General features: G+C 56.6%; 7 protein-coding genes across 7 annotated transcripts in view; 4 read left to right on the top strand and 3 right to left on the bottom strand.

Annotated features, from left to right (window-relative positions):
- Positions 1 to 10935: 10935 nt before the first annotated feature.
- On the bottom strand, positions 10936 to 29071 carry ZBTB7A (zinc finger and BTB domain containing 7A). Its single transcript, XM_058821062.1, has 3 exons — positions 28944 to 29071; positions 15529 to 16736; positions 10936 to 11417 (listed from the first exon to the last, which is right to left on the bottom strand). Exons 2-3 carry the CDS (start codon positions 16719 to 16721, stop codon positions 10979 to 10981), a joined length of 1632 nt encoding a protein of 543 aa, XP_058677045.1. The 5' UTR covers positions 16722 to 16736; positions 28944 to 29071; the 3' UTR covers positions 10936 to 10978.
- A 3293-nt stretch (positions 29072 to 32364) lies between these two features.
- Positions 32365 to 42540, bottom strand: MAP2K2 (mitogen-activated protein kinase kinase 2). Its single transcript, XM_058820983.1, has 11 exons — positions 42429 to 42540; positions 41152 to 41362; positions 39723 to 39869; positions 39128 to 39205; positions 38722 to 38773; positions 38508 to 38632; positions 36461 to 36674; positions 35722 to 35786; positions 35017 to 35078; positions 34423 to 34468; positions 32365 to 34095 (listed from the first exon to the last, which is right to left on the bottom strand). The coding sequence occupies exons 1-11, from the start codon at positions 42512 to 42514 to the stop codon at positions 33985 to 33987; spliced, it is 1197 nt and encodes a 398-aa protein (XP_058676966.1). The 5' UTR covers positions 42515 to 42540; the 3' UTR covers positions 32365 to 33984.
- Positions 42541 to 43949: 1409 nt separating this feature from the next.
- Positions 43950 to 47966, top strand: CREB3L3 (cAMP responsive element binding protein 3 like 3). Its single transcript, XM_058821199.1, has 10 exons — positions 43950 to 44058; positions 44868 to 44992; positions 45093 to 45348; positions 45696 to 45811; positions 46049 to 46180; positions 46262 to 46368; positions 46481 to 46549; positions 46632 to 46716; positions 47424 to 47520; positions 47635 to 47966. The coding sequence occupies exons 1-10, from the start codon at positions 44043 to 44045 to the stop codon at positions 47964 to 47966; spliced, it is 1335 nt and encodes a 444-aa protein (XP_058677182.1). The 5' UTR covers positions 43950 to 44042.
- Positions 47967 to 48817: 851 nt separating this feature from the next.
- Positions 48818 to 53655, bottom strand: SIRT6 (sirtuin 6). The gene is made up of 8 exons (XM_058821133.1): positions 53573 to 53655; positions 52341 to 52468; positions 51903 to 52085; positions 50690 to 50749; positions 50438 to 50533; positions 50127 to 50207; positions 49921 to 50044; positions 48818 to 49215 (listed from the first exon to the last, which is right to left on the bottom strand). The coding sequence occupies exons 1-8, from the start codon at positions 53636 to 53638 to the stop codon at positions 48928 to 48930; spliced, it is 1026 nt and encodes a 341-aa protein (XP_058677116.1). The 5' UTR covers positions 53639 to 53655; the 3' UTR covers positions 48818 to 48927.
- A 2073-nt stretch (positions 53656 to 55728) lies between these two features.
- Positions 55729 to 62086, top strand: ANKRD24 (ankyrin repeat domain 24). Its single transcript, XM_058821181.1, has 20 exons — positions 55729 to 55800; positions 56746 to 56876; positions 56953 to 57041; positions 57309 to 57373; positions 57699 to 57756; positions 58093 to 58163; positions 58393 to 58499; positions 58576 to 58763; positions 58925 to 58953; positions 59051 to 59143; positions 59325 to 59429; positions 59523 to 59567; positions 59687 to 59785; positions 59860 to 59932; positions 60027 to 60148; positions 60228 to 60914; positions 60972 to 61358; positions 61597 to 61734; positions 61808 to 61872; positions 61993 to 62086. Exons 1-20 carry the CDS (start codon positions 55729 to 55731, stop codon positions 62084 to 62086), a joined length of 2718 nt encoding a protein of 905 aa, XP_058677164.1.
- Positions 62087 to 63098: 1012 nt separating this feature from the next.
- On the top strand, positions 63099 to 65197 carry EBI3 (Epstein-Barr virus induced 3). The gene is made up of 6 exons (XM_058821227.1): positions 63099 to 63224; positions 63562 to 63777; positions 63875 to 63992; positions 64061 to 64221; positions 64707 to 64870; positions 64947 to 65197. The coding sequence occupies exons 1-6, from the start codon at positions 63125 to 63127 to the stop codon at positions 65097 to 65099; spliced, it is 912 nt and encodes a 303-aa protein (XP_058677210.1). The 5' UTR covers positions 63099 to 63124; the 3' UTR covers positions 65100 to 65197.
- A 24472-nt stretch (positions 65198 to 89669) lies between these two features.
- LOC131568790 (fibrillin-2-like) overlaps positions 89670 to 132348 on the top strand; it is a 70052-nt gene continuing 27373 nt past the window's right edge. Inside the window, exons 1-20 of the mRNA XM_058820864.1 lie at positions 89670 to 89824; positions 97059 to 97141; positions 98332 to 98430; positions 100489 to 100584; positions 103878 to 103973; positions 112521 to 112718; positions 114015 to 114140; positions 119753 to 119878; positions 122772 to 122924; positions 124239 to 124439; positions 125189 to 125332; positions 125445 to 125564; positions 126170 to 126295; positions 126628 to 126750; positions 127468 to 127743; positions 128628 to 128681; positions 129864 to 129989; positions 130683 to 130808; positions 131787 to 131906; positions 132299 to 132348. The exon at positions 132299 to 132348 is cut by the window's right edge and continues 88 nt beyond it. Coding sequence (XP_058676847.1) covers positions 89670 to 89824; positions 97059 to 97141; positions 98332 to 98430; positions 100489 to 100584; positions 103878 to 103973; positions 112521 to 112718; positions 114015 to 114140; positions 119753 to 119878; positions 122772 to 122924; positions 124239 to 124439; positions 125189 to 125332; positions 125445 to 125564; positions 126170 to 126295; positions 126628 to 126750; positions 127468 to 127743; positions 128628 to 128681; positions 129864 to 129989; positions 130683 to 130808; positions 131787 to 131906; positions 132299 to 132348 — 2598 coding nt within the window. The remainder of the gene's footprint in view (positions 89825 to 97058; positions 97142 to 98331; positions 98431 to 100488; positions 100585 to 103877; positions 103974 to 112520; positions 112719 to 114014; positions 114141 to 119752; positions 119879 to 122771; positions 122925 to 124238; positions 124440 to 125188; positions 125333 to 125444; positions 125565 to 126169; positions 126296 to 126627; positions 126751 to 127467; positions 127744 to 128627; positions 128682 to 129863; positions 129990 to 130682; positions 130809 to 131786; positions 131907 to 132298) is intronic.

Here is a 132348-nt window from a genome sequence, read left to right as displayed (position 1 = left end):
CCAAACCCTCCCTTTATCCTCCCCCAGCTCTGGGTACCCCAAAGCCTCCATCCCTCACCCCAGCAGCCAGGGGGGCACAGAGAGGGGGGGTCTTGGTGCCTTTCCCAGCACTTCCCCCTCACTCCAGAGAATTCCACACGTGCCCAATCCCACCTGGAGGGAAAAGCCCCCGAGGTCCAGCCAGAGCTGCCCTAAATCCTCATTGCCCAAAAGCAAAGACCCCTCTCCACAGTGAGGAGGGGGCTCCTCTCCCAAACCCCCATCTCCCAGAGGGGTGGGGGTCCCTGAGCCCCTGTGGGAGGGGGATTCTGCCCTCCTGCCTGGCTGGGGTTTGGCTGCAGGATGGGGAAGGGCTGGGGATAAAACCCCCCTTTCCTTTGCCCAGGCCTGGCAGGGGGAGCCGGGGCAGCTCCTGCTCCCTCTCCCACAGGGACCCTGCACCCTTGGCCCCAGGCTTTGCTTTCCTTCTCTTCCCTGGCTGTAAGCAATATGTTTTCAGGTTGAAACGGGGGTGGGGGTGGGAAAAGGGGGATGAAAACAACTGACAAAAACCCGGGTAGAGCTCCCAGATTAATTTTACTGTACAAAGTTCTGTGCTCGCGGCCCTGGCTGCACAGTAGCTTTAGAGTCCAGTTGTTTTCCTAATATTTTTTATTCTAATTTAATTGCTTTTAAATTTTCCAGGCCAAACAACTGTTTGGAAACACCATGCTTGTTTTAGTGCTTTCTGTTGGAGTTGGCCAGCTCTTCCTGTACATATGTTGGTTGTTTTTTTTTTTTCTTATATCCTGGTTTTTTTTTCTTCTTTGTTTTGTAAAGAGAAAAGAAAAAAAAAAAACAAAACAAACAAAAAAAAAGAAAATTATTTTTCTTTCCCTCAGTACACATTCTTCAAATTATAGTGTTTGTTAAATAAAATGAAAGATTTACATTTAATTCTGTGTCGACTTGTTGGGATTTCTCACCCCAGGGTCTCTGGGATCTCCCTTCAGGATTCTCCAGGATCTTCTCCCAGGGCATCCCAAGGATCTCACCCAACATCCACAGGATCTTTACAGGGAAAATCTTCCCACAGGGCTTCCCCAACCTTCCTGGGGTCACTAGGAGCTTCCCAGGATCTCCTGAGCTCTCCGAGGATCCCCAGCATCACTCCCAGCTCACCCCAAAATGAGACCCGGGGCTTTTCATGCATAGCAGGAGGGTGCTGGGGCAATCCCAGGATTTCCCTGAACATCCCAGGATCTCCCAGCGTCTCCAGGATCTCCCCAAATGGAGCCTGGAGGGTTCTGGTTCAACCCCCACCCTCTCCACCTTCTCCCCCGGGTTTTGGGGGGCAGCCGGACCCCCGAGCACCCCCCGGCCCCGTGCCCACGGGCACCTCCTCGGTGCCACTTTGAATTCCTCCACCTCCAGCGGATTAATCATTTTATTTATGAGGCTTAAGGGCCCAAATCCCGTTAAAGCCGGGGCTTTGCCAGATAAACAGCCCGCTTTGGGGGCAGCGCGTTTGTGAAAACACAATTAGCAAACCCCGTAATCTGCACTAATTACCGGGCCATGAGCGCCGGCACTCGCCGGCAGCACCTGCACCATGGGGGACACGGGGGACACGGCTGGGGACGCGGCAGCCGCGCCCCGGCGCCCGCCCGGAGCCTCCTTCACCATCGAGTACCTCCTGTCGGGCCGGGGCACCGGGGCCGCCCCCAGCCCGGAGCCCCCCGGGCCGAGCCCCCCGGGCGCCCCCCGCGCCCCGCCGGAGCCCGCGGACAAACCGGCCCAGTCCTACATCGCCCTCATCTCCACCGCCATCCTCTCGTCCCCCGAGAAGAAGCTGCTGCTGTCCGACATCTACCAGTGGATCATGGACAACTACCCCTACTTCAAGAACAAGGTGAGCGTTGTGGGGCCGGGAGCGTTTTCTGGGATTTTGCCCGATTTCCAGGGTTTGGGGTGAGCGGTGGGGACTGGGCTGGGGAGCTGAGCCGGCTCCGCTGGGCCCGATCCTCGGGAGATCCATCGGGGGTGCCCAGAGCTCGGCCCTGCCCAGGCCGGTGCCTCCATCGGGGCTGGCGGGGTCGGTGTCTCCATCGGCGGCGCCCAGAGCTCGGCCCTGCCCGGGCCGGTGCCTCCGGGCTCGTTCCGGAGCCTGCCGGTGTCGGCTGCCCCCGATCCTCCGGGAGAGCACCGGGGCCGCTGGCCGAGCCCGGGCCGGCTTCTACAGGGCTGAGGAGAGGCCGGGGACTCGGCCTGAGTGACCCCTGTGGGTCTGACTGAGCCCTCAGGGCCCGAGTGACCCCTGTGGGCTTGGCTGACCCTTCCAACCCTGACTGACCCCTCTGCACCCAGGAGAAGAGCTGGCGCAACAGCGTCCGCCACAACCTGTCCCTTAACGAGTGCTTCGTCAAGGCCGGCCGCAGCGACAACGGCAAAGGCCATTTCTGGGCCATCCACCCGGCCAACCTGGAGGACTTCGCCAAGGGCGACTACCACCGGCGGCGGGCCCGGCGCCGCGTCCGCAGGTCAGGGGGACCGGGGGGCTCTGGGGATCCAGGGGGCTCTGGGGGCTCTGGGGCCCTGGGGAGCTCTGGGCTTCTGGGGGCTCTGAGGAGCCCAGGGGACTTGGTGAATCTCTGGGGGCTCTGGGAGGCTCTGAGGGGCTCTGGGGGCTTGGGGGGCTCCAGGGGGTTCTGAGGACTCTGAGGGGCCTGGGGCGATCTGGGTGTTTGGGGGGCTCTGAGGAGTCCAGGGCATTCAGAAGGCCCTGGGGCTCTGGGGGCTCTGGGGGCTCTGGGGGGCTCTGGAGGCTCTGGGGGCTCTGAGGGGCCCAGGGCATTCAGAAGGCCCGGGGGCTCTGGGGGTTCTGAGGGGCCCGGGGAGCTCTGGAGACCCCAAAGAGGGGTTTGTGTCCCAGCGCTGACCCCACTGTCTCCCCTGGCAGGGTGAACGTCGGCTACTTCCACCCCTACGCCCTGTACGGCCTCGGCTGCTGCTGCCCCTGCTGCCCCCCGGGCCCCCCCGGTGCCCCCCGGTGCCCCCTGCCCGAGCGGCCGCGCTGGGGCTGGGGGCGGCTGCCAGCGCTGCCCCGGGGCTCCGTGCCCGTCCTGCCCCGGGGCCCCTTCCTGTGACACCGCCGGGGACAGCTCTGCGTGTGGCACCTGCTCCGGGTGTCCCCTCCTTCCCTGGCACCCTGTGTGTGTCACCAGCGTCACCAGGATGTCACCACATCCCCATCCCGTGTCCCCCTCATGCTGTCACCCCACAGGACACCCCAGGATGGCACCGCTGTCTCCCCACTGGGGACCCTTTGCCTTCTCTACCCACCAGACCTTTCCCACTGAGGTAAACTGAGGCACGGCCCAAATTTGGGCTGATCCTCCCTCAAACCCCCCTGGACACCCCCAAACCGGGGGTCCCCCAATCCCCCCCCTGCACACTCAGGCACATATGGGGCTTAAACCCTGCAGCGGCTGCTCCTGCCCTAATTATTCCCGTACTAATTGTCCCTGACGCCCCTAATGAAAATCGCGGCTCCCAGGTGTTAAGTGGCATTAGGGCGTCTCGCTAAGAAAGACGACTCGGCCATAAATCCCGGGATAAAGCCCCAAAGCCCCGAACAAGGCAGATTATGACACAAATTAATCCCCTCCCCTCGGCCGTGCCCTCTGGGGGGGCCGGGCTGCTCCTGCCCCCCCCGGCCACATCAGAATTTGGGGCGTTTTGGGGCATTTTTGGGGCATTTTTGGTGTATGGGGTCACCTGTGCGCTGCCCTGTCACGGTTTGGGGCGGCCCCATGGGGTTGGGGGGCTTTGGGGAGGGGGGGACACCCCAAACGTGTCCCCTGAGGCTCCTTAAACCGCGGCCATCTGTCCCCAAACGCGATTAGGGTCCCCAGACCCCCCCTCGGCCCCCCCCGAGCGGCTTAATGGGGCCGGGGGTGCTGGGGGGGCACTGGGGGGGCACTGGGCAGACTGGGAGGGTGAGACCCCCCCCATTTGGTGTTATTCTGTAAGGGAGGGGGGGCTTTGTTCCACTTGGGGAAACTGAGGCACGGCCGCACGTTGAGACAGAGCCCCCCCACCCCAAACTCCTCCTCAGAGCAGCCCTGGGCACCCCAAAATGGGGGGAACATCCCCCCAGAATCCACTATGCACTCCCGGAGCCCTCAAAAGATGGGAAGCCCCTACCCCCAAAAAACCCTACAGTTCTGGAGCCCCCAAAATAGGGGAAATCCTCCAAAATAACCCCCACAACCCTGGAAACCCCCAAAACAGGGGGAACTCCCCTAAAAATCCCCTATGCAGGTCTGGACATCTCCAAAATGGAGGAAATCCCCCCAAAATAGAGGAAATCTCCCAAAATCCCCCCCCCCCCCATCCACAGTCCTGAACACCCCAAAACCCCAGGGAACCCCCAGCCCCTGCTCTGCTCCCCCTGCTCGGGGCTCCCCAGCCCCAAAAACAGCAAAAAAACCCTCAAAATCATTAAAATCCCACCCAAAAAACACCCTCAAAATCATTAAAATCCCACCCAAAAAACACCCCTCAAAATCATTAAAATCCCACCCAAAAAACACCCTCAAAATCATTAAAATCCCACCCAAAAAACACCCTCAAAATCATTAAAATCCCACCCAAAAAATAAGGGGGACACCCCAAAAAGAGCCAGTGCCCTCCATCCTCTCCTCCCCCAAGAAATCCAGTGGGCTCCGGGTGTATTTTTAATATATAGTTTATTTCTCTTTTTTTTTTTTTATTTTAAAGCCCCCCCCCCAAAGTGCAATTTTTATTATTTTAATTTTTTTTGTCGTTTTTTGTCATAGTTTTTATTTTTTTTTCCTCATCTCCCCCCACTTTATAAAGAACTATCAAAGTTACAATCTATGGAATGTCTTTTCTGTGCTTTATTTATTTTTTTTCATTTATTTCTTTATATTTATTTTTTCTCTCTCTTTCTCTCTTCCTTTCCTCGCTCCTTTTCCTCCCCCCCACCCACCCCCGAGAAAATCCTCACCAAAAAAACCAAAAAAATTGGAAAAAACACATAAAAACCGCTGCAACCTTTGCGAGTGCTTGAAGATAAAGAATCTCTTTAATAGATTATATAGAAAGACGCAGAAAAAAAACAAAAAAAAACCAAAAAAGGGAAAAAAAATGAAAATAAAATTAATATTTATAATAAAGTGGCCCCACCTCGAGCATCCTTTGGGGTCCCCGGGCCGAGCTCGGTGTCCCCCCCGTCCCTGGGGACATTTCAGCTCTTGCTGTGTATATATATATATATATAGAGATAGATATAGATAATTTTATTATATAAAACACAATTTAATGCAGCATTTTGCCCCCTCCCCGCCCCAAAATTTCCATCCCGTTTTGCTCTTTGTTTTTTGTTTCTCTTGATTGAAATTAAATTAAATTTTTGTTTTTTTTCTTGTCGTGAATGAAAAAAAAAAACAAAACACCAAAAAAAAAAACAAATTAGAAAATTTTTAGAGAGAGAAATTCAGGGGGTTTTGTCTTGATTTAGTATTAAATTATTAAATAGTTAAATTTGGGGGGGGGATTGGGGCTGGGGAGGCTCTAAAGGGTTGGGGGGCCCTAAAGGGGGGGGATGAAGGAGAATTTTGGGGTGGGGAGGGGGAATCAGCCCTTTCCTGTGGGAAATGAGAAATGGAACCCCTCCTGCTCAGTTTGGGGGGCAGGACCCCCCCAGAGCCCATTTTGGGAGAAAAACCCCAAATTTGTCCCTTCCCAGCCCCTCCCTTGGCACCCCCAGACCCCAAAGCCAGGACTGAACCTGGGTTCAGACCCCAAAACCCAAATTACCCCCCAAAATGGGGCTGAGGCCCCCCAAACCCAGATTAACCCCCCAAAATGGGGCTGAATCCCCCCAAAACCCAGATTAACCCCCCAAAATGGGGCTGAATCCCCCCAAAACCCAAATTACCCCCCAAAATGGGGCTGAATCCCCCCAAAACCCAGATTAACCCCCCAAAATTGGGCTGAGGTCCCCAAACCCAGATTAACCCCCCAAAATGGGGCTGAGGCCCCCCAAAACCCAAATTAACCCCCCAAAATTGGGCTGAGGTCCCCAAACCCAAATTAACCCCCCAAAATTGGGCTGAGGTCCCCAAACCCAAATTAACCCCCCAAAATGGGGCTGAGGTCCCCAAACCCAGATTAACCCCCCAAAATGGGGCTGAGGTCCCTCAAACCTGGGCTCTGCACCCCAAACCTGGATTAACCCCCCAAAATGGGGCTGAATCCCCCACGACCTGGATTAATCCCCCAAAATTGGGTTGAGCCTGCCCAGACCTGGATTAATTTCCCAAAATTGGGCTGAATCCCCCCAAACCTGGATCAATCCCCCAAAATGGGGCTGAGTCTCCTCCCAAATCTGGATGAATCCCCCCAAACCTGGACTAAACCCCCAAAATTGGGCTGAATCCCCCCCAAACCTGGATGAACCCCCCTAAACCCAGGCTGACCCCCGTGGGGAAGGTGGGATGGGGGAAGCAAAGGGGGGGACACACAAATTTCTTCCTCTTTAAAATCAAAAAATCCTTTTTTTCCTCCCTATTTCCCCTTGCCCCTGCTTGGCTTCGATCCGAATTTTATTATTTCATCATTTATTATTATTATTGATAATAACTTTTATTATTATTCCTCTCTCTCCCTCTCTCTCTTCCCACCGTAACTCAGCACTTTCTTTGGCAACACTTTCATCCCAACCTGGATTCAAAAAGCAAAAAAAATAATAAACAACTCAAATGAAATTAAAATGAATCAGAATAAAGACAAAAATCTGGATGCTGAGCTACGGGGGGGATTTTGGGGTGGGGGTTTAAGGCAGTGGGACAGGGACAATCCTGGGGGATTTGGAGCTTTTTTTTTTTGCTTTTTTGCTTTTTTTTTTTATTTATTTTTAGTGCAAACTTCACCTTGTGCTAAAGTGTTGCCAGTGGGGGGGACACGGGGACATGGCTGGGGGAATCCTGAGTCTGCTCCTCTCTCCTCTTCCTCCTTTGTGCTCTTTTTCCTTTGCATTTTTCCTTTTTTCCTTCTTTCTTTCCCTATTTTTCTCCCCTTGCCCCTCCCTCCCCAATTTATTCCTTCTTTCCTCATTTTCCACCCCCTTTTTTCCCTTCTTTCATTCCTCATTTTTCCTTCTCCCCCCCTTTCTTTCCCTTATTTTCCCTCTTTTATTTCTCCCCTCCAATTTCCTTTCCCCCCCTTTTTTTCCCTTCCTTTTTTTTATCAATCCCCCCTTTTTCTCCCCAGATTTCCTTTCCTTTCCCCCACTTTTTTCCCCCCTTTTTCCCCTTTTTCTGCACACCTGGGAGCTCCCACCCCCTTCACCCCCTCCTGGTGCTGCTTCCCCCAAAATTCCTTCGGGACTGGGACGGAAAAGCAGCAGCGAGGATGGAAAAATCCCAGGGAAAAATAAAAACCCCAAAACCCAGCACAAGAGGAGCCACCACAACCCCAAGGGGAACCTCCAAAGTCTCTATTTACAAATCCACACGCAGTTTTCTTTGCATATTCCCAAAAATCCTCAGCCGGTGCTGCCAGAGGGTCGGGCCCGCCCGGATCCCCCAATTTGGGATCCGACCCTTTCCCAATGGGATTCTCTGCCCAGATCCCAAACCTCCCGCTCGGGGAGGGATGGGGGGACCCACAGGGACGTGGGATCCCCATTTTCCTGCCCAGAAAAAGGGGGCAACGGGAGGGACACAAATCCCTGGACCTGGGATCCCTCCAGTCCTTCCCAGGGAATCGCTGCCGCGTCCCTGGAGGGATCCAAACCCGGGGCTTGGGAAAAAACCCCAAATCCAGCCTGGACCTGGGTCCCTCCAGCACCTGCCCGGGGCATTCCCTGCCCAGATCCCAAATTCCCTGCCTGGATCCCAATTCCCCTATCCAAATCCCAATTTCTCTGCTCAAATCCCCATTTCCCTGCCCAGATCCCAAATTCCCTGCCTGGATCCCAATTCCCCTATCCAAATCCCAATTTCTCTGCTCAAATCCCCATTTCCCTATGCAGATCCCAATTTCCCTGCCCAGATCCCAAATTCCCTGCCTGGATCCCAATTCCCCTATCCAAATCCCAATTTCCCTATGCAGATCCCAATTTCCCTGCCCAGATCCCAAATTCCCTGCCTGGATCCCAATTCCCCTATCCAAATCCCAATTTCCCTATGCAGATCCCAATTTCCCTGCTCAGATCCCAAATTCCCTGCCTGGATCCCAAATTCCTTGCCTGGATCCCAATTCCCCTATCCAAATCCCAATTCCCCTATCCAAATCCCAATTTCCCTATGCAGATCCCAATTTCCCTGCCCAAATTCCAATTTCCCAGCTCATATCCCAGTTTCTCAATCACGATCCAAATTTCCCTGCCCAAATCCCAATTTCCCAATCCAGATCCTAATTTTTCTATCCAAATCCCAATTTCCCAGCTCAAATCCCAGTTTCCCTGCCCAAATCCCAATTTCCCAATCCAGATCCCAATTTCCCAGCTCAAATCCTAATTTCCCTATCCAGATCCCAATTTCCCAGTTTATATCCCAAATTCCCAGCCCAAATCCCAATTTCCCATCTCAAATCCCAATTTCCCTGCCTGGATCCCAACTTCTCATCCCAGACCCCAATTTCCCTGCCAAATCCCAATTTCCCATCTCATTTCTCCCAATCTCCCTGCTCCAGGTGGGATTTTTCCAAACCCACAGCGATCCCAACACCTCTGCGCTGGCACTGGCTAAAAAAACGTCGTAAAAATAAAATTATTTCTACAAAAAAAATAAAAAAAAAAAAAACAAAAAAAAACCCCAAACAAACAAAAACCTCCTCAAGGCTGTGGGGAGCAGTGAGCACCACAACCCCCAGGATTCCTGCCTAAAATTCAAGCTTCCATGGATTTTTTTTAATTTAAAATTCCCAAGGGTCAGGGCATGTCACAGAACCTAATTAGCATCTTCCTCCCATCCTCCAATCTCACTTGGATTCTGCCTATATTTGTATTTTTTCTAGGTTTTTTTTGTTAAATATATATATATATATATACACATTTTTTTTCTTACAAAAATAAATTTAGGCTTTTTTTTAATAATATTTTTTTTCTCCGTAGAAGTCTTTTTTTTTTAAAGTTTTTTTTTGACTTGTAAACATCTTGAATCTTGCTTTTTTTTAAATTAAGATAAAGTGAGCTCAAAGTACCCGTTCCATCGCAAAGTGCTAAGACTTCTTTGTTTTCTTTTTTTTTTTTTTTTTTAATTATTTTTAAGCTTTTTTTTTTTTGGAATTTTTTATTGCTTTTTTTTGTTTTTCTGCATTAAATAAACATCCATCTCTTCCCCCAGCCCCACCACTCACCCCACCCCCCAGCACACACTCCCCTCTCACTCCCTCTCCAAAATACATTCGGCCAAAACCTGCTCTTTGCTTTTTTCTTTTGAAAGTAAAAACACAAAAAAAAAAAAAAAAAAAAAAAAAAAAAAAAAAAAAAAAAAAGGAAAAAAACCCCCCAAAATAACCAACAAAAAAATTAAAATAAAAGGAAGAGAATCTAAAAAGTGCTTTGAAAATAAAAGGGCTTAAAATCTCTCTGGTTTTTTACTCTTTTTTTTTCTTTTTTTTTTTCTTTTTTAGCATTTAAAAATGTGCATTTAGAAAACAGGTGACCAACTCAAAGGTGCCTTTTCCCCCCGAGGGTCGGGACCCGCCTCTCCAGCCATAGAGCATCTCTAGATATATATTTATATATATTTTCTTTTCTTTTCTTTTTGGGAATGGGGCTGGGGGGGCTGCAAGCTGCTCCCCCTCCCCAAAGGCCTCCTGCTCCTTTAGGGTCACCCCAAAGAAAGAACCTTTTTGCCAAAGGGATTTGGAGGCGTTTTTGGGGCTGTGCTGGGGAGGGAAAAATTCCCTGCGGGAGGAGGGAGAGGGGTGGGGGAAAATAAAAATTCCCTGGGGGGGATTTGGGACCCCCCAGCCCCAAATTCTGCCGGCAGCGGGGGCTGGGCTGACTCAGGCACTTCCTGGGCACTGCGGGGTGGGGACGGTGTGGGGACACGGGGAGGGACAGGGAGGGACACGGGATGGACACGGGATGGACACGGGATGGACACGGGATGGACACGGCATCCACAGCACGGCTGAGCATCCCTGGTGTCCCACCCCGCTGTCCCATCCCCGTGTCCCCAGCCCTGCCCTGTCCCCATCTCCAGCGTCCCCAGCCCCGGGTGCCCGACACAAACCCTGCCGAACCTGCTGCCCTCTCTCTCTCTCACATGATTTTTTTATTTTTTTAGGCAATTTTCCCAGCAATTTCCAGCAATTTCTCCCCACCCGGAGCCCTCGCTGCCCGACTGAGCCTCGCACTCGGGGGGGGCTGGGGGACAGACCCCAAATCCTGACCCCGATCTCCTGGGAAGGAGCCCCCGGCCCCCAAATCCCAAACCCTGCCCTGCCACAGCCCTTCCAACTCCTACCACTCCTTTTTTTTTTTCTATTTTTTCCTTTTTTTTTTTCTTAAATAGATCTCTCTCTGAAATAAGTTTTTTTTTCTTTTCTTTTTTTTTTTTTTTTAAACATGTGTTTGGACACAAAATAAAGCTTTGGATTTACATGGAAGCTCTTTTCCATGCGACAGAGCCACTTTCCATCCCCACCTCGTGCTTCCCTAGCGTCCTTGCCTTTCCAAGAAAAGGTCCTTGGCTATGAGGGATCCTCGGGGGAGAGCCCCGCTTACGATGGGAAGATTGGAAAACATTAATATAATATCTCTCTTTTTTTTTTTCTTTTTTTTGTAGCTTTTTTTTGTTTTTTCCTTAAAAAAAAGGGAGAGAAACATCTTTTAAAGAGAAAAATCGGAGGAAAAGTACTAACTAGATTTTGTGACTTTGTTTCATCGTTTCATCGCTTGGGGTTGGTTTTACGGTTTTCTTTTCTTTTCTTTTTTTTTTTTTTTTTTTTTTTTGGTTTAGGAGAGTCCTTGCTCATTACCCTCATCCGACCCTCCTGCTACATTCAATCCCGGCGCTTCGTTATTGGAATTCTCCTCAAAGTGCTGCTGCTGCTGCTCCTCGCTGCCCGCGGCCGCGTCCTCGGCCTCGGGGGCCGGGGCGCTCCCGTCCTCCGTGGGCGTGGGGGGCAAGGCCCCGCCGGCCTCCCTGACCCGCGGCTTGCGGCCCCTCCGCGACGGGATCCCGTTGCATCCATCTTTTTTAAGGTGCCTGTGCAGGTGGTCGGAGCGGACGAAAGTCTTGCAGCAGCTGTCGCACTGGTACGGCCGCAGCCCCGTGTGCACCCGCATGTGGTTCTTCAAGTCGTAGTTGTGGGCGAAGGCGGCGCCGCACTGCTGGCACAGGTAGGGCTTCTCCCCCGTGTGCTTCCGCATGTGCACCTTCAGCTTGTCCTGCCTGCGGGGACACACGGCCACGTCAGGGGGGTGTGCGGGAGGTGACGGGGGACGGGGTGCCAATGGGAGGGGGCTGGAGCGGCTGGAGTGGGGATGGGCATCAGTGCTGGCACCTCCTGGTGTGGGGATGGGCAGCTCCTGGTGTGGGGATGGGCATCAGTGCTGGGCAGCTCCTGGTGTGGGGATGGGCATCAGTGCTGGCACCTCCTGGTGTGGGCATGGGCATTGGAATGGGCAGCTCCTGGTGTGGGGATGGGCGTCAGTGCTGGGCAGCTCCTGGTGTGGGGATGGGCATCAGTGCTGGGCAGCTCCTGGTGTGGGGATGGGCATCAGTGCTGGGCACCTCCTGGTGTGGGGATGGGCATTGGAATGGACAGCTCCTGGTGTGGGGATGGGCATCAGTGCTGGGCAGCTCCTGGTGTGGGGATGGGCACTGGAGTGGGCAGCTCCTGGTGTGGGGATGGGCATTGGAGTGGGCACCTCCTGGTGTGGGGATGGGCATCAGTGCTGGCACCTCCTGGTGTGGGCATGGGCAGCTCCTGGTGTGGGGATGGGCATTGGAATGGGCAGCTCCTGGAGTGGGGATGGGCATCAGTGCTGGGCAGCTCCTGGAGTGGGGATGGGCATTGGAGTGGGCAGCTCCTGGTGTGGGGATGGGCATTGGAATGGGCACCTCCTGGTGTGGGGATGGGCGTCAGTGCTGGGCAGCTCCTGGTGTGGGGATGGGCATTGGAATGGGCAGCTCCTGGTGTGGGGATGGGCATTGGAATGGGCAGCTCCTGGTGTGGGGATGGGCATCAGTGCTGGGCAGCTCCTGGAGTGGGGATGGGCATTGGAATGGGCAGCTCCTGGAGTGGGGATGGGCATTGGAGTGGGCAGCTCCTGGTGTGGGGATGGGCATTGGAATGGGCAGCTCCTGGTGTGGGGATGGGCACTGGAGTGGGCAGCTCCTGGTGTGGGGATGGGCAGCAACACAGGGCTGGAACGGGGCTGAGCAGCTCTCGGTGTGAGGATGGGCACTGGCACAGGGCTGACCAGCTCCTGGTGTGGGGATGGACATTACAAGGGCCTGGGCAGCTCCTGGTGTGGGGATGGGCAGCAATACAGGGCTGAGTATCAGCTGGAATGGGGCTGAGCAGCTCCTGCTCTGGGGATGGGCATTGCAGATGAGCAGCTCCTGGTGTGGGGATGGACATTGGCAGCTCCTGGTGTGGGGCTGAGCATCATCCAGCGCAGGGTGTGATGGTAGGGTCACACACTGTCACATATGGGGTCACACATTGCCCCATATGGGGCGTGAGCAGGGTTAAGGGGTCCCAGTTTGCCCCATATGGGGTGTGAGCAGGGTTATGGGGTCACACATTGCCCCATATGGGGTCTGAGCAGGGTTATGGGGTCACACAGTGCCCTATATGGGGTCTGAGCAGGGTTATGGGGTCACACAGTGCCCTATATGGGGTGTGAGCAGGGTTATGGGGTCCCAGTTTGCCCCATATAGGGCGTGAGCAGGGTTAAGGGGCCACAAAGTGCCCCAAATGAGGTCTGAGCAGGGTTAAGGGGTCACACAGTGCCCTATATGGGGTCTGAGCAGGGTTAAGGGGTCCCAGTTTGCCCCATATGGGGTGTGAGCAGGGTTATGGGGTTACACATTGCCCCATATGGGGCGTGAGCAGGGTTAAGGGGCCACAAAGTGCCCCAAATGAGGTCTGAGCAGCGTTATGGGGTCACACCCTGCCCAGCCCAGGCTGATCACAGCTATGGGGTCACACATGGCTCATTTGGGGACAGGCAGGGCAGCCCCTCCTGCTCTCCCCAGCACCTCCCGACCCTTCCCAAGGGATCCACCCCATTTCTGCACGGATCACTCAGATCCCAGCCCTGAACCTTCTCCCTTTACCCACCGGATCCCAAAAACCCTAAAGCTCCAGGGAAGCATCAAAGCCCCAAGGTCATGTCCAGCTCTGAGCGACACACAAAGTGGCTTGTGAAATTAAAATCTGGCATTTTATAACCTCCCCAACTCTTTTTTTTATGGGAGCTGCTCCTCCCCCTGTGACCGCAGAGGAACCAGGAAACGCCAGGGAGCAAAAATCCCTGAGCAGGGCCGGGCTGGGTGGGGAACAGCGGCTGGAGCAGCCCCGATCCTCCTGCCACACCCCAAACCCCCTCCCAGACCCCTCCCATGGAACAGGGAAGGGATTTGATTCCAGCCGTGGATGGGGAAGGAGAGCAAAGGAATAACAGGGAATAAATAATATGGAATAAACAATATGGAATAAATGGAGTTCAGGGCACAGGAACAGCGATGCCAAGGACAGCTCCCTGTCCCTGTCCAGGCTTCCCAAAGCTGCTGTGGGAAGCAGCAGGAGGATGATGTGTTTTGGCTGGAATCTGGTGGTTTGGAAAAGCAGCTTTTTTACAGGTGCCAGGCCCTCCTGGGAGCCAGCAGGGAGCAGATCAGAGTCGCACAGAATGGGAGCAGGGTCCTGATCCCACAGAATGGGAGCAGATCCTAATCCCAAGGAATGGGATCAGGATGGAAAAAGGATGAGGTGGCACCGTTCTACCAACTCCCCCTGCCCACAAGTCCCTGTGCCTCTCCTCATGTCGCAGTGCCAGCCGCTGCCAGGGACCCTGTGGCACTTGCAGGTCCTGCAGTGCCCTGGATGGTGCACGGGGGGGAGGTGGCTCTGGGGTGGCTCTGGGGTGGCTGTGGATGGCTCTGGGGTGGCTCTGGGGTGGCTCTGGGGTCCCTATGGACGGCTCTGGGGTCGCTGTGGGATCAGCCCCGGGCCCGGAGCAGGGAGGTGCCGCGTGGCAGGGCCGGGGGAGCGGGGAGGGAGGGCTGGCACCCTGCCCCTGCCATTATCTGCATTCCTCAGCTCTCCAACGTGGGCTGGGCGCGGCCGGCACCGGGGGAAGGGGCAGGACACGGCCTCGGCCCCTCGGGCTGCACCCCGGGGAGCTCACACGGATCCCACTCGGGATGGAGCCCCCAAAGCACCAGGGGCATGGAAGGGCCGGGAAAAGTGGCACAGTGGGAACATCTGGGCAGGCAGGGAGAGGGAAAAGGAGCAGAGAAAGGGAAAGGAAAGGGAAAAGGAGCAGGGAAAGGGAAAAAGAGCAGAAATAGGGAAGGGAAAGGGAGCAGGGAAGGGAATGGAAAGGAGAGGGAGCAGGGAAAGGAAACGGAAAGGGAAGATAGCAGGAAAAGGGAAGCGAAAGGGAAAGGGAGCAGGGAAAGGGAAAGAGAAGGGAAAGGGAAGGCAGCAGGGAAAGGGAGCAGGGAAAGGGAAGGCAGCAGGGAAAGGGAAAGGGAAAGGGAAGGCAGCAGGGAAAGGGAAAGGGAAGGCAGCAGGGAAAGGGAAAGGGAAGGCAGCAGGGAAAGGGAAAGGGAAGGCAGCAGCCCCAGGCCGTCAGCCCACGCTGCCCCTCGCACGCCCAGGCCTCTCCAGGCTGGGACCCCCGGGCCGGCCCAGCCCCGCAGAGCCGGGGAGAGGAGGCGGTGCCCGGGCACGGACTGGAGTGAACCGGAGCTGCCCAAACAATGTCCCCTTTCTTTGGTGCTGCCGTGGCCCAGGCAGGGAGCAGAGCAGCCCTGATTAGGAACGGGGCCGTGGCAAACGCCCCCGGGAGCTGCACCGGGGCTGCAGAGCTCGCTCTGCCAAGGACACGAGTGGGCTCTGACCTCCCTCCAACCCAGCCACGGACACCTCAGCCATGCCACGAGCCATGCCCAAACCATGCCCCTGCTCCGGCCACGATGGACAGACCAAGAGCCGCAGCTCTGTGTCCCCATCACGTCAGGTTCCCATCAGAGCTCAGCAAGTCAGGACAGCAGGATGGTGGCACTGGCCATCGAGCCAGGCCCTTTGAGATAGCTCAGGTGTCACACCTGTCACACCCCCAAAGTGCTCCCTGGAAAACTTTGGCCTCCAGCCCCAACTCGCCAGTTAGGATGGAAATGAGTTGAGCAGAGAGATAAAATCACCCTGGGCTGGCTCCTGGAGTGAGGGGAGGGCCGGGTTTGGGTGCAGCCCCCAGGTTTGTGTACAACCCCAGGTTTGGGTGCAGCCCCCAGGTTCACGTGCAGCCTCCGTGCCCAGCCGTACCTGGTGAATCTGACGTTGCAGATGTTGCACTCGTAGGGCTTCTCCCCGGTGTGGGTGCGGATGTGGCGCGGCAGCTTCCCGGCGCCCTGGATCACCTTCTCGCAGATGGGGCACTTCTGGAATGCTTTCGCCCTGATCTTCTTCTCCACCTTCTGCGACCAGGACGGGTACACGTCGCCCTCGCTGGAACTGCCGAAATATTTCAAGTAATAATCCATGACCCCGTCTTCGTCCTTGCGGTCGTCGTCGCCGAGCTGCTGCCGCCCCACCGAGTTGATCATCTGCTGGAGCAGGGCGCTGGCGGCCAGGTCATCCACCTCCCTGGCATCGTCCTCCGTCTCCGTGCCCGTGGGGATGAAGCTGGGTGAGTCCCCGGCCTCCTGCGGGTCCAGGGGGCCCCTGGGGGTGCCCCCCTCCTCCTCGGCCGGGGTGGCCAGGCCGCGGCTGCTGTAATGTCCGTTCTGGGAAGGGGAGAACATCCCGCCGCCCACCTGCTCCTCGTCCTCGCGCTCCAGCCACATGGCCGGGTTGCTGTCGGGGTCACAGTCACTTGCCTTTGGTCTTTCGGTTGGGGTGGCTTGCGAGTAGAAGTCCAGGCCGTTGCAGTTCGCCTCCTCCTCCTCCTCTTGGCCTCGGAAGTTCAGTCTCTGAAGGTCTCTCAACTCTGGGTTGGTCCACGGAAAGCTGCCTTGGTGGCCGTTCACGGGGTTGCTCTGGAAGAACTCCAGGTACTCTTTTGCTCTGAGATGGTTCCTCTGATCAATTTGATCTACTGTATCCATCTGGTCATTTTTGGCCAGAATCTTCCTCTCCAGGAGATCCGTGCAGACATCCCTGACGGCCGGGATCTCCAGCAGCGTGGCGGCGTTGAGGATGTCGTTGACGTTGGAAGTGCTGACGGTGAGGGTCGCGGTGTAGGCGAACTCCAGCAGCGCCGACAGCGCGTCCGCACTCACAAAGTCTATCTCATACACGTTCTGCTGGTCCACCACTAACCCTGAGGTGAAGAGCTTCTTGAAGTACTGGCTGCACGCCGCCAGGACGGAGCGGTGGGTGGGGAACTCCTGGCCTTCCACCAGGATGACCACGTCGCACAGCAGCCCGTTGTTCCTCTGCTCATTCAGGCTGCTGAGGATGTCGCTGCTGTGATCCGGGAACGGGATCCCTATGGGGCCGTCCACGCCACCCGCCATCTTCCAGGCTAAAGGCTGCGGGGAAGGAGGGCAAGGCCGTGAGTCAGAGCGTGGAGACATCGGGAGAATCCCCAAATTCCTCAGGGACGCACCTGGCAGGGTGTCCCCGTGCCTCTCCCTTCGTCCTGCCCGGCCTGTGCTTACCTGGCGAGGGGGAGGAGGAGGAGGAGGAACAGGGGCCGGGTGCTCTCGAGTGAGAACAGCTGAATTAGCACGGATCCGGGCCAGAGCAGCAAGCCTTGGCAGGGAGCGGGCATCACCCAGCCAGGCAGCACCTGGAGCGGGCACAGCTGTGCCCAGCGTGGGGCTATGGCACCCCGAGCCTCCCCAGTGCATCCCAGTCCTGCCCTGGGAGCATCTCCCAGCCCCATTCCTGCTGGAAGGTCCCCAGCTCCACGATGCCAGCACTGGAACACCATTCCCATCACTGATCCCTGGCTGCCAGCAGCCCTGGAGGGACTGGGCAGGGAATATCCCCTGGGAAGGGCAGGGAGAGGGGAGCCCCGGCCTCCCCACGCTGCTGCTGCAGGTGTTTGACAGAGCAGAGCTGATCCCTGGAGGCTGAGGCAGCTCCTGCTCCTTCCTGGGAGCAGGAGACAGGAAAGGACACTGGGATCAACAAGTGCCAGCACCAGACCCAGATCCTGGACAGGTTCCAGCAGAAGCAGCAGCTCTTCCCAATGCCAAGGGTTTGTTTGGGACAAGATAAATAAATAAAGTCACTCCTGACACATCCACTTGACTCCAAAGGCTGGAAAAACCCAGCCTTTGCTGGGAAATGGGCACTGGGGCCTGACTGTGAGCCTGAGCAGTCCCTAATTCTCCCACAATCCCAGAAATTAAGAATAGCATTTCCCTCCTGTCCATCTCAAGCACAAATCCACACGCTCCTTGAAGCAGCGATTTGCTGGAAAATCAGCGTAACTCCCCCATCCCAAGCACTGGGATCAGCAGGAGCCAAGAAATCCACACACAAACCAGTCCAAAATTCACCCCAGCACAAGGCTGGAGTATCCAAGATCCTCATTTCCAGCTGGGGAAACTGAGGCACGGCGGGACGTGGCTGTCCCAGGCCATGGGGGGACGGATGAGTCAGGATGGATCCAGAACAGCAATAATTATTCAGGAAGCAGCTCCCAGCCCCGGGTCCCAGCACGGAGCAGGAGCCCAGGTTGCACAACTCCGGCTTCCCCCACCCACCCCCGGCCTCCTCAGTAGTTTTCCATATTTACTTATTTTTGAAACGTTTTGTTAAGCCCAGAAAATAAGTTTAACTTTGGCACCTTCCTGTTTCATACAGAGAAAAGGCAGGAGAAGGCAGGTCTGGGGCTGTGGAGAAGGGATCTGGAGCAATCCCTGCATAACCAACAGCAGGAGGACACCAGGATTGAGCTCCCAGCAGGAATGGGATGGGGTGAGGAGGAGGAGGGAGGACGAAGGGGGCCTGGATGGGCAGGGCAGGCACCAGCCCTGCCACCAACACCAAGCACCAAAGGCAGGTGGCCTCCTGAGACTCCTGGGACCGACTCCAGAGCCACCTCCTGAGCTCCTGGCTTTGACCTTTAAACCCTCATTTCACGGAGTTTTACATCAGGGAGGAAAGGGCTGTTTGGTGGCACCATTCCACATCAGACCTGGCCTCAGGGGTGACCTTGGGCAAGGTCACCCCATCCCAGGGGATCCCAGGGCAAGGTCAGCCCATCCCAGCACCCCCAGGGATCCCAGGGGATCTGGAACTGGGGTTCCAGAGGATCCAGAACTGGGGGTCCAGGACAAGCTCACCCCATCCCAGGGGATCCTGAGCTGGGGGTTCCAGGGAGGCTTTGCTGCCTCAGCCCCACTTGTCCCATTCCCACCAGGGCAGCTCCAGAGCCCCCCAAACCCTGACTGGAGCAGATCCCACATCCCTGCCAGCCCCAGAACCAGCACTGGAGCTTCCCCCTCTCCCTCCTCTCTACAAGAGATGCTTTACAGGTTTTTTCCTCCCAAACCCAGTGAGCTGGAGCTGCGTGCAGCGTTTGGAGGGTCCTGAGGGAGCCGTGTCTGTCCCCACACACGGCCCAGCTCTGGGGAGCAGCCAGACAAGGTCCCCCCCCAGCCTGGGGCTGGGATAATCATCCCCACAGTGTGGGAATGGCTGCAGGGTCATGGGACTGCCCCTGGAGCCTGCTCCAACTCGGCCGCCCCGCACACAACACGGCCTTTGTGTGCCACGGCCGCCGTGCCCGGGGCTGCCGGGGGCAAAGGGGGCGTCCTGAGCCCCCCAGGAATGGGCTCGGGGCCTGGATGCTCCAGCCACAGCCAGAGACCGAGTCCCTAAAACATCCCCCAGTTCCCTTTCCAACAGCTCCAGTGGGAAATGGAGCGTTCCAGAGGATGGGTTTGGGGTTTTGGGAAAGGTGGGTGACTCAAAAGCTGCTCCGAGCACCCCAAATCCACTGCCTGCTCACGGCACCAGGGCTCAAGGCCACGACGGAATGGGCAAAATCCACTTGGGAATGTGCTGAAGCCAGGTGACAGTGACAAAAGCTGCTGGCACAACCACAGCTCGTCCCTGCCGGGCAAGGCAAGGCCTGAATGGGCCACCAAGGGGGAGCCTCAACTCCTGACCTGCATTTCCAGCAGCTCCATTCCCTGCCTGCCTGCCTGCCTGGGGGGCTCCAGGGCCTGGGTGGCTCTGCAGGGCTCAGAGGTGCCACGCTGCACCCCAAAAGTGGCACTGGGGGACAAGTTTGGGAATGGCCCAACTGAGAGGGAACCACTGAGGTGAAATACAGCCCGTGAGGAGGAGGAGGAGGGGTTGGAGCAGCAGCAGAGCCCTCCAGGTGATTCAGGAACATCACTGACAGCCTGGTGGGATGCCCTGTGCAGCCCCAACCCTGCTCTGAGCCCCCTCAGAGCTTCCAAAATCCCAACACAACAGAGCTGTGGCTGTTCCAGCTCCACAGGTCAGCCTGTCACACACAGGCAGGACAAATGTCATTTTTTGGGTGCTGAAAGGTAGTAAGGGACGTTCTGCACCTCCCTGAGCTGATGTTCCACATCCAGCTGATTCCCCATTGCCTTTGGACACTGCTCCTCAACACTGAAATGGAATTCCTGAGGTTGGAGAAGCCCTGCAGGATCCCTGAGCCCCAGCTATGTGTAATCCCCACCTTGTCCCCAGCCCAGAGCCACCTCCAGGGATGGGAACTCCCAGGGCAGCCCCTGCCAATGTCCAATCATCCTTTCCATGCAGAAATTGTCCCAATACCCACCCTGAGCCTGCCCTGGTGTAACTCAAGGCTGTCCCCTGGGAGCAGAACCTGACCCCTCCTGGCTGTCCCCCCAGCCAGGAGCTGTGCAGAGCCACAAGGTCACTCCTGAGCCTCCCCAGCTCCCTCAGATGTTTTCCAGACTCTTCCCAGCTCCATTCCCTTCCCTGGGCTCTCTCCAGCCCCTGTGTGTCCTTCTGACACAGCACCCCAGCTGTGACCTCAGCGCTGCCATTTTATTTCCTTTTTTTAAGCTCAATTTCTCACCTCTCTTCTCCCAGACCCCCCCGGCCCACGAGCAGCACCCAGGGCTCACTGAAACCCCTGAGCTTGTGCTTCCCTCAGCAGGATGTCACCCAATCCCTCTCCTCCAGGAGCTCTGGAATTTGACATTTACATTCAAATGAGGCGACCACATCAAGATGGGATCCCAACCAAAAGTGCTGACAAAACACCTCTTTAATTACCAGTTTTCCACAGTGGTTGTTTTTCCTTTTCCCTTCACTTCTTTGCCTTAAAATTCAGAGGAAGCTGAGCAGTTTGGGAGGGCTGAGGAACAGCCAGGTGGAAGAGCTGGGTCACACCTGGGGAACAGGAACAGCCAATGCTCTCTACGTGCTCTGATCCGGAAAAGATCCCAAATCCCTCCCAAAGGCAGAGGTGCCGCCCTCGGCAGCAGCACAGGTGAGAACTTGAGCAACACCTGGCACCTGCTGGGGGCAGGAAGGGAGAATCAGCATCACCCTTCCCATGCAGCACGAGGCAAAATGGCTTTGGGGAGCTCTGCAATGCACAGAGCAGCATTTCCTGGGGAGAGCTGAGCTCTGGGAGATCCCTGTGGGATGGAGAGGGACTCTGGACATGAGGATGGACAGGGCAGGGTGAGATGGGATACTGGGGAGAGTTCCCAGAGCGGCTGCGGCTGCCCCTGGATCCCTGGAGTGTCCAAGGCCAGGCTGGAGCACCCTGGGTCACTCCAGGATGTCCCTGCCCATGGCAGGAATATTTCAGGTCCATCCAAACCATTCTGGAACTTGGGATACTCAAGGTGTCCAAGGATCCCAAGCTGCTCTGGCATTTCTTGGAGCAAACACACACGACTGAGGCAGGGCAGCCTCAGCAGCAGCACCAGGGGAGAATTATTAAAATAATGGTGATTTACAACAAAAAAACACCCCAGGGGCTACTGATAATGGTTCTTTACATAAAAACACCCACTCCAGGGGCCGCTGAAAATGGGCCTTTACACAAAAAACCACTCCAGGGGCTGCTGCCCAAGCCCAAACACGACCCCAGCACTCCCTCACCACCCTGCACAAACAGGCATTTCCCCTAGAACAGCTCCCACCCCAGAGCTCTCCCCTGTTCACATTTAGGACAGCCCACCCCAGTGCCCCATCCCAGCTGTGCCAGCTGGCTGTGCCAGCTCTGTGGCCAGGGCAGCAGAGGCAGAGCTGGGCTGGGAGCAGCCCAGGACAGGCCCCAGCAGGTCCCACCCTGCCCAGGATCCACCCGAAACTGCAGCGAGCCCCGGGACACACACACAGCTGGGAACAGGGATGGGGAAGGAAGGGGAAAGGGGGAAGGATAAAGGGAAGAGAAGGTTCTGTCTGCTTGGGAAAAGTCACAATTGCAACCACTCCACCGAGCCACGGAAACTCAGCTGCTCCCAACAAGGAAATGTGCTGTCGGTGCCTTGGGGCCAAACTACCCCAATTATTTGGACCTGGAGAACCAGCTGGGTGTTCCTGAGAGGAAGACCCTGAACATCAACAGAACTGCACTGTGGGAAAAATCGAGATTAAAAAATCCCTCAGCCTGCTTTTCTTTTAAATAAAACTACATTTTCAATGGTGCAGTGGGAAGAAATCCTTGGTCCTGAGAAGGCAATGGAGCCATCAATGGCCAAGGGTGAATTCCAGCTTTCTTCTGTCCTGCCTAGACACCCATCTGGGGTAACATGACCAAGATCATGCAGCTCTTGAAGTGAAGAGACTGGGGCAGAACCAGTGCCCTGCAAGTGCCTGTGGCTGCTTTGCACAATCTGGCTCTGTTCCCCAAGCATGGGCATCCATCCCCTGCAGCCCCTCAACGGGGAAAAGCGACCACAGGTCTGGATTTGGGGCGTGAGCAATGACACTGAACCACACCAGGAGGGCTCAGCTGGTTCCCAAAGAGGCTCCAGATCACAGCCCTGACCAAACCCTGCTCCAGGGGCTCCTCAGAGGGGTTCATTGCTCTGGTCCTTCCAAAGATCAGAGCACCCCACTTCTTGTAGGTGCTCTGGATGCTGCAATGCTGCTGCAAGAGGCTCTGGAGACCTTCCAGTGCCTGAAGGGGCTCCAAGGGAGAAGGGAGGGACACGGAAGGACAGGACAAGGGGGAATGGATTCAAACAGAGCAGGTTTAGATGGGATGTTCCCCCTTCCCCTGGCACTCCAGGCCCAGGGAAGAAGCACCCAAAGCACTGCAGGAGCAGCCAGGAGAGGAGAATCTCACATCCTGCAGCTTCTGGCAGGAAGAGCAGCTGCTCCCACTCAAGTCTGGATGGGGCCCTGGGTCTGAACATCCCAGGAACTTCAATGGAATAAAGAGCCATGAAAGCAGGAACCATGGAGGGACCAGCAAGGTGGGGCTGGAGGTCTGGGATCCCTCAGCAGCGACAGGGAATTGTTGGCAATGCTGCTGTGGAGCCACCAGGAAGAAAGGGAACTGTTCCTCTTGGTTTTCCCAATCTGCCTGAACTCCAGTGGCTTTCACGTGCTGGCCCAGATGAGGCTGGACAAGCCAGGTGCGGAATTGCTCCAGAGGAAGGACAAGTGTCACCACGAACAGGCTCATCCCCAAGGCCTGGGCGAGACTCTGCATCTCCCAGACACCTGATGGTGCTCCCAAAGACACAGCTCCCTCCCCAGGGATTCACCTCCACAGCCCAGCGCCACATCCCACAGCTCCCAGGGATGGAACTGGGCTGGGATTTCCTTGCAGGGCCCAGCACAGCTCCTGGGAAACCTCAATTCCAGCTGCTGGCCAAAGGCAGGACGTGGATCCCGATGGACAACGGGGTGGCCAAACACCGGTGCTGTTCCAGAGCCGCCCCAGCTGCCACCCCCAGCCCTGACAGCACCAAACTCCTCTCGTGTTGCAAGGTGAGCCTGAACTGGTTCCTCCACCCAGCCCTCCTTGCCAATTTTCTCCTTTGTCATCAGAGGCCGGATTTAATCCGGCAGGAATGTGCCTTTTAACCCAGGGAGTCTCCCACCCCAGCTCTGGGTGTGAGGGGTATTTTGGGGTGAGCAGCTCCCCCATTCCCAGCACTAAAGTCCGTGGCACCACCTCTGTGTACTGGGATTGTCCCCAGCAGCACCAACCAGGTCCCAGAATTCCCCTGCAGGAGACAAAACAAACCCCAAACTGCTGAGAGCTGCCCAAAGACCCCCAATTCCTGCTGCAAACCCACCTCTGTTCCAGCACCTCCCAGGCCTCATCAACCCTCAGGCTAAGCTGAGTCCTCCTGAGCTCAGCCCAGAGCCCAGGAAGGCTAGATACCCTGGAACTCAAGGAAAATCAGTTTTTCTGCCCAAACAAACCCTTTTCACTGAGCCCCAGTGTGCCCACACTGCTGCAGCCCTGGCCCTCCAACGGGTTCAGTCCCACCTGGCTGCTGTGGGAAAACTCCCTGATTTGGGAGATTCTGGACAACACCAGGCCATGGCTGAGCCTGCCACAGTTCTCCAAAATACTTCACAAAGTCTCAGGAGCGTCAGGGAAAAAGGGGAAGAAGTGCACAAAGCATGAGGCTGTGTGTGCCCCAGTGCTGGCTGCAGGAGCTGCTCTGTCCCAGCAGTTCTTTTCCAACCTGGGAGCGTGCAGGCACCGGGATCCAGGCAGGAATAAGCAACTGCTCTCCAAAAGGCAGCGTGGGGCCCCTTTGCAAGGGAGCAATTGAGGACTCCAAGCTTTAACCCCCAGCACGACCCAGCTGCTCCAGGCTGGAGGACAACCAGAGCAGGTCATGCTTGGACACCCCCTCCCCTTCACAGGCCACAGCCTGTCCCCACTCCAGCCAAAATCCTCCCAAAGTCACTCCAGCGTTTCCTTGAGAAAAACCAATCCCATCCACCCCTTCACCCCACATCTCCCCTCTCCTGCCACAGCTCTGGTGGCCTTCTGAACGGAGAGAACCATAAACACTGCTCAAACCCCAAATCCCCCAATCCCACAGGTGCCAGACAGCATTTACCCCCTCACACGTTCCCCTCCCTGTCACATCTCTCCTGTCCCATAAACAGGGAGCCCTAAAACTGCTCAAACCCCAAATCCCCCCATTCCCATTTGCTGCAGGAGCCCCCAGAGCTGTCCCCTGTCCCAGGATTGTCCCCCCCACCACTCCTGACAATTCCCTGCCCGAGGCTCTGGCATCAATCTAATTGCCTCAAATGACACCTCACAGACCTGCTGTTCTTTTCCACACCGGGAAGGTTGAGGGGGGGAAAAAAAAGGCAAAATAAATAAAAGAATAAGGCTGGAGTTTGGTGAGAGAGCAGGGCAGGGCAGCCCCTTATGTAATTCCCAGTTTGTGGATTAACAGCCAGCTCGTCCCGCCATTCCCGGCTCGGGGCATGACGAGAAAAAGCGAATCCCTGCAAAAGCAGGGCTCCATCAAGCACGGATCTCCCTCCTTCCTTCCTTCCTGCCCTGCTGGGGGGCACCAGGGAATGCTGATCCTGATCCTGATCCCTCTCTGCTCTGCCTGTCGGGGCAGAGGCTCCGGGAGCTGCGACCTGTAGCTACAAGCCCACCTGCGGCACTTCCCAGCTCCAGCAAACAACGGGGAAAAATCTCATTCACTCACTGGTTCCCAGCGTGCCGGTGGGAAATGAGGAGGTGCACGAAGCAGGAAGGAAATGGGAGCAGGAGTGGAGGGAGTTAAAACCCAGCGCCGGGAGCGGGGAGCATCCTCTGCTGTGCAGAAACCAGGGACAGGGACAGGTCGGGAGAGGGGCACGGGCTCCAGGTGGGCACAGGGTGGGGAACAGGAGGGAACAACCCCGAAGGTGTCAGGATTTCATGCCCAGGAGGATGCCAGCGTTCCAGCAGGTGGGCACAGGGGTGAGGAACGGGAGAACGACCCCGAGTTTGTGCCCAGGAGGATGCCAGCGTTCCAGGCAGTGGGCACAGGGTGGGGAACAGGAGGAGAACAACCCCAAGGGTGTCAGGATTTCATGCCCAGGAGGACGCCAGCGTTCCAGCCAGCCAGGCCAGCGCTGGCGGGCCACATTCCCGGCTCTCTGGCCGCACATTTTTCCAGGGATGGGCGATGCCAGGCTGCTGGGAAGCCGCTGCTTGCCAGGGGATCTGCAGCTCATCCCACCGCCGTGCCCTTGGCTCCCACCTGCAGCCCCGGGGCAGCTCGCAGCAGTCTCCAGTTTCTCGCACCTCGTGGCACTAAGCCGAGCCCTATAGTTCCCCTCAGCTCCCCTCAGTTCCCCGGCAGCACCTGCAGCCCGGGACGCCCCCGGAGCCCCACCGGGAGCCGGCCCGGCCGCGCCACCGGAGCCGGTGGGAAACTGAAACTGAGCGCAGGGAAGGCGATACGGGCACGAACAATCGGCCCCGGCTGCTCGGAGAGGATCCCAGCCCGGCCTGACCTCGTTTACTCCCGCTGACGTCCTGCACGGCTCCTCCGGGACGCTGCAGGCACAGGTACAGCGACGGACACGGCACCGGCTGGGACCAAAGGGCCACGGGCTTGGGGATGAACGCTTCCCCCAGCCCAGACACTGCCTGTCTTCCTCCCTTTCCCCGAGTTCTGCTCCTCAAAAGGCTTTTAATTACAGACCGGGACCGGTCTGCTCAAATTTGAGGTTAAAGCTGGTTGAGAGCGTAGTTAAAGCAACTGTTTATTGCCTGGACTAGGAGAGATAAGGAGCAGGGTTCTAATTGTTCGCCGCACAAGCTCGTCTTCCAAAAAACTCAGCATCCCGAGACGGGGAGAGAACCCTCAAGTGTCAGTTTAAATCAAGATTGAACCACAGTTCTCAAGCATTCAGACTCTGTCTCAAACACACACCTGGGATTTTCAGGTGGGACACCTGCCTGGGACTCGATCCTGCAGCTCAACCCCAGCACTCGATCCCAAATCAAGGTCTTGACGGGAGACAGGAGCACCCAAACCACCACAGAGCCTCGATGGCAGCATAAACTTCACCCCTCATTTGCCTCCCGTGCCCACATCCAAATTCCCACGCTGGGAGAACAACTGGAATTTTTAATTCTGCTTCCAAAAGTCACCAAACACGAAGGGAGCCCGGCTGCCCTCACCGTGCCAAATTAATTCCACCCAGCTCCTCCACAGAGCAGAGCTCCTCATGAAGCCACAGCTAAAGATCTTCACCGGACCCACGGCCACGAGATGAAATACGAGTGAAAAACAATTAATAATTAAAAAAAAAAAAAAAAGGCAGAGGAAGAGTTGCAGAGCAGTAAAGTGAGGAACTACTTTCATTCACCACCACATTTATTAAGAGCTCCTGCCTTGCAAAACCCTCCCTGGAGTTACTGAAGCAATTAAGGCTTGGTGGAAAAATCCCACCATCTCACCCGTGTTTGGGTTGCGCCTCTTCACTCCCTCTTTCACCAGAACAAGCCTAAACAGGGGCCAGAATGAATATTAAACAAGAAAGGCTCCTCTCTAATAAACTCCTCCGTTTCTCCCGGTCTCTTTTATTTTTTTGTAAAGTAGTTGAAATCCAACAACTCCAGCAAAACCATCAGAATTAAAGCCAGCCCAGCTCTTCCTGCTCAGCCTCCAGAAGAGCCCACACGCTTCAATTTCCAACCAGGACGGGCAGAATCCCTGAGAAATCGCACAATTCCTTGAAAAACACCACCAGCAACCACCCCAAACACTTTTGGAAAGCGCCACGATGACCTTTTAGCTCCGCTGCTACGCCGAGCACAACTTCAACCCTCATTAGGTTGTAAATTCTTCCAGGCAGAACCTTTCTCTCCCCGTGTCCATAAACCAGTTATTATATAAGTTATGGTTTCGATAGCCAGGACAACCAACAGCCCCGGGAACACAGCTGCTCTTGAGCTGGGACGGCAGCAAACTCTCAGCACCAAGAGTCCTTGAGCCCACAGAAACTTTGGCTGCCCAAAGCCGTCCTGAGGGTCTGCAGGAGCTCAGGGAACACCGAGAGCCAGGCAGGGGCCGGGCAGTCACGTCGGCTGGGCTCGTACAACAGGAACTGTCGCTTTCAGCGGAGGAACATTGGGATTTACACGTTCTGGTGCTGCTGCCGGAGTCCCAGGGCTTTCCATGGAATCATGGAATAACCTCAGCTGGAAGGGACCCACAGGGACCATCCAGCCCTGCACAGACACCCCAATAATCCCACCCTGTGCATGCCTGGGAGCGCTGTCCAAACCCTCCCGGGGCTCTGGCAGCCTCGGGGCCGGGGCCATTCCCTGGGGAATCTGTCCAGCACCCCACCATGCTCTGGAAAAAGCACCTTTTCCTCATCTCCAACCTCAGCCTGTCCTGACACAGCTTCACAAACCAACTTTCCCCACGCTCCTGGAACAACACGGCCAAGGAACCCTTTCCCTGCAGTGCCCGGCTGCCAGCCCACGCTCCCAGCGATGTGTCCGTGACTCCGTCCCGTCTCCAGCCCCACCAAGCCCCGCTCCGAGGGGAACGGGGCAGGGACCTTTGCCTGTGTCACGGGGGCCTCGGCACGGCACGGCACGTTTGGGCACCTGACCGGAACCACCGCGCCCAAACCCGAGCTCCGGGTGGGGGATGACGATGAGGAGGCAGCGCCGGCTGCCCGGGCACGCGGGGAATGTTTTGGCAGCTCCCAGGGATGCTGCCCCTCACGCCGGGCCCTGGGCGCTGCGCGGTCCCGCGGGGGGAGATGCTTATCCCGCCGGGCTCCTGCGGGCAGCAGCGCCCCAGCCCCGCGGGGGGATTATCACCGCGGCCCCCCCTGCCCGCAGCCGGCCGGGGGGAGATAAGGGACGCCCGAGGGGGGTAAAAACAACGCCGGGCGCGCAGGGCCGGAGCGGGGCGGGCAGGGCCGGGCCGGCGCCCCCCGGCCGCCAACGACCTTGGGGTGCGCGGGGACGGCGCGGCCCGACGCCCCCGCACGGGGCGGCCCCGGGGGACCCCACCCATGACCGGCCTCCCCCCTCGCCGGCCCGGGCCGCCCCCCCCGCGGGGCCCACAGGGAGCCTTGGCCGGGCGCCACGACCCCACCCCTTCCCCCGGGCGGGCGGGCGGGCGCCGCAATGGAGGCCGGGGGGAGGCGGGGGCGGGGGGCGCGGGGGGGAGGAGGGGGGGGGCGAGGTGCCGGTGCGGCCCCGCGGGGGCGGCGGGGCGGGCGGGGGTCGCGGCGGGGCCGGGCCCGGGCGGGGGTCGCGGGCCCGGGCGGGGGGGGCCGCGCAGGCCCCGCCGCGCCCGTCCCCGGCCACCCCGCGCGGCGCCCGCCATTGGGCCGGGCGGCGGCGGGCGGGGCGGGCGCGCGGGGCGGAGGGCGCGCCCCGATTGGCCCCGCCCGCTGCCCATCAACACGCCTCCCGCTCGCCGCGCGCGCGGGGGCCGCCGGGAAGCGCAGTCCGCTCGCCCACCGGCACCTGCGGCGCGGCGCCGCCGAGGGACTACAACTCCCGGCAACCCCCGCGCCGCGCTCCCCCCCACTCCTCCCCGCTCCCAACCCTTCCCCCCCCCCCCCCCTCCGCGACCCCCCCAGCACGGCCCGGCCAAGTACAACGTATACGGAGGGGGGGCGGAGGGGGGGCAACCCCCACCCCCCCCCCGCAACGGACCCAACCGACCCCTCCCCACCCCCCACTGCCCCCCACCACCCCCGGGGAGGGGGGGGGGAGGGTCAGGCCCGAACCACCCCCCCCCCCCCATGCGCGACCCCCCCCCCCAGTGCGCGCCCACCCCTCAGTTCCGTACCGGGCGGGGGCCGAGCGGTCCGGGCGAGCGGAGCGGGCCGCGCCGTGCCGAGGCGGGCGGGCCGGGCCGTGCGGGCGGGCGGAGCAGGCTCTGGCCGCCCCGCGGGAGCTGCTCGCCGAGGCCCGTATGCGGCTCCTTCCTGCTCCGGCCGGGGCCGCCCCGCTCTTAAAGGGGCCGCGCGCCGCCCCCCCGCCCGCCGCCCCCCCCGCGGGGCGCAGCCGCCTCCGGCCGGGGGGGGGCGCAGCGCGGGGGGGGCTCGGGGGGGGGCGCGCGCGGGGGAGACCCCAGGGGGGACCCGCGGACCCCCCCCCCCCAGCGTGGGACAGCGCGAGCGGGGACACGCGTGTCGCCTCCCCCTCTGTGTGAGTGTCACACACACGGACCCCGGACCCACGCGTGTCGCACCGTGTCGCCTCCCCCTCTGTGTGAGTGTCACACACACGGACCCCAGACCCACGCGTGTCGCACCGTGTCAGCTCCCCCCCGGGAGCGTCACACACACAGACCCCAGACCCACGCGTGTCGCACCGTGTCACCTCCCCCCTGTGTGTCACACAAACGGACCCCAGACCCACGCGTGTCGCACCGTGCAACCTCACCCGGGAGCGTCACACACACAGACCCCAGACCCACACGTGGCCCCCTGTCCCCGACAGGGTCACACAGACCTCAGACCCACATGTGTCACACGGTGTCACCTTTCCCCTGGGAGTGTCAGCTCTTCCCCCCAGGAGTGCCACACTGACCCCAGACCCACTCGTGTCCCCACTGTGCCACCACCAAGTCCCGTCTGGGTCACCCTGGTGTCCTCCAGACCCCCTCGTGTCACCCCCCGGGGCACCTTCACCGGCCCCAACCCCGCTCGTGTCCCCACTCTGAGCCCCTTGGGGTCACCGTGCCCACCTGTCACCCCCTGGGGCCCCTCTGTGTCCCCCAAACCCACGGGCGTCACCCCACAGGTCCCTTCTGCGTCACCCTGCCCACATGTCACCTCCTGGGGCACCTCTGTGTCCCCAGACCCACGGGTGTCACCCCATGGGGGTCACCCCTCGGGCTCTCTGGGTCACCCTTTATGCTCCACACCCCCAAAGCCACTCGTGTCACCCCTCGTGTCACCTTTCCGTGCTCCTCTGTGTCACCTCACCCACGTGTCACCCCCTCCCCGCGCCCCCAGCCCCACGCGTGTCCCCACGTGTCCCCTCCCTGTCCCCCCAAACCCACTCGGGTCCCCCCACGGGCCCCTCCCCGCGTCACCCCACCCTGGTGTCGCCTCCCCACGCCCCCCGCCCCTCCATGTCCCTCCCAGGTCACCTCCCCGAGGCACCACGTGCCGCCCTCGCTGTCCCCAATGTCCCCGCAGCCCCTCCCCGCCACTCGTGTCCCCCCCCGGCCGCTGGGGGACGGGGACACGGAGCCCAAGGTCACGGTGGGCTCGGAGCCAGCCCGGCAAGGACGGGAGCGGCGCGGGGGACACGGGGACACGGGGACACGGGCGGGCTGTCCCCACCCGGGCGGGGCCCGGCCACCCCCGCCTCGGCTCCCGCAATTCCAGCGCCGTCCCGGCCGCGGGGAAAAGGGAAAATTTCGGGTGCATTTGGAATTGTCGGACATTTGGGGTTTGGGTTCATTAAAGGAAGAGAAAGCGAGGAAAGCAAAGCTGCGGTCGACACCCCCCTTCCCCTTCCCCCCTCGGGGGTCGCGTTCCTCGCTGGGATTTCCCCTTTTTGCCCCTTTTTCCCCTTAAATAACCCCGGCCCAGCTCCCCGCCCGCCCCTCACCCTTCCCCCGCCCCCCGGGGGGGACTTGGGGAGGTTTTAGGGGGGTTTTGGGTCATTAACCCCATTGAGCAGCTGGGGAAACTGAGGCAGCACGGGGAAGCACGGCCGGGGGTGGGGACTGAGGGGGCCCTGAACCCCCAAACGGAGCGGGGGGAGGTTTTGGGGTGGGGTTTGGGGTGCGGGGCTGCACCCCAAGCCCGTCCCGGCCCTGCCCCAGCAGCCCCAGCTCCCGGCTGCTTTCGCTTTCCCCTGCACGCCCGGGGCACGCCTGGGGGGGGCCCCCCAAAATATGAACCCCCAGTGTCCTCCCTGCACTGAGACCCCCCAAAATCAGCTGTGGACCCCCCCCCCCCCCACCGCCCCATGAGGGTGTTTGGGGGGAGAACCCCAACTCCCCCCATTGTACCCCATAAACTGAACAGGGGTTGGGTATCCCCCCCTTTGCCACCCCCAATTCCTCCCTGCGCCCCTAAAATCCCACTGTGGCACAGGGGCCGTGGTCACCCCCACCCTGGAGACCCCCCCAAATCCCAGCTGGCACCAACAAAACCTGGCGCAGCTCCCAGGGGTGCAGTGAGTCCATCCCAGGGCACCCCAGAGCCCAGGGGGACCCCAAAACAGCAGGAAAAAACAAACCAGGACGCCCCAAAGCAGCACCACGGGAGCCTGGAGTCAGGGACCACGGCATGGGACCCCAAAAATGTCCCAAAATGAGCATGGAATTAGGGATGGCACCATGGGAACCCCCAAAAATGTCCCAAAATGAGCATGGAATTAGGGATGGCACCATGGGAACCCCCAAAAATGTCCCAAAATGAGCATGGAATTAGAGATGGCACTACAGGATCCCCAAAAAATGTCCCAGAAGCAGCCTAGAATTAGGGATGGCACCATGGGATCCCCCAAAAATGACCCAGAAAGAGCCTGGAGTCTGGGACCATGGCATGGGACCCCCAAAAATGCCCCAGAAGGAGCCTGGAATTTAGGATGGCACTGTGGGATCCCCCAAAAATGTCCCAAAATGAGCGTGGAATTGGGGATGGCACCATGGAACCCAAAAAATGCCCCAGAAGGAGCCTGGAATTAGGGATGGGATCCCAAAACATGTCCCAGAAGGAGCCTGGAATTAGGGATGGGATCCCAAAAAATGTCCCAGAAGGAGCCTGGAATTAGGGATGTCACCATGCTGGTGTCACCCCCTGATCCCCCGCATCATTCACAGCCCAAAACCTGCAAAATATTTTCCAATTTTGTGCCAAATTTGGGTTTTTTTTCAGCTTCACCCAGCTGCTGCTCACCCCAAATATTTTTCACCCCTAAATATTTTTCACCCCCCAATTATTTCCAGCTGGATTTAGGTCCTCGGATCCCACATCCATCCCGTGCTGGGGATCATTCCGGTGTCTGCGGCTCCCACTGGAGGCAGCAGTGGCCAGCACATCCCAGGGAGAGCCAGCAGAGCTCTCAGACAGCATTCCCAGCTGGAATTCCGGCTCCTAAGGGGTTAAACCCACCCGGGGCACAACCTTGGAGAGAAACCACCTGGAAATGTAAAGTGCCGTTTATTTATTATTTCCCCCCCCTCCCCGTCCATGATGAAAATATCGAGTTTAAAAAAAAAAAAAAACAAAAACAACAAAATTAATTGCACCACCAAACTGCTCCATCCATGCTCTCCTCCTCCTCATCATCCTCCTCCTCCTTTTCCTCCTCTTCCTCTCCAAAACCCAGCACCAAAACTGATGGAAAATAGCCCGAAACTTGAGGAACCTTCCCATATTAAATAAGAGGCAAAATTCATCACATCGAGCACCCCACGGCTCCAGGGGGGGCTTGGTTGGGCATGAGCTGAGCCAGCAAGCACAGACCCCTCAAATCTGGGGAGTTCCCCCCCAAAAATTGGGGTGTCCCCCCTTTGGGGTTGTGGCTGCCCCGTGGGTTGGCACCAGGCAGGGCAGTGCCTCTGTCCTGTGCTGGAAAACAGGAAAGCAAAAGGGATGAGGGGTTTGGGGGTACCCAGGCCTGGGAGTTAATTTTTGGGGGGGCTGCCATGGTGGGACCCAGGGCAGGCAGGGGGATGGCAGCTGCCAGCTTGACTGAGTGAAAAACAGCCAAAAAAAATACAAGGAAAACACAAAAAAAATTCCCAAATCCTCACGGGGGGCTCAGGGGTTGCTAAACCCACATGGGGGGAGGAAAGGAATAATTCACCCCAAAATCCACGTGGTGGGAAGGGGCCTGGGGGGCTGCAGGGTCCTCGATGGGAGGGAGGGACAATCCAGGGACAACAACGTGGGCTCAGAGCGGGTTCATCCCTGGCCAGGGGGCTCTGACAGGGAATCCTGGAGCTCTGCCACGGCCACAATGGCTGAGGCCAGCCCTGGGATGGGCTGGAGGCAGCTGGAGGGGGGAAATGCAGCCTGGAGGGGGGAAAATGCAGCCTGGAAGGGAGAAAATGCAGCCTGGAAGAGAGAAAATGCAGCCTGGAGGGTTCCCTGTGCCCCCAATGGGATCAGGAGAGCGACCCCAACCCTGGGCACAGCTGCTGGGAATAGCCAGGCTCTGCCTCCCCTTCTCCAGGGAAGGAAAATCCAAAATGCACCCTCTCTCCTCATCTGGACACTGAAAAGTGGGAGCCATCCCCATTCCCCATCCCCATGGATCCAGCCCCTCCCCTGAACATCCAGCTCAGGACAAGCCAGGCTCCATCAGAACCGTTTAAAGCAGATTTAAACCAAGCAGCAATCCCTGTTCTGCCCCCAGCCCAGCTGTGGCCTCAGGCAGGACAGGGACACTGCTCTGGGCCACCCTAGGCAGGGTTTCTCCATCCCTGATCCCACTGATTCTCCATCCCAGAGAGAAACCAGGGATGGGGTGAAGCACCAGCCGCCCCTCATCCCGCACCACCTCACACACGCCATCACCTTCCTTCCTAATTTCCAAAATAACAAAACAAAACCCAAACCAAAACAAGAATAAACCCAAAAAAATAAAGAAAAACCAACATAAGCAGCACCACAATTCCCAAGTGTCAGGAGCTCCAGAGCTGGAGCAGAGCCTGGAACACCCCCAGGTCCGAGGGGACCGACCCTGGAGGATGGAGCCGCCCCGGTGGATGGAGCCGCCCCGGGAGGATGGAGCCGCCCCGGGAGGATGGAGCCGCCCCGGGCCGGAGCTTTGGCGCTGGGAGGGAGGAAGGAGGGCCAGCTGTGCCCTGCAGGGAGCAGAGGAAGCGGTGCCCGAGGCAGGAGTGCCAGCCGGGCTCACATGGCAGCTCGGGTGGGAGTGCTGGGCTGGTTCAGCCGCAGCGTCCGGCACAGCCAGCCCGCGAAATCCACCTCCTCCACCTCGGAGCGCTTGATGAACGTGTGGCTCTGCAAGCACAGGGGAAAACACGGTCAGGAACGGCCCAGAGGAGCAGCCCAGACCCCAAAAAGCCGGCCCTGTGCTGTGGGATATGCACTGGAGAGGAGGAGGGGAAGATCCTGAGGCAGGGAAAGAGGATTTGGAGAAAACATTCCTCCCATCATCACAGGGAGGAATTCCTGCCCAAGATCCCACCCAGCCCTGCACTTCCCCTGGATAAAAGGGGGTCAGTCCCACATCCTGAGCTCAGCCTGGGAATTCCCAGCCTTTGGAGCAAGTGGGATGGATGGGGCAGCAGCTGGCAGAGCTACCAGAAAAATCCTCTCCCCACTCACCATCAGCATCTTCAGATCTGCTCGTTCTGCTGGGTTCTTAATTAAGCTGAAATGAGAAGAACAAGAGAGGGAAGCCAAGGTGAGATTCCATGTGAGGATCAGGCTGGAGAAGCCCCAGCTTCCCCCAAAGCCCCTCAAGATCCTGGGAGAGGGATCCCTGCCAGCCCAGCTCCCAGGGAGAGCTGCAGCATCCATCTCCTCCACACTGTGGGGACAAACTGTGCCCTGCAAATGGAGACAAGGCCCTAAAGCTTGGCAGCAATCTGGGGTTTAATATCCAATCTCTGCTTCGCTGGGAGCTCTGGCAGCACCTTCAGGTGTCCCTGTGCCCACGGGGTGACTCAGCCCCAGGATCTGCTCTGCCACCCCCCTTGCCAGGCTCACATTTAGAAGGAGCTGGGATCCTGCTCAGCAGCCCCACAAATAATAAAATGCTTTTACTGCCACCCTTCCCAAGGCAGGAGCTCCCAGCACAACGTGGGATCAGGCAGGGAGAGAGAGAGAGAGATCAGGCAGAACACAGAGGGTGGAGCTGCAGAGCTGTCAAGGAGCATGTCCAAGGCTCCACCTTCAGCCAGGAGATGAAATCCTCACCATTTATTTACAAACTCCTGGAAATCTTGCGTGAAGACTCCACTCGGCAGCTTGGGAGGTGGCTGTGGAGAGAAAGAAAAGGGGTTCCTGCACCACTCCTGTGTTACTGGGCCAAAAATCAGCGTCAGGGAGCTGAGCTCTACAGCCACTCTCATCCTCCTCATCCTCACTGCTTTTCCAGCCAGGAAAACCCTTCCCTGCCACTCCTTCCCCTGCTGCTCCAGCTCGTTCTGCACCCACACTGAACCCCAGCCAAAGCTGGGAAATCACCAAGCATCCCAATCCTAAATCCAGCCTCACAAATCCCAGCTCTGGCCATGCCTAGGGCTGATGAAACAATCCCAAAATGAGAATTTTCCATCGCTGTGTTTGTGAGAGCTGGCCTTGCGAGTTGGGTAGGACACGGGGGATGGCCTTAAACTGAGGGAGGGAAGGTTTAGATGGGATTTTGGGAAGAAATTCCCCCCTGTAAGAGTGGGGAGGCCCTGGGATGGAGTGCCCAGAGCAGCTGTGGATCCCTGGATCCCTGGCAGTGCCCAAGGCCAGGCTGGAGCAGTGGGACAATGGGAGGTGTCCTTGCCATGGCAGGGGTGGCACTGGATGAGCTTTAAGGTCCTTCCAACCCAAACCATGTTGGATTCCATGAGTGACCAAACATGGAGAGCAGAACATCCCTGAGGAAGCCCTGGGGAAGCAAACACCCACCTCGTTAACGATGTAATCCAGCAGCTCAAAGATGGCCATGGCAGGCCTGGTGTCCATCCCGTGGCCTGGGGGGTGACACGACACAAACGGTGCTGAGAGGCTGCTCAGGGCTCAGTTTGGGGTGAAAAACACAATTTTGGGGGAGCTCTGCTGGGAGAGGCTGAGGCAACTCCCAGGGAAATTGAGTCATTAAATAGAATCAAGTTCATTCCCAGAATTTGCATTTCTTTCACCAGACCTCCAGTCCAGATTTATTTATTGGACAGCACCAGACCATCTACTCTGGCTGGCTGGCAGCACTTCCAGGCAGGGGAGAGCCTTCTGCTCCCAAGGAAACGGCTCCAGCAGAGCATCCCTGGAATCCTGGAGCTGCTTGGTGCTTCTGTGAGAGCTCCCAGCAGAGCTCTTCCCAAAGAGCTGCCCGAGAAGAACCTGCTGGCAGCACAGGGGCTGTGATAGCGTCCCTCACACCATCCTCTCCACGGGAGCCACGTTCCAGCCGTGCCCACGGCCTTTCTGTGGGACACAGGAGGATCTCAGGAGCCCACGGGCAGAGCCCAAATCCATCCTGAGAGTCCCTCCCCACCTCGATTCCACCAACCTGTGTCGTGCAGGAGCCAAAGGCGCCTTCCCTAGCGGCGCTCCCAGCAGAGCCTCCTGCAGGGCAGCTCCCCCGGCCACCCCAACCCCGCAGATCCCCCATGGAAGCGTTGCTGCCGATGCACACCACAGCCCCTACCACTGACGGGGCGTCCTGGGGGCCTGGCCCGCGGCGAGATGCTGGGGGACTCTCCCTCCGCCCCGTCCACCACAGGACGGCCAAAAATTGCTTCCAGTTCCTTGGAGTCTGGCGGGGGGATTGGGTACCTTCCGATCGACAGCTCCACCAGGGACAGCCCCATGCTCCAGATGTCCGACTGCACCGAGTAGTGCGTGCCCTGCAGGCGCTCGGGCTGCGGGAGAGGAGGGGACAGTGGGAATGGGATGGGGATAGTGGCACTGGGAACGGGGATAATGGGGACAATGGGAATGGGGATAATGGGGACAGCCCTGCAGGCACTTGGGCTGCAGGAGAGATGGGGATAATGGCACTGGGAATAGGGAAAATGGCATTGGGAATGGGAATAACAGGGATAATGGCACTGGGGATGGGGATGATGGCACTGGGAATGGGGATAATGGGAATGGGAATGGGGATAATGGGAATGGGAATGGGGATAATGGGGAGAGCCCTGCAGGCACTTGGGCTGCAGGAGAGATGGGGATAATGGCACTGGGAATAGGGAAAATGGCATTGGGAATGGGAATAACAGGGATAATGGCACTGGGGATGGGGATGATGGCACTGGGAATGGGGATAATGGGAATGGGAATGGGGATAATGGGAATGGGGATGGGGATAATGGGGAGAGCCCTGCAGGCACTTGGGCTGCAGGAGAGATGGGGATAATGGCACTGGGAATAGGGAAAATGGCATTGGGAATGGGAATAGCAGGGATAATGGCACTGGGGATGGGGATAATAGCACTAGGAATGGGGATGGGGATAATGGGAAGAGCACAGGGAGGGGCTCAGGGGGAATGGGGATAATGGCACTGGGAATGGGCGATAACCACTGGAAATGGGCGATAATGGCTCTGGGAATGGGCAATAATGGCACCCAGGGCACAGGGAATGCAAGGTGACATGGAATGCTGGTCCCCAGAGCACGGGAACACCCACTGACATGGGATATGGACACCCAGGACACAGGAATGGGATAGTGACACCAAATACAAATATCCTGTATTGGTGAGACTCAGACTCCAGTGCCTAAAGGGGCTCCAAGGGAACTGGAGAAGGACTCTGGGCAAGGGACAGGACACAGGGAATGGCTCCACACGGACAGAGGCAGGGATAGATGGGATAGATTGGGAAGGAATTCCACCCTGAGAGGGTGGGGAGGCCCTGGAAGCTGTGGCTGCCCCTGGATCCCTGGAAATGTCCAGGTTGGAGCAGCCTGGGACAGTGAAAGGTGTCCCTGCCATGGCAGGAGTGGGACTGGATGGGCTTTAAGGTCCTTCCAACCCAAACCATCCTGGGATTCTGTAATATCCCAAAGGCCTCTCCATGGCAGCTCTCCAGGGAAGGGACAGTCCCAGAAGGATCATGTGCAAAGGGGATGGAAAAGAAGAACGATGTGCAGACAAAAAGCACTTGGAGCATCTTATCCACACTCCCAACTCAGCAGCATTCCCAGCTGCTTGTGTTTGGGAGTCTGGAACACCCAGCAGGAACCTATTTCTCTGTGTGCTGAAATCTAAGGGACTCTGCTTATCCATAAAAATGTATTTTCCTGCTCTCTGCTGTTCACACCCAAGAGGAACCAAAGGAGCAGAAAATCCCCTTGAGGTTATGGCCATTAAAAGAAAAAATCAGAAATAAATCAATCCATGCAAGTCATCCCCACTGGCAGCTCTGAGGCAGCCTGGAGCCAGGGCCTGGGAGCAGAGGGGACAGGATTTTTAAATAGCCCCTGACTAACTATAACTGCTCTTGAATAACCATTCCCAAAATACAGGAGCAGCTCAGACCTCAGGATCCTTCCCTGGGAGGGTGGGGAGGCCCTGGCACAGGTTCCCACAGAAGCTGGGGCTGCCCCTGGATCCCTGGAAGTGTCCAAGGCCAGGTTGGACGAGGCTTGGAACAGCCTGGGACAGTGGAAAGTGTCCCTGTGGACAGGATGGGGATGGAAACAGCTGAGATGAACCCAAATAGCCCAAAAAACCCAGGTGGAAGGAACTTACAGACATGTAGGACCGAGTTCCCACAAAGGAGTTGGCCATGGAGTCAATGAGCTGCCCGCTGACCCCAAAGTCACAGAGCTTGATCTCCCCTCGGGAATTCACCAGGATGTTGGAGGGTTTCACATCTGGGAACAGCGAGAGAGAGGGCAGTGTGAGGGTGGCTCTGGGTGACACCGGGCGCTGCAGGCTGGCATTTTCAGGGTCCTGCTCTCACCTCTGTGCATGATTTGGTGCTTCTCCCGCAGGTAGGCCAGGCCCCGCAGAACCTGGGGAGAACCCAAAGGCTGGATCAGAGCAGAGCTCAGGGAACAGCTCTGCTCCCAGCCCAAGGAGAGCTGCCCTGTGGTGGCCATGTCCCTCAGGGTTTGCAATTTATCCCCAATTCCATCACAGATTTTGGGTGAACCACCCCAAAAAAGCTTCGCCCAAAACTCCTCGAAGCGAAGCCAACATTATCCAGGGGGAAAGGAGGTGGGAATATTTCCCCTCTGCTCTGGCCCAGGAAAAGTGCAGTCCCCAGGACTGGGAAACACAGAAAACTTCCCAGGGCAGCCCAGGAATTATTCCCAATCCCTGCCCAGCAAATCCCCCCTGGAAGCCTGGGCAGCCCCAGCACTCACCGCTATACTGACTTTGCCCAGGATTTCCTCAGGAATTCTTTTGGCTTCTTTCAGCACTTGATCCAAAGAGCCACCATCCTGAAACCAAGAACGTGGGAATGACCAACGCAGCAATTCCCAGCAGGAAAACAGAGCAGCTGGATGCACAGGGCAGCAGGTGCATTGAGCACACTCCTTTTTCAGCCAAAAAGAAGATCTGGTGATCTGAGCTCAGGTTTATCACTGAAAACTGGTATCACTCAGGTTTATCACTGAAAACTGTTTTTTAACAGCTCTGCTTCTTGCTGTTGGATCTCTGCTTCCTTCCATCAGTGGAAATGCCAAGATGGTGCTGATTTGGAGGAGAAATGACTTAATTTTCCAACAGAAAGAACAGAACGTGTCCACTGAGCCTCTCAGCAGGCTCTGCAGAGCAGTAGGTTGGCAACATTTCCGTTTGGCCAAGCCCCAAACCTCTGCTTCCTCTTCCCAAAAGTCGCTGTCTCCCTCATTCCGAGCCCTGGCAGGAATGTGTGGCTCCCACCAGGAGCAATGGCCAGGACAAGGGGCTGCCAGTGGCACTGGGAGGGAGCAGGGAGGGCAGGGCCTCACTCACCATGTGCTCCATGCAGATGGAGATCTCCCCGTCGCTGTAGAAGGCTCCATAGAAGCCCACGATGTAGGGGGAGTTGCACTCGTGCAGCACCTGCAGCTCCCGGATGATCTGGTTCCTGATGGCTGGCTTGATTTCCAAATGGATCAGCTGCCAAGGGAGAGGAAATAGGCAAGGTGTGAGTCCTGGGAAGGAGAGGAACTGATGGGCAGCAGCCCTGAGTGCTGGGAGGAAATCAGATCTTCAAGGGAGGTGCAGAATTTTTCCCATTTGCAGAGTAATATCAAGGATAAAGTGCCAGGACACAGGGAATGGCTTCCCAGGGCAGGCATGGATGGGATATTGGGAATAAATCTTGGAATGGAATTCCCAGAGAAGCTGTGGCCGGCCCTGGCAGTGCCCAGGGCCAGTGGAAGGTGTCCCTGGCCATGGCAGGGGTGGCACTGGGTGGGACTGAAGGTGTCTCCAGCCCCATCCAGTGTGGGATCCCAGGCTGGAGGCACAGGGAGAGCTCTGTGTGGGATCCCATGCTGGAGGCACAGGGAGAGCTCTGTGCTGCCTCAGCCACGGAAGGCGCCGGGATTGCACCGGACACGGGTGGAAAGACGAGTCAGGAGTTTGATCTCAGCCCCTCTGAGTCAGCAGCCAGGAGCATTTTCACAAGCTCTGGAGGTGTTGTAAGAAGGTGCTCCCAGATCAAGGAAACCACAGAAAAGAAAAAGCCCCTGTGAAGGTTCTGCACGAGAACGAGCAGCGGCTTTTGGGGCCGCACGCGGGGTCAGAGCAGAGCGGGGAGGGAAACACCCAGGGCTGGAGAAAGGAGGCCCTGCCCTGGAACTGGGTGAGCTGTGAGGCCCCTTCCAACCCAAACCACTCCAGGATTCCACGATCCCAGCAGCAGGAGGGAGGAGAGACTCTGGAGGAGGCAGAGCAGTGGTTGTGCTGCTCCTGCCAAGCACAGCCTCTCCCAGCATGCAGGTGAAGCAGCTCCTGATTTTCTACTCTGTGGCACCACAGTGGATGTTCCCAATGGAGCCAAGTCTGAGAGGAACCTCTGTCTGAGGAACCTCTGTCCCTGCTTGGAATGAGATAAACGGGGCTGGAATGAGGGACGTGTGTGCCAAACCCATCCTTCCCACTGCCACTTCCTCAGTCATGACCTACAATCCTCAGGAGAGCCAATTCCACTCACTTTGTCCATCAGAACTGGGGAAAAAAAAAATAAACTGCTGTTTTCCAGAGCCCAGGGATCTGTCACTGGGAGTGCAGCCTCTCCAAAAGGAGACAGCTCCATCTGGGAGCAGCCAGGCCTCTGCTCCTGACCATGGTGAGGTGGTGAAGGTGCAAATGCAGAGAGAATCCAACCAAAGCCAGTGCTCCCCGAGCCATGGAGAGCTCCAGGTGCCCCCCAGCATTCCCAGCCCCTCGTTACCTTCCGTGCCATAACGAGCCCTGAGGGTTTGTGCTGCACTTTGGTGACCACGCCGCCATTGCCAGCGCCCAGCTCGCAGATCCTCTCGAAGTCATCGTCCTTCAGCTCCCCCACTTTGGCTTTCTGTGTCAGGAAAGCTTCCAGGCGCTTCTTCTGCTGCTCATCCAGCTCCAGCTCCTCCAGCTTCTTCTGCAGGTCCACCAGGTTAGCCCTGGAGAGGGGAGGAGGAGATGGGAGATGCTCAGCACCAGGGAAAGGAGGGTGCAGCTCTTAGGAAATGATGGAAAAATCATCCCCTGACATGTCCTGAGCCCCCACAATGGGATCACCTGGACAGGGAGAGCTGGAGAAATCCCTGCCCAGCACACACAGCCCCTCTGGAGAGGAGCTGGGGAGCGGTCAGGTGTTTTGGGAGAGCCAAGGAACAGGAAGAATCCTTGGGCCCTTACAGAGGCAGCAGCAGATGCTGCTCTCTGTCCCGGGGAGCCAAACTTGGCTTTGGTGTGTAACATGAGAGGGGCTTTCCGTGGGGTCCCGCAGCCCTGTTACGCCCCCACCCCAAATCCTGAGCACAAAGGGGGGTCTGTGCTGCCCCAGCAGCAGCTGCCGAGCATGTGCCAGCTCCAGCTGCTCCGTCCCATTTGCTGCCACCCCCTGTCCCTCCTCAGCCACACTGGGACGTGTCGGGAGGGTCTCACCCATCCCTTCCACCCCTCGTACCCCCCTCCACCGCCTCTCACCCCACATCTCCCACCTGCCGAGCCCCCAGCGCTGCCCCACGTCCCCCCCAGCCCCCGGGTGCCCATCCCAGCTCCAGGCTGGATCTCCAGGCCCGTTTCCCTCCTGGACCTTAGCACGGCACCCCGCGGGCCTGAGCTGTCCCTGCAAACCGGGGGGGCAGAACAGCCTCCCCCTGCCCATGCCATCCGCACCTGCCCTCCCAGCCCTCAGCCTTCTCCCCCGGCTCTGCCTCCCTGACTCTCACCTGCCCCACACCGGGCCCATCCAGCCCCCCAGGCCTGGCCCGGTCCCCCCGAGCCTGTCCCAGCTCCCCCCTCAGACCTTCCCAGGCCTCCCCAAACCCGTCCCGGCTCCTCCAGGCCTTCCCCGGCCCCTCCCCACGCCCCGTGCCCGCCGTGCCCCGACCCCCCAGGGCCCGGTGCCCGCTCTGTCCCGGCCTCCCCGCTCTGCCCGGGCCCGGTGTCCCCCCCAGGCCCCGCGTCCCCCCCCCAGGCCCAGCCCCCCTGCCGGGGCGGTCCCGGCCGGGCCTGACTCACTCTGCGGAGCCGTCGGGGCTGGGCCCCTCGGCGGCGCTGGGGGCGATGTTGAGGGCGGGCAGCACCGGCTTCCTCTTGGCCGGCATGGCCGGGCCGGGCCGCGCCTGCGGGGCCGGGGGGGCGCGGCCGGGCGCGGGGGCGCGCGGGGGCGGGGCCGGGGCGGGGCCGAGCCTGGGGGCGGGGACATGGCCGGTAGCGGGGCGGCGCCACGATCGGGCCTATGGAGGCGGGACCGGGGGCTCCGAGAGGTGGGGGCAGAAAGCCCGGAGGGGCGGGGCCCCGTTCAGGCACAGGGGGCGGGGCCTAAGTGCGCCAGGAAGAACGCGCGGCGGAGCGGAGTCTCGCGAGATCTCGCTGAGGGGGAGAAGGAGTTGGCCGCCGTGGTCGGGGTTCCACACCCGAGGGGCACCGGCAGTGTGGGCGGAGCGTTAATTAAATAAACACTAATTAGTGACCCAGCAACGGGCAGCAGCCCCTCAGCCCCTGCCTGCTCTGCCCATCCCGTTCCATGCCCGATCCAGACCCCGGGACCCCCGAGGCTCCTGAGGAACGGCCCCGAGCGGCCCCGGGTGGCGGCACCGGGCGAGCGCCCTTTGCCCGGTCCCGGCGGGGCCATAAAGCGGGGAGCAGCCGCCGCCTGCCCGGGCAGAGGCCGTGGGGCGGCCGATAAGGGGCCGTGGCCTTGTCCCTGCGCCACGCCTGAGCCACACGGAGACTTAGTCAGCTCTGTCCCCTCTGTCCCTGTGCCCGGGGTGCCATTCACTGCGGGCACGCAGGTGCAGCTGGGCCGGTGCCCCTCGGTGCACGGGGGTGAAGGGGACACAGCGTGTGAACCTGAGGCAGCCATGAGGGACTCACGGAATCCCAGGATGGGCTGGGTTGGGATGGAATTTAAACACATCCAGTGCCACCCTTGCCATGGCAGGGACACCTCCCACTGTCCCAGGCTGCTCCAGCCCAATGTCCACCCTGGCCTTGGGCACTGCCAGGGATCCAGGGGCAGCCACAGCTGCTCTGGGCACCCTGTGCCAGGGCCTGCCCACCCTCCCATCAATTCCTTCCCAAAATCCCTCCCATCCCTGCCCTCTGTCCCTGGAAAGCCATTCCCTGTGTGCTGTTCCTCCATCCCTTGCCAATGGTCTCTCTCCAGGAGAACCACAGGGCACCAAGGTGGTTTTGAATACTCCACAAGTGGTGGAGCCCAAGCAAAGGTCCCCGGATATTGCGCTCAGCAGTCATCGAATGTGATTAACGCCGAGATGTCTGAAAAAGGGAAACTGTCCCCAAAAGTGGGTGAAGGTTCACGGACAATTATAGCACCTGGACTTCGCCCGGCAGCCCCGGCCCCTCCTGCCCCGCTTGGCAGAGGAGCACAAAAACATTTGGCTAATGAGTTACGGGTCCAGCCCCGGGGTGGCCCTGCCATCTCACTCTGACGGCCCCAATCAGGGCTGGGACATTTTGCAATCTAGGATATTATTTCTGTGCAGTTGGAGTTTAAACTTTGCCATTCGGGTCAGGGAATCATAAAGGAGGAGGAAGAGGAAGAGGGTGAAGGCCCAGCTTGTTGTCCACTGCGCTCCCTGTGCTCAGAGAGGGCTGAGAGGACAATCAATGGCATCTCCCTCAGGTATGTCCTGGCTGCCACCGCTCAATGAGATCCCATGGGGCCATCAGGGTTCTCTGAGAGGATTGAGGGTGAAGGACCACCGTGTCCACCTTGGCCAGACAAGTGTCAAGTAATGACAACTGTCCCCAGCTGCCTTGGAGGACATTTGAGCCAGTTGGGTGGGTGGTGGGTTGGTTGGTTGGTCAATCAGGCAGAGAGGTGACTGGTCAGTCCATTGGTCAGTGGGCTGGTTGTTGGGGCAGTCCATCCATTGGTCATTTGGCCAACAGGTTGACCATTTGTTCTGTCTCTTGATCAGTTCATTGACTGAATGGTCAACCAGTTGGTCAGTGGGTCAGCTGCTCGGGTAGTTGGGATGTCACTTGGCTGATTGGCCAGTTGGGTTAGTGGTCAGCTCTGAGTCCAGGGTCTCGAGCAGTGCCTGGGGTAGCAGTGAGGGACTGAGTCCCCTCCCTGGGGTGACCGGTGGCCGCAGTCCCCTCCCCTCCCCTGGCCACCCAGAATGATTAACCAGCCCTTCCAGCGCAGCCACCTCCAGGAGGAACCCCCTGGCTGGGCAGCTCTGGGTGGAAAACTGGAGGATTTGGGAACTTCAGCTGCTGGGAGGAGCAGGGGGCACTGCCATGCCTGGAGCCCCCACATCCTGTCCCACACCTGTAGGGCTTTTCCAGGTGAATCCCAACATTCCCCTGCTCCCTCCCAGCTGCCCCACGACTCGGGGTGTCCCTGGGGCTGTGCAGCTGGTGTGGGGGTGGCTCTGGGGGGGTACCACGGGGCCTGGGCTGGGCAGTGACCCTGCCATCCCACAGCCATGGCCTCCAGCATGGGCAGCCTCGAGAGCCTGGACCTGCTGGATCTCCTCTTCGACGTCCAGGACGGGATCCTGCGCGAGGTGGAGCTGGGGACGCCGCCGGGGGCCTGGCCCCAGGACAGGGTGAGCCCCGGGCCTGAGCCCGCCCCACCTGTCCCTGCTGGGTGCCAGCCCTGGCATGTCACACCCCGGCGCTCCCGGTGACAGTGCCCTGTCCCCACAGCGTGCCCCGGACAGCAATGACCTCCTGAGCTCCGTGCTGGGCTCCGGGGACTCGGTGTCGGACTCGCCCAGCTGGTCCCCGGCCACCAGTGACAGCGGGGTGTCCGAGGACCCCCCCTCTGACCAGCACGACAGCCCCCCCCGGAGCTGCGGCGGGGGTCCCCGAGAGGTCCTGTACCCCTACACTGACCCAAGCCAGGCCCAGCCCCTCCCGGCGGGGTCGGGGGTCCTGCAGCCCGAGGTCTCCATTGACCTGGGTGAGCCACACTGGGAAAGGAGCGGGCTGGGGGCACTGGGGGGACTGGGGACACTGGGGAGATGAGAGCAGTGGGGACTGTGAGGACATTGAGGGGGCTGGGGGCACTGGGGGGACTGGTGGGCTAGGGAGGAGATAGGGACAGTGTGGAGGGATTGGGAACTGGGGTGAACTGGGCACACTGGTGGTGGGGGGCACTAGGGCAGGACCAGAGGGACAGTTTGGGCACTGGACTGGGCAGCAAGTCACCCTGCTTTAGGGGCCATGGCAGGGGAGGGTCCTGCAGTGGGGACACTGGGGACAGTGGGGACACAGCACTGTTGACAGCCCTGCTCTGCCCTCACCCAGACATGTGGCACCCTGGGTTCTTTCTGGAGGAGAGCCAGGACCCGCCTGTGGTCCCCCCGCCCGTATCCTGTGCCCTCACCGTCAAGGACCTGCTGCTCTCGGGCAGCTCTGACAATGTGAGTCCCTGTCCCTGTGTCCCCAGCCCTGTCCCTTCCTGCACCCTGATCATCCCCCATTCCCATCCCTATCCCTCCTTGTCCTCACTTGTTCCCTTCCCTTCCCTTCCTGGTCCTTGTCTGTGATCCCTGTCCCTTCCTGGCCCAAGGCACCTTCACCATGGTCCCAGCCAGAGTCCCTGGGCCAGGTGGAGGGTGACCCCCACCCAAAGGTGTCACCATTGCATGTCCCCACAGCAGCCACAGGCTCCTGGCTCCCTGCTCCGGCCCAGCCAGGGCCACTTCCAGGAGCTGGTGCTGACAGAGGATGAGAAGAAGCTGCTGTTGAAGGAGGGGGTGACCCTGCCCACGCAGCTGCCCCTCACCAAGGTGGGTGCCAGGACCCCTGGGGGGGTGTGGAGGGGGGTCCCAGCCCTCCCTGGTGGCCCTGACCCCCCGTGTCTCCCCCAGTACGAGGAGCGGGTGCTGAAGAAGATCCGGAGGAAGATCCGGAACAAGCAGTCGGCCCAGGAGAGCCGCAAGAAGAAGAAGGAATACATCGATGGGCTGGAGAGCAGGTACAGAGCCCAGCCCCTCACCTGGGCACGGTGACACCCCCAGGGTGGCACCGCGGGCACTCTGCTCCCTGCCAGCCCTGTCCCCTGACCCCTGCTGCTCTCCCTGTCCCAGGATGTTGGCGTGCACGGCTCAGAACCAGGAGCTGCAGAGGAAGGTCCTGCACCTGGAGAAGCAGAACTCGTAGGTGTTCCCAGGGTGGGATGGGGACAAGGCGGGGTGGGAAGTGTTGGCGTGGAGGCTCATGGGCTCTCCCTGTTCCCAGATCCCTCCTGGAGCAGCTGAAGAAACTCCAGGCCATGGTGGTTCAGTCGAGCAACAAGGCAGCACAGACAGGGACCTGCCTGGCGGTGAGTGGGGCCTCCAAAGCCTGGGAGATGGGCTGGGAGGGAGGGAGGGATGGATGGATGGATGAGGGATGGATGGATGGATGGATGGATGGATGGATGGATGGTGGATGGATGGATGGATGGATGGATGGTGGATGGATGGATGGTGGATGGATGGATGAGGGATGGATGGTGGATGGATGGATGGATGGATGGATGGATGGATGGATGGATGATGGATGATGGATGGATGGATGGATGGATGGATGGTGGATGGATGGATGAGGGATGGATGGATGGATGGATGGATGGATGGATGGTGGATGGATGGATGGATGGATGGATGGATGGATGATGGATGATGGATGGATGGATGGATGGATGGATGGATGGTGGATGGATGGATGAGGGATGGATGGTGGATGGATGGATTGATGGATGGATGGATGGATGGATGGATGGATGGATGGATGATGGATGGATGGATGGATGGATGGATGGATGGATGATGGATGGATGAATGGATGGATGGATGGATGGATGGATGGATGGATGGTGGATGGATGGATGGATGGATGGATGGATGGATGGATGGATGTGCACTGGTAGGACATGAACCAGAAGGGAGGGATGGAGGAATAGATGCACTCCTGGGTCTGCCACCAGCTGTGACCCACCTCCTGGTTCCTCTCCCCTGCTGTGCTCAGTGATGTCCCCTCTGTCCCCAGGTCCTGCTGCTCTCCTTCACCCTCATTGTCTTCCCCTCCATCAGCCCCTTCGCCCCCAGCAAGGCTGAGGCAAACGGCGACTTCAGGCCCGTGCGAGGTGAGGGATGAGCTGGGCTGTGCCAGGGTTGTCCCAGGGCTGTGCTGAGCTGAGCCAGAGCCGTGCCAGACCCTCATGGCCCTGGCCCAGGCCCTGACCCTCAGTGGGGCTCAGTTTTCTCCAGGTCCCTGCACAACGCCGCCGCCTCCCGCGTGGTTCACACCCAGCCCCAGGCCGGGGATGAGAAGCCCCCGGAGCCGCTGTGGTCGGAGCCCCTGCACGAGACCCCCGAGACCCTGCACGAGGCGTTCCAGGACACGTCCCCAGCACTCCCGGCCAAAGGCTCCCTCCAGAACCACACACGGCCATCGGGCACCGAGGGGCTGAGCCACGAGCACGGGGAGCAGGCCGAGGCTGTGCCAGGGGATGGCTCCGTGCCACACCCGGGGCTGGCATCCCTGGCGTGGTCCGAGCCCGCGGTGCTGGAGCCGGCGGAGGAGCTTTAGGCAGAGCAGGGGGCACGGGGGTGCCACGGGGTGCCAGCACCTCGTCCCCTACAGGACACACCCTCGGGGGGACCCCTCCGGGATCTGCCTCCGGATGCTGGACCTGCTTGGCTTTGCTTGGATTCTGTGAACTGGGAAGAGGAGACCGGTCCCACTGGCCTTACTGGGAGGAGAGGGGCTGCTCCTGCCCCCCTGGCACAGTGGGAGTTGTGGAAAGGACTTGAGGTCGCTCAGGATGGGGCTGAGAAGCAGGAGGGGCCCTGCCCTGGTTGGCTGCTGATGGTGCAACTGGTTGGTTTTGTTTTGGTTTTGTTTTGGTTTTTGGTTTTAGAATTTTATTTTCATCTCTAAATATAAGATATTTTGGAAAAATTCCACCTGCTGTAATTTAAAAGAGGGTGCTCCACAAGGTTTCAAGGAGCCCTGGGCCAGGGGACCTCAAGCCCAGCTGCCATGAGGGGCCCAGAAATGTGGGGGGACAGATGGCCATGCCCAACCTGGAGCTGGGGCCAGGGCAGCCTCCCACAGCTCCCAGCCCTGAGTCCAACTGGGATCCAGCCAGCTCCAGTCCCCTTCCATGACCAAGTGATGTGGAATTAGAGTCATGGAATGGCTTGGGTTGGAAGGGACCTCAAAGCCCATCCAGTGCCACCCCTGCCCTGGGTAGGGACACCTACCACTGTCCCAAGGTGCTCCAAGTCCCATTCACCCTGGCCTTGGGCACTTCCAGGAATCCAGGGGCAGCCACAGCTTCTCTGGGAATCCCATTCCAGGGCCTCACCACCCTCACAGGGAAGAAATTCCCTATGCCAGGCCCTCCTCAGGCCCGTGGGCGCAGCTGCTCCGCGAGCCACAATTCAAGTATGTTTAATACTGACATAAAAAAAGGGACAATATTTAAGGGTATAAAAAAAAGTCGGTAGTAGGAAAAGCAGCCCAGGTGAGACAGGGACAGTCCAGGTCAGGTGAGGAGAGGCTCCACCTTCATCTTCTTCACGGGCGTTGGCCCCGTGTCCGGGCTGGGGCACTCCTGCTTGAGGCGCTCCGGGGCCGCTGCGCTGCCGTTGTGCTGCCCCAGGGGCTCCTCCCTGAGCCGCCCCTGCAGCTGCTCCCGCTCGCCCTCGGCCAGCTCGGTGCTCTCCACCACCACAGGCCCCGTCCACTCGGGCACCTCCAGCCCCAGGTGCTTCATCAGCTTCATCATCACCTCATCCACGTAGCCGTGGATGCGCAGGTCGGCCTGGCGGTCCTGGACAGGGGGACACGGCTCAGGGGACAACAGCTCCTCACAGGGACACGGCTCAGGGGACAGACAGCTCCCCACAGGGACACGGCCATGTCCCCTGTGTGTCATTCCCAGTGGGACATAAGCTGGCCCTGGGGCTGAGCCACACCTGGGGATGGGGACACGGGGACAGAGCAGGGACAGAGTGCGACAGGCACAAGGGAGCTCTGGTGACATCCCAGGAACCGCCAGGTCTGGGTGTTAAAGACTTTGGACAACTGGGGGACCAATATCTGAGCAGGAACTGAGCGTGTCCTCCACAGGCTCTGTGTGTGTGGCCCTTCCATCAGGCTGTAAACCCCAAGAGGACACAGCAGGCTCCAGGCTGAGCTTTTACTCTGCTCCTAAGACTTGCCTGGATAAGGTTGGACAGGGCTTGGAGCAGCCTGGGATTGTGGAAGCTGTCGCTGCCCATGGGAGAGGGAACAGGATGAGCTTTAAGGTTCCTTCCAACCCAGCCCTTTCCATGATTCTATTATTTACCTGCCATCTCTACGTGTTTAGCAGGAGCTGCAGGTTTAAACCCTCCAACCCAGGACTCCCAGCCTGTTTGCCTGCTAAGAGAGGCCACCTGGGAGGGGACAACGTGCAGGGACAAACTTGGGATGGGCCTGGAACAGGGGACAGGAGGGGGAAGGAGCAGTGCAGTGCTGTAGGAAGCTCACTCACGTGTTTGGTTGCCTGGAGGTTGACAATGACCAACTTCCCTCCTCTCTTCTTGGTGATCAACGGGAGGTTCCCGCTGGGTTTGATCTGCAGAGAGGTCCCCAGGGTGACAGAGAGATCGGCTTTCCTGCAGGGAGGAGGAGAAATCCAGAACCAGGGCATGGAGGGGTGGGAAGGGACTGTTCCCCTCCTGAGCAGGGTGTCAGTACCTGCAGGCTTCATCTGCCAGCGTCAGGTCACGGTCAGGCAGGGAATCTTCCCAATCCAGAATAGTGTCTCGTAACTTCCCTCTGCAAAACACACACAGGGACCATGGTTTTCCCTGGAGAAGGCAGGAGAACAGGAACAGAGCTGCCCTAGCAAAGGGAACAATGACCAGAGCCTGTCCCACCCTCCCTGTCCCCACACTGAAGGGATGGAGAGCACCCAGAGAGATCCTCCTGCACCTTGGGCTGCTTCTCCCAAATCTGAGGGGCTGTGGGGTCATGCCCCCCTCCCACATCCCAGGAGGGATCCCTACCTGCAGGCCCGCAGCCCCCGGGCCTTGGTGACGCTGCAGAGGCGTCCCGTGGGCTTGAGCCCCATGCTGCCCACGACGGCGTCGCGCACGTACTGCCTGTGGGGACAGAGCCACTCACCAGGGGCTGGAGAGCCCAGCTTGGCCTGGAATGGGATGGGAACCCCAGCCCAGCTCAGCCTGGAATGGGAACCCCGGCCCAGCTTCCCCTTGGGATGGGGATCCCAGCCCAGTTTCCCCCCGGGGCTCACGTACTTCCCACATTTCACACACTCTTCCACAAACATGTTCCCGTGGAGCTCGGCCAACTTGTCCCTGTGGGAGAAAGGCACAGGTGAGTTGGGGAAGGGTGGGGAAGCCTGGAGGGACCCCACCTCCTCCCCAGGAGCCTCAAGGGCTTCTCTGCATTCCAGCCCTGCCAGGTGCTGGGTTCATCCCCCAACAGGGACTTAGGAAGGGACAGCAGATCCTGGCCTTTTAATTTTAATGTTTCCATCTGCAGCACTGATTGCAGCTCCTGATCCACTCAAATCTCTGCTCCTGGGAGCATTCAGATCTTTGCTTTTCCAGCACCCAACATTCCTGTCTGTCCCTGGGCTGTTCCAGCCCTCTGACACCTGTTTTTCCTAAAATTCCCCTGAGGCTCAGAGCAGAAGCCAGAGGAAAACACGGCCACGCTCTCCCTGTTTTCCTCAGAGCCCCACGCTCGCTGGGAACTTCCTCCAGGCTGCCCGAGACAGGACTGACTTGATTTCCCCCAGTTTGGCCCCAGTTCAGCTTACTCAAGCACAGGCCTCATTTGGGAGGCAGAGCTGGGCTGAACTGAACAGGAGCCAGTGGCTGCGGGCTGTGGGAGCACCATGGAATTCTGTCATCGTTCCCAGCTGCTTTTCCCATGGCTGTTTAGATGAAACACACAAACACGGGGCTGGGAGCAGGACCCAGCACTTGGGGCTTGTAGTGGCAGGAAAAGCCCTGGAGCTCTGGCTGAAGGTGTTTGTGAGAAGCACCTTCTCCAAGGACACATGGATGCTCCTCGGTCACATCCTGACTCATGGAATCACACAATGGGTTGGGTTGGAAAGGACCTGAAAAGATCAACCTCCCCCCTGCCATGGGCAGGGACACTTCCCACTGTCCCAGGCTGCTCCAACCCCATCCCTGACTGTTCCCAGGGATCACAGAATGTCCTGACCTGGAAGGGATCCACAAGGATCACTGAATTCAAACCCTGGCCCTGCACAGGGGAATGAGATGGGCTTTAAGGTCCCTCCCAACCCAAACCATTCTGGGATTCCATGATTCCATAATCTGTTTTTCCTGTGCACAAACAGACCCTCTGCCTCAGAACCAGAACCTCTCCCCTCTAAATTCCAGCTGGTTTATCCCCTTCCAGCCTCCCCTCCTGCTATCAGACAGGGCAGGGACTCCCTGGGAACGAAACCCTGAGTGTGGGGCTGGGAAATACCGTGGGAATCCCGAGCGCACGTGCAGGCCGTCCACGTTCTGGCTGACCAGGAATTTCAGGATCCCCACCCTCTGCAGCCCCAGCAGCGCCATGTGAGTCTTGGAGGGCCTGGCATTCTCGAAGGTGGTGTCGAATTTTGGGGAGAGCCCTTTCTCTTCCATAGTCCACACACCATTGGGGCCCCTGGGAAGAGCAGCGAGGGAGAGCTCAGGCTCCAGTGCCCCATCCTTGGGAGGAGCAGAGCCCATGGATCAGCAGGATTCTGAGGGTTGGTGCAAACAATGTGGGGATTCTGTGGCAACAGCTGGGATGTGCAAGAGGGAAAATGGCGTTTGCAGCTGGATCCAGGATGGACAGCAGGGATGGGGCAGGCCTGGGTTAAATCAGAGCCTTTCAAGAAGGAAGATGGACTCGAGGAGGTGCCACCCTCAAACCTACCTGAAGTCAGGGATGCCCGAGGCTGTGCTGATCCCTGCCCCCGTGTGGAACACCACATGGGAGGAGCTGCGGATCAGCTCTGCCAGCTCCTGCACCTTCCGCTCCAGCTCCTCCGGAGGGTCAAAAATCTGGGAAAACACAAACCAGCATGGGATGGAGAGATGGGGGCGTGGATTATATGGGAAGGAATCCTTCCCTGTGAGGGTGGGGAGGCCCTGGAATGGATTTCCCAGAGCAGCTGGGGCTGCCCCTGGATCCCTGGAATGTCCAAGGCCAGGCTGGACAGGGCCTGGGACAGTGGAAAGTGTCCCTGCCATGGCAGGGGTGGGACTGAATGATCCTTCAGGTCCCTTCAAGCCAAACCATTCCAGGATTCCATGATTCTAGAGCCCCAGTAACCCACTGCTCTTCCTTATTCATGAAGGATTTCGCCTCCCTTAGTGACAGAAACACTTAATAGCAGAGACTCCACATTGTCTGGAGCATCTCCGTGCAGGGACAGGGCTGGGAACACCCAACACCAACAGGGACTTTGCTGCTCTGACAGCAGCCGGCCCGGGCTGGGCTCCAAGAGCGACCCGGGGCCACCCCTCGTGTGCTGAGCCCCACTGTCACCAGCAGTGCCACCAGCCCTGGAGACAGGGCAGGGCCGAGGGACAGCGAGGGACAGGGGAGCCATGGAGGTGGGGACACCGGACACTGGTTTGGGCACGAGATTTAATTCCTGAGACGCTTCTCCAGCCCCATCTCCTGGGGACAGGAACGAGAACAGGACCCTGTGTGTGTCCCTGTCCCCTCTCCATCCCCTTGGATCACGACAGGCTCCTGAATGTCCCTGTGGCTGCCCCCAAACCCCGTTTTAAGCTTCCCAGGAACCGCTGGGGGACACGGACAGAGCAATGGGGGGATGCGCCGGGTGGGCTCAGGGAGGCCATGGAGGGAGACATGGAAGGGGACATGGAGGGAGCTGGGGGCGGCCTGGGGGGGACATGAGGGGGCCGAGGGAGCCGCGGGGTGTCTGGGGACAGGCAGCCACGGAAGGGGGACGGGAGGGAGCCGCGGGATGAGCGGGGGACACACCAAGGGCCCGGCGCCTCCCGGTGCCTCCCGGTGCGGGGCCGAGGCCGCGGTTGCCATGGGAACGCGCCGGGCCGCGCAGGGCCCGCGGGAGCCCCGGGCGGGCGGAGGCTGCCCCGGGCGGGCGGGGGTTCACCCGGCGGGGCCGCGCTCACCTCGGGGAGGCCGCACTTGCCCTTGTCCGAGTACGGCGACAGCCCGGCCGCGTAATTCACCGCCATCGGCGCGGCCGCGGCGCGGCCGGAAGAGCCGGGCGGGGCCGGGGCCGCGGGACACGCCCCGGGGCCGCCGCCGCCATCTTGGAGACGGGCAAGGCGGGGCTGCCCTCAGTGCGTCCCGACAGCGCCCCGGCAGCGCCCTGAGCCTGAGAGTACCCCGACACCTGCGTGCCACTGTCCCGGCACTGCCCCGGCACTGCCCTGAGCCCGAGAGTATCCCGACACTGCCCCGACACTGCCCCGACACTGCCCCGACACTGCCCCGACACTGCCCCGATACTGCCGGACACTGCCCCGGCGCTGCCCTCACCTTGTCCCGACAGTCCCACAATACTGCCCGCACCCCGAGCCTGGCACTGCCCCGACACTGCCCCACCTGCACTGAATCCCGGCCCGGAGGGAAATAGCGATGGGCAAGGGGTGCCAGGGATGGACAAGAGGTGCCACCAAGGGCAAGGGGTCCCAGGGAGAGCAGGGGGTGCTGGCAAAACCAAGGAAGGAAGAAAGGAGCGACAGGAGGTGCTGGCAAGGACAGGGGTGCCAGGGCAGAGCGATGGCTAGCAGGGAAGGACAGGGCGTGCTGACAAAGGCTGGGGATGCCAGGGAGGGACAGGGTTGCCAGGGACGGACAGGGGTACCAGGGACGAGCAGGGGATGCTGACAAGAACAGGAGGTGCTGGCAGAGCCAGGGGGGATGTCAGGTCAGGACAAGAGGTGCCACCAAGGGCAGAGGTGTTTGGGATGGGCAAGGTGTGCCAACCATCAGGCTCCAGCCCTGCGCAGGCACCCCCAGCACCCCGGGCCGTGTCCCTGTCCCCAAACACGGCCCGGGCCGGCCCCCCCGGCTGCCCGGGGCTGTAACAGCAGCCGCGGCCGTAACACAATCCCCGGCTCCGGTTCCGGCTGCGGGCGCCGCGCTGGGAACGCCAGGACGGGCTGGGAGCGGCGGGACCGGGATCGGGACGGGATCGGGGGCGCTGGGCTGTCCCCAGGCAGGGACAGACCCTCCTGGAGCGTGGCCATCCTCCCCCCGAGCAGGTGCCGCAGGGCTGAGGCTGAGCCACCATGAAGAGCCTGAAGGCCAGGTTCAAGAAGGCAGATGTGAGTGCCATCCCTGGGGACATGGGGACACAGCGACCTGCCCCGGCATGTACATGGGGACACGGGGACCTGCCCTGGGATGTTCACTGGGACGTGAGGACCTGGGGATTTCCCCCAGGATGCCCCCAGTGTCACAGGGACACGGGGTGGTCACTCACAGCAGGGACAGCAGCCCCATGGAGGTTGGCACTGCCACCCTGGCTGGTGGGATCGAGCCCCCAGTGCTCCCAGAGCCATCACTGGGAGTGGGCAGAGCAAAGGACAGGGAAGCGGGTGCCAGGTCCCTTCCCTGTCCCCTTCCTGGGGACAAGTGCCGCTTTGCCAGCTGCCACAGCCCGTGCAACCAGCCTGTCGATGCTCCTCAATTATTCAGCAGCGGCCTGGCACGGGGCCGCAGAGGGCAGAGGGGGACAGCGCTGTCCCCAGTGCACTGGGAGGGACACAGGTGGGGACATGGGGACACAGCTTGAAGCCCCTCACCTGGAGTCTGGGGGACCATCCTGCTCGGGGTGCTCTGTGCCTCAGTTTCCCTACACTGCCCTGAGAGGCTCCCGATGTCCTGGGACTGCCCGGACAGTGCCTGGGGAGCCGCTGCGTTTTGGGGTTCCTCTCTGGGGGGGGACATGAGGTGCAGGAAGGGGGATTCTACCCCTCCCAGGTCCCAGGTCCCCCTCCTCGGGGGCCAGGAGGATGCTCAGCCGTGGTTTGGGGGTGCTTTTGAGCACGAGGTGAGACAGCTGGTTCCCCGTAACCTCTCCCGCTTTAACTGGGACCGGTTTGGGTGCGGGGCCCTGCGTGGGGGCTGCTCCCCGCTCCGAGGCGGGATGCGGGGATGCAGGGATGCGCCGAGGAGGGAGGGAAGGAGGCAGGGCCGGGGGTGGAGGAGGCGGGTCCGGCTCGCAGTGCCGCAGCCCCGGCCCCCGCCCGGGCGATGCCGGAGCGCTCCGGGCCCGGGGGTGCCCGTGCTGGCCGGGCCGGAGGGCGGGGGGCGCATGGCGTCCTCCCGCCGCCTCCTGCTCAGCACCATGAAGCAGATCTGCCTTTGTGCCGCCGCCTCCTTCGCGGTACGTCCCGCTCCCCTCCCGCTCCCCTCCTGTCGCGTCCCGCGGGCAGAGCCGCGTCCCCCCCGCCCCACCTGCGCCCCCCATCCCCATCCCCATCATCCCGGGGCTCCCCCGTGTCCTGCCCATCCCGCTTTGTCCTTGCCTGACCAGGAGTGGGGGGAGCGGGCACCACCCTCCCAGTTTGCCCAGAGCCCTGGAACGCTGGTTTGTTCCCTGTCCCCGGTCCCGCCGGGCCGGAGGGGCTCGGGGGGCACCCGGCGGGCACAGGCGGGTTTGGGACAGGTGCCAGCGGCTCCCGAAAGGTGACATCCATTTCCTGCCGCCGCCAGCGCAGCCAGCGCCGCTTTGTCGTCACGGGCTGCGGGGTGAACCCAGGACTTGCAGTCCCTGTCCCGGTCCTGTCCCGCTGCGGGTCGCTCCTTCGGGACAGGGAGAGCGAATCCCAACCAGCCGCGGTCCTGTTTGGGGGCACAGCGCTGTGCCCCGTTATCCCGGCAGGCTGGAGCATCCCCGGGGATCTGCTCTCACTGCCAGCTGTGCCCGCCGTGGTTTGATCCCTTCCTCCTCCGGGAGCAAAGCAGGGCTGGGAGTGGGATCAGGGCAGAATGGGGCTCCCATGGGTGCTGGCTGGGTTTAGCTGTGGGATTTCAGGGTGGCTGGGGCAAACCCCGGGGCAGCTGGGCTCATTCCCAAATCCTAGCCTGGCACTGCTAAACTGGGCTGTGTCTGTAAATCCCCTGCAAACTGGGGGGGCTGGAGGGGATTTTCATCCCAATCCCTGCTGAACTCTCCGTACCTGGGGGTGGGCTCCCAGGAGAGGGGCACAGCCACGCCCAGGGACAGGGCTGGATGGAGCACAGCAGGGCTGGGGACAAGGCCAGCCAGCCCTGGGGACAGCACTGTCCCAGCTGACATTGTCACAGCCTCCTCTGGGCTCCGTTGCAGAGCCAGGACTGGACCAAGAACGACGAGAAGCTGCTGCAGGCCGTGGACTACAACGATGCCGGGCGGGTCACGTCGCTCCTGCTCCGCAAGGGCCTGGTGCCCACCAAGCTGGACTCGGAGGGCAAATCCGCGTGAGTGCCAGGCCCTGCCCTGGGGACACGGCTGGGGACAGGGGACAGAGTCCCACAGCCCCTGCTCTCGCTGCAGGTTCCACCTGGCCGCCACACGGGGCAACGTGGACTGCCTGGAAGCAATGCTGGCCCACGGCGTGGATGCCATGACCAAGGACAGCTCGGGTGAGGGCATGGCCACCATGTGTCCCTGCCACACAGAGCCACTGGTCATCCCCAGGTGTTGAGGCTGAAGGGACAGACGTGGTGGCCACACCTGGGGGGCTGTAAATTGTCCCAGTTTCCTAAAGGAGCTCAAGCAGTGCTTGATGAGCTCCTGGGGTTGTCCCTCTCTTCCAGCAGATCCTGCTTTGTTCCTGTCTCTCTGTCCCCAAGCTGTCCCCTCTGGCACAGCCCTGCTGGCCGTGCTCTGACCTGTTTGTCCCTTCCCAGGTTACACTGCCCTGCACTTGGCCTCCAAGCACGGGCACCCTCAGTGTGTCAGCAAACTGCTGCAGGTACAGGGAGAGGGAGGAGGGACAGAGGGAGGAAGGGAGGTGCTGTGCCAGCAGAGTGTCCTCCCTGTCCTTGAACCCCCTTCCCTCAGCAGTGCCTTGGCATGGCAGTTCCCAGCTCTGTGTGCTGCTGCCTGGCACCAGGGAGCCACAGGGGTCTGTCCCTTGTCCTTCACCACAGCGTGGAGCCAGAGGGGGTTTGTCTGTCTGTCCCACGCCTTCACCACACCACAGAGTCTGTCAGTCCCCTGTCCTTCACTGTGCCACGGTCACCTGAGCAGTCTGTCCCTCTGTCCCCCTCCTCCCGTGACCCAGGCTCTCTCCCCAGGCCTCCTGCCCTGTGGATGTGGCCGATGGCAGTGGCCGGACCGCGCTGCACCTGGCGGGTGAGTGGGGACAGTGCCAGCCCTGTCCTGCTTCTGTCCCCGTGGGGGCAGTGCCAGCCCTGTCCTGCTTCTGTCCCCACGGGGACGGTGCCAGCCCTGTCCTGCTCCTGTCCTCGTGGGGGCAGTGCCAGCCCTGTCCTGCTTCTGTCCCCACGGGGACGGTGCCAGCCCTGTCCTGCTCCTGTCCCCACGGGGGCAGTGCCAGCCCTGTCCTGCTTCTGTCCCCACGGGGACGGTGCCAGCCCTGTCCTGCTCCTGTCCCCGTGGGGGCAGTGCCAGCCCTGTCCTGCTTCTGTCCCCATGAGGGCACTGCTCAGCCTCTGTCCTTGCCCACAGCTGCCAGCGGCTGCATCTCCTGCTCCGAGATCCTCTGTGACTTCAAGGCTCCCTTGAACAGCAAGGACAAGGTGGGGTCCCTCTGCTCCTGGTCCTGCTGTGCCTGGCTGGGGCTGTCCCGAAATGCAGCACAGCTTGGGGTGGGACGTGGAAATTGGGGTGGGATGTGGGAATTGGGGTGGGACGTGGAAATTGGGGTGGGATGTGGGAATTGGGGTGGGACATGGAAACTGGGGTGATATCGGGAGCAGGCTGCCCCGTGGGGGGATCTGAACCCCCTCTGCTCCCCGTCCTGCCCAGGAGGGCTGCACGCCGCTGATCCTGGCTGCCAAGATGAGCCACTCGGAGCTGTGCCGGTACCTGCTGCACCGCGGGGCCGCCGTCAACTGCCGGGACCTGCAGGGCAGGTGGGGCTGCGGCGCTGGGGGCCGGGCGGGCCCCGGGGACGGATTGTCCCCTCACCCACGCTCTCCCCGCGCCCAGGACAGCGCTGATGCTGGCCTGCGAGAGCGGCAGCGTGGACACCGTGGAGGTGCTGGTCAGCGCCGGTGCCCGCGTGGGCGTGGTGGATGCCACCGGCCACGACGCTGCTCACTACGGGCTGGCCACGGGCAATGCCCTCATCCAGCACCTGCTGCAGGAGGCGGCCCAGCGCCGCTCCTGGGCCAGCGGTGAGGCTGCCGGGGCTCCCTGTCACCATCGCCGGGGGTTGTCACTGGATGTGTCCCCTTTTCCTGGGTGTTTGGGGCTGTCCCCAGCCGAGGTGCCTCAGCTCTGAGCTCTGAGCCCCTAAATCTCCCCAATTTCTCTTCCCTCCCGCTCTGCCCCACAGAAGAGGAGTCAACTGAGCAGGCGTCGCAGGTGAGGGGCTGGTGGCCGTCCCTGGAGGGTCCCCTGGCTCAGGAAGGAGGGAGGGCACTGTGGGTGTGACGTCCCCTCTGCTCTGGGGTGTCCGCAGACGTCTTCGCCCAGCCAGTCATCTGTCAGGGAGAAGAGCAGCACCCCGAGGAAGAGGAAGGCCCCTCTGCCTCCCCTGGGCACCCCCAGCCAGGTGAGAAATGGGTCTCCAGGTGCTCACCTGGCCTGGCAGGTGCAGAGCATCCCAAAACACCTCAATGAAGGGTCTCCTCATTGGAGGATTCGGTGCCAAAAAGCCCCTTGGGGCACACAGTGGGATTTTGGGGGTTTCCTGTGCCAGGAGCTGGACTCAGTGCTTTCTGTGATCCCTGCAGGAGGACAGGGACGCCTACGAGGAGATCGTGCGGCTGCGGCAGGAGAGGGCCCAGTTCCTGCAGAAGATCCGGGGCTTGGAGCAGCAGGAGAAGCAGAGACGGGAGGTACGGGCTGCAGGGTCCTGGGGACATGCAGAGGGCACAGGGGAGATGGGGACAGCACTCATCCCTCCCTGTTCTCTCCCTGGGTCCTGCCAGCGGGCAGAGCAGGATGAGGCCTCCCTGCGCTCCATGGAGAAACAGGTGAGGCCAGGGAAGAGCCTGGAGGTGGCCTCAGCTCTCCAAGGGGTCCTGGTGCTGGGAATGCCACCAGGACTCTGCCAGGAGCCAAAGGGACCCTATTTCCATGCCCTGCCCTGCAGATCCAGGAGCTGCAGGAGCGGCTGGTGGCACGGGACGGGGAGAAGGAGAAGCTGGGCAAGGAGGTGGAGGCTCTGCGGAGCCGCCTGTCCTCGATGGAGGTGGGTGTGGGCAGGACACAGCTGGCAGTGCCCAGGGCTGGGACAGGGGTGTCACCTCCACCCTGCACCCCCAGAATGAGAAGGAGAACACGAGCTACGACATTGAGACGCTGCAGGATGAGGAGGGAGACCCGCTTGAGTTCCCAGGTAGGTCTTGCCAGCCTTCCAATGACACCTTGGGGAGGTGGCACCGGGTAGGGGGGCACAGGTGGGCACAGCCCCAGGTCCCTGTGCCCTGCAGGAGCGGAGATGTTGCTCTCCAAGAAGACGCTGAGCCCCTCGGCTGAGGAGCTGCTGGCCACGCTCCGGGGGCAGGTGCAGTCCCTGACCGTGCAGAACAAGGAGCTGAGGGAGAAAATCCAGGCACGTCCCCCTCTGTCCGTCCGTCTGTCCCTCTGCTCCTTGTCCCCTGGCCCACGGTGGCCTCACGGTCTCTCGGCAGGTGCTGGAGAACTACGAGCGGGACGAGAGCAGCCCCCCTGCCCCGGGGGACACAGTGCCCGCCAGTCAGTACCAGGCCCTGCAGCGGGAGCTGGAGCGGCTGCGGGCGCAGGCCAGGGAGGGTACGGCGCGGGCCGGAGGGGACGGGCAGCGTGCGGCCTCGGAGCCCAGCCTGGGGGGAACCGCGGGGCCCCGTCCCGCCGAGGAGCCGGCCTGGGCCTGGGGCGAGTGCAAGGCGGCGCTGGGCGAGCTGGGGGTGCAGACATCCTCCTCCTCCTCACCCTCCGGCCAGCCGGGCGCGGAGCTGGCGGAGGCGCGGGCGGCCCTGAAGCGGGCACAGACCGAGCTGGAGGAGCGGGAGCGGCGGCTGAAGGAGCTGCAGGCCCGGCTGGAGGCCGCGGAGGCCGCAGCCTCGCCGGGAGCCTCTGCGGAGGAGGCGTCGCGGGAGAAGGAAGCGCTGCTGGAGCGCTGCGGGCGCGCCGAGGCTGAGGCGGAGGCGCTGCGGCGGGAGCTGCAGGCGAGGCCGCGGGAAGCGCCCAGAGCCGCGGAGCGGCAGCAGGCGGAGGCCGAGGCGCAGCTGGCAGAGCTCCGGGCCGCGCTGGCGCGCAGGGAGGCCGAGCTGGGCGCGCTGCGGGAGCGGCTGCTGGAGCACGAGGAGGAGGCCCCGGCGTGGCCACAGCGGGCGCGGGCCGAGGGCTGGGTGCCCCGGGAGGAGCACGCCCGCGGCACGGCGGCGCTGCAGGAGCAGGCGCGGGCCCTGCGGGAGCGCCTGGCGCAGCTCGAGGCCGCGGCCAACGCCAAGGCCCGCGAGGCCGCCCGGCTGCAGGCGGAGCTGGCGGCGGCCGTGCCCAGGGCGCAGCACGAGGCGGCCGAGGCCGGGCTGCGGGCCGAGGCGGCGGCGCTGGCGCAGCGGCTGCAGGAGCTGGAGCGGCGGCACGAGAAGACGTGCGAGGAGGTGTTCCGCGTGCAGCGGCAGGCGCTGTTCATGAAGAGCGAGCGGCAGGCGGCCGAGGACAGGCTGGGCGCCGCGCAGAAGCAGCTGGAGCAGGCCCAGGACGAGGCGCGGCGGCTGCGGGAACTCCACGGCCACGCCGAGGACGCGGCACGGCTGGTCAGGGACAGGGACAGGAAGGTAGGGGACGGGAAATAATGAGGGGCTGCTCGGAGGGGAATGGTGGCCTTGCACACGTGGAGTCACTGAATTTGGGTTGGAAGGGACCTTAAAGCTCATCCCATTCCCCCCCTGCATGGGCAAGGACACCTGCACTATCCCAGGCTGCTCCAGCTCCGTCCAGCCTGGCCTCGGACACTGCCAAGGATGGGGCAGCCACAGCTGCTCTGGGCACCCCGTAACCCCTGTGCCCCTGCAGATCACGGAGCTCTCCAAGGAGGTTTTCAGGCTGAAGGAAGCCCTGAACGCCCTCCCCGAGTCGGGGGGGCCCCCACAATCCCCACCCAACACGGCTGCGCTCCAGGCACGGATCCAGGAGCTGGAGGAGAAGCTGGAGGTGGGTCACCTGCGGGGTTCGGGGCTCCCCCGAGCCCCCAGCCCTGTGGCCAAACCCCCTCCCTGTGCTGCAGGAGACGGAGACGAGGCACAGCAAGGTGGTGACACTCTACCGGAGCCACCTGCTCTATGCTGTGCAGGTGAGCTGGGGACAGGGCTGGGGACAGCTGGGGACACTGGGGTGGGGGCTGAGCCGGGTGCCAGCCCAGGGACACGCACGGAGCCTCCCTGGTGTCCCCACTCCAACGTGCCCACCAATGTCCCCTCCACCCCAGGGCCACATGGACGAGGACGTGCAGAGACTCCTGTGCCAGATCCTGAGCATGCAGCGGCTGCAGGAGCAGGGCAGATGAGCTCCTGCCAGCACGGGTGGCACAGGGACAGGGGGACAGGTCTGTCACAGCACCCTGTGTGTCCCTTTGCTTGTCCGGGCACCCAGCCCACCCCCAGCACAGCAGCAATAAAGTTATTTATAGTCACACGAATGGGGTGGCTCCTCTCTGGGGGCACCAGGGTGGGCACGGGGGGCTGTGGGGACCTGGGGACAGCAGGGGATCGGTGCCACCATCTCCAGCCCTGCCGTCCCTTGAGGGGAAAGGTGACCGTGAAGGAAGGGGGAAGTGGGAACCGTCCTGGCCAGGGCTGGATCCCTCTCCCAGGGGCGCGGGGCGGGGGTGGCAGCACGCTGGGAAGCGGCTCCGGCCCCACGGGAACGGCGCTTCCTGCGAGGAAATGGGCTGGGAAGCGCCGGGATCCGGCGGGGACACTGCGGGGACACTGCGGTCCCAGCTGGCCCTGCTGCGGTGAGCGTTTGGGGGCACTGGGATCCCCACGGGCAGAGCAGGGGGTGTTGGAGGTCGGGGGTGACCCCACAGCGCCGGGTTTGGGGCACCCCTAAAGCCAGGGAAAGCAGAGGATGTCCCTCTGTGGGTGAGCCAGCCCATGGCTGTGGCGGGAGGTGACAAGGGCAGGACCTGTCCCTGCAGTGCTGGGCTGGGGGAAAGCAGGGAGCTTTCCCTTTCCCTGGGGGGCTCTGTGAGGGACAGTCCTGCCCTGGGTGGAGGTGGGGACCCACCCGAGGGACACAAACCCCTGATTCCAGGTGTGGGACTGCAGGGGTGGCTGCACGTCCCCCTGGGGAACGGTAGGAACAGCGGGAATTTTCAGCCTCTCTCTGTCCTGGCTGTAGGGTCTGACCCCTTTGGAGCCCATCCCTCTGCAGGGTGTGTGGCAGGGCCAGGGGGAAACTGAGGCACAGCATGTGGGGTGGCTCCAGGGTGATGTCCCTGTTCCCCTGGGGACATGTGGTGTCTGTGCTGTCCCCAGTGCTGGGGTTTGACCGTCCTGCCTGTCCCCACAGGTGCCTGGGCAGCCCCGCTGAGTCTCCTGGCATGAGGTGGCTTTGGGTCGTGGCTTTGGTGGCACCTGCCTGCACTGTCCCCTACAATGGCACGGCGGGGAGCGCTGGGGATGGGGACAACGGGGACAGAGGTAGGGGGCACTGGGATGGAGGCTGGAGGATCTGGGGATACAGGACTGGGCAGACTGGGAGCACTGGGGTTGGAGATGGAGGGGATTTGGGACAGTGAGGGACAGGGGACAATGACAGGGTCTCTAGGGAGAGAAGTGTGGGGATACTGGAAGGACTGGGGACGTTGGGGTACAGATGATGGCCATGGAGGGATTGATGATGCCTGGGGGTCTGGGGACATGGGGGACCAGGGGCAGAGCTGGGGGTCTGGGGACACTGGGCATGGCACTGAGGGGCCCAGGGAGGCCAAGACCCTTCCTGATGCAGTGTCCCTGCCATGTCCCCATGTGTCCCCAGCCCCCTGCACCCCTCAGCACGGCTCCCTGGGCACTGAGGTGCTGCTGCTGTGCCCCGGGGGTGAGGCTGAGTGGCGCCGGGGTGGCACCGTCCTGGGCACATCTCCGGCCCCAGGGCTGGCCCTGCCCAACACCAGCCTGGCCCACGAGGGCCACTACAGCTGCCACCACCCTGTCACCGGCGAGACCTGGGCCACCATCTGCCTGCGGCTGGGCTGTGAGTGCCCCCAGCCCTGCTGTGACCCCGCCACTGGCCGGGGGTCCCTGGGGGTGCTGGCAGTGGGGTGACCCCTGTCCCCTGTTCCCTGTCCCAGACCCGCCGCCACCACCGGCCATCGAGTGCTGGGCCAGCAGCTACCCCCAGGCTGTCAACTGCTCCTGGGGGCTGAGCCCTGATCCCCTGCTGGACACCGACTTCGTGGCCACCTACAGGTGAGTGGGGGTCCCCAAAGGCTCTCCCCGTGTCACCCAGCCCTTGGCAGCTGTCCCTGTGTCCCCAGGCACGGCACAGACACAGGTGAGTGCACCCTGACGGGCCCGCGGAGCTGCTCCTTCGGGGACCTGCAGGTGTTTTCCCTCACTCCCTACGAGCTCAACGTGACCGCCCGGAACCCCCTGGGAGCCGCCTCTGGAGCGCTGTCCTTCCTCCTGGAGAACATCAGTGAGTGCTGTGGGATGGGGACACCGGGGTCCCCTGCACGACCCTCCTGTCTCACCCTTTGGGGCTCTCCCTTGCTTGGGATGTGGGATCACCAGTGCCACGATTTGCTGGGGCTCAGACTGGGCCCTGTCCCCAACAATCCCATGCTGGATCTCGCAGCCACGACATCCCCCCTTCGTCTAAAAAGGAAGGAAAGAGACTTTTTCCACGCAGTGGTGGGACAAAAGAGTTGGTTTTAATCTAAAGGAGGATTTAAATGGGATATTGGAAAAAAAATCTTGGCTGAGAGGGTGGTGAGGCCCTGGAATGGAATTCCCAGAGAAGCTGTGGCTGCCCCTGGATCCCTGGGACTGTCCAAGGCCAGGCTGGATGGGGGCTTGGAGCAACCTGGGATAGTGGAAGGTGTCCCTGGTGGGATGAGATGATCCTCAATGTCCCTTCCCACCCAAACCATCCTGGAATTCTCTCCTTCCTTGTCTCCCCAGTAAAGCCGGACCCCCCTGAGGCCCTGCGGGTCTCCCCCATCCCTGGGGAGTCCCAGAAGCTGCTGCTGGAGTGGAACCCTCCATCCTCCTGGCCATTCCCAGAGTATTTCCCGCTCCACTACCGCATCCGCTACTCCCGGGACAACGACTCCGTCCCCACCACGGTACTGCCACCCCCCTGGGTAAACTGAGGCACAGCTGTGCCTGTGCCCGGCATGTCCCTGACCCCACTGTCCCCAGGTGGGGCCGTACGAGCTGACATCGCACACCCTGATGGACCTGGAGCCCGGCAGCCTCCACCACGTCCAGGTGGCTGCCAAGGACATCACGGATTCCGGGGAATGCAGCGCCTGGAGCCCGCCGGCCTCAGGGACACCCTGGGTAGGGCTGTGACAGCCAGGCAGGGCCGCTGTCCCCATGCCAGGCCTGCTCCCGTGTCCTGTCCCACTCCAGCAGCGCGGAGCCACCAGTGCTGCCAGGAATGGGCAATAAAAGGGCTTGAGGCTCCGTCCCTAATTGGGGTGTTTGTGATGGCTGAGCTGCCCCTGGGTCAGTCCTTCACCGCCCTCAGAGCAGTCCCTTTGATGTTCCAGAACAAGCCCTTTGTTTTCCTGCGTTTGACCCTTTTTTGCCCTTGGGGTCGGTCACTTTTCTGCCCCAGGGCCGTTCCCTTCGCCCTCTGCCCCACCCCGACCCTCAGAGCCCACCGGGCCGGGGCTGTGACAGACACGGCGGGCTTGAGGGGTGGGCGGCCATGTCGGACGTGGGCTGAGGGGGGAGCGCAGTGATTAACGAGGGGCTCCTGCTCCCTGCGCGGCGTCCCCCGGGCTGAGACGGCCGCGGACCGGAGCCCCGGGGCTCACAAGCCTCACACCGGAGCCCCGGAGGGTTCCAGACCTCACACCGGAGCCCCGTGGCCGTTACAGACCCCCCCCGTGCCCCCTGATGGTCCCGCCCGTCGCTGCCTTCCCGCGCTCCGCCCGGGGAGGGGGCGCGCCCGTGCGCATGCGCAGCGGGCCTCGCGGGTGGTGGCGCCCCCGCCTGGTCCCGGCGCGTCCTACCTCTCGCAGCCCCTGCGCGCGGGGCCGGGAGACCCCGGGGGTCAGTCCCTGCGGGCTGGGCCGATGGCGGGAAAGGGGGGACAGAGATCGAGGGGTTTGGGTGGGAAAGGGACCCCAAAGATCGTCCTGGGCCACCCTTGCCATGGCAGGGACACCTTCCACTGTGCACGGACACACTTCCCAAGCCCCAGTGTCCAGCCTGGGCTCGGACACTGCCAGGGATCCAGGGGCAGCCACAGCTGCTCTGGGCACCCCGTGCCAGGGCCTGCCACCCTCACAGGGAGGAATTCCTTCCCAGGATCCCATCTCTTGGATTTGATGGGATATGCCATAAAATCTGAGAGATCTGCCACCTTCGAGAGAGCACCGAGCCCTTTCCCAAGCTTTGCCAGGCTTTGTGCCCTCCAGATTTTCCTCCCTGAGCTCTCCTGGGCTCTGGAAGCACTTTGTGTCCTCTCAGGTGGTTTTGGAAAAAGGGCTGGTTCATCCCATGCTGTGAAGTTCCACCTCGCTCCAGCTGATGGCACGATTGGGAGCGTGTGGAGCCGAGGTTTTTCCCAGGCAGACAGACAGCCTGCTGGACAAGATCCCAGTTTTCCATCTCGGGTATCCGAGACAGAGCGGCCTCACACCCGGCCAGTGCTCATTCCCACCAGGAATTAGAGCAGGGAAGAGCCTGGTTCTTATAAAATGAGAAAATAAATACGAGTCACTGGGTCAGGGATGGGACCGGAGTTATCTGCGGGATGAGCAGCCGGCACTTGGATGCTCCAAAGGATTTCCAGCCCCAGGAATTGGCTCCCACCAGCAGGAGTTAATGGGATGTCAGTCCACGGGAGAGCTTCCTTCCATGGGACATGTGGGATGGAGGCAGCGATCCCTGCAGGCTTCTAGCCCCTCCTGTGTCTGCCTTACAGCTGTGTAACCTTCCAAACACACAGCAAAGGGAAAATCCCTGGGAAAGTGGCGGCTGCCTTCGGCCTCACGCTGGCGGTCAGCTCTGCTGTGTCCATCCCGTGGTCCCAAACCAGCTGGCCGGCACACCTGGGCTGTCCTGGGGTGATCCTGGAACCCAAACAGCCCCAGGGGTGTTTGCAGTGAAATGGGGGCTCTGGGATCGGCCCTTTGGAGCAGCTGCAGGCTCGGGAATGCAGCTTTACAAGGCAAAAATGGATTTACGTGAGGGGACAAATTTCCCCTCTTGGTTGTCTCGGTAGTTTGTGGATTTTGCTGTGTGAGCAAGAAAAAACAATAAATTATACTGCTTATTTCAGGGAGGCAGAATTGCTTAACACTTAAAACCAGGACCAATTATTTTTCCTTCCTGGCTCCATCTCATCACGTCTGACCTTAGGAAGGACGTCAGCTCTCCTGCAAAATTCCCATATTTTAGGGTGACAATATTCACTAAACCCTCCCAGGGAGTGGGACTGCTTAATATTAAAAAAGATGTTTAAGCTTTTTGTTGCTTCAGATTTTCCTAAAGCCGCTGCTGCAACACCAGGTTTGCACTGTAAAATCAGTTTAAAGCAGCAGAAATTCCTTATTGTTTCTAAAACATGATGGCAGATTCCTGAGAGCTTTTCCAGGATGATTCCTGTGTCATTTATCTTTGTTTTGTCCTTTTGATTTTGGGTTGTGATTCCAAAATGGCCTTGGCAGGACAGGTTTAGTTGGTGCCTGGCAGCTCTCAGATCTCACAGACATTTCTCCATCATTTATGTTCAGATTCTGGGGCTGTCTCTGTAACCAAAAGCCACCACTTTTGATTAATTTATTTCCTTATTAATTTGTATCTCCAGGACAAGACAGGAGCTCTCTGGGAGCACGGGAACAGACACAGCTACACCCCAAATCCCCTTGGCCAAGGAAACCCTGGAGCAGAGTCACGAGAGCCTTTTCCAGCTGGTATCCCTGATCCCTGGGCAGGCTGGGAGGGGAATCTCTGACAGCCCAGGAGCTTTTTTTACTCCTGTAATGTGACTTCCCTGGCTTTCCTGTGCCAGCTGTGTAAGTCAAGCCGTGATTTGGGAAGAAAGGAGCCTGCACACCCCGGCTTTGATGGGTGGAGAGCTTGGCAATCCTCACTTAGACCCTTTCCAGCCCAAGGTTTTGGCCTCAGGAGAAGGAGCTGCCCCTAAAACCTTCTCTGTGTCTTCTTGCACCTTCCCAAGGGTTTAATCTGGGGCTTGTTCTACCTCAGCACTGGTAAATTCACAATTCCAGAGCTCCTGAGTGGCCCCTCCGTGCCAGGCTCTGCTGCTTCCTGACGCTGCCCCTTCCCTCCTTGCCTTTTACAGCCCCTCCAAGTGCAGTAAAAGTGCTGATTCCCATTTAAGGGATAATGCTGGGCACTAACAAGCTCACCTCCCTTTTAAAAGCCAGGGCTGGTCTCAGGAGATCTAATTTAGGAGCACGTGGAAGGCCAGGGTGTCCTCCAGGGCTCTGTGAGTTCCAGCCTGCTTGGCTGCCAGAGCCTGGGGTATTTTTATCCATACCCGAGCTGCCAGAGGCTCCTGGCCCCACCTGAGTGTGGTGCAGGACAGACCCACCTCTGCAGCAGGCCGTTGTGGCCTTTGTTCTATCCTGGCAGCAATTCCCATTTGTCCTTTGCCATGGGCTTGTGCTCCCACCTGCTTTCCCAAAGGTTTTTGGAGAGGATGGCAGAGCTCTCCAGAGCTCATCCCATGATGTCAAACTGGCCCAGCAGAGACAGGGATGGATTCATGACAGCAGAGCAGAAATACAAATTTCTGTTGAAATACAAAGAGAAAAGGCCTCGTTCCCAGTGCGTGAGTTTGTGGATGTGGGAAGACGTTTCTCTGACACAGAGAAATAAATATTGAAGAGGGTCTTTGGACAAGGGCCTGGAGTGCCAGGACACAGAGGATGGTTTCACACTGCTAATGGATGGGATGTTGGGGTGGAATTCCTCTTTTTGAGGGTGGGCAGGCCCTGGCACAGGGTGCCCATAGCAGCTGTGGCTGCCCCTGCATCCCTGGAATGTCCAAGGTCAGGCTGGACCAGGCTTGGAGTCACCTGGGGTTGGGGAAGGTGTCCCTGCCATGGCAGAGGTGGCACCAGATGGGATTTAAGGTCCCTTCCAATCCAAACCATCCTGGGACTCTTGATTCTATAAACCTGTGTTCCTAACAAGGGCAGAACCCCCCAAAGTCAGAACCCCCCAGGATGGTGACACGCAGCCCCAGGAATGCCACGGTGATGGGAGTGACAGGAAATGAATGGGGTCCCGGGTGTCCAGAGACGAGCAGGAGACATGAAAGCAGCCAGCTTCACCCTGGTCAATGTGGTCTGCTTTAAACTCTGTTTTTACTTCAGATTTGGACTGCCAATAACTCCTTCAAACAATGATCTAATGCCTGTGTGAATGTTTGTAAAACCTCACTGCTCTGGCAGGCTGAGCTCTTGCCAAGAAGCAATCACATGTAATTAGGGAGAAGTGCTGGAACCTCCTGGCCCTGCAGTGCAGCACATTTTCCAGTTGTGTTTGTCCCATTTGGACCATCTCACTCCTGGGGTGTGCTCCGAGCTGGGCTTGGTGGGACAGGCTCCTGTCCCCAAGGGAATCCTGGTGGGAAGCACTGCCAGGAACCTGCTGGGGAACACGAGGCACCTGTGCTGGGCAGGGTGGCCGGGTGACAAGGACAGAACCTGGCATGGGCACAGCCACAAATGGGATTTTGGGCGCTCAGTTCTCTCCACTTTTCCTGCTCTGCAGGAGATTCCTGAGGAGGATTTTCAGGCACTTTGAGTCTTGAATGGGAGCTGGGAGAGTGGAGAAGCTCTGAGAACGTGGGAACAGACACGTCCCTTTTGAGGGACACCTGGAAAAACCCTTCCCTGGAGAAAGGGGGACAGCCCCAATCTGCTGTGGGATTGGAGAAGTTCAACTGTTCAAAAAGCCCTGGAATAGCTGGGATTGGCAGGGATCTTTAAAGGGCTTTAGTGCAGCCCCTGTGAAATGGTTGCTGCTCACACAATGACAAGTTCCCAGTGGGAAATCAGAGCCTGTCCAGGACAGTGGATTCCAGGAAAAGGAATGAGGAATCCTTTGCCCAGACAGAGTCTAAACCTCAGTGCCCACGCTCTCACCTGGCACCTGAGGCCCCAAAGGACATTTCCAATCAAGTTGGGAGTTTTCACATGGAAAGGTTGATGAGAAAACCCTTCTTGAAATTCCTGGAACATCCTGAAATTCCCTCCACTCCCTTTTCCAATTCTTCTCCCTTTTCCAGGCTTGTTGTGTGGTTCTTGGGGTGTTGTCCTGAAACAACAGGAGGTCAGGGACACACAGGTCAGGTCCTGTGGGACAAGGAGCTGTTATTTATGGAAAGCATTTTTTCCTGAATGTGAGAGAGGAGAAGTGGATTCTGCTCTCTGTTGGAGTTTGAAATCCTTAATTCCAGCCAAGAGTCATCACATAAACTCGTGCTGAAGAACCTGACCTAGTTGGAATAATTGGAGGTAATTGTCAGCTCTTTCCAGATGACAAAACCCTTAATCACCAGCAGATGCTCAGCCAACCTCACAGAAAAGGCTCGAAACCCGGGGTGAATGGGGAGGAATTGCTGTCCCAGGGGCACCAGCTTTCAGGAATGGGCAGGAATCTTCCTCAGGGGTTTTTCCAATACATGGGGCAGCGGTTTGTGCTCATGGGCTGGGCATCTCTGCAGAAATCTGGAATTGTGCCACGAGCACACAGCTGAGTGACTCTGGAATATCCGGGAACAATCGGAGATGGAGCAACTCTGAAATGAGGAGCTGCAAGGCCGGGCTGCTCCATGGGTTGCTGTCCCAGATCCTTGAATCCAGATTCTCAGATCCCTGGGGTTTCCTAAAGCTTGGGATGAGCTGGATGCGAGGTGCTGCACTCCCACAAAGCCGCAGGGATTGCCTCGGGTTTCACCTGGGAGTTCCCTGAAGTCAGCAAAGCCCTGAAGGGAGGAGATGGGATCTGGTGGGGCTGAGGATGCTGATGGAGAGAGGGATACCTGGCACTGCCCGGCATCTCCCAGTCCCAGCTGTGCTCCTGGGGTGTGGAGACGCTGCTCAAGTAGAAATGTTCCTTCTAGAAGGGTCTGTCCCCACCACACAATTAACCTGGATTGCTAATTAGTCACGGAATTGTAGAACCGTGGAATGTCCTGAGCCGGGAGGGATCCACAAGGATCAGAGTCCTGGCCCTGCACAGACACCCCAACAATCCCACCCTGTGCCTCAGGCATTGCCCAAACGCTCCTGGAGCTCTGGCAGCCCTGGGAATGCGACCATTCCCTGGCCAGAGCACTTGCAAATTCCAGGAACCGGGCTTTGCAGAGCTGTTTTTCCTCGTACAATGAGATGGCGAAAGCACAGGAAAACTGGGAACCCCTGGAGGTGCTCAGAGCAGGGAGCTGCCCTGGTGCCCAGGCAGAGGCTGTGACAGCTGGACTTTAATTACCCGGTGCTGTAATGAGGCTCTGGGAGGCTCTGGAGTGGCTCTCAGCACATTTGGTGTTTTACAGCCACGGCGATTCATCCCTTCCCGAACAGCCTCCTGCAGTGGGACCAATAACCAGGGATCCTGCCTGGAAACCAGCAGCTCCCCTGGGAGTGGCTGGGACAAGGCTCATTGAGGGCTCTTTGAAGTGGGCAGCAATGTGGAAACAGTGACAGCAGCACAGTTCCCATCAACCAGGGGTCTCCCACGGGGGCAGGGGCTCTGCAGCCCAAAAAGGGGGGGAAAGAAATGAACCACCACACCTTTGGGAAGAGCTCGGTGTGCCCAGGATGGGTTGGGCTGTGCTCCAGTCCTGGGATGGAGCTGCTGGTCCAGGGGATGGAGCTGCTGGTCCAAGGGAGGCTGGGATGGAGTTTGAGGTTCAGGGGAGGCTGGGATGGAGCTGCTGGTCCAGGGGAGGCTGGGATGGAGTTCATGGTCCAAGGGAAGCTGGGATGGAGCTGCTGGTCCAAGGGAAGCTGGGATAGAGTTTGAGGCCCGGGGGAAGCCAGGATGGAGCTGCTGGTCCAAGGGAAGCTGGGATGGAGCTGCTGGTCCAGGGGAGGCTGGGATGGAGTTTGAGGTTCAGGGGAGGCTGGGATGGAGTTTGAGGCCCGGGGGAAGCCAGGATGGAGCTGCTGGTCCAAGGGAGGCTGGGATGGAGCTGCTGGTCCAAGGGAGGCTGGCTGGGGGCCGTGACCTCCTGTTGGAGCACTCCAGACCGACAGAACTCAGCAGCTGCATGAACTGCTTGTGGCCTCAAGCAAAGGCCATTCCTCCGCCGCTGCCTCCTGCCAGATGGTCCCAGCCCAGGCTCAGGGCCTCACGTCCCCTCTCAGCTCTGCTTTTCATGTGTCTCTCCCCAAAAAAAGGCCTGGGCCCGTGCCAGGCTCCAGCAAACCCTTCGGAGCAGTCCCCCAGCTCTGGCAGGTCACCGGTGCTGGAACCAACCCCACGTCCTGCCTCTGCAGCCCAGACATCCTCCTCGGCTCTCCCTGCCAGCTCTGGAATGAGAAATGGCTCTGCTCTTGTGTCTGCTTCCATTTGAGTCCCTCTAGGAAAGAGCTCGTGTTCTCCAGCTCCGTGCTGCTGAAATTAGCGCTGGCATCCTGCAGGATTCCAGCCTCGCCTCGCGCCTCCAGAGTGGGAAGAGCTGCCGAGACTGCGGAGACAAGCTGGATGTGAGAGCCAAGTGTCCAAAAGAACACGTTCAGGAACAACACAGTGAGCAGGAGGTGCTCCAGCACGGCAGGGAAATCGCCCTGCTGAGGATAAAACTCCCCAGAAAAAGGGGTTCTTGGGCAGCCCTTTAGGCTTAAACCATGGCAAGAAGTTTGGGACAGCTGCAGGATGCTGGAGTGGGCACTGGGGTTGGAACCAGGATAATGGTTTTAGGTCACTCACAAAGCTTTCTAATTACACTTTTTTTTGGGGGAAAAAAAAAAAGAAAAAAATGGTGTGTTTGATTCTGTAAGTGCTGAACATTCCACAATTGCTGTGTTTAATAAATACAGCGGGGGCTCCTAGGAGACTGAATGGGGCTGAATGAATGAAGTATGTGAGACATCTGAAACCTATTAGTTGGAGCAAACTGTTGGAGAGGCAGGAATTCTTCTCTTTTAAAAAATATTTATACATTTTCCTTTCATGTCAGGCCAACATCTTATTTGGGGTTATGTTCCAGTGGAAGGAAAGGTGTGTCGGGGGGAAATGCAGGGGGAGGGGAGGTGCACATTTGGGTCAGGCCCAAAAGGAGCAGAAGGGCTGGGTGGCTTTAGGGCCATATTTTCCTTTTGGAATGGGAGCCAGCACATTGATCCATCAGGGGGCTTTGCCCCAGCCTCGATGGGGATGGGTGTTTTGGGATTTGGTTCATTCTGAGGTGTTTTGGGGAGTTTGTCCCACCTGGACCCCCTCGCTCGAGGCACCAGAACTCTCCAGCCCTCTCCAAATGAGGTTTATGGAGCCATGGGTGTGGTTTAACCTGGTTTGGATAATTAGGCTGAATTAGAACACACATCCACTGTCTTCCTCACCACATGGCCAGCTCCAGGAGATCCCACCAGTGTCCAGCAGCAGTGGGAATGAGAAGTTTTAGAAAACTGGGAATTTGCAAATGGCTCCCATTATCCTTCTAATCTCCCCAACCTGATTCAATCAGAGGATATCTCCCCATTCCATAGGAAACAGATGTTCCTCTTGCAGCAGGGACATGCAGGAGGCATCCTGAAATTTGTTTAATTTAGAGATGGGATTTTTTGGTGGTTTACAACCTTCAATGTCCGAGCTTGAATCTGGCTGAATTTGGAGTGGTGCCAGTCAGGAATTTCTGTGGAGTTTCTTTCCATCGTTAACGAAGAGAAACTCAACATCCCTGAGCTGAGAGCTTGGAAAATAACTTTGGAGTGGTTTTTGATGGCATCTCTCAGTCAGTTTAGAGGTGAAAACTCGACTGGGACATGGGATGAGGCTGGGTCTCATTTTGTGACGGAATAGTGGAACCCATTCCAAGAGTCCATGAATGGATTTAACTCCTCCTGGAGCTGCAGGGAATGAGGCACTCGGGAAACATCCTTTTCCATCCCTCTGACTGCACTTTCTCCTTGGCATCTGTTCCCCATCACTGGGAGGATCTCGGTGGATTTCGGTCTCATCAGTTTTGTCCACCTGTAACTCTTGGGTTTTCACACCTCTCCTTTTGTTTCTTTTCTTCTTTTCTGCCAGGTTCGAACAAAATCCTGATTTTGCTGAAGACACTGGGGGGGAGTTGCTCGGAGAAGCTGTGGCTGCCCCATCCCTGCTGGACAAGGCTTGGAACAACCTGGGACAGTGGAAGGTGTCCCTGCCCATGGTAGGGGCTAGAATGGGATCATCTTCAAGGTCTCTCCAACCCAAACCATTCTGGGATTGTAAATGTCAGTGCTATTTCTAAAATATCTCCATTTTCCTCTGCATTGGAGGTTCTCAGTGTGTGTCCATCTGTGCATGTGTGGGTGGTGGTTGCATTTCAGAATTTCCAGGACTGTTATAGCTCTTATGTTTTTTTCCAAACAACTTCCTCCAGTGTGAGTTCTCCCTCCTGACGGACCCGGACCCCACTTGGAAGAGTTCTCCATGGATGAGGGAAGCTGGATAAAGGAGCTGCGTCAAAACCTCTCTCACTGGAGGTGATTTAAGGATTCCTCCACAGAAGAACCACGTAGCAACAATGCAGGTTTGTTTCAGATATTGGACGCGTTTTCCACCCTCCACGTGTTGATGGTACCAGTGACAAACTGTGGGAAAAACTCCTGAAGTGTGAGCCAGGAACTCCCTCCATCATCCTTTTGCTCAGGCGCACGATCGATCCCGATTTTCCCCTGATTTCTCCCAGGCTCAGCCTTGCTCAGGCACATTCTCAAGGCGTGTCCCCTCCGAGCCTCTTGGGAGCACCATTTCCACGTCTGTTTGGGCTGGCTGGACACGTCACCATCCCTGTCCCTGCCCCGGGGTGCCTCAGGCCAGGAACGGCTCCTGAGGGGAGAAGGGACCCCTGGAATGTGAGGAGGAGGAGCCCAGAGGGTGGATGGGGCAGCCCTGGCAGGGCTGAGCAGTTCCTGAATTAAACACAGCTCTGGTTAATTAAAGCATCTTAGGGCAGTGCTCTGGGCTGGGAAAGGAGATGGACTGGGAGCATTCCCAGAGTCCTGTCTGGGGACAGAGGGACAGTGACAGCAGCTGAAGGGGGGGCTTGGACCTCAGACAAGGTGGCTGCTGGGGGTGTTTAATAATTCCCTTCCTCCTGAGAGAGGCGCTGATCTCTTCCCTGTAGGAGCAGGGGCAGGACCAGGGAATGGCTGGAGCTGTGTCAGGGGTTGGGGTGCAGGTCAGGGAATGCTTCACCCTCATGGGATGTTTGGGCAGGACTTTCCCAATGCTCCTGGCCTCCAAATTCCCCCATTTCCCTGCTGTCCTCAGTGGGGTCTCGGTGTTTGTGTGCTCAGTACCATCCCCAGAGCCTGATCCCAGCCTCGGTAGCTGGCATGGATAATTTGCATTAGAAAACTCCAAGAACTGGGATCAGCTTTGACCAGAAACACAGCATCCCCGGGCTGTGAAAAACTGCTGCAAAACCAGCAAGTTCAGGCTCGCTGGCTGCTGAGTTTTGTCTGAACACAGAGGCTGAATACCATCAGAATAGTTTGTTTTATTTCCAGCTTGCCTGAAAACAGAGATTCCTGGGAGGTTTCCAAGCCAGTCGCTGAACCCAACTGGATTTTGATTGCTCTATTGCCTGTGAACCTGAAATCTGGAGCTGCTCTGATCCCTGCAGCACTTTGGTTGTCCCAGCTCCCTCTCCCGGCATCCCAGTGACCCTTTCACAATCTCTTTGTGTCAGGCTGTGCTTTGTATTTGTCGTGTTTCTCACATTCCCGATTTATCATGGAATGGGTTGGGATGGAAGGATCCTGGAGGATCATCCAGTGCCACGGGCAGGGACACCTTCCACTGTCTCAGGCTGCTCCAGCCTGGCCTTGGGCACTGCCAGGGATCCAGGGGCAGCCACAGCTGCTCTGGGAATTCCATCCCAGCCAGGAATTCCTTCCCAAAATCCCAACCCGTGTGAAGCCATTCCCGTGTCCTGTCCCTGAATCCCGTGTCCCGGGTCCCTCTGTGCCCCTCCTGTTGGAAGAGCAGCAGGGTTGCTGCGTTCAGGCACAGAGGGAGCAGAGCTGAGCCCCACTCCGGCACATCCAGAGGTGGGGAAGGAGCCAAGGCCCTGGAATCCGTGCTGGGCTGGGAGCAGAGCAGAGCCTGAGCTCAGCACCGGGGCCGGGAACGTGACGGCTTTGGAGAGCGGCACCTCCGCGCTCCTCAGTTCCAGGAATGTTCTAGGAAGTGGGCAGGAGCTTCCTGGCGTGCTGAGAGCGGGAGCAGCCCCGTTTCCCTGCTCTTTGGTCCCTCAGGATGCTGCTGTGGCACAGCAGCCCTCGGTGTCCCGGTGGTCTTTGGGGCTTGGAGCCCCCTGCCCCTCATTTCCCCCAAGTGCTTCCCTCCCTTTACCCCCTTCCCTCCCTTTATCCCCTTCCCTCCCTTTATCCCCTTCCTTCCCGTTATCCCCTTCCTTCCCGTTATCCCCTTCCTTCCCTTTATCCCTTTCCCTCCCTTTATCCCCTTCCCTCCCTTTATCCCCTTCCTTCCCGTTATCCCCTTCCCTCCCTTTATCCCCTTCCCTCCCTTTATCCCTTTCCCTCCCTTTACCCCCTTCCCTCCCTTTATCCCCTTCCCTCCCTTTATCCCTTTCCCTCCCTTTACCCCCTTCCCTCCCTTTATCCCTTTCCCTCCCTTTATCCCTTTCCCTCCCTTTACCCCCTTCCCTCCCTTTATCCCCTTCCTTCCCGTTATCCCCTTCCCTCCCTTTACCCCCTTCCCTCCCTTTACCCCCTTCCTTCCTGTTATCCCCTTCCTTCCCTTTACCCCCTTCCCTCTCATCTCACCAAACCTTTTCCTTGCAGCCGGCAGAAAATGGGATTTTCTGGTTAATAACAAAATAAACACAGCAGTGTCCAGCACAGAGGAGAGAGGGAAGGGGGAGAGCCAGGGCTGGGATGGACCAGGAGCACAGGGCTGAACATCCCAGAGAGCTGGGGGTGCTGCAGGACAGGGAAATCCTGAGGGAATCAGCAGAGCTGGGATGGGATCTGAGTCCTTTCCCAGCTCCTGCAGCCTGAGGATTGTTCCTTGTGGGATTTCTCTCCCTTTTCCCAGGCAGTGCTGAGCGTTTGGGGTTTGTTCCAGGGCTCTTTTTGTAGTGATGGGGAAAACATGAGCAGAGTCACTTCCCCACTCCTTGTAACAGGAATAAAACAGGATCAGAAAAAACAGCCTTTGGTGGGGGCCAGAGGTCTTGCAGAAGCTGCCTCTGTGGAATGGCAGCGAGCAGAAATCTCCAAGGATTTTCCAGGTTCCACCCTCCCTCTGGGAAGGATTCAGACCCTGGGTGTGTTGATTTTGAGCCTGATTTGATTCCTTTCCCTGGGGAATGCACACGCACAAAATGAATGGTTGGAAAAGTGGATCCAGCCTTTGCTGTGAGGGAGGAACTTGTGATCCCCTCCAAAGCCCTGGCAGTCCCAAAGCCCTGGGATTGGATCTTGCTTGGATTTTCCTCCTTCCTTCCTTCACTCATTCACTTCACCAAGCAGCTGGAATCCAGCACCCGGCTGTGAGCAAGGAATGGGAGGAGGGATGCTCAGGAATCTCTAGGGTGGGACTGGATAATCCTTCAGGTCCTTCCCACCCAAACCATCCTGGCATCCTGTGATTTACGACCCAAATGTGCCTTTATCCCCTCCCTCTGCCCCAGCCAGGCAAACTCCTTCCCTGCACCCCAAATCCCTCCGGAAAAACACAGAGAGGGAATGGAAGAATCCGAAACGAGTTAAGGAGCAAGATTAGATCAAATATTTCCGAGCATCTGGGGCCTTCTTGACCACCCCATCCCTGGCTGTCAGAGCCTGAGCATTCCCAGAAGGAGTTAAGGGAGACCTGGGCGGGAGCCAGGAGCTTTTGCCGGAAGCTTTATCTTCCCCCCAAAAAGAATCTGATGTCTGGAGCTCTGGACAAGGCATTGTCCTCATAAAACACAACAAGAACAACAAAACAAGCCCTGCTATTCCCAGCTCTGTAACAAGCCATAAAATGGGGGGGGGGGGGGGGGGGGGGGGGGGAGAAAAAGGCAAAAAAAAAAAAAAAAACAAACCCAAAAAAAAAAGGCCCTGGAAATGTAAGAGTTTTATTAAACTGGAACCATGTGTTTCCCATAGTCCCGTCTCCATAAGCTGTGCACATCCCGTCCATGTTTATGTTCTCCTCGGGGGTGTGAGGGGGTTTTTTCCATGCCTGGGAATGATTAGGAGGGAGCCTGGATGAACTCATGTCTCCTGTGAGCAGCACCAGGAAACCTGCACACACCGGGAGGAGAGGAGGCACCAAGCCTGCAGGAGCGGCTGAGGAGATGTGGGACACTGGGAAAGGGAAAAGGGAAAAGGGAAAAGGGAAATTCCAGACTGGGAAAAGAGGAGAAAGTTGTCCCACATGGCTCATTGTAGGAAGTGTGGATTGAGGATATTTTCTGGATATTCCTGAGGGTCTGGAGGGATGCTGCCTCACCTCAGAGAGGCCATGGGTGGTTTAAACACCCCCCTCCTCTTCTGGGGTCTGCAGCACCCCACCAGGCACTCCTTAAAGGAGGAGATTATCCTGGAAATGAATGTGGAGCTCCCTGGAGATGTCCCAGGAAAGAAGGGTCAGGTCTCTGGTTGGAGACATTTGGGCACAAGGAGTGGGCACAATGTCCCTGGGGAGCTGAGTGGTGACGTTTGGATTCGGATTTGGGCAGGAATGCCCCGGGAAGGAGGCTCAGAGGAGGAGTCTCGGGGGAAATGGGTAATGGGATATTTTTAGCTGGAATTGGCACCGCTGTGGTTGTTGTTTCCACAGGGGTGAACAGCCCCAGGGAGGAGTGGGAAGGACTGGGAATCATCCCCCGTGCAGTGAGCAGGTGCGGTGGCACCTGCACGGTGACAGAGCTTCAGAGAAGGGACGTTACATCATGGAGAGTGACCTCAGAGATCCCAGGGATTACGGAATTTCACCCATTTTTCCTGGTGCTGAGCCCATTCCCTCGCTCTGACCGGTGCCTCTCCTCCTGCAGGATGCCCAGGCGTGCCCAGGACACCCAGGACTGGCCATCCACGATTTCCTGGGCATCTGGGTGCAAATGCCAGGCTGGTTTACCTTGGAAGTGCCCTCAAAGCTGCTCCCATTCCATGGGCAGGGACTCCTTCCACAGACCAGCTGCTGGTAAAACTTCCCTCCTTATTTCTCACTTGGAATCCTTGGAGTTGGCGTCCAGCTGATGATATTTTTTCCCCCAATGATAAAGGGTTTTTTTTCCTATCCCCACATTCTTCCTCTCCAGTGATATCCATGCCAGGCAATCAAGTCATGCCTCTGACCACTCCTTTAGTGATAAAGTGGCTCCCTCAGCTTTGCCAGCCCTGGGACCAGGGACTTTCTCCAGGCCTTTGATCCCTTTTGGAGCTGTTTTACCGCCTCTGGGCCTCAGCTCCTTCCCTTTGATGGCCCTGTCCTTATCCCTGTGGAAAACCTCTCCAGTTTGGGGTCTGTAAATGTTCCCAGCAGCACCTGGACATTTTTTGCTGTGTTGTTCCAAGCCTGGCTGTGGACACTTCCAGGGATGGGGCAGCCAGAGCTTCTCTGGAATTCCATCTCCAGGAGCAGGAGAAAAGGGGTTTGCACCTCCAGGGAAGGCAGAGCTGGACTGTTCCCTCCAATCTGTGAATTTTCACAGGAAAACTGATTTTCTGCTGGCCCTGGGTTTGTTCCCTCATCACCCCGAGGTGGGAGAGGGACCCTGCAGGACAGGCTGGGGACACTGGGGGTGTCCTGGCCAAGGGTGACATCACTGAGGGGCTGACTCCAGCTCTCACGCCACCCCGAGAGGCAGAGCCAGAGGATTCCAAAGGAAAATCTCCTTCCCCAGACCTTGGAATATTAATAATGCCTGCAAGGCAACAAAATAATGATGCAACTCCCCCCGGGGGACGTGGAGGGGTCTTTGCCAAGCAGCTCAGACACAAAGGCTCTGCTGTGTGTGCTTCCTGAGAGGAGGCTGCACACACCTCCTGGAACGGCAGGAATTGTGGAATCCCAGACTCCCAGAGTGATTTGGGCTGCAAGGAACCCTAAGGATCAAACCCAGCCCCTCCATCCTGGTGCAGGAGGTGACCAGTGGATCCCAGGTTTTGCTGAACACAAATTTCTGCCCGTCCCTTTTTGGGGTCTGGCTGTGTTTTCCAGAATTTCCTTTCAAATGTGTCCTGAAGGTTTTGGATTTTTCCTAGTCAGACCAGTATCCGTCCAGACCCTCGGGTTTGGGATAAACTGATAAAAACTGATAAAAACTGATAAAAACTGATAAAAACTGATGAAAACCTCTGGAAACAGGAGTCCTCCACGGCCTGCTGAGGAGAAGTGAGGCCCTGGACCAGCTGGGGCAGGAAGGGAGTTTGGGACCTGGACATCATCCACAAGGTGATGCTTGCAGGGCAGAACAGCTGTCCTTGGGCTCATTTGGACGAAATTTGTTCCCCTTTTCCTTTGAGTGGGGCTCTGCTCCAGCATTTGGGACATCCCAGGGAGGCCACCGAGCCCAACCCTGAGTTAAATGGCCCCTAAAACCTGCAATTCTGGGGTGGTTTGGGTTCCAGGGGACCTCAAAACTCATCCCTGTGTGGGACACCCTCACCTCTGTGTGACCACCATGGCCAGAGGGATGGAGCCCCTCTCCTGTGAGGAACAGCTGGGGGAATCAGGCTGATCCAGGCCTCAGGAACCCTGACAGGACACAGATTTTCACTGAATCACCCCCTGTCAGCAGCTCCTCAGCCTTGCTCACAGCTGTTCTCCCATCCTGCTGAAATCCCAGCAGATTTTCCGCGCAGGATCCAGCACCTCTTGTCTCTCTGTTCCCATCTTCCTCTTCCTGCCTCAATTGCTGAGCTGTGAACCCACCTGCTTTCCAAAGGGAGGGCTCCCCACACACCAAACGAGGTGGATATTTGGGTGTTTTTCTCCAGTATTTTCCCTTTCTTTTCCCATTTTTGCTTCACCACAGAGCCCTGCTCAGCTGAGAGACCCATGAGTAACCCTGTGGTGCCATCCTTGCCCTCTGGACCTCTCCAATCCCTGTAGATTCATCCCTTTGCTCCTCCTTGTGCCAGCTGATGCTCTGGGCATGGATTGGCACCGCATTCCTGGGCATGGACGTGGCTTTTCCTCCTCTGTTGGTGCTGGGGGACAGAAGAAGGATCTTTTCCATGAGGAATGGCTCCAACCTGTGCCTTGGGTGTGCTTGGAAGGCAAATGCAGAGTTCTGCCCCATCCTCACCTTGAGGAAAATCCAGTGTGGATTCACCATCCTGGGGTTTCTCCAAACTGAGCTGTAGGAAGGGATATCAATATTCCATCTTTCCCTGAAACTGCCCTCTTGTTTTCCCCTGAAATCAGCTCACGTGGAATTCTCACCTTCCACAGGGGGACGGTGCTTGTGTGGCCATTTGTCCTGGAGAAAATTCCAGCTCCTTTATCTGAAAGTTGATATTTTTTTAGGCTCTGCCTTGGCAGATCCAGGCGGCGGGAGGCTGGAAATGCTGCCCACGGCTCCGAGCAGGAGCTCCTGGGATCTGGGGAGCTGCGCCAGGGCTCTCCATCTGCTCCAGCCCCGCTGCCAAGCCAAACTCCTGCGCTGCAGATCACACAAAGGGGAGAAAAGAGCCGCGAAAAAACCTCGGGAAAACGGGAAACTCGCAATTCCACCGAGGGCAGAGGGAGTGAGGTGGGGCCGGGGCAGACAGATGTGGTGGGGACGGTCACATCTGCCTGGGGACGCGGTGCAGAGCCCAGGAACCAGGGCTGGATGTGCCTCCATCAAGAAAGGTGTTTGTGTCCCTGCTTGGAATTTCACAGGAAATGGAGGGATCACCTTACTGCTGGCAGCAGAAAGAGGCAATTTTCCTTCTAAATCGGGCAGCTCCCGTGTCAAAAGTTCCACAGCGAAATCCCGCCGCGCTCGGAGCAGGGGCTTTTTATGAATAAAATCTTAATAAATGTCCAGGCCTTGATTTTTCGCAGCAGCCTGGCCTGGCTTTGATCTCCCCTTTGCTGGGCTCAGCCCCTGCCAAGGCAAAGAGGGAAAAAGTCCCTTTGCCCGGCTCTAAAGCAAAGGGTGTTTTTCTAAAGCTCTTGGCCGAGGATACATCATCCCTCGGCCCCATCCCTGCTCTCCCAAACCCCGAGCACACGCTGAAACAATTTCCCTGTGGTTTCCCTCCTTGGTGGAGTCGAATTCCTAGAAAACAAAAGGAATGCTGCAAGGCCGCTCGCAGGCTCGGGGGATGGAAATGTTAGCGCAGGGCTGGTGGCACCTGGGCCCCGCATCCCCGAATCCCGCATTCCTGCCAGGGCTGGGTGAAATTCCGAGTTTCTGCAGCCCTGGGGATGGCAGGGGGCTGGGAGGATTTAGGGAATTCTGATGGATTCCCACAGATGCTGTGGCTGTTGGGATGTTTTTTGCATTTGGGATTTTTTTTTTTTTGGATAAATTTTAAGGGATCCCTTGGGATGTTTTTTGCATTTGGGATTTTTTTTTTTTTTTTGATAAATTTTAAGGTATCCCTTGGGATGTTTTTTTGCATTTGGGATTTTTTTTGGGGTACATTTGAAGGGATCCTTTGGGATGGTTTTTTGCATTTGGATTTTTTTTTTTTTTTTTTGGTACCTTTTAAGGGATCCCTTGGGATGGTTTTTGAATTTGGGATTTTTTTGGGGTACATTTTAAAGGATCTCTTGGGATATTTTTTGCATTTGGGATTTTTTTTTTGGGTACATTTTAAGGGATCCCTTGGGATATTTTTTGCATTTGGGATTTTTTTGGGGTAAATTTTAAGGGATCCCTTGGGATGTTTTTTTTTGCATTTGGGATTTTTTTTGGGGTACATTTTAAGGGATCCTTTGGGATGGTTTTTTGGATTTTTTTTTTTTGGTACCTTTTAAGGGATCCTTTGGGATGGTTTTTGTGTTTGGGATTTTTTTGGGGTACATTTTAAGGGACCACTTGGGATGGTTTTTGCATTTGGGATTGATTTTTTTTTTTTTGGGTACATTTTTAGGGATTAAGGGATCTCTTGGGATGGTTTTTGCATTTGGATTTTTTTTTGGTACATTTTAAAGGATCCCTTGAGTTATTTTTTGAATTTGTTTTTTTTTTTTTTTTTTTTTGTTTTTTTTTTTTTTTTTTTTTTTTTTTGTTTTGTTTTGTTTTGTTTTGTTTTTTTTTTTGTACATTTTAAGGGATCCCTTGGGTACATTTTAAGGGATCCCTTGGGTTATTTTTTGCATTTGGGATTTTTTTGGGGTAAAAATTTTAAGGGATCCCTTGGGATGGTTTTTGAATTAGGGATTTTTTTTGGGGTAAATTTTAAGGGATCCCTTGGGATGGTTTTTGTGTTTGGGATATTTTTTTTTGGTACATTTTAAGGGATCCCTTGGGATATTTCTTGCATTTGAGATTTTTTGGGGGTAAATTTTAAGGGATCCTTTGGGATGGTTTTTGTGTTTGGGATTTTTTTTTTTTTTTTTTTGGGTACATTTTAAGGGCGTCTGGACAAGGTGCAGGAGCAGATTTGTGTGGATCATCCCAGGAGGTGCCAGGTATTCCCTGCTGCCAGGAGATGGGATAATTCCCATCCTTGGGATCACCTGGGCTCATCCTCTGAATTCCCTGGCTTGGAAAGTCCTCAGGAGCCCTCGTGCCCACACAGAACCTTTTAAAAGTGATTTTGGCAAGCAGAGGCCACTGGACTGAGCCAGAGGTGAGGCAGGAAGGTGATTATTGATAATAATCAATAATCAATCAGGCTGATTATTGATTTAATGTCAGGGATGAGGAGGAACCAGCCTGATTTGGGGCCAAAGCCCTGCTGGCTGTGTGTGGGAGGCCAGGGAAGGAGTTAATGCTGTGGAACAATTTCCCTGAGGAAAGCTCTGCCTGGGCTGGTTCCTGAGAGCCTCTCGGTGTTTGCTCCTCGCTGCCACTTCTGATCTCCGACTCCTCCTGAAATTCCATGGGGAGGTTCTGGAAGTCCTGAGCAGTGCAGGCCCAGCGTGTCCTCACCCCCTTTTAGCCCCTTCCCACGAATATAAATCCCTCTGAGCAGCGTGGGCAGCGTCCATCCCGCATTCCCCGGCCCCGCTCTCTGCAAGAACCGCAGCGCAAGAGCCTGGATTTGCTTTTTCCTTTTTTTTTTTTTTTTTTTTTTCCCCCCTGATTTTTTCTGAGATGACATCACGGTTCAGAGCTGTTGCTGCGCTGACAGCGTTGTGTCACCCTGGCAGGAGCAACGCGGGCTAATTTTAGCCCAGGCGGTTTTTAGGTGACACTTTCAATAAGGGCAGGAATGGAAAAGTTCAAGGGGCTCTCAGGCAGCTTTGCTGGGGGCTCCTGACGGGCCCTGATGGGGCTGAACCAGCTCAGCTTTGATGCAGGAGTGAAGGGAAGAGCTGAAGGAATCAGGGCTGGCACCCAAATTCCCAGCTCTCGTCTCACTTGGGAGATCAAAGGATCCCAGAACGATTTGGGTTGTAAGGGAGCTGAAATCTCATCTCATCCCTCCCCTTCCATGGCAGGGACACCTGCCCTGCGCCTCGGGCATGCCAGGGATCCAGGGCAGCCACAGCTGCTCTGGGAACTCCATCCCAGCCTCTCCCACCATCAAAGGCAGGAATTCCACCCCAATATCCCCCCTGAACCCCCTCCCTGTCCATGGAAAACCGTCCCCTGCACAAAGTCCCTCTCTGTGGTTCTTGTGGCTCCTGCAGCCACTGAAAATCCACAACTGGGGCACCCCGAGCTCCACTTCTCCAGCTGGACAATCCCAACTCCTGAATTCCCAATTCCTGAATTCCCAGATCCTGATATCCCAGTTCCTGATTTCCCAGTTCCTGATATCCCAGTTCCTGATTTCCCAATTTCTCAGTTCCCAATATCTCAATTGCCAATATCCCAATTCCTGATTCCCCAGTTCCTGATTTCCCAGTTCCTGCTATCCCAATATCCCAATATCCCAATTCCTGCTATCCCAATTCCTGATATCCCAATTCCTGATTCCCCAGTTCCTGATTTCCCAATTCCTGCTATCCCAATATCCCAATATCCCAATATCCCAATTCCTGCTATCCCAATTCCCAATATCCCAATATCCCAATTCCTGATTTCCCAATTCCCAATATCCCAATTCCTGCTATCCCAATTCCTGATATCTCAATTCCTGGTATCCTTCCCTCGCAGAGAAAGTGCCACGAGTTTGCTGAGCATTAAAGTGTTGAATTTAACGACTTTTGAAGCAGCTTTAAGCCCCCTCCCCTGGGCATTTCCATGATTCCAAGGACATTAATGAATGAGGATCTCATCCCATTTCCCCACAGGATTTTCCCACCTCCATGTGCCACCTGGAGCTCCCCAAAATGAGGAGATTGGATCTTTTTCTCTGCCCTCACTTGCATTATTTACTGCTCAAAATTCCACCTGCTTGCACAGGAGACAGGGCAAAAATTCCTGAATCCAAACGGGGAAAACTCATAAATGCATTCTGGGTTTGTTAAATGGTTTGGATAGATAATGAATCATCTGCAAATATTTGATTTCATTAATGGTAATGTTATAGCCTGTGCTTTTTCCTTTTCCAAACAACATTTTAGAAGCTTGAATAAATACAATAATTGAAAATTAATTTAAAAGCCTTTTGAAACCGAATTTGTGTTATCTGAAATAAAATTCTGTGTTCAGGTCAAGCTAAAACATTCATCAAATCACCCCTAAATGACTCCTCCTTTCTCTTCATTTCTCACTCTGCTCAGGGCAGCAGAAAACTCAATTACTCTGCAGGTTCTGAGCATGTAATTAATAACAATAATAATTAATTACAGGCATTCTTCCACTGTGCTTCACTCATTAAGGAGTGAAACCCTTCCTGGGCAGTTTGTGACAGCCCCTTGAGCTGAGCCTGAGCTGGGTTTAATGCCTTCAGGAGGAGGAAAATGTCATTTTTGGGTCTTTTTCCCCATGGGATGTTCCAGTCCTGCCCTTTCCAGGTAAAAGCCAGGTGGATTTAAAAAGCAATGGGGGCAGGACTGGGAATGGGAATGGGAATTGGAGTGGGAATGGGGATGGGGATGGGGATGGGAATGGGGATGGGAATGGGAATGGGAATGGGAATGGGAATGGGAATGGGGATGGGAATGGGGATGGGAATGGGAATGGGAATGGGAATGGGAATGGGAATGGGAATGGGAGTGGAATGGGAATGGGAATGGGAATGGGAATGGGAATGGAAGTGGAATGAGAATGGGAATGGGAATGAGAATGGGAATAGGAGTGAGAATGGGATGGGGATGGGAATGGGAATAAGAATAGGAATTGGAGTGGGAATAGGAATAGGAACTGGAGTGGGAATGGGAATGGGAATGGGAATGGGAATTGGAGTGGGAATGGGAATAGGAATACGAATTGGAGTGGGAATAGGAATTGGGGTGGGAATGGGAATTGCACTGGGAATTCTCTCCTGGCAGAGCTGCTCTCCCTGCCCAGCTCCATTAGGAATTGCAGTGGGAATGGGAATTGCAGTGGGAATGGGAATTGCACTGGGGATTCTCTCCTGGCAGAGCTGCTCTCCCTGCCCAGCTCCATCCCCAGCTCTGCCTTCCCCAGGCATCCCGCAAGGCCGCTGTTAATTAGGCTGCTGTTAATTAGGCCGAGCCTCTCCTGACCCCTCCGGAGCCGGAGCCGGCAGGGGCTGCCTGGGAGCAGGGCTGGGAACAAAGGAGAGCCCAGGGGCTCACGGGGAGCGGAGGAGAAGGGCTCAGCTCTGCTGGGAACGGGGAACGGAGCCGATGGATGCAGCTGCAGCCCCCGTGCTGCTCAGGGCTGCACCAATGCGGGGTCACCCTGGGCAATCCTTGGCTCTGCCTTTGGGCCCTGCTCGGTGCAGGAGCTCCTCGGAGGGCCCTGGAGCTGGAAATCAGCCGGATTTGGGCTTTCCCCGGAGGATCCTGGGCTGGCACCCCTGGGAACAGCCGAGGGTGTGCAGTGGCACGGAGCAGAGAGAGGATCTATGTGCATTTCGTTCTGTTTGAAGAAAAGCCATCGGTCGTGAAGCCTACAGCAAGAGGCAGAGGAAAATTGGGGTTTTTTTTGGTTTTATTGTTTTGGTTTTTCACAGAGCCAAAGAGTGGAGTTGAACTCCCAACTGACAACGCTCTTGCTCAGAAGGAAGACTGAACATCTGCATCACGCTTTTCTTTTTAAAATTATTTCTTTTGAGAAAATGCTTCTTAACCTCCAAGGTTTTCCTCCTTTGGAGCCGAGGCAACTTTTGGGTGTGAAAATCCTGGGCTGGGTCACCTATTCCTTCAAAAATCAATGTTTCGGGCAAGTCACACTTCATTGTTTCACACTCAGACCAGGAAAACCATAAAAGCGCTTTCACTCCAAACTTTTCCACCACTCCCCCCGAAATTACCACTGAACCCCAATTAACCCCTGGTTGTCTTTGAAGCGAAGGCGTTGTCAGGAGCTGAAATTGGGGCTCGGAGCTCTCCTAAAGCAGAGCCCCCGGAGCCGAGCGCTCCCCCAGCCCCTCCTGGGAGGATTTTGGCTGCGGGATGCTGCGCTGAGCTACTCCCACCGCCCGGGCCCTCCCCCTGGCCCGGCTGGGGCTGCACCTTTTCTGCCCTGCCCAGGAGCGAGCCCTGCACTCCTCCTGTCCGTCTGTCCTGCCCGGGAGCGAGCCCTGCGCTCCTCCTGTCCGTCTGTCCTGCCCACACCTCCGCCGAACAAAGGAGCTCAGGGCGCATCCCCAGGACCCGCAGGTATTTCACCCCTTTCCGCAGCTCAGCTCATTTCTCTTTATCTTTTCTTTTCTCTCTCTGATTATGTCTCGCGTATCTGTTTTTTAATTGATTTCATTTCACACTCGCAGCCTCGCCTTGGAAATGTTTTCCTGCTTCCTTCCCCAGCCGGGTTAAAATCTGATTTTTAGGGCTCGGTTCTCTCAGTGCCTTTCTCACAAGTGGGGTTTGCTGGAGTTTCTCAGCGCTGCAAGAGAACTTTTGGAGGCTTTTATTCCATTGAAGCTGCGACTCTCTGGCGGCTGTAAATGACTTTTCCATGCCTGTGTGAGCTCTCCGGGAATGTCCCGTGTATCGATCATTTGTCAGGCTCCTCATCCCCCCGCGGGGAAATGGATGCAGCTGGAATTCCTTCGCTTTAAATCGCTGCACTGCGAAACTTTTCGTGCCTTTTTCTTTCATTATTTTATTTTTTTTTTAATTTTTAAAAAAATTTTTTTTGCCACTTTTCCCTTCCATGTGCCCCTTTCCTGGGGAGCTGCGGGACGGGGAAGGAACACTCTGCCTTTTGTGTGGCTGGAGATAAGCGCAGAGCCAGGCTCGGGGGGCTGCAGGGAGGGCATTTCTTTGTCTCCTTTCCCCTTCCCACCCTCCTCACTGCCTGCGTTTGAAACCTTAGAGCCTGAAACATTCCTGCCCTCCAGAGCTGAGACATTCCCAGCTGGGACGCTGGGAGGGAAATTGAACTTTGAATTCATTTTAATTATTTTTTCCATTATTTTTAAGGTTTGGGATTTTTTTTTTTTTTTTTTTTTCTGGTGGGGTTTTTTTGTTAGTTTGTTGGGTTGTTTTTTTTTTGTTTTTTTTTTTTTTTTTTGTGGTTCAGCCACATTTTGTGTCCTGTCCGCGCTGGTTCTCGAGGCTGGGCAAGCTGCAGTGGGAGAGCAGGGGGGACAGTCAGGGGTGGCTCGGGGGCCTCTCCTTCCCCACCCGGGGCCTCTCGCAGCTCAGATTGTTCCAGGAGGATTCCTCATCCCTGCAGCGCCGCATTTTGGGGGCGCCGAGGTGAGAGCAGCCCCCCAGGAGCAGGAGGATGGGGAAGGATGGGCTCCCCACGGGCAGAGCTGGGGGATTTGGGTCGGGGTCCCCTTTGGAGCCTTTCCCTTGGGATTCCTCATCTCATTCCAGCCTTGCCACCCCTGCCTTCTCCTGAGCCCCCCGAAATCACCCACCCCATCCCTGGGGCCACCTTGGGGGGATCGATGCCATGCCAGGGCTGTCCCCATGCCAGGACATGGATGGGCTGGGATCCCTTTTAGAGCCTTTCCCTTGGGATTCCTCATCTCCTGCCCCCTGATCCCAGCCTTGCCACCTCTACCTTCTCCTCATCCCCTCAAAATCACCCACCCCATCCCTGGGGACACCCCTGGGGGCATCAATGCCGTGCCAGGACTGTCCCCATGCCAGGACATGGATGAGCTGGCGTCTCCTGGAGCACAGCAGAGCTGTGGGATGGTGGCCCACGAGCAGCAGCTGCTCTCTCTTGACGTTCTCCTCCTGCCTTGGAGGACTTTGGCTGCTCTTTGTTCCTCCATCAGCAAAACCAGCGTGGGGCAGAGCCACAGCTCTTGGGCATCTCCTGCTCCCCAGCTCTTGGGAAAGGAAGATCTGGGGAAAGGCAGGGGTGGGACTGGCACTGGGGACGCTGAGGCGGACCTCAAAAACGAGAAAACCCTCCAAAAATCTCTTTTCCTTCCAGCAAGGGAGCTCCAGGACGGGTCCTTGGCGCGCGGGGGCTGCTGCCACAATCCATCCTCCTCCTCCTCCTCCTCCTCCTGCTCCTGCTCCTCCTGCTCCTCCTGGTGCTGCGAGGGCAGCGGGGAGGCTGCGGCCGGACAGAGCTCCCGGGGCGCTCCTGGACGCGGGGCCGGCATGGGGGATCGGTGGCTGGCCCGGCTCCTGCTGGGCTGCTGGGCCCTGCTGGCCGCGGCGCAGTACGAGGGGGACCTGCAGACGGACAGACTGACGGCCTACGAGGACAGACCCCCGAGCAGGGTGAGGAGAAGGGGCCAGGACTCGCTGCGAGGGTGAGTTTGGAGCTCTTGGCTCTCGGGTGAAGCGGATTTCGGGTGGGTGGCACAGCTGGGCTGGCAGGGTCGCCAATTCCCTGAGCTCGGGAAGGAGGAGCTGGATCTGGGGGGATCCCGTGGGAGCAGTGCTGGGCACTGAGCTCCTTTTGGGGTCTCTGAGCTGCTTTTGGGGTCACTGAGCTCCTTTTGGGGACACTGAGCTCCCTTTGGGGTCTCTGAGCTCCCTTTGGGGACACTGAGCTCCCTTTGGGATCTCTGAGCTCCCTTTGGCATCACTGAGCTTCCTTTGGGGTCACTGAGCTCCTTTTGGGGACACTGAGCTCCCTTTGGGGTCACTGAGCTCCCTTTGGCATCACTGAGCTCCCCTTGGGGTCTCTGAGCTCCCCTTGGGGTCTCTGAGCTCCCTTTGGGGACACTGAGCTCCCTTTGGGGTCTCTGAGCTCCCTTTGGGGACACTGAGCTCCCTTTGGGATCTCTGAGCTCCCTTTGGCATCACTGAGCTCCCTTTGGGGTCTCTGAGCTCCCTTTGGCATCACTGAGCTCCCCTTGGGGACACTGAGCTCCCTTTGGCATCACTGATCTCCTTTTGGCATCACTGAGCTCCCTTTGGGGTCTCTGAGCTCCTTTTGGCATCCCCTTTGGGGATGGAGGCATCAACTCCTGGAATTCCAGACAATGGGGGATAGAGGGATCTCCTCCTGGAATTCCAGCCTGTGGAGATGGAGGAATCTCCTCTTGGAATTCCAGACTCTGGGGATGGAGGAATCTCCTCTTGGAATTCCAGACTCTGGGGATGGAGGAATCTCCTCTTGGAATTCCAGACTCTGGGGATGGAGGAATCTCCTCCTGGAATTCCAGCCTGTCCAGATAGAGGGATCTCCTCCTGGAATTCCAACCTTTGGGGGTGGAGGCATCTCCTCCTGGAATTCCAGCCTTTGGGGATGGAAGGATCTCCTGGAATTCCAGCCTTTGGGGATTGAAGCGTCTCCTCCTGGAATTCCAGCCTTCATGGAAGCGAATCCTTGAAACAATTCTGGGAAGTTTAGTTACGGATCAATGTCGGGAGGTTGGACCTGATGGTCTCAGCAGTTGTTTCCCAGTTTTGTCGTTCTGGGATCTTCCCTGGCCTGGCTTTTGCTGCTTGGAGGCCTCGGGCTCCTGTGCTGCTGTGGGATTTCCTTTGGGAAAAGCAGATCAGTCCCAATTCCAGGTTTGCTTCCCTCACAGTGAATGAACCAAGGGGGAAATGTCAATAAAGGTTGGCTCAGCTGCTTAAATCTTAAATCTGGGTTTGTTCCACCCTGTGGGCACGTGGGTGACCTCGACAACTGTGTTTTGTGGAATTATCTCTTCCCCAAAGCCACCCAGCGAACGTTTAATCCCATTTATCCCTGGTGTCCATTTAGCAGCTCGGGTCACCACTGCAAATATTTGCTGTGGCTTTGCCTTCCCAGCTTTCCCTTTCAGGGAGATAAAAAACCAGCTCCAGCCTGGGCTCGGGGCTTGCAGGGAGGAATTTGGGATTCCAGAGCTGGGATTAAAGCCCAGCTGAGCTGGAGATTCCCTGGGCACCACCTGAGGGTCCAAAATTGTGGATGTTGGGTCTGGATGGAGGAAAATGGACAAAGGTGGAGGATTTGCTGTTGGATTTGAGGGTGGAGCAGGGCAGGGCTGTTCTCCCATGGGAAAACCTTCCCAGGGCTCCTGGGCTGGTGCAGCTCTGCTTCGTTTGTCCCCTGAAAGAATTTCATTCCCCAACGCAAGTTAATCGGAGTTTTCCCTTCCCACACGTTTTATTCCAGCTCCCAAAGTCTTTTACAACGTTTCCCTGACGTTCCTGGAGCATTTTATCCATGTTTTCCTTTCCAAAAAACTGGTGAGGGATGGACACATCCAAGGGCTCCAGGGACGGTCACCGACCCTGACAAAATTTGGATTTTTTCCTTCCCTTTGGGGATTTTGCCCTTTCCTTTGAGCATTTTGCCCTTCCCTGCTGGGTTAATGGTTGGGATGATCTCTGAGGTGTTTTCCAGCCCTGATTCTCCTGGGATTTATCTTTGTCTGTGCCTCCTTTTCCCCCTCCATCTCCAAATTCTGTTGTTTCCCAAACGGGACGAGAAAACAGAACCCCACCAGAAGTTCAGAGAGGAAAATGGGACTCGGGTGATTTTTTTAGGGAGTTTTTTTAATCTCTGGGAGATAAAAACACCCAAACATTGGTTCAGTTTCTCTTAAACATCACCCGCAAGTGGCACAGACCGCTTCCTGTGGGTTTTGCAGAATCCCAGAGTGGTTTGGCTTGGAAGGGCCTCAGAGATCATCCAGAATCCATCATATCCATGGGGTGGGAGGGAGGAGCTGCTCCCAGTGGCTCCAGGTGGCCAACAGAGCTGTCCCTGCTCCAGGGCCCTTGAGAGGCTTTGGGAAGAGGCTCAGGCCAAAGAGTGGGGCTGTTTCTGCTGCAATTATATTTATTTAGGGCTCATTCCCATCCCAGCCTCCTTCAGCAAAGGGAAAAGCATGAAATAAATGCAAAGAGAGGATTAAATGCAGAATAAACAAGGCTCTTATCCCAGCCCTGCTTCCCCAAATAACAATTAATAAAGGCATGGGGAGCAATAAATCCCAGCCCAGGCCCGGCTTTAATCCGGCCTTAAACCCATTAGAGGAGAGACAATTTCAAATGAGCCTCTCCTGAAGGGCCCAGCCCTGACAAATCCCGTTCTGAGGCAAGGCCTGGGACGGGATTATTGCTTTATTATTGCTTTATTATTGCTTTATTATTGCTTTAATGAACTCTTGGGCACTTTCCAGGGGTTTGTGTGGGACAGAGGGGAGCAGGGCTGGGCTGGCACTGCCATTGCCACTGTCCAAGGAGGGGTAAAGGCCTGGCTTTAACCGCAGCTCATTAGCTCAAGCCCATTAATTACCGTTAATTACCAGCTGGGCCCTGCAAGTGAGAAGATGGATGGGGAGAGATGATGGGAGAGGAGTTTGTGGCACCAAATTAATTGTGGGCAAAAGGAAGCAGCTTCCAGCTGATTGCTGACACCTCCTCATTTCCCACTGGGGATGGACAAGGAAATGCTGGAGATGCAGAACAGGAGCTCAGAGGTTCTCTAAAACTTCCCTGAGCTTGGATTTTCCATTGGTGGATGGACAGGGAAGTTCTGGAGATGAAGAACAGGAGCTCAGGGGTTCTCCAAAATCTCCTTGAGCTTGGATGCAATGGAGAGGGAAACCCAGGGTTGGGATTTGGGGCCAGGGGACACAAACGGGCCTGGAGCTGACTCAGGGGTGATGCTAAAGGCCAAGGATGGAGCCCCAGCACCTCTGAGTGTCCCCAGAGAGGGGCACAGGGGGTTTCCAGCAGGATTTGCACCCCAGTCCAGCCCTGACCCCGCGGTTCCACCGGGATTTTAGGGATGGAAAGGTTTCAAAGCCACGCGGAGGTGGCACCTGGGGACATGGTGAGCACCTCAGAGTCTTTTCCAGCCTCAACAATTCCCTGATTCTCTGAGCCAAGGTGCTCCTAAGAGCCACCAGAAGCTGAAATTTCCCAATTTTAAACTCAATCCTGGGTTTCAGGCAGCCAGAACCCCTCACTGCGGGGTTGGAAAAGCAACGATTAAAACCCTTCAAAAACCCCAAATTACCAAAAAGAGCCGCAGATCTCCCCGAGGAAAGGTGCAGCTGGAGTCCTGCCCCTGTGATCCAGGCAGCTCTGGAGCACATTCCTGCTCCCAGCTCCACGTCCCAGCCTCGTTCCCCGTGCCAGGGCCGGGATACTACGGACAACACCAGCACCAACGTGAAGGCAGCGCTTGGAAACCTCTGACTCGAGGCTTTTGTTCCTCACTTCTCCTCTGGGCCCTGATTTACGTTGTGAAATGGTTGATCTTGGCCCTCCCGGCCGTGGCTGGGCTCCTCTTGTTTTTGGCAGGGAGAACATTGGAATGGCAGAGGGATATCTGGCGGGGGAGCCAGGGGTTGTATGGGTTTTGTCTGGAGGTTTTAAGGGCTGCATTTGAAGTTGTGATTTATTTCAGAGTTTAAGGAGGGAGAAGGAAAAAAAAATAATAAAATGGAAGGGTTGGTAGTGCTGCGTTCCAAATGAAAGTGTGAAGTAGTTCCTGGAAATCTGTTGGATTTTTAGTCTTTTTTTCAGAGGGAAAGGTTCCTTGCTGGTCTGTGGGGGTTGAATTAAACGTGCACCAAGAAGGGAGATTTTCCTGCCATCACTCAGAGGAGATGTGGGAAGAACCCAATAAAGGGGGAAAAATGCTCTTATGGACAAAGCAAAGGCGTTTAACAAGATTTTAATAACATAAAAACATAAAATAGAAAATAATCAGGATTATTGGGCTTGAACCCAGAGCAGCTGCAACCCAAACCCTGCACAGCCTTTGCACGACTTTCCTTCTGCTTTCCTTCATCCCTTTGATGAAACCGAGTAAGAATAATTTAAAATATTAAAAATATTAATTCCACCTCCCAGAGGTGAGGCCCTGGAGCAGAATTCCCAGGGCAGCTGTGGCTGCTCCATCCCTGGAAGGGCCCAAGGCTGGGTTGGAGCACCCTGGGACAGTGGGAAATGTCCCTGCCCTGGATTTGGATGAGGTTTATTTAAGGCCCTTCCAGCCCAAACCAGTCTGGGATTTTATGATCCCGTGTTTCTATGTGCTGAGTTTGGAATATTTCTGCGCTGGCAGTGTCACACACCCAGATTTCTGCTGGAAGTTCTGAGCTTTGTGGCTTTCCCTTGTGGTGCAGACATTCAGCACCTCTCACCTCTGAACACCAGCTCTTGGAACCAAAAATAATTGGAATTGTTGGGGCTTGAACCCATTCCTAAAGCCCTCAGGAGCTGCTTTGGAGAAGCAGGGATGGGTTCCAGGTGGGAGGAATTTGCAGCACCTTGTCCCATTGAACAGGGGCAGGTCTGATTTTCCCAGGGGGAATTCTGGAATTTTTTCCGCTGCAAATTCCTCATCAAACACAACCAGGCCTGGGGGAATGAGCAGAGGACTCCTCAAAGTGAGAATTCTCTGAAATAAACCCCCCCGTCAGCATTTCCTGGTCAGTGCAGAGCGGGACGCAAACCCACCCCAGGACCCCAAAGCTTTGTTCGGGATCTGCTCTGACACAATCCCAAATCCCTCGGGGTGAAAAACGAGCTGCATTCCCAAACCCACCCTGGCATCTGGCACCAGAGATTGCCCCCTGCGATGCCAGCAAGGCCAGAGCTGTCCCCAGCCATTGTCAGAGCCGATCCCAAGGGCGCAGCAAAAAATCCGGGCGCGGAGCGAAACCCTGAACGTCCGCATTGGAGAGGTGGGATCGTTCATTGTCCCTGGAAAACCGCAGGCTGAACTCATCCACATCCATTCCGCCTGAGTTTCACAATGAGAAAAAGGCTGCGGGGCAGGGGGGTCGGAAATAATCCCCCCAAAAAAAACCTTTCCCATCTCTTCCTTAAAGAAGCTTTTCCATGGAGAACAGACACCCCTTCTTTCAGCGCTGAAAATCCTCGTTAACCTGGGATTAGGTAAATTGTCACTGGCGAAGCAAAAGGTGGCTCTGGAAGGTTGGGAGAACCTGGAGTCAATGGTAATTTTTAAAAAAAAAAGGTGAAAAAGTTGGGAATTGGCTGATGGGGTTCCCATCCAGCATTTCCCAGCCCAGGGCTCTGTTCCAGAGGGCTTTTTCTCTTTTTTCTCCTCTTTTTCTTCCTCTCTTTTTCCCTCTTTTTTTTCCTAATTTTTTCCCCTCTCCTTTTCCTCTTTTCTCCCCTCTTTTTCCTTCTTTTTTTCCCTGTCTTTTTCCTCTTTTTTTCCTCTTTTTCTTTTTTCCTCCTTTTTATATTTTTCCTCTCTTTTTCCTCTTTTATTCATATATTTTCCTCTTTTCCCCTCTTTTTTTCCTCCCTTTCTTTTTCTATTTTTCCCCTCTCCTTTTCCTCTTCCTCTCTCTTTTTTCTTCTTTTTTTCCCTCTCTTTTTCCCTCTCCTTTTCCTCCTTTTTCTTTCCCCCCCCCTCTTTTTCCTTTTTCCTCTTTTTTCCTCTTTTATTCATATATTTTCCTCTTTTTTCCCCGTTTTCCCTCTTTTTTGCCTCTTTTCCCCCACACTGAAATTCCCGCTGCTCCCTCCCTGTTAATCGCTAATCCCGGCGTTTGTTTAAGAAGCACAAAGGCGATGCCGAGCGTTTGTTTTCCCTCTGTCCTTCCTTCTTCGGGTCACATTCCCCTCATTTGCATAATTCTCATTAGCTAATGAGCCCTTTTAGAGGCACGGAAGGTGAGAAGGGACGAGCCAGCCATGGAAAAAACAAAAAACGCTCCAGGGCTTTGCCAGCTCTGGGAAGAGCCCCAAGGAGGCAGAGCTGAGAGGGAAAAAAAAAACCCTTTGGATTTTAAAATTTAATTTAAAAAATTATTTTATTTTTTTTTAAATTATGTCCTCATCCCTGGCAGTGTCCAAGGCCAGGTTGGGTGGGCTTGGAGCAGCCTGGGACAGTGGAAGGGTCCCTGTCCCTGGCAGGGCTGGAATTTCAGGAGTTTTCAGGTCCTTCCATCCCAAACCATTCTGTAATTCCACGATTTTAAGACGTCCCTTTTATCCTGACCTTTCTGATGGAACTGAGGGATCCCAGCTCTGAGCAAGCTGCTGATAACTCTAATTTTATCCCAAATTTGCTGAAGGTGATATTTTATTTTTTTTTCCCCCTCACAAACCAGCGTTGTCCTTCTGGCGTTTTTGCCTTGGGATCTCATTCCCTTCTCCCCCTGGGTCATTGCTGGGCCATCATCAATCCCAGCCCGTCCAGAGTGGGTTCTCCCCATGGTTTATTTTGAAACTCTGCTAATTTTTAGCAGATGCTCAGCAAGGTTCACTTTGGGAGGAACAATTGGCATTTTTGGGTTTCAACCTCCATCTGCCTGCGTGAAATCCTGGGGTGAATCCCTTTGGGAAAGAGGTTGAGTCTGTCCCCTAATTAAAAATACTCCACTTTATCCATCCCATTGGATGAATCCACTTTGTCCATCCCTTCTCCCTCAGTCCATGGGGTTGATGCCTCATCCTCCTCCTCCTCCACTGATTTTGACCAAAACATCCCAAAATTACAAACAGGAGGGAACGGAGGGAAACGTCCCTCAGGGAGCTCTTCCTGCCGAGCCTGGATTTATCCAAAAGCCACTGAAAAACCCCAAACTGTGTTTGATTTTTCAGCCCGAACGTCTGCGGCTCGAGGTTCCACTCCTACTGCTGTCCTGGCTGGAAAACTCTGCCTGGAGGGAACCAGTGCATTGTCCGTGAGTATCCCCCTGTCCCTGCCTCCATTTCAGCCACCTGATCCACCTGATCCAGGGATTTCCCTGCTCCCAGCCCTGGGCAAGGAACCCCCAACTCCTGGGAATTCCCAGCTCTGCCGCTCCCAGTTAAACCCAGTTGGTCCCAGTTACTGAATTCAGATTTTAATCCTCTCCTCGAGTGTCACTGTGTCCCCTGGCAGTGCTGTGGGAACTGGAGGCTCCCGAGGAAATGACTGATGATTAATGGAATTAATAATTCCATTAATCATTAATTCCATTAATCATTAATTCCATTAATCATTAATTCCATTAATAATTCCATTAATTGATGGGGACACTGCAAACCTGGTGTCACCAGAGGTGTTGCCCAGCAGGAATTTGCATTTTAAGGGGCCACGGGGAGGGTGAGATAAATCTCATTTGGATTGGGAATTGGGAGGGTGATTGAGGTAAATCTCACCTGGATTGGGAATTGGGAGGATGATGGAGATAAATCTCACCTGGATTGGGAGTTGGGAGGATGATTCAGATAAATCTCACCTGGATTGGGAGTTGGGAGGGTGATTGAGGTAAATCTCACCTGGATTGGGAGTTTGGAGGGTGACTGAGGTAAATCTCACCTGGATTGGGAATTGGGAGGATGATTCAGATAAATCTCACCTGGATTGGGAGTTTGGAGGGTGACTGAGGTAAATCTCACCTGGATTGGGAATTGGGAGGATGATTCAGATAAATCTCACCTGGATTGGGAGTTGGGAGGGTGATTGAGGTAAATCTCACCTGGATTGGGAGTTTGGAGGGTGACTGAGGTAAATCTCACCTGGATTGGGAATTGGGAGGATGATTCAGATAAATCTCACCTGCATTGGGAGTTGGTAGGGTGATTGAGGTAAATCTCACCTGCATTGGGAGTTTTTCCTTCCTGTCTGAGCTGGAGAATCCATGAATTGGTGATGTCCTGCATTTCTGTGGGATAAAGATGGGATGGAATGGGATTGGATTTCATTTCATTTCATTTCCCACTCCTGCTGTGCCCACAGAGGTGCCCCAGCCCCTCCTTGGGTGATTCCTCACCTGAGGGATGAATCCAGGGCCAAAAACAGCTCTGGGAATTGCCAAGGGATGGTCCCAGGGGCAGAACCAGCTCTGGGCATTGCCAGGGTGTGATCCATGTCCTTGTGTGCCCCCAGCAATCTGCAGGAATTCCTGTGGGGATGGATTCTGCTCCCGGCCCAACATGTGCACCTGCTCCAATGGACAGCTCTCCCCCAACTGTGGCTCAGCTGGAGGTGAGGGAATTCTCCTGCCCATCCTCATTCCCTGCTCTGCCAGAGGGCAAAGGAATCCAATCCCTGCTGCCCCACCCTGACCTGGGCAGAGCCCACCCAATGTTCCACCTTTCACGATATATTCTGTGCTTTGGGGTGCTTTCCCTGCAGAAATAAATGGGATTTTGGAGCCTTTTGAGGTCTCAGATGGAGAGGGACATCCCAAAGATTGATTTCCCATCAGTGCCCAGCTGCAGAGATAAAGAGACCCCTCAAAGGCTCAGTCAGGGGGTGTTTGGGAGAAGGAAATTTCTGGGATTTGCTCCAGATCCCCGGAGCCTGCAGCCCTTGGGGAGGGGAAGGTGCTGGAGGCTGGGTCCATGTGGGAGCAATCAGGGAGGAATTCCAGGAATGCCTGGAGCCCTGGGAGCCCTGCATCCATCTGGGCACGGCCCTGGCATTCCCGGGACAGGGGAGGCCTCCTCTGCAATCTGCAGTTCGCTGTTGGGGGCTGGAATTCTCTGCAAAAACAGACAAATTGTGCATTCCGTGCAAAAACAGACAAATTGTGCGTTCCAGAGGCAGGGAAAGCCACCCTGCCTCCTCTGGAATAACAAAGAGCGGAGTTTCCTGCTTGGTGTCCTACTCCAGAGAGTAAGGATGGTTTAGGAGTGCTCTGAAGGGTGTTTAGGTGGAGTAGTGAGTGAGTAGAGACAAAAACCCCACAGCTGATCCCTGGCAGAGCCACTGATCCCTTCCAATAATTTGTAGGACAAATCCAATTCAATAATGGGAAAAGTTAACGAGGATGAGCTGTCATCCCTCCTTTTCCCTGTCATTCCTCCTTTTCCTGTCATCCTCCTTTTCCTACAACTTTGGCCTCTGCCACCCTGGCAAATCCTGCCAAAGCCTTGCAATTCCTGGTTGGAAGATGTTCTTCTGCATTCCAGATGCCCAGGGGGTTCCAGCAGAGGCCAAAGTTGGCAGGAGCTTGGCCCCAGCTCTTCCCAGCCTGGAATTGGGGTTGGAGGAGCCTCCATGCCATAAATCCACTGGGAGCTGCCAGATTCCATCCCCTCCTCCCCCAGAGCTGTGGGGTTTTTGTGTGAAATCCACTTTTCACATGATGTGTGGTGTTTTTTGTGTGAAATCCACTTTTCACATGATGTGTGGGGTTTCTTGTGTGAAATCCACTTTTCACATTATTTCCTCCGACCTCGGGCCCTTTCACACCTAAATCCCTCTTTGGGCTGCTTAAATCCCAAATTCCTTCACCAGGCAGTGAGGAAACAGTTAAAGCCAACACTCGGTGTCCTCCACAGCAAGGATAAAACTCTTCCCAATTTATTTATTGCTATTGTTTTCCTGCAGTGCCTCAGTCACATCCAGTGGGTCATAATCCTGTGGGAAAGCTGAGCTCTCACATGGAAGAATGGACGATTCGTGCTTTTCTTTCCAAATTCCTTTTAAAAAAAACCTCTCCCAGTAACTGGATCTTGTCAAGGAGGCCACGTTCTGTTTGCAAAAGCAGGAGAAATATCTTAAAGTTGATGATTTTCCTCCACCAAGGAAATTCCATCCCCCCCAAACTCCTCAGAGGGCTTTGGGAGGGAGGAATTTGGAAGATTAGACAGCCCAAAGTGTGAAAAGGATTGAAAATGGAGCAATAATAGAAAACAGAGATAAAAAAGGGTGGGAAAATATTGGCCAAGTGTAAAATCCTGACAGAAAAGATTATGACAGGGTTGTGTCAAAAACAAGGGAATTATCCACGGCCTCCTTTGCAGGAAGGACAAAGCTGGGAAAGGTTTGGTTGGGGTGGATTCCTTAAGGAAGTAAAAGGATGGATGGCTTTGGTTTGTGGGGAAACCAAAAGGCTGGGATGGAGCTCAGGGAGTGGGCACATCCCCAGCCTGCCACAGCTCCAGGAGCCTTTGGAAAACCCTCTGGGATGGGATTGTTGGGGTGTCTGGGGTCAGGAGCTGGATCCCTGACCCGGGGAGCCCCTCCCAGCCCAGGGCAGTGTCCCCTGTCCCTGAAGGGATTCCCAGGGTGACCCTGTCCCTGTCCTGTCCCCAGTGCAGAGCTGCAGCGTGCGCTGCATGAACGGGGGCAGCTGCTCCGAGGAGTCCTGCCTGTGCCAGAAGGGATTCACGGGCACCTACTGCGGGCAGCGTGAGTGTGGGGATGGGATTGGGGTGGGAATGGGAATGGGGATGGGATTGGGAATGGGAATGGGATTGGGAATGGGAACAGGTCCTGCCTGTGCCAGAAGGGATTCACGGGCACCTACTGTGGGCAGCGTGAGTGTGGGGATGGGAATGGGGACAGGGATGGGGATGGGAATGGGATTGGGAATGGGTCCTGAGGGATTCACGGGCACCTACTGCGGGCAGCGTGAGTGTGGGGATGGGAATGGGATGGGATTGGGATTGGGAATGGGATTGGGAATGGGTCCTGAGGGATTCACGGGCACCTACTGCGGGCAGTGTGAGTGTGGGGATGGGATTGGGGTGGGAATGGGAATGGGGATGGGATTGGGAATGGGAATGGGATTGGGAATGGGAACAGGTCCTGCCTGTGCCAGAAGGGATTCACGGGCACCTACTGCGGGCAGCGTGAGTGTGGGGATGGGAATGGGATGGGAATGGGATTGGGAATGGGTCCTGCCTGTGCCAGAAGGGATTCACGGGCACCTACTGCGAGCAGCATGAGTATGGGAATGGGGACAGAGATGGGAATGGGATTGGGAATGGGTCCTGAGGGATTCATGAGCACCTACTGCGGGCAGCGTGAGTGTGGGATTGGGATTGGGGATGGGATTGGGAATAGGGAAGGGCACCCAGGACACTCCAACATCAGCACCGTGTTCTCCTTCCCTCAGAATCTCAGCCCTCTCTCATGACCAGCACAGCTCTGGATCAAAATACAGATTTTAGACATCATTAATGGATGAATTGATTTCCCAGTATAGTGTGTAATATATTAGTACAATGTAGATTTTTCAGTCTATTATAATATATAGATAATAGATATGGATATTATTGTATATACTATATTATCTGTATGTAATATATAGATAGTATAGAATATATTATAGAGAGAATATATAGATATGTTATATCTTCTACTATATGACATATTCATAATATAGAATTTAATGTATAGTATATTCATAATATATCTCATATAGTATATATAATTAGATAATATTATTATATATTATATAATATATGCATAATATATTATATATAATATACACCTATACATTACATATACAGTTATGCATCTCTATAATTATATATTCTCTTACTATATTATTATTATATAATTATATTTAGTATGTTACAATTATTATTATAAAATTATATAATTTATAAATTATATATATTTATATATTATATAGATATACATTATATAATATATATATATTCTACCATGTAATACATTTTAAGAAGCCTTTAGTTAGCAAATAAGCACCGTATCTTAGAAAGAATCTCTTCTCAATGAGATAATTTAGAACTTCCCAAATTCCAAATCCCTGTATCCACGTGGGAGTCACTCCCACTGAGGATTTTTAAAGACAAAATCCCCAATTCTCCCCAAACTCCCCCTCAGCTCCCTCTGATCCCTTGCTGCTGAAACTTCCCCGAGAGTTCAGCCAGAGGCAGAGGCTCCAGATGGGAAATTTCATCCTGAGCAGCAAAGGCTTGGGAAAATTCTCAGGAGCAGCAGCCCAGGCCGGGCTGGGACGTGCAGCCCTCACTACGTGCAGCTCCCAGCTCCATCCTGCTCTGCTCCCCTGGCAGGACATCCCGGCAGGCTGGGGAACGCTGCACCCCTGGCCCCATCCCAATCCAGTCCTGCACCCCTGGCCCCATCCCAATCCAGTCCTGCACCCCTGGGCCCATCCCAATCCAGTCCTGCACCCCTGGCCCCATCCCAATCCAGTCCTGTACCCCTGGCCCCATCCCAATCCAGTCCTGTACCCCTGGGCCCATCCCAATCCAGTCCTGCACCCCTGGCCCCATCCCAATCCAGTCCTGTACCCCTGGGCCCATCCCAATCCAGTCCTGCACCCCTGGCCCCATCCCAATCCAGTCCTGTACCCCTGGGCCCATCCCAATCCAGTCCTGCATCCCCCCTGGCCCCATCCCAATCCAGTCCTGCATCCCCTGGGCCCATCCCAATCCAGTCCTGCATCCCCTGGCCCCATCCCAATCCAGTCCTGTACCCCTGGCCCCATCCCAATCCAGTCCTGCATCCCCCCTGGCCCCATCCCAATCCAGTCCTGCATCCCCCTGGCCCCATCCCAATCCAGTCCTGCATCCCCCCTGGCCCCATCCCAATCCAGTCCTGCATCCCCCTGGCCCCATCCCAATCCAGTCCTGCATCCCCCTGGCCCCATCCCAATCCAGTCCTGTACCCCTGGCCCCATCCCAATCCAGTCCTGCATCCCCTGGCCCCATCCCAATCCAGTCCTGCACCCCTGGCCCCATCCCAATCCAGTCCTGCATCCCCTGGGCCCATCCCAATCCAGTCCTGCATCCCCTGGGCCCATCCTAATCCAGTCCTGCATCCCCCTGGCCCCATCCCAATCCAGTCCTGCATCCCCTGGGCCCATCCTAATCCAGTCCTGCATCCCCCTGGCCCCATCCCAATCCAGTCCTGCATCCCCCCTGGCCCCATCCCAATCCAGTCCTGCATCCCCTGGCCCCATTCAGCCCAATCCTGCATCCCCCTGACCCCATCCCAATCCAGTCCTGCATCCCCCTGACCCCATCCAGCCTGGGCTCAGAGCTGGAACTGGGCACTGAGGGGGCTCCAGGCAGAGCAGGGTCCTTGGGGGGCCCTTCCTGCTCTGTAGATCCCATCAATCCATGATTTCAACCAGGAAAATTCCTTTAGCTCCAGCTGTGAGTGCAGGGCTTCAGCTCAGGGTAGCACGACTAAGTCAGAAATACTTTAAGTCAGGAATATTTTAAGTAAGTCAGGATATCTTAGGTCAGGAATATTTTAAGCCAGTGACTATTTTAGGTCAGGGAGCACCCAAGTGCTGCTCAGAGCCCAGCTCCTTGCTCTGGGCACTCTGGGGTTAAATCCCTGCCCATCCATCCTTCCCTTCTCCCATTCCAGCTGTGCCATTCCTCACACCTTTCCCTGTGGGCATTTCCCTGTCTCTATCCACTCATCCCACTTCAATCCCAACGCTGAGATTCCAGAGGGCAGGAAATCCTCCCCAGTGCAAGAGGAGTGTGTGGCCTCTGCAGAAGGGGGGGCTCAGGCAGCAGCAGGGACCAATTTTCCCAAGGAAAAAACCCAAAAATCTCAGATTTCTCTGTGGATGCGAGAACACGGAGCTGAAACTCCAAACTCTGACACTCCAACCACCATGGAGGTGACGTCCCAGCACCACGGAGGGGCTCTCCAGGGGCAGGAGTGATGGAATTCTCTGTTTCCCCTCTCAGCTGTGTGTGAGAACGGCTGCCAGAACGGGGGCAGGTGCATCGGCCCCAACCGCTGCGCGTGCGTGTACGGCTTCACCGGGCCCCAGTGCGAGCGAGGTGAGCAGGGATGGGGGATAATGGGCTGGGATGGATGGGGAGGAGAGATCTCTATAGCCAGGCTGTGGAAATTTGGGTTTATTGCAAATGGCCAAGTGCAGGGCCGTGCTTGGAGGCGCCAGCCACGGCTCGGAGCAGAAAAGAGCGGTAAAAAGAAGTAAAGAGGATGAGAGAGTGAGGTTCCTGTTACAATACCTTAAATCTTCTTCTGGTCATGGAACTTGGGGTTCATTGCAAAGGGCCAAGTGCAGGGCCCTGCTGGGAGCTGCCAGCCACAGCTCGGAGCAGAAAAGAGAGGTAAAGAGGATGAGAGAGTGATATTCCCATTACAATACCATAAATAATCTTCTGGTCATGGAAATTGGGGTTTATTGCAAAGGGCCAAGTGCAGGGCCCTGCTGGGAGCTGCCAGGTTCTGTGTCCCCTCCTCCAGGTGACCCTGGGCTGTTCTGGGGGATGTCCAAGGCCAGGATCCTGGGATTCTGTGAGCCCCATCCCTGCCAGAAAGAGCTCACCCACCCCAAACCCATCCAGCTCCAGATTTACTTAAGGGCTTCACTTGAATTTACTTTGCCGCTGCCGTAAGGAGAAATAATTTGAATTTTAAATTGGAATAGCTCAGAGCAGGCTTGAGAGAAGAGAAGGGTAAAGAGAGTGGGGAAGAGTTTCAGGGTTGGAAGGGAGCTTAAAACCATCCAGGAGCACCTTCCACTATCCCAGGCTGCTCCAGCCTGGCCTTGGACTCTTCCAGGGATGGACATCCCCAATTTTCTGGACAATTCTCCTGTTCTGCAGCAGTTACAGAGTCTTTAAACTCTCTCCTTGCCTTTTCCCAATCGCTTTAGTTATGGAAAATGAGGAGGATTTCTCTCTTCAGTGCTCTACCCTGGGAGATTCCCCCCCAGACCCCTAAACCTGAGCTCCTCCTAATTTTTTCTCCTGAGATTCCCAAACCCACCCAGACGCTGGCTGGGTGTGAGCAGAGAGCTGGAAATTCCTGCAGGAAACTTCTGGAGAAGGCTGGAAAATCCAAGTGTAACGTGTGTGGAGAGAGGGGCTGAGCAAGGGGAGGCTTTGGGGCCGTTTTGTATAAAATTCTTTACATAAAGGAGCATTTTCACAAAGCCTGCAGAGATTTGGCCCGAGCCAGACTTGCGCGAGAGACAAAACAAATCCTGCAGCTGTGTCCACACTGCTCCTCCCTGCCAAGGCAAACAGAGCCGGGCTGGGAATGGTTCCTGGGGGGGGTTTGCAGCCAGGTGAGCGCCTGGGGTTGGCCTTGCGGGGGAAATCTGGGATTTGGGGAGCAGCTTCACCCTCCCGAGGGGAAAACTCCATCCCCAGGGCCGCTGAGAGCTGCAGGGTTTGTGTCATGGGGATCCATGGGGGTCCCCAGGGGAGATTCCAGCCCCTCCTGCGGCTCCGCTCCTCATTCCCAAGGGCTGAGTGATGAATTCGGAGCAGAGCCTGAAGCCCTTTGCTGATAGGGACAAAGGATAAATCTCCTCCCAAGGCCAGAGAGTGTCCTGGGCTCTGCCAGGTGTGGAATTCTCTGTGCTGATAGCTGGAGTGATGAGTGAGGAGCATAAACACAAACAGAACACAAGGAATTCCACCTCATTCCCTGGAGGTGGAATTCCAACTTCATTCCCTGGAGGTGGCGGAGCCCTGGAGGATATTCTCCCTGTCTGGATTCTCCAAACCCTCCAGGTTCTGTGTCCCCTGCTCTCCAGGTGACCCTGGGCTGTGCTGGGGGATGCCCAAGCCCAAATCCTGGGATTCTGTGAGCCCCATCCCTGCCAAAAAGAGCTCACCCACCTCAAACGCATCCAACTCCAGATTTACTTCAGGGCTTCGCTTGAATTTACTTTGCCGTAACGAGAAATAGTTTGAGTTTTAAATTGGAATAGCTGAGAGCAGGCTTGAGACAAGAGAGGGATAAAGAGAGAGGTGAAGAGGATGAGAGAGTGAGGTTCCTGTTACAATACCATAAATCTTCTTCTGGTCATGGAAATTGGGGTTTATTGCAAAGGGCCAAGTTCAGGGCCCTGCTGGGAACTGCCAGGTTCTGTGTCCCCTGCTCCAGGTGACCCTGGGCTGTGCTGGGGGATGCCCAAGCCCAAATCCTGGGATTCTGTGAGCCCCATCCCTGGCAAAAAGAGCTCACCCACCCCAAACCCATCCAGCTCCAGATTTACTTGAATTTACTTCTCCGCCGCCGCCGCAACGAGAAATAATTTGAATTTTAAATTGGAACAAAGTGAATTTCTGAGTGCTGAGAGCGGCCCCAGTCAGAGGCTGCTTTGTGCTGGGAGCAGAACAACCCCCCTCACACCTCATGCAGGAAATTCCCCCCTCCAGAGGGAAATACCCTGGAGCAGGCACTCACAGCATCCCAGCATCATTTCCTCCCTCTCCCTGACATCTTTGGGGGATATTTTGTGGAACCTGAGCTCCCATTACATCAGTGTGGGAGGAAAAGCTGCAGCCCACAAGGGCTGGGGCTGCTGGGGCCAGGGGCTGCTCGTGGATTTAGAGCAAAATGAAGGATTTTGATGTCATGGCTCCGCTTCCACCCTCCCTCAAGCAGGAAAAAGTGACTGAGTTCGACTCATCAGGTGATGTTTGGGGCTCCAGGGATGAAGTTTTTTTCATTTGGGGTTGTTTTTCCAGTCAAAATTAAATCTTCCCTGTGGAGCCTGTCCCTGGGATCCAGGAGCTTTTCCCAGGAACTTTTCCATTGGATCCAGGGAATTTTCCTTGGGATCCAGGAGATTTTCTCAGGAGCTTTTCCCTGGGATCCAGGAGCTCTTTGGGATCCAGGAACTTTTTCCTGGGATCCAGGAGATTTTTCGTGAGATCCAGGAGATTTTCCCAGGAGCTTTTCCCTGGGATCCAGGAGCTCTTTGGGATCCAGGAGCTTTTCCCAGGAGATTTTCCTTAGGATCCATGAGCTTTTCCTTGGGATCCAGGAGATTTTCCTGGGCTCCAGGAGCTGTGGTCTCTTCAAAGGGACCCTGAGCAGTGCCAGGTTTCCACCTGAGTGCTCGGGGAGAGCCTGGAGCTCTGGAATTGCCACCCCAGCCCCTCCAGGACAATTCCTGACCCCGAGGGCTCTCCCAGGTGTTCCCAAACCCTGCTCTGATTTTTTTCCATCCATCCCTCCTGCTCTGGACCCACCAGCTCCACGTTTCCCTGTGCTCTTTGTGCCTCCCTGAAACTCTCTCGGGTTTCATCAGGCTGAGACTTCGTCAGGAAACAGTAAAAGCAGGACAGGAAAGCTCAGAAAAAGTGCCCCCTCTACAATTTCCTTTGGAAGTGTTTTTCCAGCACTTGGAATGTCTGGCCTTAGAGAGTGCCCCCGCCAGCTTTTTCTTCTCTGCACAAGTCCAAACAGTTAAACTGGAGGAATGTGGCTGTGTTTGGGTGAAGGGAGGAAATGACAAGCTGGAGAAAGCATTCCATGGGAAAGGAGCCCCTCGGGGGGACCTGGGGCTGCCACGGAGGGGCTGGGGCAGCTCTGGGGCTGGAGAGACACGGCCGGGCTGGGAGACACCTGGGAACAAAAGGGACAATTGGAAAATACCTGGAGAACAACAGGGAGAACTGGGAAACACCTGGGGAACGAGAGAGACAATCCATCCAGGCTGGAAAACACCTGAGAACAACAGGGAGAACTGGGAAACACCTGGAGAACAAGAGAGACAATCCATCCAGGCTGGAAAACACCTGAGAACAACAGGGAGAACTGGGAAACACCTGGGGAACGAGAGAGACAATCCATCCAGGCTGGAAAACACCTGAGAGCAACAGGGAGAACTGGGAAACAACAGGGACAATTGGAAAATACCTAGAGAACAACAGGGAGAACTGGGAAACACCTGGGGAACAACAGGGACGCCTGGAGAACAACAGGAACAATCAGAAAACACCCGGAGAACAGGAACAATTGATCCAGTCTGGAAAATACCTGGAGGACAACAGGACAACTGGGAAACACCTGGAGAAAAACAGGGAGAACTGGGAAACACCTGGAGAACAACAGGGACAATTGGAGAACAACAGGGACAATTGATCCAGGCTGAAAAACAGCTGGAGAACAACAGGAACAGTTGGAAAGCGCTGGAGAAGAACAGGAACAATCCATCCAGGCTGGGAAACACCTGGAGAACAACAGGGACAATTGGAGAACACTGGAGAAGAACAGAAGCAATTGATTCGGGCTGCAAAACACCTGGAGAAAAACAGGAACAATCCATCCAGGCTGGGAAATGCCTGGAGAAAAACAGGAACAATTGGAAAACACCTGGAGAACAACAGGAACAACCCATCCAGGCTGGGAAATGCCTGGAGAAAAACAGGGACGATTGGAAGACACCTGGAGAACAACAAGGACAATCAATCCAGGCTGAAAAACACCTGGAGAAGAACAGGGACAATTGGAAAACACCTGGAGAACAACAGAAACAACTGGAAAACACTGAAGAACAACATGGACAATCAATCCAGGCTGGAAAACACCTGGAGAAGTGTCTCTCCCTGATCCCAATCCCTGTCTCTCCCTGATCCCAATCCCATTCCCTCCCGTTGGTGGCTCTGGCTCAGTCCCAGCCGTGGCCTCCTGCCCAATCCCAGGATTTGTGTCTCCATCCCCTCCCTGGGGATGCTCCACAGGCCCCTTTTGTCCTGCAGCTTTCAAGGCAAAGCCTCCATTGTTTGTTGTGAGAGGGGATTGGAGTTCTGGCAGAGGAAAAAGCTCCTCTTCCTCGCCTCTGTTTGTTTGTTTTGGAGAGGAGGAATTCCAGAGGGTGGGAGCAGAGAAAAGCTCCTCATTCCCTTCCCCTTCCCTCGTGCTGGACCTACTCCCACGATGGATTTGTGTGGCTGGGATTGTCCTTTAGATAGCACAGAAAATCCTGGAATTCTCCCACTTTTCCCTCTCCGGGGATCCGAATTCCCACTGGAATTGACTCAGGGACACCCTCCTGGCTCCATGGATGTTGCAGGAGTGGAGGAAACTTTTTTTATTGTGAATATTCTCAGAAGTTCCTGATCAAATCTGGATCCTCCCCGGATCCAGAATTTCTTGCAGTGGGGATTGCCATTGGGATTGCCGGGGATTCAGAGCTCCAGGAGTTCCCCAAACCCCCCCCCCCCCCCCATATTCAGGACTTCTTGCAGTAGGAATTGCCAGGGATTCAGAGCTTTGAGGGTTCTCCAAATCCCCCCCCATATTCAGGATTTCTTGCAGTGGGAATTGCCATTGGGATTCAGAGCTCCGGGGGTTCCCCAAATCCCCCCAAATTCAGGATTTCTTGCAGTGGGAATTGCCATTAGAACTGCCAGGGATTCAGAGCTCATGGGGTTCCCCAAATCCCCCCAAATTCAGGATTTCTTGCAGTAGGAATTGCCATTAGAACTGCCAGGGATTCAGAGCTCTGAGGGTTCCCCAAATTCCCCCAAATTCAGGATTTCTTGCATTGGGAATTACCATTGGGATTCAGAGCTCCGGGGGTTCCCCAGATCCCCCCAAATTCAGGATTTCTTGCAGTGGGAATTGCCATTAGAACTGCCAGGGATTCAGAGCTCATGGGGTTCCCCAAATCCCCCCAAATTCAGGATTTCCTGCAATCCCTTAATGGGATTTACCTGGAGCTGGATCCCACTCCGGGCTCTGCTTTTGTGAGGCTGAGGGAACAGCAATCCCAGTTTTTCCTCAGCTTTCTCAAGGAAAAAGCCCAGCTCCTGCAGGACAGCTACCTGCAGCAGGATTCCTGGAACACAGATCCCATGCAGGGACTGGGAAAGGCTTCAGACATCTCCTAAGCGTCCCTGTTTCCTTCATAAAATTTCATCGGTGCCTCATTAAAAATTTAATCATTTGCCCATTAAAATTAGCACCAGCTGGGGCTGGGAGGCAGCCAGGGCTCTCCAGACTGAGATTTCCTTGGCTTCATTCCCTCCAGAGGAGTCATCTGCATAGGAAAAGTTATTTTGGGCAATTATGGGTTTAAAAGGGGGTGTTCTCCTCACAATCCCGCATTCATTATCCCTCTCCAGGAATTCCTGCAGTGCCTGGGGGAGATGAGGTAGGAGATGAGGTGGGAGGTGCAGGTTTGGCCACTTTTCTCTCTGTTCAGAGCATCACTTTGGGGTTTTTCGTTTATTAATCTGAGGTTTTTGGGGTCCACCCTGCACTGCGATGGGAACTTGTAAAATTTGGGTCAAAAAAAAAAAGGATCATTACATGGTTCATGTTTCTGGTCAGATTCCCAAAAAAAAAGGATTTTCTGGGAGATGCCATCACCTCCACACTGATGTAACTTCCAGACAATTTCTTTTTTTCCCTCTCAAATCCTTCTCCTCTCAACCTCAGCTTTAATTCCCGGCACAAACTGCTCCAGCACACAAACCAGAGGGAGCATTAAGCTGGAAACGAGGAATTCTTTGCTAATTGATTCTTTCCCAGACAGGAGGATTTCCTGGGTGTTTTCCATGGATTTTGGGACATGATTACCTGGAGCTCCCAGTGCTCTCACCCCCCTTCCAAAAATATTTTTATTGCTTCAAACACATCAAACCCAAACCTCTCCCTGCAGGGACATCTGGGGGGTTAACCCAGGAGCAGGGATTTGAGGTCAGGGCAGTTCCTAATTACTGCTTGATTCCAGCCTGGAAATTCCCTGAGCTCTGGCTGCCTGACCAGCACCTGACTGCTCAGACACTCCATGGGGAATTTTCTGCCCTGACCAGGACGTGCTCCAAGGTTTTCTTGTTGTTTTTTTTCCCCCGGCCACAGATCAAACATTTCTGTGCCACCACCTCAAGGGAAAATCCCACAGGAAGGATTTTACTTCCTGCCGGATTCCTGCTGTGCCAATATCCCTCATCAAGGGTCATGGGAGCCCAGGCAGTGGCAAAGCCACATTCCTGAGGGCAGAACCCTGCAAAAAATTGGGTTAAAAATCCTTGGGGTTGAAGGGATGGGAGGATCCTAATTGGGAGTGGGAAAGCCGCAGTGTCTGGGGTTTAAAGCTGAAATTGCCAGGGGATGTTTGGGAGTTGAAAGTTTAGGAATTCCAGAATCCCAGACTGGTTTGGGATGGGAGGGAACATAAAAACCATGGAATTCCACTGCCAGCTCCTTCCACTATCCCAGGGTGCTCCAAGTTCCATCCAGCCTGGCCTTGGGCACTTCCAGGGAAGGATCTTTGTAGCTAAATTGAGATTTGATTGCTTCTCTCATCCCTGGAATTCCCAGAGCAGGTGGAATCACAGCCCTGGAATTGCCTCTTTGCCTGAATTTTGATTTTCAGCTCCTTTTAGGGCCACCACCACCTCCAACACCGCGCTTCAATTTGCCACCATTGCAGTTTTCTCCCCAAATCTCTGTGCTGGCAAGGCAGAAACCCTGGGATTTATTTGTACACTGGATTATGGAATTCACAGGGAACCCCCAATGAGGGGAGAGAATGACTCCATCTTATCAGAAAGCTAATTAATTGCTTTATGATACTCTATTATTCTGTACTATATTACATTACATCTAAGCTGAACCTGCCAAACTCAAACCACCATCACTGTGGGTGAACAATCTTCACATTGCATTCTATTTTTGCACAAACACAGGCACAGAAAATGAGATAAGAATTGTTTTTACTTTCTCTGAGGTTCAGAGAACGTGAAACCCAGAAATGTTCTTGGGAAGAATTGTGCCTTGCTTTTCTCTGTGAAGAGAAATGTGGGGCTACACACTCAGCCCTGACAGGCCAAGGAGCCAAACACAGGCACAGCAAATGAGATAAGAATTGTTTTTCCTTTCTCTGAGGTTCAGAGAATGTGAAACTCAGAAATATTCTTGGGAAATAAATATTCTTGGTAGGAACTGTGCCTTGCTTTTCTCTGCTAAGAGCAACGTGGGGCTATTTCCTGACAGGCCAAGGAACCAAACACCATCACTGTGGGTGAGCAATCTCCACATTGCATTCTGCTTTGGCACAAACACAGGCACAGAAATTGATAATAATTGTGTTTTTCCTTTCTCTGAGGTTCAGAGAATGTGAAACCCAGAAATATTCTTGGGAAGAATTGTGCCTTGAATTTCTCCATGAACAGAAATGTGGGGTTACACACCTGGGCCTGACAAGCGAAGGAACCAAACCACCATCACTGTGGGTGAACCATCCCCATATTGCATTCTGCTTTGGCACAACCACAGGCACAGCAAATGAGATAAGAATATTTTTGGGAAGAATTGTGCCTTGCTTTTCTCTGTGAAGAGAAATGTGGGACTACACACTTGGCCCTGATAGGCCAAGGAACCAAAACACCAACCATCCCCACATTGCATTCTGCTTTTGCAAAAACACAGGCACAGAAAATAAGAAAAAAATTGTTTTGCCTTTCTTTGAGGTTCAGAGGATGTGAAGCCCAGAAATATTCTTGGGAAAGAAATATTCTTGGTAGGAGCCGCGCCTTGCTTTTCTCTGTGCAGAGCAACGTGGTGACACCAGGTGTAACCCGGGTATTCTCTCCTTCCCTGCCCAGATTACCGCACGGGGCCGTGCTTCAGCCAGGTGAACAACCAGATGTGCCAGGGCCAGCTGAGTGGCATCGTGTGCACCAAGACCATGTGCTGTGCCACCATCGGCCGCGCCTGGGGCCACCCCTGCGAGATGTGCCCGGCCCAGCCGCACCCCTGCCGGCGCGGCTTCATCCCCAACATCCGCACCGGCGCCTGCCAGGGTCAGACGCGGGGCATGGATGGGGTGGGCAGGGCTGGGAGGGGCAGGGAGTGTGAGAGGGGTGGGCACGGGGTGGGCATGGGGTGGGCATGGCATGGGCTGGGCAGGGAGTGTGAGAGGGGTGGGCACGGGGTGGGCACAGGATGGGCATGGCGTGGGCATGGCATGGGCAGGGCTGGGAGGGACAGGGAGTGTGAGAGGGGTGGGCACGGGGTGGGCACAGGATGGGCATGGCGTGGGCATGGCATGGGCAGGGCAGGGAGGGGCAGGGAGTGTGAGAGGGGTGGGCACAGTCCTGAACAGGAGGTTGAAACAGCCCCAAAATGCTGATTGGCAGAGCCCAAAATGGGACCTAAAAGAGCCTCAAAGTGCTGAGAGCAGAGTCCTGAACAGGAGCCTAAAACAGCCTCAAAATGCAGAGGGCAGAGTCTGGAAAAGGAGACTGAAACAGCCCCAAGGTGTTGAGAACAGAGTCCAAAATGGGAGCCTAAAAGAGCCCCAAAATGATGAGAGCAGAGTCTGGAACAGGAGATTGGAATGGAGGAAACAGAGGATGGGGAGAGCAGAGTCCTGAATGGAAGCCTAAAACAGCCCCAAAGTGCTGAGAGCAGAGTCCTGAACAGGAGATTGAAATGGATGAAATGTTGAGAGCAGAGTCTGGAACACTGAAATGGAAGAAACAGAGGATGGGGAGAGCAGAGTCTGGAATGGGAGACTGAAACAGCCCCAAAGTGCTGAGAGCAGAGCCTGGAACAGGAGCCTAAACCAGCCCCAGAAGAGAGAATGCTGAGACCATTTCAGTCCTCTGAAACAGGAGCCTGAACCAGCCCCCAAGCAGAGGGCACAGAGAGCAGACCCCCAAAGCAGAACCCTAAACCAGAGAATACAGAGAGGAAAACCCCCAAAGCAGAGCCCCAAAGCACAAAACTCTCTGTGGAATTTTCCAAATCCCCCCTGTGTGTCAGGGAGCACCTCCATGGACCTGGAGGGTCCCCTGGGATCTCCCATTTTATCCCACAGATCCAGGGCACGCTGTGGCTCTCAGGTGAGCTCCTCCATCCCACAGGCTGCTCCTCCCAAAGAACCACAGGATGGACAAATCCTTTGGGGAAGCATTCCCAATCCTTTGATCCTTTGAGCCTCCCTCTTGTTGAGGCAGGAATTGACTCCTGTCCATCCCCTGGTGCACTTTAGGGGGAAATTCCCTCTGGAATGTGATCCAGCTCCTTGAGCACAGGGAAAGCCATGGATCCATGGCTGCTGTTCCTTCACACTCCTCCTCCTCTTCCTCCTGCAGATGTGGACGAGTGCCAGGCCATCCCTGGGCTCTGCCAAGGTGGGAATTGCATCAACACCGTGGGATCCTACGAGTGCAAGTGCCCTGCAGGGCACAAGCAGAGCGAGACCAGCCACAGGTGTGAAGGTAAGGGATGCTCCTCTTCCCAAGCCCCAGGAACATTTCACTCCTGGCTTTTTCCAGAGTGGAGCTGGGACAGAGCTCCCATTCCAGGCTGGATCCCATTGCCCAGCCCTGCCAGAGGGGTTTTTGGTCTGCTGCCCACAGGCCGAGGGCAGGAAATGAGGAATGGGCTTTGCCTGATCTCCTGATCTTGCCTCAGACCAGAAGGAAATGGGTTGGTTTGTTCACAGAGGGGTTTTTGAAAGAATATTTTAATGGGAACACAGACTGATGGCACTGGAGGGATCTGTGGAAGGTTTAGCCAGGCTCAGCTCAGCCTCCAAAATTCTGCCAGGTTCTGGGTCTGATCAAGCCTTGAAAACTCAGCAACTTTTAATTTGGAGGCTCTTCATTAGGGCTGGGAAGATTTAATCACTGTGAAATGGGACATCAGGCTGGTGCTGGGAGCTCAGGGAGGGCTCTGGCTGCCTCTGGAATGCCAGGATTGGAACTGGGATGGTAGGAGGTGGCATGAGCTGATCTCCCAGGTCTTTCCAGCCCTGACCATTCCAGGATTCTGTGCCCTGGGTTCAGCCCCTCAGGAAACGTTTCCAAAGAGAGCCCAGAGGAGCTGCAGAGGTCAGTCCCTGCTGGGGGATGGACATTCCTGCATCCCCAAGAAACATCTGTGTCTGAGCATCTTCTTGGGCAGGGCGCCAGCAGACTTTCTCTAAAATCCTGACAGGATTCCTGCCGAGCTCCACATGCACGGATTGAAAGCAGGGCAATCCAAACCAGCCCTTTTTGTGTGTCAGATGAAGGAGCAGCTCCCCGAATCCAGTGATATTCCAGGAATCTGCCTGGCCCAGGTGGGAGCAGGGGCAGCAGAAAGCTGCTCCTGCCTCTCCCCCAGCAGCTGGGGAGCAGAGCACATCTGAAACCGGTTGAGCTGGAATCTCCTCCATCCCCAGATTAAACCAAATCCATTGTCTGGGTCTGTCCTCCAGATGTGAGGGGCCTCCCACTCCCCCCAGAGCCCCATGTGGGCACAAACTGGCCCCAGAAAGGGACAACTCCAGCATTCCCAGGAGCTGCTCCATCCCTGCATCACCACCATGGACTGGGGGCTTCCCTCTGGGTCTGGGGTCCCGCTGGGAATGACACAGACAGCAGGGGTTTGAGGTTTGAGGGCTCCTCTCCCAGCTCTGTCACCTCCACGTCCCCACAGGGCCACCAAAGGGGAGGAGGATCCCAGGAAAGTGGAATCGCCTTTGGGATTCCCTAAAATGATGTGGACAGGGGAATGGAGAGGGTTCCTTTATGGACACATTGAAGATTTGGGCCCCGAGTTCCCTGAACATCTCCGAGTTTCCTGCAGCCTTTGATCCATCAGGAATTTGGTCCAGCAGATGGAGCATCAAATTCCTGAGCTGCACATTCCTGCTGAAACTGCCAAAATCTCTGCCTTGGTCCTCGCTTTGAGCCAGGGTTTGATCAAAGCACAACCAGAGCATGGATTTGTGGTCCAGGTGTGCCCCAATCCCAGCTGGGCAGGAGTTCCCTCGTTGAGTTTTGGGTTCATTTTACACCGGGGAAAGGAGGGAATTCTCTGCTTCCCTCTCATTTTCAGCTTCCCCATCCAAGCCTGGCATCCAGGGAATGTCAAACCCCGATTAAACCTCTCTGGGGGGTTTCTCCCCAGCTGCCCAGAGCTGGAGTTTGGTGCTGGAGGATTCCTGTGGGGAATCAGGGATTAACCATGTCCCCTCATTAACGGTGTCCCCTAATTAACAGTGCCATAATCTGCTGTGAACTGCTGGGGACAGAGATAACGGCGGTGCCTTCCTTATCTCCTAACCCAAACCTTATCTCCCAACACCTGGAATCGGGGAGGATAAGGACGCTTTTCCAAGGCAGATATTCCACGCTGATAAGGGAGGCTCCGAGCTGCAGCTGGAATATCCTCAGATCCAGCAGCAAAACCAATCCTTTGGTTCTCAGGGAAAGATCCAGGCCGGATTTGGAGCTGAAGCTCCTCCAAGTCGGGGCTTGCTCCGTTCCAGGCTCATCCCTGGTGGATGGGGCACTTCCAGAGGGTGGCTCGAGTTTGTCCCATTGTCCATTGTATTCCGAGGAGCTCCGGGGGTGATGGGAGCTTCTGGCACTGCTCCCTTGCTGGGCAGGCTGAAAAACAGGGAAATGTTGGATTTAGGGAGGGGGAGGCTCAGGCTGCTCCCTAAAAACCGCTGGAGACGAGGTGGGCTTGGGAAGCACCCAAAAATTGTGTTTGTGCTGTGCAAAAAGATGAGCAAAGAGGGCAGGAATTGCCAGGTTAGGGATGAATTAACGCATCTCACGGCTGGATTATGGTGGAAAAAAGGGGAAAAAAGCAGGATCTGTTTTGAGGTTTTCAGGGAATGAGAGGCAGGTTCGGATCCAGCCGAGTTCTCAACGCGGTGGGAGGAAAATTGTTGAGGACACAGGAAAATTCCTGGTGCAAAGTGGAGAGAGGGAACATCAAAGCTGAGCTGGGACACATCCTGCTGCTCCAGAGACCTGGAGCCATAAATCACAGGGGAAAGGGGGGGCTGGGGCACTTTTAAATGATCCTGGAAGCAACTGGAAAAATGACACCGAAGGGAGCAATTCCGTGGCGTGGAGCTGAGGGGGAATCACTGGCTGGACAAAGCTTTTCCTGCCATAATTCCAGGCCTTCTCTGCCAAGAATTTCACTTTTTAACAGCCCTTCCTGTGCTGCAGGACAAAGGCCAAGCTCTGCTATCAGTGAGGTAATGCCAGTGCCTCTCCAGGATGCTCCCCAAAGGAACGTGTCCTGCATCCAAAACCCATCCTGGGTGATAAGAGACAAAACAAAAACCCATGGAGAGACACGAGGAGAGGGAGTGGAAGGCTCCAGGCAACAAGCTCAGCCAGGATTTGCCCATTTTTGGCCTCTCCAGGATATTCTGCTGGAGGGAACAAATCCTGGGATTCCAAATCTCACCTCTGTTCCTCACCCCTTCAGGTGTGAGGTGCTCCATGTGCCCCCACAGGCCAGGAGGGCCCAAAATCCTGAATTTCCTGATGCTCCTGCACCAGAGGAAGCTCCCCAGAGCTTTCCACGGGTGGATGGAACCCCACAACCACTTTCTTTCCATTTCCTCACAGAGCCCCTCTGAAGAGCTCATTGTTTGGCTCCGCGCAGAGCTCATTCCCCTGCGTCTGGGTGGTTTGGAGCTCCCATTTTCCCCTCTGTGGTTCCTTTCACGAGTCCCTGATCCCCCAAGGCTCGAGCCCTGGGGGTGTTTTCTCCATCAAATCCTGGGGTTTTTAGCACAAGGAAAGTTTGGGGTTCCCACAGCCCTGGGATGAGGGATGAGCTTTGCAGCTCCAGCTCTGCAGCTTTGGCTTTTCCAGCTTTTCCAGCCTTTAAGGACGAGGCCAATTCCAATTCCAACCCCAGCCCCGGCTCCAAAATCAACGTTTGCCTTGAATCCTGCCATTGTCTGAGCAGCAGAGCTCGGGATCCTGCTTTAATTCTGAACAGAAGGTTGGAAAAGCCGGGAAGGAGCCAGGCTGGAGCTGGCAGGGTTCCCTCCCGGCTCTGGGCGTTAATGAGAGGGGCGTTAATTGTTAATGAACCCGTTCCCACCGGGTCAGCGCGGCTCCAAACCACCACGGGACGCTCACAGAGGGAAAACCGAGCAGGAAAATGGGCTGAAAGCACAACAAAGCCCAGGGATCGGGTTCCTGGAGCACAGGATGTGGAGTCCTGCAGGAATGGGCTCCGTTCCTGCTCTCAGAGCTGGGATTTTCAAGGGATTTCAGCAAAAAAAAAAAAGAGCTGCAGATTGATGGAAGCTCTTTGGTTCCCTGGTTTTCATAGGAATGGGATTCTGTGCTGCCTTGGGGTGAGGGAGGGATGGCAGAGGCACAGCCCCAGGTCTGGGAGCCTCCCCAGTGCCACCCCAAGCTTTGGGCTGGGATTTTTAAACTTTGCTTTCCTAAAGCTCTTTATTTTGCCCAGCTCCGTGCAGATTCTCCCCAGTGCCACCCCAAGCTTTGGGCTGGGATTTTTTAACTTTGCCTTCCTAAAGCTCTTTTCCTTGCAAAGCTCTGTGCAGATTCTCCCCAGTGCCACCCCAAGTTTTGGGCTGGGATTTTTAAACTTTGCCTTCCTAAAGCTCTTTATTTTGCAGAGCTCGGTGGGCTGGAGCCCAGGGCAGGGCAGGGGTTGGATGACAGGGCAGGGCTGGCTGATAAAATCTGATTTTGGCTGCAGGGGCCCAGGTGGGGGAGGCGTTTCTGTGTTCTGTGTTTCTGTGTTCTCTGCTGCCCTGGGAGCTCTCAGGGCTGTTCTGAGCATCAAAGAACCAGAGCAGCACTGGGGGGCTCAGGTTACCCCTAAGAGGGTGACCGGGGGCAGAATTTGAGAGTCCTAAAGAGCCAAGCAGGGATTTGTGCTCCCCTCTTGACTGGGATAGAATCAGAGAATGGAATTGTGGAATATCCTGGGATTTGTGCTCCCCTCTTGACTGGGATAGAATCAGAGAATGGAATTGTGAAATATCCTGGGATTTGTGTTCCCCTGGAATAGAATCAGGGAATGGAATTGTGGAATGTCCTGGGATTTGTGTTCCCCTCTTGACTGGGATAGAATCAGAGAATGGAATTGTGGAATATCCTGGGATTTGTGTTCCCCTCTTGACTGGGATAGAATCAGAGAATGGAATTGTGGAATGTCCTGGGATTTGTGTTCCCCTCTTGACTGGGATAGAATCAGAGAATGGAATTGTGGAATGTCCTGGGATTTGTGTTCCCCTCTTGACTGGGATAGAATCAGAGAATGGAATTGTGGAATATCCTGGGATTTGTGTTCCCCTCTTGACTGGGATAGAATCAGAGAATGGAATTGTGGAATGTCCTGGGATTTGTGTTCCCCTCTTGACTGGGATAGAATCAGAGAATGGAATTGTGGAATGTCCTGGGATTTGTGTTCCCCTCTTGACTGGGATAGAATCAGAGAATGGAATTGTGGAATATCCTGGGATTTGTGTTCCCCTGGAATAGAATCAGGGAATGGAATTGTGGAATGTCCTGGGCTGGGAGGGGCTCAAGGGGGGTTGCAAATCCAACCCATCACCAAGGGCTGGGCATGCAGACCATGACCAAGGTGACCTGGGGGACCAGGACTCCATCCCTGCCTGGCAGCCCTTTCCAATGTCCAGTCCCTGTTTCTGGGAATAATTTATTCCCTTCTGTCCATCCTAACCATCCCCTGGGAGAGGCTGTAAAGAGAAGCAGAAACTCCACAAATGGGAGAGTTTTGGAGACCCTTCATGGCCCAACCCAACTCCCAGCCTTTCTGGATTTGGATGGGGTTTGGGGACCAGGACTCCATCACTCCCTGGCAGCCCTTTCCAGTCTCCAGTCCCTGTTTCTGAGAGGAATTTTCCCCCTGGTGTCCATCCCAAACTTCCCCTTGGGGAGGCTGTGGAGAGAAGCAGAGACTCCACGAATGGCAGAGTTTTACAGACCCCCATCATCCCGCGACCGCCCCAAACCCCACCTGCGTGGCTTTGGGTGGGGAAGGGCGCATTTTCCACGCTGCCCGTGGTGTTTTCTGTGCCTTGCAGACGTGGATGAGTGCGGGGCCGTCCCGGGCGTGTGCGACGGAGGCGAGTGCACCAACACGGCGGGCAGCTACGTGTGCTCCTGCCCCCGAGGCTTCATCACCAGCCCCGACGGCTCCCGCTGCCTCGGTGAGGGGGAAAACGAGGGATTTGGGGTGGGGGTTTGGGCCGGGAATGCCCGCACAGGGCTTTGGGATGGGTGGGGAATGTTCCTTGTTCTCCATCCCGAGCCCGGCTGGGATACCTTGGTCCTTGTTCCTCTCCAGGATTTGGGGTGTGGAGGGGTCTCAGCGGTGGAATGGGGTGGGAAGGGTGTGAGGAGGAGGAGGAGGGCTGGGAGGAAGGTGTGGGGCTGGGAATGTGGGTGCAGTGAGAAAGGGACTGGGAGAGGAGCAGTGAGGAAGAGATCGGGAGGAATGTCTTCAAAAAAATCCAAAATTCAAAAAATTCGCTCCAACCTCCAGAGCCTGCAGTGAATTGTTTGGATTTTTAACAGATCAAAACTCCCTTTCCTGTAGATATCTGGTGGTCCATTGGTACCAAACCCCAGTTCCTGGGATAGGGGAGCAGCTCTGTGGTTACTCACACTCAGCAAATAAATCCCAGTTTTTTTTGGTTTTTTTTTTCTGCACTGGTCTGAAAGTCCATTTGCCTTCAGGAAGATGAGAATGAGGAGATTTGGGAAGAGGAATTCCTCCAGCACAGGCAGGGATTGGTGGTGCAGGCACAGCTTTCTGTGGAAATGAATTCAGCAAAAAAAAAAAAAGAAAAAAAAATCAGCTCCAAATTCTTTTCTAGCCACGGATCCTGGAGCAGAATTAAATGTTTTAGTTCCAGGAGGGAAAAAAAAAATGTTGTGAAGTGTGAGTAAAAAGTAAAGCCCAAGTGCTCTTGTTTGGGAAACTGATAGATTTTAATGGGAATGGAATTTTTCCCTGCTGTTTCCCAGCCCTGCCATGAGCCCAGAGGGGTGTGACAGCTCTGGGATGAGTCATGGGGACATTCCCCACTTTCCTTGAAACCAAGAGCTTCGAGAAACGAAAATAAATAAAATTCGGAAGCCCAGATTTAAAAATAGTGCGGAGCTGATTGAGCTGCAGTGGGCTCTGACTGCACCTGGGCTGGCTCTGGGTGCTGCAGCTCCTTTTTGGGACAGGCTGGGTTTGTTCTGGCACAACCCACAGCTCCAGCTGGGCTGGGGCTGCCCTGGCACCCAAACAGTGCCAGCTCTGTCCCAGGAGGGTTTCGTGTGGGGAGTTTGGGGTTCCAGGTTTCCATCCCCAGAAATAAAGCCAGGGAAGTGGAAATGGATAAATAATGAATAATGCGGGCACTTAAAGCATCAGGAGAGGGGACATTGCCACACCCTAGAGGTGACAATGTAAAGGTATTGAGGGGCACCAGCAGGATGAGCAGGACCCCCTTCCCCCTGCCCTGCCAGACCCCAGACCCAGCCTGGAATCATTCCTGTCCCCTCAGGATGAGCAGGACCCCCTTCCCTTCTGCTCTGCCAGACCCCAGACCCAGCCTGGAATCATTCCTGTCCCCTCAGGATGAGCAGGACCCCCTTCTCCCTGCCCTGCCAGACCCCAGACCCAGCCTGGAATCATTCCTGTCCCCTCAGCATGAGCAGGACCCCCTTCTCCCTGCCCTGCCAGACCCCAGACCCAGCCTGGAATCATTCCTGTCCCCTCAGCATGAGCAGGACCCCCTTCCCTTCCCCTCCTGCCCTTCCATCCTGGCTGGACCTGGTCAGCCCCAGGGCTCAATCCCCACCTCTGAGCTCTCCCTAATCCCAGCAGGAATTTCCCCTCCCCTCTCTCCCGCAGCATTTTCTGCTTTTCTGGGGTTTTGTGCAAGCTGGTCCCAAACACCCCCAGGGCTTCTCCTCCCCTTCCTGAGGATTAGGGGCTGATCCAGCTTTGCTTCCAAATCCCCCTCTCCAGGTCTGGCTTTGTGTCTGCTGGTGTTTTTGGTGGGTAAAGTTTCCTGAAAGGAGCAATTCCCCCTGAACCCAGCTCTGGGGAAGGAGCTGCTGGTTTGAACTGGGGTCACTGTGCCCTGGGGGTCCCCGAGCTGTGCTGGGAGCAGAATGCACCCCCAGCCCCAGATCAAACAGCCCCGGGCCATTAATCCCAATTACACTCCCGGGAAGTGGCAGCCACACCCCGGGAGACTTTCCCCCTCATTAACTGACTTGAGAAGAAGCAAGGTGGGAGAGCAGGAGGGGAAGATTCCAGGTTTTCCTGCAGGGCTTGGTGCCAGGTGGATGGAGCCTGCTGGATGTGAGAGACCCTCAGTGCCTCGGCCAGGAGCCACAAAATCCCCCCAGAAGGGGCAGGATTGGGGTCAGGGGGGCCAGGCTGAGACAGGGGATGGCAGGGAGAGATTCCATGGGGATGGGCCCTCAGGAGCTGCCTGAGAGCGTGGTGGTGCCACATTGTGACTGTGTGTCTTCTTCCTTTCCTTGTCCCTGTCCTTGTCCCTGTCCTTGTCCCTGTCCCCATCCCCATCCTTGTCCCTCTCCCTTGTCCCTTTCCCTCTCCCTGTCCTTGTCCCTGTTCCTGTCCTTCTCCCTTTCTTTCTCCTTGTCCCTGTCCCTGTCCTTGTCCCCATCCCTGTCCTGTCCCTTTCCCCATCCCTGTCCTTCTCCCTGTCCTTCTCCCTTTCTTTCTCCCTGTCCCCACCCCTGTCTCTGTCCTTGTCCTCATCCCTGTCCCTCTCCCTGTCTCTCTCCCTCTCCTCATTCCTGTCCCCATCCCTGTCCCTTTCTCTGTTCCTGTCCCTGTCCCCATCCCTGTCCCTCTCCCTGTCCTTGTCCCTGTTCCTGTCCTATTCCCTTTCTTTCTCCCCATCCCTGTCCCTATCCTCATCCCTCTCCCTGTCTCTCTCCCTCCCCTCATCCCTGTTCTCATCCCTGTTCCTGTCCTTGTCCTTGTCCCCATCCCTATCCCTGTCCCTCTTCCCATTCCTCTTCCTCTCCCGGCGCTGTCCCCACCCTGTCCCCGCTCTGTCCCCTCAGACCAGCGCCTGGGCACGTGTTTCTCGGCGCTGCTGGGCGGTCGCTGTGCCGGGGACGTTCCGGGCCAGGCCAGCAGGATGCAGTGCTGCTGCGACTCGGGGCGCTGCTGGGCCATCGGCCAGACCCCCGAGGTGTGCCCCGTGCGGGGCTCGGGTGAGTCACCCCAAAAATCATCCCGAAACCGGTACCCCAAACCCGGCACCCCAAAACCCTGCACCCAAACCCGGCACGGAAAACCCTGTACCCCAAAACCAGGACCCAAAACCCTGAATCTCAAACCTGGCACCCCAAACCCGGCACCCCAAAACCCTGCACCCAAACCCGGCACGGAAAACCCTGTACCCCAAAACCAGGACCCAAAACCCTGCATCTCAAACCCGGCACCCCAAACCTGGCACGGAAAACCCTGTACCCCAAAACCAGGACCCAAAACCCTGCATCTCAAACCCGGCACCCCAAACCCGGCACCCCAAAACCCTGCACCCAAACCCGGCACGGAAAACCCTGTACCCCAAAACCAGGACCCAAAACCCTGCATCTCAAACCCGGCACCCCAAACCCGGCACCCCAAAACTCTGTACCCCAAACCCGGCATGCCAAAACGACCACCTCAAGCCCTGCCCCCCAAAACCAGCACTCCAAAACCCTGCCTGTTGGAAAATGAGGCTGGAAAAGCTTTCCAGGTGCCACCAAGCCCTGTCCCCAAGGTGCACCAGCTATTTAGAGGCACCAGCACCTGGTCCATTCCCCTCCCCTCTCAGCAAAGCAAACTGTGCATCCCCTCCTTCAGCCCCAGCTCTGAGCAGGGCAGAGCTTCTCCACGCTCATCCTTCCCTGCCTGGAGGGACCACTCGGTGCCAGGTGTCCCAAAAATCCTCTGCCAGACCCCCATTCCCCACCATGGGGTGAGGGGTGTTCAATCCCTCCTCATCCTTCTTCCCCATTCCCACCATTTCCTACCCCCATTCCCCACCATGGGGTGAGGGGTGTTCAATCCCTCCTCATCCTTCTTCCCCATTCCCACCATTTCCTACCCCCATTCCCCACCATGGGGTGAGGGGTGTTCAATCCCTCCTCATCCTTCTTCCCCATTCCCACCATTTCCTACCCCCATTCCCCACCATGGGGTGAGGGGTGTTCAATCCCTCCTCATCCTTCTTCCCCATTCCCATCATTTCCTACCCCCATTCCCCACCATGGGGTGAGGGGTGTTCAATCCCTCCTCATCCTTCTTCCCCATTCCCATCATTTCCTACCCCCATTCCCCACCATGGGGTGAGGGGTGTTCAATCCCTCCTGGTCCTTCTACCCCATTCCCACATTTCCTACCCCCATTCCCCACCATGGGGTGAGGGGTGTTCAATCCCTCCTGGTCCTTCTACCCCATTCCCACATTTCCTACCCCCATTCCCACCAGGACCCACCCTTTGCTGCCGGCACTGCAGCCAAAGCCCTCTTTTGTTTCAGAGGAGTACCGCAGGCTGTGCATCGAGGGGCTCCCGGTCATGCCAGGCTTCCCCGGGATGAACTTCCCGGGAATTCCCTCATTCGTGCCCAACGGGGTCGGGCCGGGACTCAACGGGCCCGGGGGCATCGGCCCCAACGGGGCCAACGGGCAGGGCGGGATCCCGGGGCTGCCCGGGATGAGCCAGGGGAGCTCCAGCATCGGTAATTCCGCCTTTGTCCCGCCTTTGTCCCGGTTTGTCCCAGCCCCAAGGAACTGCCACCCCATCCTGAGACCTGGGGACATCCCGGGGCTCCATAACCCTTCCCAGTGCTTCCCATAAGGGGTCCCCAACCCTTCCTGTGTCCCCAAGGAACTGCCACCCCATCCTGAGACCTGGGGACATCCTGGGGCTCCCCAACCCTTCCCAGTGCTTCCCCTAAGGGCTCCCCAACCCTTCCTGTGTCCCCCAGGAACTGCCACCCCATCCTGAGTCCTGGGGACATCCCAGGGCTCCCCAACCCTTCCCAGTGCTTCCCATAAGGGCTCCCCAACCCTTCCTGTGTCCCCCAGGAACTGCCACCCCATCCTGAGACCTGGGGACATCCTGGGGCTCCCCAACCCTTCCCAGTGCTTCCCATAAGGGCTCCCCAACCCTTCCTGTGTCCTCCAGGAACTGCCACCCCATCCTGAGACCTGGGGACATCTCGGGGCTCCATAACCCTTCCCAGTGCTTCCCATAAGGGCTCCCCAACCCTTCCTGTGTCCCCAAGGAACTGCCACCCCATCCTGAGACCTGGGGACATCTCGGGGCTCCATAACCCTTCCCAGTGCTTCCCATAAGGGGTCCCCAACCCTTCCTGTGTCCCCAAGGAACTGCCACCCCATCCTGAGACCTGGGGACATCCCGGGGCTCCCCAACCCTTCCCAGTGCTTCCCCTAAGGGCTCCCCAACCCTCTGTGTGCCCCCCAGGAACAGCCACCCTGAACCAGACCATCGACATCTGCAAACACTTCACCAACCTGTGCCTGAACGGGCGCTGCATCCCCACGCCGTCCAGCTACCGCTGCGAGTGCAACATGGGCTACAAGCAGGACGTCCGCGGGGAGTGCATCGGTGAGAGGGGCTGTCCCAGAGCCCCAGGGCTCCTCCAGGCTGCTCTCGCTGCTCCTGGGCTCTGCTGTGCCTCAGGGTCCCTCACACCTGGGGTTTTTTCCCCCCGTTGCAGACGTGGATGAGTGCTCGAGCAGCCCCTGCGTCCACGGTGACTGCGTCAACACGCCGGGCTCCTACCACTGCAAGTGCCACGAGGGCTTCCAGAGTACCCCCACCAAGCAGGCCTGCATTGGTAAGGGCTGTGCCCCCTTTTTTGGGGGGTGGCAGAGGGGTCAGCAGAGCCCCTGGCACCAAAAAGGGGTGGTAGGGTGAAATGCAGTGTGGGGTCCCCAGCAGGGCTGGGTGTGAGATGGAATCTCTCCAGAAGTTTCCTCTGGCTTTCCCTAAAATTTTCTGGTGGCAATCAAGGGAGCTGCAGAGTCCTCCCCAAGAACAGAATTCCATTGGGAGAGCTTCATTTGACAAAAGTGGGGGTTCTGGGCCATGTTGGTGTGGATGCAGCATTTCCAGCAAGGCTGTTCTGCCAAGAGGTTGCTGCAGGTGAGGGACTGCCAAAAAAGAGGGATGGGAAGGGACTGTTCCACATGGGAACAACGAGAAAAGGCAGATTCCCATGGCAGTGCCCAAGCTCTGAAATGTTCATTTTCTCCCTTCATTGCAAAGTGGCTTCCAAAGCCTCCCCCACTGCCCGGAAAGGTGAAAAGATTCCGATTTCGCAAGTGGGATTTTTGAGGATGAATTCCCGTGTCTGAGGGCACTGAGAGTTTCTCACAGGGGGCGTTGAGCTGGGGCCGCTCCTGTCTCTCCCTGCTGCCACTTTTGGTGCTTTCCCTGCAGACATTGACGAGTGCATCATGAACGGGGTGATGTGCAGGAACGGGCGCTGCGTCAACACCGACGGCAGCTTCCAGTGCATCTGCAACGCCGGCTTTGAGATCACCCCCGACGGCAAGAACTGCGTGGGTGAGGCTCCCCTGCCTCCAGCAGCCCAGGGCTGGGCTGGGACCACCTCCTCCCTGGGCTGTTAACCTGGGCTGTGCCCCAGGAGAGGGCTGGGGAGGTGTTTCTGTGAGGGGGTTTGGGGTGCAGGGATCAGCAGGGCTGGAGCAGGACAGCTCTGACCAGGAAAGGTGACCCTGGGCTTGCAGCTGATGCTCTTGGAGGTTCCCCAAGCATCTCCCTTTCTGCTTTGAGGCCCAGCACCCACAGTTTGGCCATGGGATGGGGCACAGGGGGGGGTTTGGGCCACAGGAGGGTCTTGCTGCAGCTCTGGGGTGCTGTGTGTGTGCCCCCAGACCACGACGAGTGTGCCACCACCAACATGTGCCTCAATGGGATGTGCATCAACGAGGACGGGAGCTTCAAGTGCATCTGCAAACCTGGCTTTGTCCTGGCTCCCAACGGGCGCTACTGCGTGGGTGAGTGAGCCCCGGGTGGGCTCTTCCCAGCCCCAGCCCCTGCCCACATTCCTCAGGGCACCTGTGAGCTCCTCAGGGCAAGGGGAGATGAGAAATCCAAGGGTGTGGCCAGGCAGCTCCTGCTGTGCTGCCGGACATCGGCCCTTTGTGGCAGAATTGGCAAAAAGGGGAAAGGTTGTCATGTTCTGAGCCCTTGTCTGTGTGTCCTGAGCCTCTCTCAGTGTATTTGACCTTCTGTTTTAATGTTCTGAGCCTCTTTCAGTGTGACTTGAGCCTTTCCTATGCATCCTGATCCCCTCCCTGTGTGTCCTAAGCCTCTCTCTGCATGTCCTGAGCTCCAATCCATGTGTTCTGCCCCTGTTCATGTGTCCCAGCCCTCTCTCTGTGTGTCCCAGCCCTCTCTCTGTGTGTCCCAGCCCTCTCCTCATATCCCAGCCCTCTCTCCATGTGTCCCAGTCCCCTTTCCTCATGTCGCAGCCCTCTCTCTGTGTCCCAACCCTCTCTCCTCATGTTCCAACCCTCTCTCCCTCTCTCCTAGCCCTCTCTCTGTGTCCCAGTCCCCTTTCCTCATGTCGCAGCCCTCTCTCCATGTGTCCCAGACCTCTCCATCTGTCCCAGTCGCCTTTCCTCATGTCCCACCCCTCTCTCCCTGTCCCCCACCCCTCTCCCCGTGTCCCTCCCCCCGATCTCACCCCTCTCCTGCCCTGCCCTGCCCAGACATCGACGAGTGCGAGACGCCGGGGATCTGCATGAACGGCTGGTGCATCAACACCGAGGGCTCGTTCCGCTGCGAGTGCCTGGGGGGCCTGGCCATCGGCGTGGACGGCCGCGTCTGCGTGGACACCCACATGCGCAGCACCTGCTACGGGGGCATCAAGAAGGGCACCTGCGCCCGCCCCTTCCCCGGCGCCGTCACCAAGTCCGAGTGCTGCTGCGCCAACCCCGACCACGGCTTCGGGGAGCCCTGCCAGCCCTGCCCGGCCAAGAACTCGGGTGAGGCCATGCCGGGCTGGGCCGTGGCGTTGGTTGGGACATCATCCGTAATCTACAACCCATAATCCACAATCTATAATCCATAATCAATAATCCATGTCCACAATCAATATCCATAATCCATATCAATAATCCATAATCCATATCAAGAATCCATAATCCATATACATAATCTATAATATATCCATAATCAATATCCATAATTCATATCCATAATCAACAATGATAACCCATGATCAATATCCATAATCCATAATTATATCCATATCCATAATCAATATCCATATTCCATATCCATAATCAATAATCAATATCCATAATGCATACTATATCCATATCCATAGTGAATATCCATAATCCGTAATGAATATCCATAATCCATATCAATAATCCACAATATATCCATAGTCAATATCCATAATCCATAATGAACATCCGTAATCAATATCCATAATCCATAATATATCCATATCCATAATCCAGATCCATAATGAATATCCATAATCCATAATCATATCCATAATCCATAATTTATGGATAAATTATAAACGGGGTGGAAGTTGCAAGTGGGAGCATCGGCATTAAATGCACAAGGTCACAGCAGCGAGGCTGGGAGAGCTCAGGGGAGCTTGGACAGCACCCCCAGGCACAGGTGGGATTGTTGGGGTGCCTGGGCTGGTCCAGGGGTTGGGCTGGATGATCCTTGGGGTCCCTCCCAATTCACCTCACACCTGTGACTGTGTTGTATGAGCATAAACAGGCCTAGAACTGCCCCTGTGACAAACACAGAATTAAATCTTGGTGGGTTGAAGCCCTCAGCTCAGTGAAGCTCCCTGAGGGGAATGTCCTGCCAGGCTGATGGCTCTGTTGTGCTCTGTCCCCAGCGGAATTCCAGGCTCTCTGCAGCAGCGGCATCGGGATCACGGCTGATGGCAGAGGTGGGTGCAGAATTCCAGAGGGATGTGACGTGCAGGATTCCTCAGGAGCATGCAAGATTCCCCAGGGGCATGCAGGATTCCTCAGGGGCATGCAGGATTCCACATGCACATCCCACAGCACCCTCAGCTGCTTTTCCTGTGGGAGCTGTGCCAGGAGATCTTGGGCTCCCATCCCTGCTGTGACGGGAATGAGCAGTGGGACCCTCCTGGTTGTTTCCCTCCTCTGCTCTCCAGCTGCTCCTTGGGGTGTCCCAGGCAGAGGGAGGTGACAAACTGTGCTGCCAAGGGGCGCCTTTGAGTTCCAAGAGGTGCCAGTGCCAGCCCTGGGCAGTGCTTGGATCAGCAAGGAGAGCACAGAGCAGCCAGGCAGCCCTGCCAAGCCTTCCAGAGGGAAGGAGCCAGAGGCAAAGCCCTGGTGGCTCCTTGGGCTCCCATCCAGGGCTCCTTGTCCTGGCCAGAGGCAGTCCCATGGGAATGGTGAGGCTCCTTCTAGCAAGGCCACGCTCTTGGTCATTCCACCCCTGCCTGGAGCCAGGGCTGCACTCAGAGCTCTCCAGGCTGGGTTTCCCTCGATGGAACTGAGCTCCAAGAGTGTGGGGATAAAGGCCAGCAGTGCCTGGGCAGCCGTGGCCATCTGGCACTGCGGGGACACTGTGGTGCCAGCACAGACTGCCTGGGCTGAGCCAGTCTGGGGCTTGCCAGGCTGAAATCTCTGCCCTGGCACCAGGGCTTGGCTCCAAAAGAGCAGAGGAAGGGATGCTGCTGCAGGGAAGGGGCAGTGCCCACCTGGCTGCCACCGTTCTGGGTCACTCAGTGCTGAACCCAGGGATAATTCAATTCCTGAGCTTGGAACTGGGATAAAGAACACTCTGGGATGTCACACTGGGACCTGAGAGCCCTTGACATTAAACTGGGCTTATCCGAGCCCCTTACCCAGCTCTCTCCTCCTGAGCTCAGAGCCCCAGGCTGGCTCAGGACAGGGACAAGCTGTGGCTGCCCCATCCTTGGACTCTCCAAGGCCAGCCTGGAATGGTAGAATTGGAACAAGACGGGCTTTGAGGTCCCTCCCAACCCAAACTACTCTGAGACTCCATGGTTCCTGCGACGAAGAGCCAGGGGATGGAAGGTTTCTGTCTTTGCCTTTGCTGGGCTCCAGCTCACGCGCCTCTTTTTGCCTTTCAGACATCAACGAGTGCGCCCTGAACCCCGACATCTGCCCCAACGGGATGTGTGAGAACCTGCGGGGCAGCTACCGCTGCATCTGCAACCTGGGCTACGAGTCCGACCCCACGGGCAAGAACTGCGTGGGTGAGTCAGGGCTGGGGCTCAGGGGGTGCCAGGCACCTCCAGGAGATGCTGCAGCACCTGGTCCCCTTGAGCATCATCCAAATTCCCCCCAGCAGCTGGGCTGGGGGGAGAATGGGAAGGGTGGAAGCTGGGGAGCTCATGGGTTGGGATAAGGATTTCAGTGGGGAAAGGAAAACAAAGGAATTCGTGCCCTGCTCCCCATGGGCTGGGGTTCAGCAGCTCTGATTTCTGCTCTGGGAACAGGGACAGGAGCCAGGAAATGGCTGGAACTGTGCCAGGGAGGTGGGATGGACAGCAGAGAAATATTCTGGAATTTGGGATGGAGATCAGGGAAAGGTTCAGGGGGTTTGGGATGGAGATCAGGAAAGGTTCAGGGATTTCAGATGGAGATCAGGAAAGGTTGAGGGATTTCAGATGGAGATCAGGGAGAGGTTCTGGGATTTGGGAGGGAGATCAGGAAAGGTTCTTCCCCCTGAGGGTGGTGGGCACTGAATTCCCCAGGGAATGGTCCCTTCCCAGCCCTGCCAGAGCTGCAGGAGCCTTTGGACACCTTGGGACAGGCTGGGATTGTTGGGGTGCCTCTGCAGAGGCTGAGGTTGGATCAATGATCCCGTGGGTGCCTCCCGTGACTGCGTGGGGGAAATTAACCCTTCTCAGCCCGAAGCAGCTGACGGATGCCACATCTGTCCCCAGATGTGGACGAGTGCAGCGTCAACCGGCTGCTGTGTGACAACGGGCTGTGCAGGAACACCCCTGGCAGCTACACCTGCACCTGCCCCAAGGGCTTCGTGTTCCGCACCGAGACCGACACCTGCGAAGGTAACGGGGCCGGGCAGCCCCAGCACCTGCAAAAACACAGCCTGAGCTCCTGCCTGGGGCTGCAAATCCCTGCTTCCCTTCCCTTTGCGCTGCTCTGCATTTGCAGCAGCTGCACCTTTGGGATTCAGGGGGTTTTACCTCATTTTTAGGGTTTTTTTCCTGTGGTTTTTAGTGATACTTCACACTGGGTTCAAAGCAGAATGGGCACCTGACCCCAAAACATCTGAGCCTGGAAACCAGAGCAATTTCCTCCAGGGCCACAGAATTTGAGCTTGAGGCCTGACCAAAATTGCAAGGTTTGGGGAATTTGATTGAAAGGCTGTGATTTGGAGGAGGAAAAAATGGTTTCCTGTGCGCAGAGGCCTCAAATATTTGAGAACTGGCACTTTGCACACAAGTGCTCCAACCACCGTCAATCCAAATACTTTTTGTAAATCTTGTATTTTTTTTAATATTGTTATTAGGTCTCTCTATATTACATGTTTCTAGCTATAATTTATATATTTATATGGAATTTTTATATAATTTATAATTTATTATTTATGTAGTATTTCTTACATTCTACGCTATATTATTATACAGTATATTATATATATTATATATAATATACTATATATAAATATAATTTCGATTATATAATATATATAACATACCATATATTATAAATATTTATGATATACTATATATATTATATTGGTATATTATATAATATTTTTATGTTCTACATCATTATTATATCACAACATATTTATATATTACACACTTTATACATTTATATTTTTATATGTATTTATATTTTATATATAAATATATATTTTAACATATTTTAAATTATATTATTATATTTAAAACAATGTAAAAAACAATTTAAACCCACAATTTTTCACTCCCTGTGCTCTCGCCTCCTCCAGTTTTTGTCCCCCCAGGGCCGTGTCCCTGTCACTCCCCTCTGTGACTTTTGTCCCTTTGTCCCCTCAGACATCAACGAGTGCACGTCCAACCCGTGTGTGAACGGGCTGTGCAGGAACAACGCCGGCTCCTTCGCCTGCGAGTGCTCCCCGGGCAGCAAACTGGACCCCAGTGGCACCATCTGTGTGGGTGAGCAGGGCCAGCTCCTGCCAGCCCAGGTGGCACTGCCAGCGTCACCCTGCACCGTCACCCGGCCTGGCACGGGGACAGGGATGGATGGGATGCTGGGGGGGAATTCCTGTCTGGGAGGGTGTTGGGAGCCTGGGATGGATTTCCCAGAGCAGCTGTGGGTCCTTGGCAGTGTCCAAGGCCAGGCTGGAGCACCTTGGGACCAGGGATGGTGTCCCCATGGCAGGGGTGGCGCTGGAAGGGTTTTAGGGCTCTGGGTTGTGGGAACAACCACATCCTCAGGGATCAGTGACTCCCTGGGAGGGACAGCTCCTCCCAGCTGCCTCTCAGGGCTGCCAGCCCCGGGTTTGGGGGCACGGGGCAGCCCCTGAGCCCCCGGTGTGTCCCTGCAGACAGCATGAAGGGCACCTGCTGGCTCAACATCCAGGACGGGCGCTGCGAG

This window comes from Ammospiza caudacuta, chromosome 28 (assembly GCF_027887145.1).
Source record: "Ammospiza caudacuta isolate bAmmCau1 chromosome 28, bAmmCau1.pri, whole genome shotgun sequence".
Lineage (NCBI taxonomy): Eukaryota > Metazoa > Chordata > Aves > Passeriformes > Passerellidae > Ammospiza > Ammospiza caudacuta.
This window is presented reverse-complemented; position numbering and strand designations above follow the sequence as displayed.

Excerpts from the sequence above, each read along its gene's own strand:
- ZBTB7A (XM_058821062.1), bottom strand. The coding sequence starts at position 16,721 with ATGGCGGGTGGCGTGGACGGCCCCATAGGGATCCCGTTCCCGGATCAC. Across the intron at positions 11,418-15,528 it reads TGCAACGTCAGATTCACCAG|GCAGGACAAGCTGAAGGTGC; the intron begins GTACGGCTGGGC and ends GTGTCCCCGCAG.
- MAP2K2 (XM_058820983.1), bottom strand. The coding sequence starts at position 42,514 with ATGCCGGCCAAGAGGAAGCCGGTGCTGCCCGCCCTCAACATCGCCCCC. Across the intron at positions 41,363-42,428 it reads AGCCCCGACGGCTCCGCAGA|GGCTAACCTGGTGGACCTGC; the intron begins GTGAGTCAGGCC and ends TCCCCTCTCCAG. Across the intron at positions 34,469-35,016 it reads CAGGAGTTTGTAAATAAATG|CTTAATTAAGAACCCAGCAG; the intron begins GTGAGGATTTCA and ends TTCTCATTTCAG.
- CREB3L3 (XM_058821199.1), top strand. Across the intron at positions 45,812-46,048 it reads TCTCGGGCAGCTCTGACAAT|CAGCCACAGGCTCCTGGCTC; the intron begins GTGAGTCCCTGT and ends ATGTCCCCACAG. Across the intron at positions 46,181-46,261 it reads CGCAGCTGCCCCTCACCAAG|TACGAGGAGCGGGTGCTGAA; the intron begins GTGGGTGCCAGG and ends TGTCTCCCCCAG.
- SIRT6 (XM_058821133.1), bottom strand. The coding sequence starts at position 53,638 with ATGGCGGTGAATTACGCGGCCGGGCTGTCGCCGTACTCGGACAAGGGC. Across the intron at positions 50,045-50,126 it reads CTGGCAGATGAAGCCTGCAG|GAAAGCCGATCTCTCTGTCA; the intron begins GTACTGACACCC and ends TCCTCCCTGCAG. Across the intron at positions 49,216-49,920 it reads ACCTCCAGGCAACCAAACAC|GACCGCCAGGCCGACCTGCG; the intron begins GTGAGTGAGCTT and ends CCCCCTGTCCAG.
- ANKRD24 (XM_058821181.1), top strand. The coding sequence starts at position 55,729 with ATGGCGTCCTCCCGCCGCCTCCTGCTCAGCACCATGAAGCAGATCTGC. Across the intron at positions 58,164-58,392 it reads CCTTGAACAGCAAGGACAAG|GAGGGCTGCACGCCGCTGAT; the intron begins GTGGGGTCCCTC and ends CGTCCTGCCCAG. Across the intron at positions 59,568-59,686 it reads TGCGCTCCATGGAGAAACAG|ATCCAGGAGCTGCAGGAGCG; the intron begins GTGAGGCCAGGG and ends CCTGCCCTGCAG.
- EBI3 (XM_058821227.1), top strand. The coding sequence starts at position 63,125 with ATGAGGTGGCTTTGGGTCGTGGCTTTGGTGGCACCTGCCTGCACTGTC. Across the intron at positions 63,225-63,561 it reads TGGGGACAACGGGGACAGAG|CCCCCTGCACCCCTCAGCAC; the intron begins GTAGGGGGCACT and ends ATGTGTCCCCAG. Across the intron at positions 64,222-64,706 it reads CTTCCTCCTGGAGAACATCA|TAAAGCCGGACCCCCCTGAG; the intron begins GTGAGTGCTGTG and ends TTGTCTCCCCAG.